Source organism: Xenopus laevis, chromosome 3S (assembly GCF_017654675.1).
Source record: "Xenopus laevis strain J_2021 chromosome 3S, Xenopus_laevis_v10.1, whole genome shotgun sequence".
NCBI lineage: Eukaryota > Metazoa > Chordata > Amphibia > Anura > Pipidae > Xenopus > Xenopus laevis.
Window position 1 is genome coordinate 122,372,110 of NC_054376.1, and position 144,179 is coordinate 122,516,288.

Below are 144,179 nucleotides of genomic sequence, written 5' to 3' on the forward strand. Positions count from 1 at the left end.
AAAAATGTCAGCCTTCAGCAACAAACCCAGGAGGAAGAATTACAGGCCATGATCAGCCCAACTGAACTACAACAAAGCCTTTCATTGTCCAACCCATAGCACCTTCTGTCAATACTATTAGGATTTGCTCAAATGCCGTTATGCTTTGAGGTTGGCCAGAAGTGAACAATATTAAAGGGGAAGGAAACCTAGTCGGCGCAAAAACCCTCCCCCCTCCCATGAGTTGCTCCCCCTCCCCCCTGGCCTATCCATCCCGCTGGGCAAATGCCCCTAACTTGTTACTTACTCTTCTGTGCAGGTCCAGGGAGTTCACAGACAACATCTTCTTCCACGCAATCTTTTTCCTGCTTTGACCGGCGTTTTGGCGCATGCGCAGTAGGAGCATTTCGCCAGTACGGATCTACTGCGCATGCGCCAAAAGTCACAAAGTTTTTCGATTTCACTTTGTGACTTTTGGCACACGCGCAGTAGATCGTACCGGCGAAATGCTCCTACTGCACATGCGCCGGTCAAAGCAGGAAGATCGCGTGGAAGAAGATGTCGTCTGTGAACTCCTTCGACTGGACCTGCGCAGAAGGGTAAGTAACAAGTTAGGGGCATTTGCCCAGCGGGACGGGTAGGCCAGGGGGAGGAGTTTTGTGCCTTTTCCTTCCCCTTTAAGCTTGTTTATCAGCTATTTGCAGCTTTGTTATAGCTCAATACTTACAGGTATAGGATCTTTTATGCAGAATACAGGAGACCTGGGGGCTCATTTATATACAGTGGGCAAATTTGCTCCTGGGCAGTAACCCATAGCAGCCAGATGATTAGCTTTTTTTAAATCAGCTGCAGGTTGAACACTGAAAGCAATCACTAATTGGTTGCTATGGGTTACTTCCTAGATGCAAACTTGCCCAGTGTTTACGACCCCCTGCAGATATGGGGGAGGGGGGGGTCTATCGCCTCATTTTAACTACAGCTTGCTGGATAAAGTGCTTCCGAATAACAGATCCCATACCTCAAGGCATGCTACAGGATTTCAAGAGGATTAAGATAGAAGATTTCCTCTATAAATCAGACATTCTGCGATTCTATAGAATGCAAGAGAGGCCATATACAAGAGAAGTTTTATTTCAAATATTACAACATATAAAAACTACATATTATCACATATACAAAGTGAAGAGGTAAGACGACGACGACGTATATTAAAATCCACTGTTCTTTAAAATTTAGAAGTGCTGTCGCACAGCTCATGTGTTTCAGCAGATAAAAATTTAAGAGCTGGAATGTCAACATTTGATAAACCAGAAGCGACAAATGATTCAATATCTTGTTCAGTCCCGTTAAAATTCTGGAGGAACAATTTCAGCGTAAGCAGCCCTCGAAGAGTTAATCCATTTCCATCTTTTCAGCCTTTACGGTTTCTGGTAAAAGGAGACAAATAATTGGAACAGGAGGCAAAGGTAAAAGCACAGACTTTGTGGTAAAGAGACGACGAGAGTTTATACACACCTGTTCCCTTCTCTTTCATGTTCATCAAAACACATGCCTTGATCTCTAAACCAATCGCTTTTGAAAGCGGTGGAGGCACAGCGTTACCAACCTACAAAAAAAAAAAATTATAATTTGAGACTAGGAATAAATTCACTGGTTTACTTTAGTATTTGTCAGAGAACTGTCTCAGATACCCACCTGCCGGTGTTTATCCAAGATATTGCCAAACAGTCTGTAGGTGTCGGGAAATCCTTGTGACCGCGCACACTCCCTGACACTCACCACACGATGCTGCTCAGGGTGAAGAACACGACCCTAGAGATTGAAAGATAATTCATTACTAGGTTTTCTTGCCCTTCAGAACAATCATGTAGGTGTTCTATTAAGCCATGATATCTCAAACGTTTGCACTGCCAGGTAGTGTTTAGAGGGTGAAGAACTTTGCCCGGATCGGTCCTATTTGCAGGTGACCTGCAGAATTCCTGACTCACCTGTTTGCCCATGGGCTCAGGGTTAGTAACAGTGGTGCTGAAGAAGCCGTCCCACTCCAGTCTTCCGTATAAGCCAGCCCAGTGATTGTGTCTGTTTCCCGTATGGGGCAGGCACCAGGGAATCAGTGTGCTGAACTGACGGTCTGCAGGATCACATGGTTTACCTGTAAAAAGAAAATCCTGTTATCAAGTCATTTCTCACTGGCACATTATATCCATGTACCACAGGCAAATGAAACAGCTATAATATAAAACAAAAGCATCTACCGCAAGTATATACACAATATCTCTCGGAGCTGGACTGACATTTCAAGATGCCGTTAAAGGGGAAGTAAAGTCTAAAATAGAATAAGGCTAGAAATGATGTATTTTGTATACTAAAACTGCCTAATCAAACAAATAATTTATGCTTTCAAAGTTGGCCACAGGGGGTCACTGTCTTGTAACTTTGTTGAACATCGTTGCAAGACCAAGACTGTGCACATGCTCAGTGTGATCTGGGCTGCTTAGGGATAGTCAATTTATCAAAACCGCATGAGTCAGAAGCCGATACAACAAGACTGATTAATAATCAGAATATACAGACTGCACTGGGTCCTGTGTTGTCATGTAATCTAATGTGCATTTTATAGTTTTTGTATTGTTTAATACAAATTCTCCCAACTCTGCAGCAAAATTCTTCTCTAAATAGAATCCCAGTTTATCAGTTTAAATCTGGCTCCATGATCTTTGTCCCTGCAGCTGGAGTTGGAAACAGTAAAGGGAATGTAAAGGCAAAAATAAAACCAATACAAATCTCTACACAGTGGCCGACTGCTCTACAGGGAAACAAACAAAGCTGCTTGAGTTCTGCATGGCTGGGAAGTAAGGCGGGGGCTCCCCCTGCTGTTCATAAGTATGATTGTTTCCCTGCACAGCAGTTAGGGACCGTCTGACAATTCCTATCCACAGCAGTAAATGAAGGGCGAATTTCACTGCATACAAACAAGTTTAATTAAAAAATGTGTACAGTTTTTATAAGAAAGTATATTGGAGATATGTTTCTTTTGCATTAAAGTAAAAATTGGATTTTATTTTTTTGCCTTTACATGCCCTTTAAGGAGAAAAAATAAATACCTTCAGCACAAGAACAGACTCCTCTTAAGGCGCCATTGCTACTGCGCCCATTTTTCTTGTCATGATGACTATAACGCAACTTTCTGCTTGTTGTGCCATCTGACAAACGAACTTCCATGTTTGGGAGATCCCGCCAATCTGAGCCTGGAGCAAGAGGTATGTGACGCATTCTGGCGGCAACTAGAGCGCTCAAATCCTGCAGAGGCCAGACGACAATATACAAGATAATGAAACATTCGGCCACTATGTTAAATGCAACATTGCCTTTAAAGGAGAAGGAAATTAGTCTTGCACTTAGGGGTGCCAAATGTTAGGCACCCCAAGTGATTGTATTTACTTACCTGAAACCCAGGGACTGTTCTATCAGCAGAAGACTGCACCAGCCAGGGGGTTATACAAGTGAGCACCACGGAGCGATCCTCTTCCAGCTTCTTTCTTCAAATTTCCCGGGGCAGACGCATGTGCAGTAGAACAAAATAACTGACTTTTTAGTTAAAGTTTGGCTTTTCACTCTAATGCACAGCCGCGAGAAGAAAGAAGACGGAAGAGGATCGTTCCGTGGTGCTCACTGGTATAACCCCGGGCTGGTGTAGTTTTCTGCTGATAGGAGCACAGGCTCGTGGTTTAAGGTAAGTCAATACAATCACTTGGGGGTGCCTAACATTTGGCAGCCCCAAGTGCAAGACGACTTTCCTTCTCCTTTAAAACAATCCCATTAAGCATGAAGTGGAAGAGATCCACTCAACTTTACAGTGCATTCCACCTGCAGGAATATTTGCATTTTACAAATGTTTCTTGGCATAATGGTAAATCTTTTGGGAAATGTGTTGATTGTTGAACAGTATCCCAATAACGCAGACGTGTCTGGAATTACCAATTGACTTTGGAATGTGTGGAGAGTACAAGGTACTAGAATCAGATGTTCTACCCGGTATGTGTTCATGGAACCACAAAAAAAAATAAATAAATAAAAAAAAAAAAGTAATTTTACAGCCTTGTACTGCCACTAGTTACAGTTTTACCTTACATATATGATCCCTGAGTATTGGTTGGTACTGTGAGCCACGAATCTGCCTCTGGAACCAGGACTGAGGCTCCCCGTTGTAAGAAATTTCCAGAGCAGAGGCTCCATTGCGGATTTCTGGAAGGTCAGACATCGTATCCCGGACAGTGATTGTTCGGAAAAGGCTGGAGCTCGTTCTGCCAAAAAAATAAAAAAAAAATTGGACTGATATGTCAAAAGCATTTAAGACAACCAAAAACAAGGAGTTGAAGGCAATTATCTGCAGATAATGGTCATGTTTTACTTCTTTAGAGCAGAACTCCGGCTTCCAAACCAAAAACTTATAAAGAGTCCCACATAACAGAAACCACTAATATATCCATCAGTGTTACCGGTTTCTTCAAAAAGTATAAATAAATGCCATTTTCAATGCTGAAATGCAGCTGTTTAACAGTTCCTCTCTTTCTGCATCATTTAAAAATCCTGGCAGGGAAGGAGGGACTAAATACTGATGTTACAAATTGTAACAACTTCTCCACAGCTTACAGACAGCATGCAGGAACTACATAACCCACAATGCATTGCACTGTGATGTTCCTTTCCTTATTGAAATCACATGTGCAGGGAATTGTGGGGTTTTGAGGATGCAGGCTGAGGACAGATACAAAGTAGTCAGCCAGCTCAGCAGAAGAGCAGGGGGCTAGGCTTAGGGAACTGTCAGACAATTCAAAATAATGAAAAGTCTGCATATTTTCAATTGATGTATATTGCAAAGTTGCTTGCAATTAGGTTTACTTTTCAAAAAGCTTAAGTTTTTGTGGAGATTCCCTTTAAAGTTTGGTAGGGTTACACTGCATAAGTTGGATGGCAAATATGAGAGGCACCAGTAGATGGTTCTAACAGGGGTCCCGTAACTTTTTTTTGGACCGGGGCCAAATTTTTATTTATTTATTTTTGAGGACCGGGGGGTGGGGTCGGCAACAAATTTGGACTTAGCCCTCAGCCTTCAGTCCTGAGAAGAGGGCTGAGGGCGGAGTTCGTATGACTGACGGCTGAGAAGGGAGGGTAGAGGACGGAGGTGTGACTGCAGATTTGGACGATGAGCGACGGTAAAAAGCCCCCGATGTGCCATTCAAAAGGCATAGGACATTGCAGGAAGGAAAGGTATTTCGCCGCAGGATGCCCTAAAATGTGTTCCGTACCTCCCAACTCTGTAAACGTTAGTGCAAAGGAATGCAGAGTAAATTTACTGAAGAGCAAGAGGTTGGATATCTGTCTGTGCAAGGAGGGCTGCTCGTGGATACCGGAGAGCAGGCAGTAAGTCAGAAGTGAAAGCAGCTTCTCTGCAGACCATGTGACCACTCTCCTCCTGATGTCACAGAGAGGGGAGGGGCAGTACACAGCCGAGAGGGGAGGGGCAGTACACAGCCGAGAGGGGAGGGGCAGTACACAGCCGGCTCCTCATGTCGCAGTACGACTTGGCTTTATCAGTGAGCGGCTGCCTTCAAGCACACAGGTAAAGCTGTGCCTGCTGTTAGTGCAGCACGTGAGGAATATTTAATGAGCAGATATGGAAGCCCCCATGGCAAAATAACATTTTGCCAGTGTACTCTTTAGAAAGAAAAAAAAAAAAAAAAAAAGTTGATAATGACGACAGATTCCCTTTAAGTTTTAGTATGTTACCGAATGGCCAATTCTAACCAACTTTTCAATTGGTCTTCATTATTTATTTTTTGTAGTTTAATTATTTGCCGCCATCTTTTAAATCTATCTAAATGGGGGTCATCGACCCCCCATCTAAAAACAAATGCTATCTAAGGCTACAAATGTATTGTTATTGCTATTTTTTTTTATCTTTCTATTGAGGCCTCTTCTATTCAGTGTCGGACTGGTCCACCGGGATACCAGGTGTCAGTGGGCTCTCATGCTGCTAAACTTTTGACCTATTTCAAGGCCATTCCTTATTTCTATGAGAACAAAGAGGCTAAATAGATGGAATAATAGATTATAGTATGCAAAGAAAAGAGAATAGGAGAATAGAGGTTGATTGAGGAGATAAATATTAGTACTGAAAATGGGCCCCTGGGCTAAGGTTTTATGGTGGGCCCCTGGTGTCCCAGTCCGACACTACTTCTATTCATATTCCAGTCTTATTGCATTCAGTGCATGGTTGCTAGGGTAATTTGGAGCAACCCGATTGTTGCAATTGCAAACTGGAGAGCTGCTGAATAAAAGGTAAATAACTAAACAAAAAATGAAAACCAATTACAAATGGTCTCAGAATATCCCTCTCTTAGGGAATTCAAAGGTGAACACCCCCTTTAAGGAATGCTCCCGACAAAGTCCAAGAACCCAGGACAAGAGTATAAACCTTCTAAAATTCTGGGCAAAAGGAAACCACCCACCACGGTTCCTTTAAAGCGATGCAAGTATAAAGTCCACGGTGAAGTTATTGCTACATGTGTAGAATTGCCATAAAGGAAAACGTGGATAGTGTCGGCAGATCCAATATGGCCGCAAGCTTGTACAATGGATTTTCTTCAAGCTCATTTCTTTACAAGTTTTTTCTCAATAAAAATCATAGCGACAGGGAAGGGACTTGGGTGGACTACAATGTGGAGTAGTCTGGCATTTTAGGCTTTCCTTAAAAGCTTTTTAAAAGAGTAGATCCTGTTGAGTTTATCTACAAGTGCTTTAAGACCGAGATGTGTCCTGAACTATACTACATACAGCACCAATTCTAACACCCTTACCAGCAGCCTTATACAGACTAGCGCACTTTAGGGATGCACCGAATCAGGCCTGGACTTAGAGTCAAAATAGGCCCTGCCATTCCAAGTACACAGAGGCCCAAAGAGCCCCTTACCAGCCCAAATAGCCCCCTACCAGCCCACTTTATGGTAACTTTGTATGGAACCATACAGCAGCCCCTCTGGCATTTGCCAGAACCCACAGATTGCCAGTCCGGGCCTGCACCGAATACAGGATTCGGCTTTTTTTTATTTTTAGCAGGATTTGGATCGGCCGAATCCTTGTGCCTGGCTGAATTGAATCCTAATTTAGGGTAGGGCAGGAAATCAAGCAACTGTCCCAAAAAGTTAAACATCTCACTTTTCCTGCATATGCAAATTAAGATTCGGTTCGGGAGCCGCCCAAATCTTTCACAAAGGAGCCGGCACGAATCTTTGGTAAAACAAGTAGGAATGCACCGAATCCACTATTTTCGATTCGGCCAGCTCCTTTTTTTCAAACTGTAAGTTGCATTAAACACAAGGGAACCCCCCTCCAGTCTTAGAAACAAAGATATTTCCCCAACTAACAAACGTGACCATTATATTATATTGCAGAAAGGTGTATACTGTATATTTAAATAAATTGCAGCAATGTTAAGAGAGGTGCTACCTTGTGATGTTACTGACGTATTTCTTTTCATCCACTACAACCCCGAGTGAACAAGCGCGTGGGGCAAACACATGCAAAGGTTCGGGGAACATCGGGAGCTTCTCCCCTGGAGCAGCAGCGAGTACGATTGCTCTTCTGCGGGTCTGTGCTACTCCATATTGACCAGCCTGCAGACAGATGGCGCATTATAAATTCCAAAGTCACAGTCCACTGAATAAAGTGAGCCTGAAAACAATCCTTACCTGAAGAACACCAAACGTGCACTGGTAACCCATGCGTACAAGGCAGCGGAGTGTCAGCTTAAGCACCATAGAGCTTTTGAATGATACAAAGTTCCGGACATTTTCCAAAAGGAAGAACTTTGGTCTGTAATAGTCACAGTAGCTGCCAAAGAGATAACAGAAGAGATATGCTTCATTACAAATAAATTAGCCTGCTTTATTAGCATTCCTAGAATACCGGCACCATAAGATATTCTCTAAGGGGCAGATTTATCAAGGGTCAGTGAAAATTTTAATTTCGAATTTGAGTTTTATGTCCAAAACGGACAATAGGGAATTAAAATTCGATTTATTTTTTAAAAATACTAATTTGATTTTCAAGATATCATATACTGGCCCTTTAAGAACTCGACTTAAGACTATTTGCCACCTTAAACCTGCCAAACTGCTGTTTTTAGTCATCCTGGTATCAATTTGGAGTTGTTTGCAGCCTTCCTGACAAGTCTATTTTTATTTGATTTGAATTCGATTTGAGTTTGCAGGTTGATCCTATTCACCAGAGTTTAAAAAATTTGTTTAATAAATTGCAATTGATTGAATTTATGGGAGTTTTAAATAACTCTGCCCCTAAATGTTTTCTTGATTCTAAATGGGGAACCATCGTGAAAATTTTATATATAGGTTTCCTCCTAGTGAAGCAAGAAACTTTCTAAACCCAATAAAAAAAAGTTTATATTTCAGAAACGATGCAGAATTTTTATCTTCACTATTCCTCTCTCAGCATCTGTTTATCCTCAGTTTTCGTGCAGTAGTTGGGTGTCAAATTAATATTTCCAAATGTATCTTATGGGGGGGCTTCCTTTCCTAGCAGATGTATTAGAGCTCACTCAAATAACTGATTCCAGTACAAACAAAACTTAACCAAGTAACTGCCTTTTGCACAAATCCTGCATGTAGAGAGACATGATGTCTGGTGATTTTAATAGAGTGATCTCTAATACATCTTCTAGGGCTAGGCAAAAGGAGCCCCCCTATAAGATATTTTGTATTGAACGGTCAATGATTATCAGACACCCAACTGCTATATGAAGACAGAATGAGGAGAAACCGATGCAGAGAGAGGGCAAGTGAAGATGAACTTGATTTCAGAAAATATGCAGAATTTAATTCTTATTTCAGTATGCTGAAGCGAATATTTCATTTCATTTTTGCGATGGCTCCTCTTAAAGGAGAATTAAAGCAGTAGGTAGAAATGTTGTTCATGATGTTTTTTTGTGCCAGCCCAAGGCAACCACCGCCCTTTAGCAGTAAAGATCTGTGTCTCCAAAGATGCCCCAGTAGCTCCCCATCTTCTTTTCTGCTGATTCACTGCACATGCTCTGTGCTGCTGTCACTTACTGAGCTTAGGGACCCACTCACAATATACAGTACACATAGAATAGAAATGTCACAATATAAGGCTGATTAGTAATTAACACACATAATTACTACATGGCAGCACAGAAACCAGTGCAATTAGCATCAGAATTTAATAATCAGCAAACCTGTAGCATCAGCTTATATTACAGCCAGGGAAGGTCATTTTCTGCTGGATAATTAGTGACGAGCCCTAAGCTTAGCTTCTCAACAGCCAATCAGAGCCCACTGAGCATGTGAGTGTCACAGACACTTTCCAAGATGGTGACCCCCTGTGACAAGTTTGAAGTCCTGGATCATTGCTGCTATTGACAAGCTCAAACTTTAGCCTCGTGCAATAAGTTCATTATATAAAATATGCCATTTTTAGGGCTTAGTTCTCCTTTAAAGGTTTGATAGGAATGGGTTTCTACCTGAGATATGAGACCACCAGGGAGTTCTTGAACTTTGAATAGGTCCTTGAGTTAAACCGGTTCATGCCACTAAAACCTTGGCAGGGGGGCCCTCCGCATAGCATTTCCACGTCGCCCTTCTGAGGCAACCGCTGTCCGAGCGAATTGGTTTTTTCTCCAGACATGACTAATTTCAGGAGAACGTTGCAGTCTTCCGTAAACACAGTGGTTCCGGGATTGTTCAGCCTGAAGGCCTGGGCTGCAGGCTCCCACATCTCTATTGCCCAGTTTGTCTCAGATATGCCTGAGACAAAGACAATTATACAATTCAGGTCAATATTTTTTGGCTCAATAATAAACCTATATAACAAACATTAGATTATGAAACTAAACATTGTATTAAAAAAATTTTTTTCTAAATTTGAGCATTAGTATACAGGTATAGGACCGGTTATCCAGAATGCTCAGGACCTGGGGTTTCCAGATAACTGATCTTTGTATAATTTGGATCTTCATACCTAAATTCTACTAGAAAATCATGCTAACATGAAATAAACCCAATAGACTGGTTGTGCTTCCACTAAAGAATAATTAGTTGGGATCAAGTAAATGTCCAAAATTTTGGACTATTTGGATAAAATGGAATCTATGGGAAACAGGCATTCCATATTTCAGAGCTTTCTGGATAAAGGGTTTCCGGATAACTGATCCCATACGTGTATATAGAATGGTTCCCAAACAAGGTTTTGCCTTGTGGGAGTGGTAATGGACACACGTTTAAAGAAACGGATACTTAAAATGCTTTACTGAATGGAATTTAGATCTTGAAACTACACAAAAATCTAAAATCTATCACAACCAGTTTATGTACACATACATTAGCAGACCTGAACACCTCCAAGAACCTTACAGTCTCAGTATAGCGAAGTATGGGGAATCTGTTCTGCACGATTGGCATGAATGTTTTTATATACTTCTCTCATGATGAAAAGCAGCTTAAAGGATAAACCTTTAAAATAAGTGAATAAAATTAACGAGGGTGCTATTCTAAGCACTTTTGTAATTTACATTTGTTTTTATTCCAAAGATATTAAGGGATACATGTGCTGTTAATATGAATAAATTGTTACAACAGCGCCACCTGCTGGTCAGTTTCCCACCAGTCTGACCACCAAGTAGTCAAGGAAGTTGTCAGGAGAAAGAGGCTGCTCTGATGTTCTTCTGCTTAGGAAAGATGTGAGAAAGGTTTCTAATTCTTTTCCTAAGCAGAAGAACATCAGAGCAGCCTCTTTCTTTCTCCTGACAACTTCCTTGACTACTTGGTGGTCAGACTGGTGGGAAACTGACCAGCAGGTGGCGCTGTTGTAACAATTTATTCATATTAACAGCACATGTATCCCTTAATATCTTGCAATTATAAATTCATAATTTTCTTAATTCCAAAAATTTCTTAGAATAGCACTTTCGTCAATTTTACATTCAATTACTACAAAGGTTTAATTATCCTTTAAGCATATCAATGAGTCATTGCACAGTTCTCATTTGCAGTTGCTTAGAAATTGTTAAAATAATATTGATCAATAATACCTTCAAAATGCGTAAGAACTAGAGGGGTTTAATTAGGCAAATATATTTATGCATATGCTTGAAACTACTAACATACTATAGGCAAGTCAAAGGAAGGTTGCCAAGCTAGTCAATACTTCTTACAGGGCCAAAGCAACATGCTGCTTGCAGACACAAGCGTTAACATGGACAAATCACTACTAAACCCACAACAAAATTATAATGTGCTGGAGTTAGAACGTATTGAGAAGTTGTTCAGTATCCCACTAGGAGTAGCCTGCCTTAACAACAAGGAACAGAACCTGCATTAAGAAAAAATCATTAAACTTCTATAAATTCTACACACCTGCTTGGTGAAAGCCTTCAGAGAGCCCTCCACAGCCAGAAAACACATCCAAGGTGCGCAGCTTAGGCAGTTTATCACCAGAGTTTATCTGTTCATTCTCAGACTTTGAAGATAGAGTTTTACCTTTGCCTGTGAAATAATGGTATTCATATTTTTTTTTTTATGTAGTTTTTTTTATTATTATTTACATTCATTTGAATTCATTTTAACGTCCTACCTTTTCCCTTGCCCTTTCCTTTGCCTTTGATAACAGCACTGCGAGCATGGTTTGGGGGATCTTCAAAGCTTTTGGTCTTTGCATTATAGGCCTGAAATAAGAGCACATTTATACCACTAAGCAAGCAAAATACTCTGTGCAATTTTTCTTTGATAGGGCATGTACAGTTCAGGTTATTCCTTCATGCAATTTGATACTGTAGGGGCTAGTTTCAGGTCTGCATGGTGATGAATCCAAGCATTTGTAAGGGGACAGAAACAAAAAGGGCCATGACACAAAGATGGTGCCGAATACTTAACTTGGGAAGGAGAATGTACCTTAAAGGGGTTGTTCACCTTTGAGATAACTTAGAATCACTACATCATACTGAGACAATTTGCAATTGGTTTTAATTTTTTATTATTTGCGGTTCGAGTTATTTAGCAGCTCTTCAATTTGCATCTTAATCAATCTGGTAACTAGGGTCCAAACTACCATAGCAACCATGCATTGATTTGAATAAGAGACGTTATGTGAATAGGTTAGGCCTGAATAGAAGGCTCAGTAATAAGTAATGCATTTGTAGCCTTACAGAGCATTTGTTTTTTTTTTTAGAAAGGAGTCAGCGACACCCATTTGACAGCTGCAAAGAGTCAGAAGAAAAATATAAAAAAAAAGTAATGAAAACCAATTGAAAAGTTGCTTAGAGCTGGCCGTTCCATAACATAATAAAAGTTACCTTAAAGGTGAACCACCCCTTTAAAGGGATTCGGTCATTATTTTTATGACAGTTTTTATTTCTAAATGACTAAATAATTCACTCTACAATATAAAATGTCATTTCTGAACCAGCAAGTGTATTTTTTATTTGTAATACTGGTGTGTAGGGGCATCTCAGGTCATTTTGCCTGGTCATGTGCTTTCAGAAAGAGCCAGCACTTTAGAATGGAACTGCTTTCTGGCAGGCTGCTGTTTCTCCTACTCAATGTAACTGAATATGTCGCAGTGGGACCTGGATTTTACCACCGAGTGTTGTTCTTAGATCTACCAGGCAGCTGTTATCTTGTGTTAGGGAGCGGTTATCTGGTTACCTTCCCATTGTTCTGTTAGGCTGCTGGGGGGGAAAGGGAGGGGGTGATATCACTCCGACAGCAGTAAAGATTGACTGAAGCTTATCAGAGCACAAGTAACATGACTGGGGCAGCAGGGAAACTGACAATGTGTTGCCCCATGTCAAATTTCAAAATATTACATTTAAAAAAAATCAGTTTGCTCTTTTGAGAAATGGATTTCAGAGCAAAAGTCTCCTGGAGCAGCACCATTAACTGATGCGTTTTGAAATTTTTCCCCATGACAGTATCCCTTTAATATCAGGGTTTGCCTATAAAAGTTCAGAAAAGGATTGCCCCACTGAGTCCATTGCACAATATTCAGACAAATTGCAGTTTCTCAATGTTACATATGTATTGCCATGTTCCACATTAAAGTAATCTTCTTATGCCACATTTTTTCTTTTGAGCTCTGCAAATAGAGATTAACAGCTACCTCCAGGAAGTAAAAGCGATTTGATCCTCCAGCAGAGTAGTCCTGAATGGACTCTGTTAGGTCTTCACCATATTCTACTGTACAATGCCCTTGCACAACTTTAAATTCCACTACAGCCTCCTCATCACTCCAATAAACCATGTTTACGTCTGAATGGTAGCTTGCTTTCATCCCTTTGTGGGTATTTTCAGGTCTGGGGAAGAAACACAATTAAATGTAATTACGTGTGCAATACATGTTTTATCCGTTTAGTCAATTGTTAACCAAGGCAGTTAAGCAGTTATTAAATCCAGAACCATTTTACTACACAACAGATCAGACCCACCTGTAGAACTTATAAATCCGCAACTTTATATCTGCCTCATTAGGCTTTCCATTACTCCTCTTGTTGCAGAAGATCTCCTTAATGCGACCCAATCGGTAGGGTTCTGGAGCATCCAGGTTGCTGCCCTTAATGTAGTCAGATGACTTGCGGTAGTATTCCGGGTACAGATCTTCATCCACATCATCTTTCTTATGGGGTCGCTTCATAGGACTGCCCACTTTCACACTGAAAAAACAAAAAAAACATAGCAGGTTAGCAACAGCTTTTATCACTTTTAAAGTACTTTAATAAAATAGCATTAACTTACCTAAATGAGAAGGCGTCAGGAAGAAGTAGCACTCCATCTCCAACTTTATAATGTACATCGTTCTTCGTAGCTGTACTGTAGCAAACTTTAGAGTCAAGGTCATCTATGGGATCGCTTACTCTGGGCATCTCCTTCTGTCGGATTTCATCTAGACGGGAACAACTGGTGCAGAACCTGAAAAACAGCAGCAAAGACTACATGTCTCTTAACTGTTGGACTACATATTCAAAGGACAAGCAGAGCAGGCATTTAGCAATTCCACTTTTCTCTTTACCCTCAAGCCTGCTGTGGAAGCTATCCTCCAATATCCAGTTACCATTAAATCACTGCATTTCCAAAAAGCAGTGGCCAAGAGGGATTCTGGTAGTTTAAAGGACATGTAAAGGCAAAAAATAAAATCCCATTTTTACTTTCTTTAATGAAAAAAAGAAACATCTCCAATATGCTTTAATTAAAAAATGTGTACCTTTTTAAATGAAACCTGACTATGCAGTGAAATTCCCCCTTCATTTACTGCTGTGGATAGGAATTGTCACAGTCTAACTGCTCTGCAGGGAAACAATCATACTTATGAACAGCAGGGGGAGCCCCCGCCTTACTTCCCAGCCATGCAGCACTCAAGAAGTCGGTGACTGTAGAGATTTGTATTGTATAACATTTTTGCCTTTACATTAGGGATGCACTGAAAGCACTATTTTGGATTCAGCCGAACGCCCGAATCCTTCGGCCAAATACTGAACTGAATCCTAAATTGCATATGCAAATTAGGGGTGGGAAAGAGAAATTTAGTTCCTTGTTTTATGACAAAGTCACACGATTTCGCCAACAGCCCCTAATTTGCACATGCAAATTAGGATTCTGATTAGCTGTGCAGAAGGATTCAGCCAAATCCAAATCCTGATAAAAAGGTTGAATCCGGACTCGAATCCTGTATTCGGTGCATCCCTACTTTACATTCCCTTTACCGTTTCCAACTCCAGCTGCAGGGACAAAGATCATGGAGACCGATTTAAACTGGGATTCTATTTGGAGGATTATTTTGCTGCAGCCACTGGTTCTGCAGAGTTGGAGAAAGTTTGTATTAAACAATACAAAAACTATAAAATCCACATTAGATTACATGACAGGACCCAGTGCAGTCTGTATATTCTGTTTATTAATCAGTCTTGCTGTATCTGTTTCTGGCAGATATTTGGCCATCTTGCTGAATGAGGCTATAACTGGTCTCAGTGGAGGCCAGCAGAATTCATGTGGACAAACATGGCAGTAACTAACACAGTCCAGCTCTGCTTCCAGGTCCAAATTTTTTTAAAACCACTTAATTGGAAATGACAAAAAGTGCTTACATGGTTACAGAAGTCTTGATTGAGGAGATCAGTTACAGTTTAAAGTTTAGCTACAGTGATAAGATGTGGCTAGTTAAAACTACAGGTATGGTATCAGTTATCCGTAAACCCATTATTCAGAAAGCTCCAAATTACGGAATGGCGGTCTACCATAGATTCCATTTCATCCACATTTTTCAATTTTTCTTTTTCTCTGCATCAAGTACTATTACAAACGGATATAATTAATCCTTATTGGAAGCAGAACTAGCCTATTGGGTTTACTGAAGTTTACTAAAAAATCAAGCAAACATTAAGGCATGAAGATTCAAATTACAGAAAGTTCCATTATCCAGAAATTACCAGGTCCCAAGCATTCTTGATAACAGGTCCCATACCTGTACATTGTAATGGGAGCTTATCCTAGCTTGGACTGACAGGGTTTGAAGTCTGAACAACACAGGCAATTCTAGCTTACAGACATGGTCCACTGAGGAGATGCACAACTTACTTATACTTATTGTCTTCTGTAGGCTGAGGGTTGGGTGGAGTCTCAAACCGTGAATATTCTGGATCATACCACAACTGGTAAAAGTAAGTGCTTCCATCATCTTCCACAACCTTTATATCGGTGTCTGCTCCTCCCTGCAAAAGAAAATGAACTTTAAATTCATAGCGCCACAAGACTTTTCCTCATCCAACCAGACTTTTCCTGCTAAAATGAACTACATTAAATATAGGGTCATAGTCTTGACTGATGCACTGAATATACTATTTTTCGATTCGGCCGAACACCGGAATCCTTTGTGAAAGATTCAGCTGAACACAGAACTCTAATTTGCATATGCAAATCAAGAGGGGGAGGGAAAAAGACAAAAAGTCACATGATTTTAAGGATTTGGTTTGGCCAGGCACAAGGAATGGGCCGAAACCTGCTGAAAATGGCCAAATACCGAACCCTGGATTTGGTGCATCCCTCCCTAGTCTTGACCTTAAGGCATTATTCACTTATAACTGAAAGAGAGGAGAGCACTCAAACGCAGATTAACCGCTTGTGATTATTTATTATTCATGCTGCTTTACACGACATGTTTCGGGCAAGTGGTGCCCTTTCCCAAGTCTCATTATTGGCAATAGGTCAGCTTGGACCTAAGGATCTACGAGAGCAAATATTTGCATGAAAATTCGTTTCCGTACACATTTTATGTTACAAATAAGACTAGTGGACCAGCTTTCTGGCAAAAGTAGTATAAGCACAGTAACGGTACAACCTACAAAAACATGGATTTATTAGTCTAAAATATAGCCAGGACTTCAACTCAGCACCCGGAGGGTTTTCAAAGATCTGCAAAGAGCAGATAAATACCAGGTTGATCTAGTCTCTCTAACTGGACATTTAGTTTTAAATGTTATAGTTTGTATACACTGGTTAGCTGAAAGACCATGGCAGAAAGCAATTCTGAATCACACAATTTTTCACCTCCATGAACCAGTTGTCAGATGGCGCTTTGTAGATCACAGTCACTTTGCCATGAATATAAGATAACTGCATGTCCTCACATTCATCCACAAGAAAGAGCTCGAGAGGGTCAGATGTAGCACCCAGGACTGTATCTGTGCCAAGACAGAACCAGTGCGCATGGAACATTGGTCCACAGGCATCCTCCCACATGGATGTGATCCTAAGAGTTTAATAAAAAAATATATAAAAAAAATTTTCCGGTTCCGCATCAACCACCAAATATTTTAACAGCATGTTATAGGAGAAAGTGGTTACAAACCTTGCCAAGTACAAAGGCTCTGTTGGGTTATCAGGACTCACTGACACACAATCTCCAACTTCCAAGACTTCAGCATCAATAGAGACTTTCAGGTAAAATTCTCTCTTTCCTTCAGTCTTTAAACAGAAAGCCAACATTGCATGTATTAGCTCTCCAGATGAGCCCACATTACAAGCCATAAGATCTACAGCAGTGATCCCAAACCAGTGGCTAACGATCATATTGCTCTCCAACCCCTTGGCTGTTGCTCTCATGGGCCTCAAAGCAGGTTCTTATTTTTCAATTCCTGATTTGGACATTTTAAGTTTTGTTTATTTATAAAAAAACAAAAACCGTGTGGAGAAAATAGAGAGACCAACTACTAGTAAAGTAGTAGCCAAAGTATTTATAAAGTTAGAGACTTTATTAGGACATTATGTCCTAATGTCTTTAAAGGGGCTGTTCACCTTAGCATATCACTACATCATACTTTAAGTTCTCCAAAATGACTTGCAATTTTTCATTTTTATTATTGAAGATTTGGATTATTTAGCTTTTTATTCAGCAGCTCTTCAATTTGCATCTTAAGCAGTCTGGTAACTAGGGTCCAAATTACACTAGCAACTATGCACGGATTTGAACAACAGACTGCAATATTAATAGAAGAGGGCCTGAATACAAGGATCAGTAATAAAAAGTTAATACATTTGTAACCTTACAGCGATGCCCATTTGAAAGTTGCAAAAAAAGTCAGAAAGAAAGACAGAAAGACAGACAAAGTCAGAAAAAAAGCATTTATAAATAACTATAAAAAAATAATGAAAACCAATTAATAGGTTGCTTAGAATTGGCACTTCCAGTACATACTAAAGTTACCTTTATAAAGTTTAAGGGGTAGTTTACCTTTTAAACACTTTGGCTACTGCTTTACGAATAGTTGGTCTCTTCCTATTTCTGAATTCCACGTATTGCAAAAAACAATTGGCAACCCTTGGACTGGGTTTCCCTGGTAAGAAACCGCTTTATAACTTCTCTTTAGCTTTGATTTTTGTTTGAAAAAACAGAGCAACGTCTCATTGCCTATATGATTATCTTAAAAAAACAGGTGTACTGCCAAACAGCTTTCTCTAGGCTTCCAGTCCACACAGGGGTTACTATAAGTCAAGCAGGTCCCCCTGTGTATATGTCTATCTATAGCATGTACAAGAGTAATGAACTTGCAAATATTCATATAAAAAAAGGGTTGACAATATACATTAATATGCCTTCTTTCATGACCGCTTAAGACTTCAAATAGCAAAGAGTCTACAATTGTATGTATATTCCCTATATAGGAGATGTAAAATACCTTAACTGGATCTCCCACCCAAGAGATCCTGCTCTTTTTCTCCAGTTTTTTCTTCTTTCCCTGAAGGATCTTTTTGGGTGATGGCATTTCTGGTACAACATCCTCAACTTCCTCATCTTCATCCGCTTCCTTCACTGCCAGGTTTGGACACCTGAAATATTAGTTTGGTACAGGGCCACATTTTTAAAGATGTCAATTTGGCTCATTTGCATTTAAGTCTAAAAACACGTGTACTGTACCTTCTCTGCATGCAGGCTTGTTTGGTACGGCCTGCCCCGCCAAACTTCAACATATTCTGGCAAGCTTTACACTGGCCACAGTCTGGTTGCTGACACACCTGCAGGAAGGTAGGGCTTTTTATAAACACTTTACAGTACCAGAGAGACAAGTGGTAACAAGTTTGCTATGATGTAAATAACTAAAGTAGATCCCCAATTGAGATTCTGAAATGATTAGTAAATGGTCTTTGCGGTTTAATTTCAGGAGCTTTTTGGTTGCTTGAGTTCAATTTAGCCTAGCTTCTAGAGATACATTTAAATGAATTGGGGGAAAAAATAAAATAAAAATGGAAATTAAAGCAAAAAACAGCCAAAACAAAGAAGATTCTAGCGAAGTGTTGAAGAAATTTGTCTTGTGTAAGCTTGTATGTATGATTGCCCATGGTCTGTGTAAGCAAAGTGCCTAGCATGAGTAAGAGGGAAGAACATTAGCATTAAAAACAGCAAGGGATGGGTCATGGGGAAAAAAAAAATCTTCAAAACACATCAGTAATTAGTGCTGCTCTAGCAGGATTCTGCACTGAAATCAGTTTCTCAAAATCTTACAATGTAGACACATCTTCAGTTGCCCCCAGTCATGTGACTTGCTCTGCTCAATTTCAGTCATTTACTGCAAGTTGGAGTTATATCACCCCTTCCTGTTTTCCTAGTCACCCATGGACAGCATTCACCCATTGGAACTACCAAAGCTAGACTCAGGGAGGGACTACCTCACAATTGCAGCGAAATATAGGCTTTATTCAGCACAGTGTACAATTGATTGCAAGACTTTTCTTCCAAATATGGCTTCTAGCGATTCAAGACATCCAATTTATAACGTTTTATTAAAGTATTGACTGATAAGCCATCTTGCAGATTATCTCTGGCGATGCTCTGGCTTCCATTGCCCAGGAACTCCCCAATGCTCTAGTGGAATGGTCTTTAAGTCCCCAGGAACCTTCCTGCTGTATTGTATGCTTTAGCAATAGCCACTACAATCCACAAATTTATAGTCTTCTCATATGGAGCTTGACCTTTTCTAAACCCACAAGGAATTGCGCACAAATGGTCTGGCTTCTTCCATGTACTGGTTCTTTCCAAATACATCTATTGCTCTGACTAGGTCCAAAGTATGCCATAGGACTTCCTTTTCTGTTTTTCGAGATGGACAAAATGAGGGGAGTATTATCTCGAAGTCCATCTGAAATTTGGAAGCCACCTTCTGGAGAAATTTGAAGGCAGGTTGCAGTATTACTTGGTCTTTGAAAACTGTTGTGAATGGCTCAGATGCACATAAAGCTGCCAATTTTCCTACTCAACAGGCTGAAGTAACTGCCACCAATAAAAACCTTTAAAGTTAAGGTTCCAAAGAGAAGCCTCTTGTATTGGTTCAATATTGTGTTAACACATTTAAAAAAGAATAATATGGACTAATGGTTCCAGAGCCCAACTCTTCCCTGTTCATCTGAATACGCTTAAAGTGCAAGTGTCAGCAGTACTAGCATTAAGTCCTTTTTGATATCCTGCGAACAACTAGGAGAGGTTGTCATACAATTGGGGTTCTGCCCCTCAGCAAATGTGAATTGCACAAACTTGTCCCTGATCTTATAGTATTGATTTGACGTTGAATGTTTTGATTTAAACGACTTTCTCCTTTCAATTCAACATTTTAAGCCTCTCCCTTTCAATCTGCAGGCCATCAAGGACAGATGATTCTCCTCCTGACACTGAACATCCCCTGGGATAACCACCCTGGAAACCTGTGGATTCTCTATTAAGGTTAACCTGAGAAGCAACGGAAACCATGGTCTCCTCGGCAAAAGTGGAATCGCTACTATTGCTTCCCATCCATCTTCACCAAGACCTTCCATATGAGAGGAATTAAAGGGAAAAACAGAAATCAGCCCCATCTTGTCTTAGGCATGTCTAGAGCTGCCGCTTCTTTGCATGGGTATCTTGAAAAGAACCTTTGACGCCATGGCATCTACGTCGGGAAGCCCCCAAACTTACTAGATCTTACAAGAAGTCCTTGTGCAGGCTCCATTCTGCAGGATCTCTCATTACCTGATTAAGTCAGCCTTTAGATTCTCTACTCCTGGCAGATGAACAGCTGTTAAAATTTTCTAGTCATAACTGCCCATTGAAAAATGTTTTTCTGCCTCTTAACAAAACCATACTTCGGGTGCCTCCTTGTTTTTGAACATAAGCCACTGCTGTAATGTTGTCTGACATTACTTTTATGCTTCTTCCTTCTAAAGAATCCTTAAATGCGAGTAGTGCTTTTATGGATTTCAGTTCTAAGAAATTTGACATTTGATTCATATTTCAGGAACCTTGGGCGAACTGTTCTTCCACATGAACTCACCAACCAGAATCTGACACATCGGTAGTTAGAATCATCCAAACTGGTTCTTCTAAATGCATACCTTTTTCTAAGTTTTAGTGGCCGCACCACAACTTCAACTTGTCTTTTAAGTCTTGAGGCAACACCAACTTCTTGTTTAAGTTCAACTGCAGATCCTTCACTTTCCTTAATAGGAAGTTTTGTAGATACCTTGAGTGCCACCTTGCCCATTTCACCACCTGAATTGATGAGGCCATTGGGCCTAAAATCTTTAGACATTGTTGCACTGTTACAACGGATTGTTGAAATTTTCCACAGCCTGAACCATCTTTTGTTGGTTCAAAACTGCAGACTCACCAAGTTTTCTTCTGTTTCAAAATATGTGCCGAGAAATGTCAGGGACCTTGGACAGAATAGCTTTTTGTCTTGAATTTGTAAAAATTCTAATACACTTCTTGTGTAGTGATTTCCTTTTCTGATCTTGCTGTCACCAGTATGTCATCTAAGTAATGGAACTCTGCTATACCTGCCTTAACTCTTGCTATGAGATGTACCAGAATGCTTGGTGATTGGGACAACCCAAAAGGAAGGCACTTGAATTGGACATTGTCGCCAACTGCGAATATTAGATATTTCCTGTGTTCTTGACAAACCGGTAGATGGAAATAAGCATATTTTAGGTCTATATTTGTGAGCTAATCTCAGACACTGGTCTGTCACCCTGAGCTTTTTTTTTCCCTTACTAAGAGTCTTGAGTAGAACCCTCTTGTTCTTTCACCACAAGGCACTGTCTTGACTGCTCCAGAGACTAATAACCAATATTCTTGCACCAAATTTAGTCTTAGCCCTTTGCTGCTACCAAAAGTGCCATGGATCTCTGAAATGCACTAGATCCAACAAAGCTTCTGACATGAAATCAACAGCTATTTTGGCATCTGCCAACATCTGTAACTTTGGTATTTTAACATTGGAAGATACAGCCTCCTCTATATCTGATTGCCAGACTTTAAGTGCTCCAGAAAATGATGGGATTGCCACTGCCAGTCTACATGCAGCCCCTGCTTCACCATACGACACACTACTGTCTCATCTTCTTTCGTGGATGGCATCCCAAAATTTTGCATCATTCTCCTTAAAGGCATATTTCTTTAAGAACTTCCCGGTTTGCAGTCCCTTTTCTGTTAGCTTCCATTCTGCCATAATTGCTTTAATTGAGGCATATACCGAATAAAGTTTATTTTTTGTTCAACTGTTTACTGGCCCTTCCTTCCTCCCTGCTATGTCACAGCATGCAAATGATATCTCTGACTAGTCAAGAGGTAAGGACAGCTCAGTAAGCTAATGGGCGGGGCTTCACTCAGCAGCTTGTTTCCCCTTCTTCCTGGTGCTAACACAGGGACCAGAGCAGACTGGCAGCAGGGACTAAGGTACATTTATCCAGGGGGGCTGTTTAGAGAATTTATAAAAAAAACCATTTACTTCTCCTTTAAGATAATGGAAAGAAAGTTAACATGCCACTAATTGCCATACCTCGCAAACACCACAACGCCTGCGCTTGATTCCATTTTCCTTATCTGCATCCTTCTCTATTTGTTCTGAGAAAAAGGTGTCAAAAATCTGATACACAAGTTTTGTTGTAGTGGCCTTTGTTGGTCCTTTGTCCTTCTCTATCTTTGTAGGATGTCGGATTGCTTGTCTTCTTGCTGCTCGCCTAAAAATAAAAGTCTGACATAAGCAAAGGACAGGACTTGTATACGGATTAACTCCTACTGTTATCAAGCTGCTCATTTACAATTGCACACTGTTAAAACAAACCTTTTGCCCAGGGTAACACCAGCTAACTTTATGAGGTCCCTCATACAGGGAGTTACAAGAACAGGTTGCTCATCACGGTCACCCGCCTCATCATAGCTCTCCACTTGTTCCACCACAAACTGGGCATGTCTCAACAACGAGTCTTCTGTGAAGCGGTTAAAGTTTAAGCCTGAAGGTGGGACAGCAGTCTGAAAAAAAATGAACACATTTCTGCATTTACAGAATGCTTAAGTGAAATATGGTTTAAAGCCTACATGTGTAATAACGGAGTGAATCATTACCATTCTCCAGGACCTGGCATATAACTGTAAATGCAATTCCTATTTTGAAACATTTAGGGGGGAGATTTATTAAGGGTCGAATTGAAAATTCTAAATTTTTTTTTTTTATGGTCAAAATGGTCAAATGTGGCTAGGGAATTATCCAAACTCGATTAGTTTTGAAAAAAAAAAAAAAAAATAGAATTTCTAGATTCATCATACTCTGGCCACTTAAGAATTTGAATTAGACTATTAGTCACCTAAAACCTGCCGTGTTCCTGTAAAAGTCAATGGGAGAGGTTCATTGACCAATTTGGAGATGTTTGTAAGCTTCATGACATTCAAGTTTTTGGGGGGAAAAAAAACAAAAAAAAAAAAAAACATTCCATTGAAAACGCTTACCTCAATCTTGTTCAGCAGATCTTCATAGCTCACATCAGGATTATTCTGAAGGAATTCCACAACTATCTTACTCATGTAAATCTTCTCCTGCATCAGAGCAAAGATGCTGCTGTACTCTTCACTGGAATCCATTAGGATGTAGTCCGCAAAAGCTGCAAGTCAAAAAAGGATCAACAGTTCGATTGTGAGCACAACAACATTTTCCTGAAAACAAGAGGCAAGCCCCATGGTGTTAAGTGTCCAATATGTACAGGGGAGTAACTAGATATTACTGGGACCCACAGCAAATTCTCTCAGGCCTCCAAAATGTCTAGAGGTGGACATGTTCTACCAATGTTTATTGAAATTGTACACGAGTTAGGGGCCCCTATACCTCCTGAACCCCCCCTGCAGCCACGGGGTCTGCTTCCTCTGTAGTTAAGCCCCTGCATAAGTATAATATTGTGTCCATATGTAGAATATTCTACACAAGTCAGGCTGCACATCTTTGGAATCAAAAGTGTAGAATTAAAGCACTGGTTAGACAAATCCCATGCCGCAGCTTGTGGCGCAATACTCCCCTCCCCCCCCCCCGGCAATAAACAATCCACCGATATCTTGGAAAGGGAAAGTAACCCCTCAAAAAAAAGTAGTGTGTTTGCAAGGGAACCTTTCAAGGTATTTAATTACTGAAACCTATTGCTTTAGTATTCATTGAACTATATACACATTTTAGAGATCTTTGTGGTCTTACCTGTTGTAAACCCAATCAAAGCCTTTTCTCCTCCATCAAAACCAGTTATCCACCAAGAGTTAATGGGACCAAGTTTCTTTGCTCGTACACCACCTAAAAAGGAGAAAAGAAAAAAATACAAAAAAAATAAAGTTGACTGAACAGAAAAATCCAGTTTTGTAGCAACAGCCTATGAGATGAGAGAAATAGGAATCCTTATGTAAATGAGCATCCTGAATTATCACTTACCATCCAGAGAAGGGTTGTCATCATAAATGGGTTTTACAACACCACTGAAGTACAGCTCAACGTTCTTCTCAATCAGGCCAGAATCAAAAGGACATAAATGACCCCTTTTGTCATAAATGCTGAAAACAAGAGAAAACACTCAAGACCAAGGAACGTTTATAACTTTTACAGTGCATGTGTGGACTAGCTGTATTGAAAATACGATATTTGAGACGGTACATGAATGTCATTTGCTTGGCATGTTATAGTGGATAGTTTGACTAATATAAATGAATGCTGTAGACGAGCTGCAGCAAAGCTTTCTATAGTTGAACAATTTTACATTTGTCTGGGGATAGCACCAAAATTGCATGGGTTCTGGTAAAACCTAAAATTAGAGAGGGGGGTGGAAGGGAAGCCACATACCACAAAAACTGCACCCTATGAAATAACGTTTTAGAAACAAAACAATTATCTGCCAACTATTCTGGGTAGGGAAACACAGTCTGTTTAGCAGGAAACCAGTGCTGCACAAAAACAGGATAAGCCCAATTTTGATTGCATTTAAATTTCATTCCTATTAACTAGAAAGATTAGGGTAACATTCAAATACGATTCCATAACGAAGACTGTGGAATTAGATATAACCTGCAGTTTTAGAATAACTTGTTCAGTGTTCAAATAAAAACAAAGGTAACAGGCTGGAAGCCTTTACAAATTAATTTTTGGCTCACTAGATTAGAATTTTTTTATATCTGACCCTCATAGTTCTGCTACAACATGAAAAGGACTTATCAATGCAAAGTCAAACAGCGGTTTCTAAATACCTGAAGCATGTAACTTTATGTTGTGGGAGATCATCATAGCTCTCAAAACCATCCTCATTGGCTTCAAAAAGGGATAAGCGCTCATCTGTTAACATCTCTGGCTCCTCTAGCTGGAAAAACACCATAGGATTCATCAATTACTTAACTGGTGGGAACCAAAAGCAATCTTAAAACTTGACCAATTGATGAAAAAAAAAAAAAAAGTGGGTAAAGCCTGTAATTGCATAATCTGGGGACAACAGGAGTCTGGGTTATAGCAGTAAAAAAAAAAAGTTTTGCAGTGAATAGGAGTCCAGCATACACTGGACCGAAAACCAAGTCCTGAAGACAAAGTAGCCAGTAAGCCTTTAAAAAAAGTGAATGTAAAATTGATGAGGGGGCTATTCTAAGCACTTTTGTCATTTACATTATTTATTTTCTTTTTATTCCAAGATATTAAGGGATACATGTGCTGTTAATATGAATGAATTTTGTTACAATAGCGCCACCTGCTGGTCAGTTTCCCACCAGTCTGACCACCAAGTAGTCAAGGAAGTTGTCAGGAGAAAGAAAGAGGCTGCTCTGATGTTCTTCTGCTTAGGAAAATAATTAGAAACCTATCACAACTGAGCAGCTGTATTACTGTCTGGGCTGGGAACAGCACTGTCATGCAGTGCAAGACCCTACAGAGTATAGTGAAGACAGCAGAGAAGATCATAGGTGTCTCTCTCCCTTCCATCACGGACATTTACACCACTCGCTGCATCCGTAAAGCCACCAGCATTGTGGCTGATCCAACACACCTCTCACACTCACTGTTCACACTCGTGCCATCTGGAAAAAGGTACCAAAGCATTAGGGCCCTCACTACCAGACTAAGTTTTTTCCCCCCCAAGCCATAAGGCTCCTGATGTCTGACGTTTAGCATTATTTACTTAACATATTACATCTGAACTGTCTTGTCCTGTCCTGTCACTGCACTGTGCTGTCCTGTCCTGTCCTGCAGGAGTTGCATATTTTTGCACTTTGTCATTTTATCCATATAACATAGATGTACTGGAAAACAGACAAACATCCCTCCCTGCTGCCCCGCCTCCAGCCTGGGTGTTACCACTGGTAAATACCCCTACTTAACCTTCGGTGCAGATTCTGTGCAGCGGAGTTCACGGGCACGATCTTCTTTACTTTGGTAATCTTCAAGAAGAGAGCGGCATATCGGCACATGGGCAGTTGGAGCAATCTTCCGAAAATGATGGAAATTGCCGAAATGCCAGAAGACCCAAAGATTTACCGAAGAGAAGATAGTGATTTCCACTGCACAGAATGTGTACTGAGGGGTACATAAAGAGGTAGGGGCATCTTTGTAGGGTAGTGTTTATCATTAAGGGTTTGGTTCTCATTTAAATGAGAACTAAAGCTTAATGAAGTACTTAATGAAGTAGCTAGAAATGTTGTACATGATGTTTTGTGCTTCTGTAGCAGCCCAAGGCAACCACAGCCCTTTAGCAGTAAAGATCTGTGTCTCCAAAGATGCCCCAGTAGCTCCCCATCTTTTCTGCCGATTCACTGCACATGCTCTGTGCTGCTGTCACTTAACGATCTTAAGGACCCACTCAATATACAGCACATAGAATAGAAATGTCACAATATAAGGCTAATTAGTTATTAATACAGATAATTACTACACGGCAGCACAGAAACCAGTGCAATTAGCATCAGAATTTAATCAGAAAACCTGTAGCATCAGCTTATATTACAGGGGAAGCTCATTTTCTGCTGGATAATTAGTGACGAGCCCTAAGCTTAGCTTCTCAACAGCCAATCAGAGCCCACTGAGCATGTGAGTGTCACAGACACTTTCCAAGATGGTGACCCCCTGTGACAAGTTTGAAGTCCTGGATCATTGCTGCTATTGACAAGCTGAGACTTTAGCCTCGTGCAATATTCAGTATACAAGATTTGGCATTTAGCCACATTCATGGTTAGGCTTTAGTTCTCTTAAGACTTTGTTCTAATTTAAATTTTTGTGCACTGAAAACATTCTCTGTATAATCGAAAAGGTGTGGAAAGGGCTTCCAGATACACAAGCCCCTTGTAATCTACAAAGCCCGAAGTAACATTATATTTTAGTAGCCCTACTGTTTACCAACTTTTAAAGAACTGTTACTTACAGCATCATCTGGATCACCCTGAAAGTACTTGAGGTCTTGATCATCCAAATATTGTCTGCAGTCCATGCATTTTGGTGGAGGTGCCTGAAATATGTTATAAATCAATACAAAAAACAAAAAAAAACACAAAACAAAAAACTAAATAACTAAACAGAGGAAGACTTACCTTTGGTGGCTGAACAGGTTTTGCCATTTTACTCTCTTCAGCAGCAGGCCTTTAAGACAAACAAGTAATCTCCTTACAACAGCATTGTTCAACACTTTCAAATGGCTTTTAGAAAAGGATAATTTTTAAAGAGGGCCAGGAATAAGGCAAACAATGGATTATGGAAAGGACAAGAAAGTTGCCAGCTTTAAAGAGGTAAGTCACCGTCTACTGCAGTGTTTAGGTGAAATCTGAGAAGCCTTATGAAGACAAGTTAAAATTCTCACCGTTTGTCCTTCTCGCTTTCATTAACTTCAATTTTTATTCTTTTCTCTTCTTTTTCCTAAATTTCAGACAGATGTGCACGACTTAGCATTTCATTTGAAACTAATAGTCAATATAACCTGAAAATTAATTCAGTCTTTATTTTTTTCTAACAGTTTATCCCATTTCATTTACACGTAGAAATAAAACAGACATGACCTTGTGCCAGAAAATGGAGTTTTTGAAGTTGCAAATAAGTTTGTATTAGATCTGCGAGTTTTAATGCAAGTCAACACAATGGCAGTAGAAGATGCGCTATAAAAAAATGAGCATTGTGTTTCTTGATAAAGGTCACAACAGGTAAAAAAAAACAAAAAAACGCTCGCTTTCATTGTCTAAACCAGGGCTGTCCAATTGGCGGCCCGCGACCCTCCCTTATGTGGCCCTCCACATCAAAGTCTGCCTGCTGTGTCTGTTTACCATGTGTAAAATTTAAAAAAGTATCACTACAGAGATTAACTGTCTCCTGCATTTTTTAAACCTCAAATTCACACCTGTGTTCCCCCTGCATTGTTCATACCTGTGACACTTCTATTGTTCACACCCTAAAGCCCTGTACTGTTCACAACCGAGACCCAGGCTGAAACTGGCCACATTGTTCACACCTTATTTAAAATGCGAATGGGTACTAGCACTGTCACTGTATGTGGTCCTGATTTTCCCGTCTCCTGATCTGTTCTGCCTTCCCTATGCTCCCTGTGTGTGTCATACTTTGCCATACTCTGCCTGTGATCCCTATGGAACATAAGCCTGGTATTTGTTCTGGGGGGTCTGTTAGCGTCTGAAAATTAAGGGCACCTAAGGTGTTTAATCGTGTGCTGGGGTACCGTATTATACACAGGGGAGGAGGCATATGGATTTAAGGGTATGTCTTAATATGACAAACTTTTTTCACATACGAGTGCCCCCCCCCATACCTGTACCAGTAGCCATCCATTATACTGCCCCCTGTACCTGTACCAGCAAGCTCAGCAGCCATGCATCATACAGGCCTCCAGCAGCCATCACATTGCCCCCAATCTTTAACTGTGCTCGCAGCAGCCAAAAATAAATCTGATCACATCATATTGCCCCCAAGTATTTATGTACCTGTGCCAGCACAGCATCAACAGCAAATTGCAAAATATGGCCCCCGGCCCAAATCTGTACCTGGCTGTGCCAGCAGGAAGCTTCACACTTTCACAGTAATAGAAAGAACATCTTCAGTTCAGTGCCACTGTGCAAGGCTGAGAGCAGCAAGCGCGAGCCACACCAAGTAGCCCCCCAGCTCTCTGCCACCCAACCACATCTGTGATGTTAACGGCATATGCACGTCGTGCTGCACCGCACAGAAGCAGCTATTACTTGCTGGCAAGAGGGAGAAGGTGGAGAAGGTGAAGAAGGGGGATTTCACCCGACTGAGTGACCATGATTACTGAAACAAATTATTTAATAAACGTTTGAAAAAAGAAAAAAAAACCCACACATTAAAAGTGCGCCCCTCAATGATGGCGTCCTAGGGAGCCGCCTACTCTACCTACCCCTAGTTCCGGCCCTGATCCCTACAGTGAGCACCAACCATCTGTTTTTTTGGTGTGCTATTAATGTGGATATGGTCCTGCAGTAACATGTGGTCTAAAAACAGGGAGTGGGTAAAACTGGCTTCCATTATCGGCCCTCCACCATGTAGATTAGAAAAATTCTGGCCCTCTGTACTATATAAATTGGACAGCACTGGTCTAAACCATTGTCCAGTTTAAGTGAAAAGACTGCTACATAATCCTATTTCTGTATTTGTCAAAAACACCAAAGATCAAATTAACCGTTTTATATAGAGAAAGAGCAATAATTTCTGGTCCTTCATACACAAGGAAAACCTAAGAATCAGAAAACCACGAATAGATTTTCACAAAAAAAAAAAAAGTTTAACCAAGTATTAAGATTATTTACCTTCTCTTCTGGTTGGTCTGCATCAGCTGGAACATCTGCGTCTTTTTCATCATCACTGGATTTCCGCTTGCTTGACCTGAACAAAAAGAGGGGGGCAATCAACCCATAAAATAGAACGGGCTAGCTTTTAGGATGCGCAATAATATTGGATTTCCATCTGTGGCTATAATGTGCCCTAAACGAACATTTAGTTACTTGCTACAATAATAAAACAACATCTCTACAAGCCATAGAAGTCCTAATAAAAGGGGGAAAAAAATCCAGCCTGATTAATAAGCTTGGATGGAGATCAGTCCTTTATACTGTCCCGAATTTTTGCAGTGTATCCCTATGTAGAATGGTGCCAAATGTACATTAATACACACAATAGTCTAAAGTCGGCTAAACAAACCACAGTATTCATAAGGTGGCTGTAATATAACCCAGTCCAGTTTCATATTAGACAAGGGCTTGCATTACTATGCAGGTTATCATCTCTGGCAAAAATGTTAGTCTTTTTATAACCAGCAATAAAGTGAATATACTGACCCTTTAGTGAACATTGAGAGGATGGTGGGTTGTTTGCCTGCAGTGCTTCTTGATGTGCGTGCACGGGCTGGTGATTCTGGAAGAGGAAGATGGGCTTTACTGAAAACTGCATGAAAATATAAGATATTGGACAGAGGGAAAGCAAAGTGGAAACCAAGAGTGCCAAATAATAGCACTCACTTACTCTTGTTTTCTCCATTAGCTTTGCCTTTCCTAGTTTTGCGGTTTTTTACTACAGAAGTATTTGATTCAGACATCTCCACATCTTCCTCATCACTGCCACAGATTCCATTTGTGGAGCACCCATTTGTTTCTACGTTTAAGGCAAGGTCTCCATTTTCAAAGCTCAACTCCTTTTTCAGAAGAGCCTTCACCTTTGTAAGGTATCTTTCCTGCAAAGATAAGAACTTTTTATTTAAAGTACAGTCCTTAAGATTGAATTAATGCTACCATACTGTTAATTCACTTAACAGAAGTTAAACATTCAGGGGAACAGGCGAGAAACAGCCTCTGTACTCCATTATGTTCCTGCATATACAGGCATGGCTTCAGCCCGGGTGCAGACATACGGGGAGGATTTTGGTGCGGAAACTGAAAAAAACAAAAACTGTTCATGCATAAACCACATGGCAGTGCCCCCTGGTGTCAGTCACTCCCGACGCGTTTCATGACCATTGGGCTCTTCATCGGAAGCAAGTCTGGGGGAGAACGCTGCCATGTGGTTTGTTATGCATGAACACTTTTTATATGGATTGTGTACATTTGAGAATGCCGACTTAATGACCCCCAAATAAAATGATTGAAGTAAGATGTTGTGCATGCTTCTAATTTTGAGTGTTCAAGCTATTTTTGGACCCTTGCTCAGTGCTCACCCAAAGATAATAACCAATATTATCACTTAGAACAAAAATCCATTGTGTCTGCACCCAGATGCTGAAGGAACTGGCTTCATCCATACAGAACTGAATCTAAAGTAAGCTTTTATTATAAGGAATGTACCTCAGACAGTTCTTCACTGCTCAGCTTGCTCTCAAGATCAGTCAGTTTGTTTTTTGCATCTGCTTCAAGGAAGCCAAGCACCAAACTCAGTTTCTGTTGTACACGTTCCTAAAAAAAAAAAAAAAAAAAAAAAATTAGTTTAGATTAGTTAGAACTCAAGTGAAAGAACACAGACCGCAGCAGCATCTGTTAAAGGGCATGTCATCCCTAAATTAGAAATTTGCCTAAGAAAACAATGCTAAGCAACTTTCCAATACACAATAAAAAAAAGATAAGTGCTTTTAAAGTTATATGTAAAAACTATTGCTATTAAAAGCAGCATTTGCTTAAAGTATTAGTAAATCTTTAAAATAAGCAAATTTAGAATTGATGAGCGTGCTATTCTAAGAAATTTTGCAATGTAAAATAATTTTTTTTTTAATTCCAAGATATTAAGGGATATATGTACTGTTAATATGAATGAATTTTGTTACAACAGCGCCACCTGCTGGTCAGTTTCCCACCAGTCTGACCACCAAGTAGTCAAGGAAGTTGTCAGGAGAAAGAAAGGCTGCTCTGATGTTCTTCTGCTTAGGAAAAGAATTAGAAACTTCTCATATCTTTCCTAAGCAGAAGAACATCAGAGCAGCCTCTTTCTTCTTACAACTTGACAACTTGGTGGTCAGACTTGTCAGAAACTGAGCAGTGCTGCTGTAACAAAATTAATTCATATAAACAGAACATGTATCCCTTAATATCTTGGAATAAAAACAAAATAATGAATGTGTGCAAAATTTCTTAGAATAGCCCCCTCATCAATTTTACATTCACTTATTGTAAAGTTTTAATTATCCTTTAAGACCTGGTTGTTACTTTCAAACAAACTTGCAAAAACCAACTGCAAAACAGGTCTGTCAATCAATTGGCTTATGTTACTTTGTTTCAAAAGGCAGAGCCTCAGGGGAGAAAAATTTGTAATAAATATACATTGCAAAGTCACGTAGAATTGAGTTTCCTTTTACCAAGCAAAAACTATTTTTAAGGAGCTTCACTGCCAACCTTACTAGGTGCCTAAGCACAGTAGGGATTACGGTTGCAGATAATCTTACAGACACATGTTTAGGATTCAAGTCTATCTTGTTAAAATCCAGTAAACAAATATTACCTTCTCTGTCATTCCGTCCTGATCCCTCTCCAAATCCTTTAGCCTAAAATAGATTTGAGATTTTACTTTTAACGCACATTACAAAGGAAATGTTGTATACTGCTCATACTTCATATATCAAAACTGTTAGAAGTCATAAAGCAACACTAATACAGGCCAACTGTTGCACACGGGGAGATTGGTCGCCAACCGGTTTTCCGAAGTTTCCTCGTGAGGCAACGTCGGAAAACAAAGTGATAGGTATGCCATCCCGCCGGCGATGTGCCACCACCCTAAATGCAAGAATGTTCCTGTGAAATAGTATTTACATTTGATTACAGTAAAACAGTTTGTTGTAGTTTCAATATAATCTGTTAGGGCTTGGTGTTTGAGTCTGGCAGCTCAGTAATTCAGGTGCAGACTATAAACTGTTATAATATTGCTACAATTAGTTGCTACAATTCCACAGATACTTCTGAGAAATGTATCAACTATTGTATCAATTCTAACAGCTGCCTTAATGAAACCCAGAGATTCTGCTCGCCTGGCAACTAATCACCTCTTCTTCAGGGAACAATCTCCCCAAACTGCCTTCCCCCTGCTAAAATGAAATAAACGGCGCCTCCTTTTTCGAAGTCGCCCGAAGTTTCCTCGTGAGGCAAAATCGAAGTCATCCGAAGGCATCCCGGGGAGATTGTCGCCCCGAAGAAGAGGCGATTAGTTGACAGGCCGGCAGAATCTCTGGGTTTCATTAAGGCAGCTGTTAGAATTGATACAATAGTTGCTACAATTCGGCAAATACTTCTGAGAAATGTATCAACTAATTGTAGCAATATTATAACCGTTCATAGTCTTCACCTGAATTACTGAGCTGCCAGACTCAAACACCAGAGACAGGGATATTAAAGGGGTGGTTCACCTTTAAGTTAACTTTTAGTTATAGAATGGCCAATTCTAAGCAACTTTTAAATTAGTTTTCATTGTTTATTTTTTATGGTTTTATAGTTATTTGCCTTTTTCTTCTGACACTTTGCAGCTTTCAAATGGGCGTCACTGACCCCCTTCTAAAAAGCAAATACTCCAAGGCTACAAACGTATTGTTATTTATTACTCATCTTTCTATTCAGGCCTCGCCTATTCCTTTTATTCATATCAATGCACTGTTGCTAGGGGAATTTGGACGCAAGCAACCAGATTATGAAAATGCAAATTAAAGCTGCTGAATAAAAGGCTAAATAACTCAAAAACCGTAAATGTTGGAAGGTGAACAACAAAAAGTAGAGCACACAATACTGACAGATCTAAAACCCATACTCATACATTCCGTATACTAAATTGTACACACAGAGCTCTAACAAAAAAAAGCAAAATTAATGCTTAATGCTGTTTATACCGGCTTCCATTGTACTACACCTTGGCCTTTACTGGTGGCATTATTTCATGAGCAAAATGCTCATGAGTGCATGGGCGTCCACAGAGGGGGGCAAGAGGGGGCAGTGCCCCCCCCTGGCATACCCCCCAACAGTCCCGTTTTTGGCTGTCTGTCCCGCTGTCCCGTATAGTGGACTCAAATGTCCCGCATCCCTGTGTCTCTCTCGCTCTTCCTGTGTTTTTCGCCGAAGTCTCGCGAGAAGAGACTTCGGTGACGTCATAAATCTCATGAGACGCGGAGAAGAGAGGGCCGTGAGCTGAGGAGCGAGCGCAGCCAGTGGTTTGGAATTGGGCGGGAGTATTTGTAGCAGCACAGCGCGTGGGGGATTGGTCTGCACGAGGAGCACTGAGCACATATCATTTTACAGCCTGCATGCGCTCTTGTGCACTGGAAAACTTTAGTGCCCGATCCTTCCCCAACGCTGCTGGTTCAGAAATGAGTTACATTCTCAACACAGTCGCACTCGCATCACATGCCTTCTTCTTTGACTCTCGCCCCCCAGAAGGGTATGTCAAAATGCAGATTTAGTGGTCTGTTTTTTCAGTGTCTGGGGAGTTGAAGCAGGAGAGAGCTGAAGTTGTGTGTGGGGAAGGGGGGGGGGCGTGGAGGAGCACAGAAAGAAGTATTTAATCTCACTTCACTAGACTGTATTTAGGTGGTTAAATTGAGGAAAAAGGTAGCTTTTTTTATGAAACATTCTTTAATCATAATTTTTCTACAGTTATCATTAGCCATGATTTGCCTGCCTAGCATGTAGCTGCAGTGCTACCAGGGCTGCATTAAATGTGTGTTTCACCTATAAGTTAACTTTAAGTATTTTACAGAATGGCTAATTCTAAGCAACTTTTCAATTGGTCTTCATTATTTATATTCTATGGTTTTTTTAATTAAATACCTGCTTTTTCTGACTCTTTCTAGCTTTCAAATGGGGGTCAGGTCACTGACCCTATCTAAAAACAAATGTTCTGTAAAGCTGCACATTTATTGTTATTGCTACTTTTTATTCCTCATCTTTCTATTCAGGCCTCTCCTACTCATATTCCAGTCTCTTATTCAAATCAGTGCATGGTTGCTAGGGGAATTTGGACCCTAGCAACCAGACTGATGAAATTGCAAACTGCAGAGCTGCTGAATAAAAAGCTAAATAACTCAAAACAAACCAATAAAATAATTAAAACCAATTGCAAATTGTTTGAGAATATCCCTCTCTACATCATACGAACAGTGAATTTGAAGGTGAACATCCCTCTTTAATATATAGGCACCTAAAGGCATGTGCCTAGGTCTGTGGCTTTAGGGAAGTGGCTCTTGTTTGCCTATATAACTGTTTCTTTGACAGCTTAACTCTTGAATCTGATATTCTGACCACTGACAGTGCTGTTATATTGTTTTTTCATTGAGTTTCACAGAGACACTGAGACTTGAAGGCTGAGTAACGTAATTGGAGGGGTAGATCTAAGCAAGGTATGCAGGCAGGCAGTGGCGTATCTAGATATTACTGGGCCCCATAGCAAATTATTTTTCAGGCCCTGAAAACGTTTAGAATTTGTGTTTTACCAAGTATTATTATAATTGTATATGAATTAGGGCCTCATGGGGCCCTATAAATCCTGGGCCCCCTGCAGCTGCAGGGTCTGCTTCCTCTATAGTTACGGCCCTGCAGGCAGGATAAAGGAGTGAATAGAGTCTTATCTAAAGGGTAACAAACATACCAAGCTGCATTTTTGTGAATGTTTTTGTTAAATGGGCGTGACTTATGGGGGAGTGGCCATAAAGTGGGCATGGCCAAAAAATTTTGCGCGCGCGGCAGAACCTTCTGTCCCTCTTTTTTAATCACAAATGTTGGGAGGTATGCCCCTGGGACTGTGCACATAAGTTTCCACCTGTTCGTGCATTGGCCCCAGCTTACTGTGGTTTCTGTCGCGATCCCTCGAAGATTTTTCTTCTGTGCAGCAGAGTTTTCTTTTAGCTCCTTCCCTAGCTGCTCGCTCCCCCCTCCCTTGTCACGGTGCTGCCGGATCGTATTACTTCAGCTGTGACAGAGAGAGAGAGCAGCCAGGGAGCATCTGATTGGCCAGTAGCACAGATTGCAGCGCGGGAGAAAACGAAGGAAGGAAAGCCCTATATCTATTGCAGTCTGCAGCCTTGTACTTGTGAGTTCTGGGGGTATTTATACAATTACTTGCCCCTGTACCATCTGTTTGTGAGTTCTGGGGGTATTTATACATGTACTTGCCCCTGTGCCATCTGTTTGTGAGTTCTGGGGGTATTTATACATGAACTTGCCCCTGTGCCATCTGTTTGTGAGTTCTGGGGGTATTTATACATGTACTTGCCCCTGTGCCATCTGTTTGTGAGTTCTGGGGGTATTTATACATGTACTTGCCCCTGTGCCATCTGTTTGTGAGTTCTGGGGGTATTTATACATGAACTTGCCACTTTGCCATCTTTGTGTGAACTAGGGTTGCCACTTGTCAGATTGTCAGACAACCGGTATTTTGAAGGGTTGCCCGGGTCAAAACTTCCTGGATGGTTTTTCAAATTAGGGAAACTGTGCAGGATTCCCTTGATTGACCCGGCGATCGGCTGATCGCCGTGGCATAGCTCCACCCCCTGATGGCAGTGACACACCCACCTATCTCACAGGCCCGCCCACAGATGCCTCCTTGCCCCACCCTGGAAAATTTTCTGCGGACACCCATGCATGAGTGGCCTATGTAGTTCATCACGCGTACAACCACATACGAAGGATGGGGTCTGCTGCTATTTATATATTTTTTTTTTTTTAATTTCTATAACTTTTCCGTTGCTTCTGCCCTAAATGAAAACAGATGCACAGTGCAGTGCTCTTACATCATCAACAATGGAGTAGATATTTTCTGAAACAAGACTTATCCCAGGTAAGATTCTCACCCATACATTACAGATATTGTTTGCAGCAATAGCACAGCATTCTTACGACAATGACTTGGAGACTGAAGTTGGCAGCAAAAAAGTACTACATGTATGGGACCTGTTATCCAGAATGCTCAGGACCTGGATCTTTCTGGATAATAGGTCTTTCCATAACTTAAGTCTACTAGAAAATCATGTAAAGATTAAATAAACCCAATAGGCTGGTTTTGCCTCAAATAAGGATTAATTATATCTTAGTTGGGATCAAATACAAGCTAAGGTTTTATTATTACAGAGAAAAAGGAAATACATTTTTAAAAACTTTGATTATTTGGATAAAATAGAGTCTACAGGAGACAGCCTTTCCATAATTTGGAACTTTCTGGATAACAGAACCCATACCTGTAGAAGTTACTTGTATAAAAGCATGCAGTGACAGCTCTGCTGTAAACAAAATAATGCAACATACAAGCTAGGGAACAACTGGCTGCTCAACTTGCAATGCACCAGATATGGAACAGGCAATGATTCCATTAGGACATATGGTTAGCACATCCTTTGCATTATCACATCTGTAGTATTGAAATCCTTACAAGGATTATCTCTAATTCACATCAATGAGAGTCTCTTTAAAGGAACAGTAATGCCAAAAAAATGAAAGTTTACAAGTAATAAAAATATAATGTAGTGTTGCCCTGCACTGGTAAAACTGCTGCGTTTGTTTCAGAAACGCTACTATAGTTTATATAAAGAAGCTGCTGTGTAGCCATTGGAGCAGCCATTCAAAGGAGAAAAGGCTCTAGTTACAGCCGCAGGGTCTGCTTCTAGGGAAGGAAGGAATTTTTTTCCCCTCTGAGGCAAATTGGAGAGGCTTCAGATTGGGTTTTTTTGCCTTCCTCTGGATCAACTGGCAGATTTAAAAAAAAAAAAAAAAAAAAAAAAGGTTGAACTTGATGGACGTGTGTCTTTTTTCAACCTTACTTATTATGTTACTATGTTAGGGTTGCCACCTTTTTATAAAATTACAACCAACCGGTGATGGGGGCAAGAACAAAAGGGGCAGGCTGTGACTAGGCTTGCCACCTGGCCGGTATTTTACTGGCCTGGCCGATAAAAATGATAGTTGATCCCAATGTTATTAATAGGAAAAAAAGATAATATAGGAAGGCCGGTATTTTTTTCCAGAAAAGGTGGCAACCCTAGCTGTGACGTAAATGGGATGTATGTTATGTAGAAGGAGCTACAGTGCCTGATGGCCAGAAGGCAAAGTAAAGGTACGTTTTGAGCAGATTGGCTGTTCCCAGGGCCGCCATTAGAAATCACGGGGCCCCGTACAACAAAATTTTTGGGGCCCCCCCTGGGCCCCGCCCACACTGACGACCAAGCTCCACCCCATATCCCGCCCACTCCACATCGCAGTTAAAAGACCACACAGACATCAGCGTTAAAAAAGTAACCCCCCCCCACACAAGTTGTAAAAAGCTATTGATGGTCAGGGCCCCCTTATAAAAAATTGGTGCCCCAAAAAAAACGTTTTTTTTTTTATAAGTTAAAAAAAAACTTGGGGCCCCAACAAAAAAAATGTAAAAAAAAACTAAAAAACAAACAAACATTGGTGGCAGGGGCCCCCTTATAATTTAAAAACAAATTGGGGCCCCAAAAAAAAATTTGAAAAAAAAAAATTTTTTTTTGAAAAAAAACTGGCGGCAGGGGCCCCCTTACAAGTTAAAAAAATTTGGGGCCACCAAAAAGAAAATTAATTTTTTTTTAAAAAAAAAAAAAAACAATGGTGGCAAGGGGCCCCTTACGAGTTAAAAAAAAAATTGGGGCCCCAAAAAAAAAGTTTTAAAAAAAAGATTGGTGGCAGGGGCCTATAGAATATTAAAATAATACATTGGTGGCCAGGGGATTAAAAAAAAAAAAAAAAAAAAAAAAAACACAAAACTGTTGTTCAGTAGGATTGAACTCATGGCTTCAGTACTTCAACTTCGCCTCCTTTCGTGACTTCGGGTCTTTTCACCGCTTCAGGACTTCGGCTTCGGCTGTTTTCGTGACTTCGGGTCTTTGCGCTGCTTCAGGACTTCGGCTTCGGCTGTTTTCGTGACTTCGGGTCTTTTCGGCGCTTCGTGACTTCGGCTTTTTCCGTGACTTCGGGTCTTTTCGTCGCATCGGCTTCGGCTTTTCGGCACTTCCGCATTCGGCACTGAAGAGGCAAGACGTACGGCTCGGGCGCTCGTAAGGGGGGCCCTGATCTTCAAAAAATGCAGCGCTGCCGGGCCCCCCTTCATGCCCGGGCCCGGTACGCTTGTCCCCCCTGTCCCCCCCTGATGGCGGCCCTGGCTGTTCCAGATGTTCCGATTTGTGATATCAGAGGAATGTGGCCACTGAAGAACAGAACTACCCCTATAAAGAGGCGACAATCATCGTGCTGACTGCTTGTTTGCTAGTCTAGCAGGTTCAGGACAAGCCCAAACAATCTGTTAGTTCTGGCAAACGTCAGAGACGCTGCTGAAAGATGCCAAAGACACTCACGAGAATATGCCGTACAGTTTTGGTCTCCATCACTCAAACAGGACATTATTGTATTAGAGAGGGTACAGAGAAGGGCAACTAAGCTGATAAAAGGATGAAAAATCTTAGCTATGAGGAAAGACTGGCCAAATTGGGGATGTTCACGCTGGAGAAGCGGCGCTTAAAGGAGAAGGAAACCGTGTAGAGTAAAAAACCCACGTAGACTGCCCCTCCTGGGAGAAATGCCCCATACTTTATACTTACCCCTCGTTGCAGATTCTGGCAGGGAACTTCCCGGCACCCATCGTCCGGGTCCTCGGTAGGCTGACTGTGAGCTTACCGAGGACCCGGAAGATGGATGCCGTGAAGTCCCCTGCCAGAATCTGCAACGAGGGGCAAGTATAAAGTATTTCTCCAGGGGGGCAGTTAGCCTAGGGAGAGGAGGGTCTACATGGGGTGGGAGGTACGGGGGTTTTTTTTCTAAAGGGGTTTCCTTCTCCTTTATGGGGAGATATGATAACTATGTATAAATATATAAGGGGATCATAAAATCTCTCTAATGATTTATTTACCAGCTGACACAAGGTCACCCATTCCGTGAGAAAAGAGGTTCCGCCTAAATATTGGGAAGGGGTTTTTTTTTTTTATGGTGAGAGCTGTGAAGATGTGGAATTGTCTCCCTGAATCAGTGGTACAGGCTGATACATTAGATAGGTACAAGGAAGGGTCGGATGCTTTATTCACCAGTAGCTACTCCCAGCAGACAGGAGGGAGCCAATGAGATTAGAGGAGGGAAAGGGGTGTTACAGGGAGAGCTGGGAAGTGAATCAGTGGTACAGGCTGATACATTAGATAGGTATAAGAAGGGGTTGGATGGTGTTTAGCAAGTGAGGGAATACAGGGATATGGGAGATAGCTCATAGTACAAGTTGATCCAGGGACTGGTCCCATTGTCATTTTGGAGTCAGGAAGGAATTGTTTCCCCTCTGAGGCCTTTAATTGGGTTATTCGCCTTCCTCTGGATGAACTGGCAGTTAGGCAGGTTCTATATAAACATAAGAGGTAGAACTTGATGGACGTGTGTCTTTTGTTCAACCTAACTTACTACATTTGTTTATGTATCATGTTACTAATACAAGACTTCCTGTATATTTAGATTTTCTCCTTATTAATAACATTGGGGTCAGGCATCATTTTTACCAGTCAGGCAGATAAAACACTGGCCAGGCGGCAACTCCTAATTAGAGGCTGTTTAGGCCCAGAGCCTGTATTTACTGCCAGAGCTGCTCAGGCCAAAGGATACACCTATGACTAAGCGCCGGAAGGTGCGAAACGCGTAAGGTGGGCCTGGGGGGACTGAATGTAACCAAATATTTTTAATGATAATTTAAATAAAGAAATTTTTTACTGAAAAGTAAGCCTTTGGGACAGCTATCTTTTGGATACAAGGAATTTTCAGGCCAAAGGCTTGATATGTGGTGGCACAGTGAGAAGACATAAGTGGGTAAAAGAGAGCAGTAATGAGAGCAGCGATATGAACTGTACATCCCAGGCCTGTAGCAAACTTTGCGCCTTATACACTTCATACGCGCTCTGGCCAATCACTTTAATCCGCGCAGGGGATTGTGGGAAGTGTATCCAGGCGCATAGGCGAGACGGAACTACTTATGAGTCTTACCGTTTCCTGACATCAGCAGGCAGAGCCAGGGAAGCGGACTGGGCCGGCATGGCTGTAGGGAACAGGCGTGAGACACACTCGGCCAAAGGGCAGCGCTTCTGTACGTTCCCTCACACGCAGCGGAGCCTCTTTTCCTCACGGCGCGGGAAGCTGTGCTACTTTCCCGCCACCTCAGTGGCAATAGAATGAAGGTTCTTTAGACAGAGAGAGAGGAGCGAAGGTAAAGCGCGGAACGACTAAACACACAACACGGTGACTCACGGGATGGAGCCGCCTCTCCTTTTCAAATGAGGAAAGAACAAGCCGCCGGGCGCCGTCACGTAACCCCGCCCCCTCCGCAATCTCCCGCGCTTTGCATTTACCCGCGAAACAAAACGGGAGAACCCAAGGCAAGCGCTGATTGGTGGGTAGGAACAGCGCGGGGCGTTTCTATTCGCATTATGGAGGGGAAGTCTATGCAGATCATTCATTCGGCTTTACTGTTAACCCCGCCCCCATAGCGTGAATATTTTAGGGCTGTTCCCAGCGCGCCGTGTTCTTCCGCTCATACTGAGGCCTCGATGAGTTCAGAGTGGAAGAAGGGGGTGGAGCAACGTAATGACGCACAGCGCCTGCGTTAGTGTTGACAGAGCGTGCTCTCTGGTGACTTGACAAGTGCTGGCGCCAAAAAGTGTGCTGTAAAACAAAACGTTTGTCTGTTGTTTAGAATCGGACCCGGTGTTCAGAGGCTGCGTGTGATTTATAAAACCTGTTTCAATGTCTAACAGGTGTTTCACATACGTCCCAACATTTTGGAAATAGAAAGAGGAGCAGAAAGTTTTGCCCACGCCCATTTATGGCCACACCCCCTAATGACTGTTCCTGATGGAAAATGTGGCTAGTTATGAAGGTTTGAACATATTTCTGTGTTTTATTGTGTGTTTCCCCACGAAATTGGTACAATAGTTTCTTTGCTTATCTAAAATTGTTACAAAAGTATCTAAGTGCAGCTGCCATGTGTTCTGGGCTCTCTGCCAAAAGCCAATTAAGTTTTAGAAACGTTGTATCTGTTTCTGGCTGTTCAGGGCAGGAGATCAGAGACAAAAGTCGGGACATTTCAGTACTGCGGGCTGAGCTGTCGAAACCAGGACTATCATTTGGGAGGTATCGTGATTGTTTAGTACACGCTTAAAGGGCAAGACCAACCCACAATTTTAAGCAAGTTTCCAGGATGCATTCATTAAACCTTTTCAGTGTTTTTAATGTTATTTGTAAAAACAATTGTTATTGAAATCGGCATTTGTTTAACTACTGGTTGTTGCTTTTTGAACAATGTTGCAAAAGTCATAGTTCCTCAGCAAGCAGCATCTGTGGAATATTCGCAACTATTGTATCAATTATACCCCGGATGATAGTGATGTGCGGGTCAGGGTTTTCCTGACCCGCACCTGACCCTAATCCGCCCTGCTCCAGCCCACGCCTGCGCTTCCGGGGGCCTTTTATAGACCCGCCGATGATGTCACAATGACGGGGTGGGGCGAGCAGACGCGAGACTATAAAACAGGAAGTCGGAAGCCGGTATTTGAAGGTAGCGGGGAGAGCAGGAGAAGAGCTCAACCCGCACCCGCCCGCCACCCGCAAGGAGCAATGCGAGGTCAACCCGAACCCGCCAGACATCACTACCGGACGAATCTCGGGCATTTTGCTCAGCAGGGCCAAAGATTCGAAATGTATCAACTAATATACTGATTTAAACCAGTTTACAAAGTTGGTGACCCCCGCCCCCCTTTCCCCAAAGAGCTGATTCAGAAAGACATAAGAAGGTGAAAAATGAAACTTGAGACTGCAATTTTTAGAAGAATAGTCACAAATACAAATTGATTTAAAAAAAACTTTCTGGCGAGCAACCCGAAAACAACTGAACTTGTATAAAACTGTTGGAAGGTGAACAACCCCTTAAACAAAAACACACTCGGTATACATGCTGAGAATGGCAGCACCAGGAGTAATACAATGTACGAATTCTGCCGCACACCTGTACTCTACTTCCTCTGCAATGGTGGTGCTGGTCCTCTGTAGGCCGTCCGGGTCCCCTAGTGACAGCAATTGATTGAAAACAGATTGTTTTGGTACAACAATTTCAGGAGAGGGGGTATAAAAAAGGTGAATTACAGGGTATAAAAGGTGAAGTGTTGGGCATGGAAAGAAAAGAGCTTCTGGAAACTAAAAAGAGAGATATGAAAAACAGACAGCATAATATAGTCTATGTGACCACCTATGATCCGCACTCTACCTTTAGTAAAAAAACGATACTACAACATTAGCCTATCCTACAAAGGGATAAAACCTTTGGTAGACTGATAACAAACCCCTCTTTAGCTTTAAAAAAGGAAAAAGTATAGCAAATGGGATTATTAGAACAGATTTGAAAAACCGGGTACAGAAACCAATATGCAGTAAAAAGGGCACCTATCCCTGTTACCATTGTGGGCATTGCAATGGGGTAATTAAAGGGGAAGTATGCCAACACCCCACCCTGGGTTATGACATCAAACTAAAACAATTCGCGACTTGTAATACAAAAGGCGTTGTATAATTGCTTAAATGCCTGTGTGGTCTCGGTTATGTTTGCCAGACTTCCAGAGCATTTAAAACCCGAGTGAATAAACATAAGAGTACAATAATACATTTTAAACCCGAAGCTAAAGGGGAGAATGTCACTATTGGCCGAAAAAAGGAGAAAGAGAATTTTTTTTTTTAAAAAAAAAAAGAGACGTTATTAGCAAAACATTTTTATGAAGCTAAACATAACATTGCACAAGTCAGATGGCAAATCCTGGAATTAATATCCTATATAATAAAGTTGAAGTGTCTCTGCGTCCAGTCCCTGTGTCCGTGGGATTGCGCTACTGCGCATGTGCCCCACGGACCGTCTCTGGCGAATGTTCTAGCGCCCGTTAATTTAACGGGCTTAATGTCTAGTACAGAGATATAGGTGTTGTAGATAAAAGGTCTTTATTAAGACGGGAGGCTTTATGGATTTGGCAGTTAAAAACACTCACTCCCAGGGGCCTCAATGAGAATTTTAGCTTTACGTGTTTCTTGTGAAAGTCAGATTTTAACCCTTCTTCCCTCCGTTTTTTCTTTTTTGACCTTTTTTGCACAGATAAGAACAACCGAGTGGGTTTTGATTGTTGGGTTTAAATGGGTCTGTGCACTTTGAATTGTATCCTGATGAAGGGAGGTTCCACCCGAAATGTTGAATTACTGGTGGCATAATAAAAGGGGTATATTCCCCGACTGCATTCAATTGAGTGTGTGCGGATCTGCTTCCAAACAATTGCAGCACCAGGAGTAAGAAAGCATTAGGTACCATGTCAATTTAAAATTATTTTATAGCCAGATACATTCCCTTTTGAGGCCAGGCTATAGTATCCGTAATATCTAGGTAATTGCGTCAGATTTTTAATTGTTCCAGTTTTATAGCATACTGTATCTACAGCAGAAAAAAAATCAACATACCTGTAAATAGTAACTTACTTGTAACAAATTGTTTTCTGAAAGTAATCTTTTAAGTGCCACAGAATGAAGAATTTAACAACCTTTGGATAAACATAAGTAACACATGTAGACACATTTACACTTGCATACATACATTTTAGGGGGATTTCACACATTCACACAGCTCATACATAGACAAACACACAATTTTGTGTATTTTTTTTACTGCATCGAGTTTCTTGTCTGAAAAAATATATCTACGGATAGTGTATTCACCAATCACACAGTGTAATACCTTTTTGTTATTTCAGCGGCAGCTTAATTTCCGTTTTTGATGTTTATGTTGCATTTTAGCCATTTTTGTATCTTTCTGAATAGTTGTTTGGTTTTTTTGTGCCTGTATAACTTTGTTCAAGCAAAAGTATTCAAACTTGGATTCTGACTGCCGATTACACTAGGCAAAGAAATTATTTTAGTGGTTTTATAGAATTTAAGTGAATTTCTTGCATTCTGCATTTTTTTGGTACCTCTAAATGCCACATCATTTGGTATTTTTTTACATATTTGTACTTTCTAAAAACTCAGTGGACCCTGACAACCCGGTCCGACCCTGCTTCTGCGTTAACTGGCCACTATATAAATGTCCAGAAAGTCCTGCACTACACTGAGCCCCAATGAGGGTGGAACTGGTCTGAAGTCGAGGTCTGATCAGCAACTGCTAGTGGGAGAGCAAAACTGAGTTTCCTTCCCAGGATTCCCTCTAATTTTCTTACAGTGAGAGTCACATCACTAAAAATGTTTTGTATGTCCAGAAATATTAGTTTTAGGAAACTATACAAGTCCAAAGTAGATGGCGATATATACACACAGAAATATTAGTTTTAGGAAATGATACAAGTCCCCAGTAGATGGCAATATATACATATAATGCAATATTGGTGAAATTGTGACACACAAGCTTTGTGTAGCTCCCAGCTTTTCATAATGATAAAGCAGAACAGCTGTGGCCACGTTCATAATTATTTTCAGTTATACAGTGAATAAAGTACCCCCTCTTGTAAAATATAAGGATATTAGAAGTTACCGAGGAGTTTCATGACCATATAAAAACACGAGGCCGAAGGCCGAGTGTTTTTATACAGGCCATGGAACTCCGAGGTAACTTCTAATATCCTCATATTTTGCAACTGGGGGTACTTTATTTATTATAATACACAAATTTCAGCGAGTCATGTGACAGAAATGACATCAGAACTCACCGTTTATAACTGATGAGATCAGAACTCACCATTTATAAGGAAATCATTTACAAGATATTCATGGCATTTGTGTATTATAGTCCGATACACTCCCTTTTCAGGTCAGCTATTTAAAGCTATCGTTTCAGTAATATTTAAGTCATTAAACTGCAGTTGCCCCAGATTCCCCAGCGAAATATCTAGAACTTCAAGATAGCGTTGATGCTGTACACAGAATTGTCCTGACACTTAGCACCATTCCTGGATTAGTGCTACACACGCATGGCTTCAGGAATAAAGGGCTTTTACCATTCGTGACAAACACAATCAGGATGTTTCTCATTCAGACTCCCATTTATAACCTCGAGCTGTGACATAACTAATTATACAATTTCTTTTTTGGAGCAATTCAGATCACCTCCATTTTCACGGTAGTGTTATGACATTTGTCCATTTACCCATTGCGTGATATCAGCATATCTCCCCAGTCACATTCTGATGGCATGTTCTGATATTCTTTCTCTGCAGAGTCCATGTGATTAAGTCATTTTAACTTGACAGATGGGGTTTTGGTGCCAAAGACCTTTAAATTTTTATTTAATCTTGCCCCCTGATTTTAGGTCCCTGCTGCTACTGACTCCCTGTAGCTTACCTGCCCCAACCTGTGCCTGTGATAAGATATTCGTGTTTACCGTATGCAAACTTGACCTTTGACCTGATCATAGTTACCCTCCTCTCTCCAATCCCGACTTTAGCCTTTCCTGATGATTCTACTGTTTCCTTTTCATCCACAACTCTGGTTCCGCGAAATGTTTTGCAGATCTTCATACCCCCTGTAGTTTGGCATGGACTGCGAAAGAACATTCTTGCCTGGAGCCAACTGCGCATGGGTGTAACTACAGAGGAAGCAGACCATGTGGCTAAAGATATAAGAAGATATATGTGCCCCATGAGGCCCTAATTCATATACAGTTTCAATATATATTGGTAAAACAGTTTAACCTATAGACATTTTGGGAGCCTGAAAAATAATTTGCTGTGGGGCCCAGTAATTTCTAGGTACACCACTGCAACCGAGGAACCAGATTCTTATTCTGCATGCCATGTCTTCCACATTGTTCAGTTAATGGGCTCCCTGAATTGAGCATCGTATTATACCTCCTGCTTATAAGGACTTTCTGGCTGTGTTCTGCAAACCTTTGTCTGAAAACTTCCCGCTACAACAATAAATGCTTTAAAAGCACGCTCTGGTCTGTTTTCATTTGTCCTCAGGGCCAGAACTAGGGTAAGGCAGAAGAAGCAGCTGCCTAGTGCCCATAGATTTGGGGTAGCTGGGTAGGTATCTCCTGCCTACCCCTAGACCGGACTCACCTGGCACTAGGCTTGCGCAATCCTCGATCCACGCATGCATGAACGAATGACCGACGCTACTGCGCATTCATGCGCGAATGACGGGGAAGTGGGAGTGAGCTGGCCAGCTGGGCTACCTAGGTTTCCCAGCCGGCCTGGCCCGCCTCTGTTTGTCCGATTGGTTTTTCCCCATACACCCTGCCCTCTTGTGGCCTAAACTGTCTTCTCCATACAAGACACAGAAGCCATGAAGAGTATGATCAAGATAACCTGGCCAGTGGTTTAGTGCAGGGGTGCTTCGCCAATGAGGCGAGTTGAGGCTGTTGCCTCAGGCAGCAGCGCCCCACTAGGTACCAGGGGCAGCAAAAATGCTGCTCCTGGTACTTTTAGAGCAAATGTCCGGGGGAGGGGGGCAGCAGCAACTGCTGCTGCCTCAGGCGGCGGAGGGGCCAGGATCGCCACTGGTTTAGTGTGACGTTCTACTGCCACTCCTTCTATGAAGCAAAGTGAGAAGAGCATCAGGCAGCTGTGAGCAGCCATTTTCCAAGGATGGCAAAAAGCTACCTCTGGTGTCTCAGACGGCAGCAGCCCCAGAATTCTTCCTGCTGGGACTCGCAGGCCTGGATTTGTGGAAAGGCCACCTAGGCCCGGGCCTAGGGTGGCAGGATTTTAGGGGGCAGTTTTGGTTCAAAAACACTGGGGATGTGCTGGAGATCCAATCATTTTTTAAATTTCCCATGCGCCAATCCCCATTGCTCCATTCTAGATTATGAAAATTTGCACAAATAAAGGGGAGGGGACAGGGGCGACCGATGGCGGTGGGCCTAGGGGTGCCCACTATGTAAATCTGGCCCTGGGGACTCGTTTCTACTTTGTGAAGAAACTACTGGGTGAATTAGGACCCTGAATTGACTACAGAAGTCCAAACAACATTGCTGTGCTATAACTAAAGACATTCGGTCCCTGGGACCCCTACTTTTGTACCTGGCCCCCTCCCCACTATACAACAGCTTGCTGCAGGGCTTGTGGATCCTTGACTGGGTCGATACAGTAGTCCTTACAACACCGGATGGCCACTAGTAGAGTTTAATGCCTTTTTGGATAATTTTTGCAGTTTAGCAAATTTTTGGTGAAGCAAAACGGGTCAGATTTGTCTATCACTAGTATACTATGCCTTGCGTGTGTATTCACACGCATTCACACATTCTGTTGTGTTACAGCTTGCATCATTCATCAGATTTAAATTACATTAATTTGGTTTCTGTAACTGAAAGTTGAAGGAATCATAACCTTTTAAGTAATTTGACAGTTTTGTATTTGACATGCAGTGCAAATGCCACTTCCTGGACGTGTGTGTGTCTTCCTTTGTAAACATACAGAGGTCATGAAGGCATGACATCACAGCGGTGTTATAACTTGGAAACGTTGCAAAAGATTTAAATTATGAACACTGTATCTTTGTCCCGTGGCATGGAATCTGTTTCAGATATCAATACACGGCTGACCTTGGCCAGCCAAATGTACGTGTATATTCTACATTTCAAGAGGAAGTTGCTTGTAGAACTAATGCTTAATTGTAGATGGATAGCAACACTGAAACTTTATCTAACCCTGTCACGTACTCACTTCCCAGGGCACGTGATTGTGGTTATAGATGATCAGCTGCAGGGGAAGGGGGGGTGTGCCTTACAATCTCTTTCGGTAACTCCTGACCCTGCAAGGATACCTGTTTAATGGCAAGATATTTTCTTGGGATAAAATCGATGTCACATTTTGCTTGAAAAGTTTCTGTTTTAATAGAATAGCCTTTCAGATCTGTTTTTATTTCTGCTTGGCCCTTGTAATACAGGGTTTGTGATTTACAGATGTGAAGCTGATTTAGCACTGATGGAAAAACACTGTGTGCCAGCCAGAATATATTTGAGGCCCTTTTATAGCAAGGAAAAGAACAGTGAATAGTGCTCCCTATGACTGGTGTTGCATGAGGCCTTTTATCCGCTGACTTGTTTACAAGAAAATGCAAATCTACTGCCTTCTGCCCCTAAACCCACAATAAGTATTTGAAATACAGTAACACACTGAAATATGCCCATGCCCGGCAGTTCATGCTAAAGTTGGCACTGATCTTTTTTGTTCAGCGTCGGACTGGGGCCCACTGGGGCCACTACTCCAGGGGCTCCCACACCTCACGGGTCCCCAGGTGCAAACCCCCCCGGGCATACCTTTGGTGGCAGCAATCAGGCCCGCACCGCCCAATCCATAAAAACCCTCAGGCCCCAACCGTAACCACCATGTGGGCCCCCCCGGCGTGTACCCTACTAATCCTCCAGTGCAATCGGGCCCACACCACAGTTTCCACACAAATCTTGAGACAGGGAGTGAGTTTGGCCCGGCGGGGCCCAAAAGAGCCCATTCCATCCCTGTTTTTGTTTAACTTCTTACTAAGGTAATTGGCTCTTTATAATATTGACCTAAAAGGGACCAATGTGATGAACTCATCATATTTCCTCCAAGATCTTCCCCTGTCCCTCAGATATCACTCACCGTAAACAACACCACCTTTCATTCCACCACACAGGCACGCTGCCTAGGAGTCATCTTAGACTCTCATCTGTCTTTTTCACCACACATTCAAACACTTGCAAAATCTTGCCGTATTCAACTGCGCAACATTGCTCGAATACGACCATATCTCAGTTCAGAATCAACTAAAACACTGATTCAGTCTCTCATCATCTCCCACCTTGATCACTGCAACTTACTCCTCACAGGTATTCCAACAAGTCACCTTTCACAACTCCAATCTGTTCTAAACGCGGCCGCTAGACTCATTCATCTATCTCACCGCTCAACATCAGCTGCTCCCATATGTATGTCCCTTCACTGGCTCCCAATCTCCTCTAGAATCAAATTCAAATTACTTACACTCACATTCAAGGCCCTTAATAATGAAACCCCTCCCTATATTTCATCTCTAATCTCCAAATACACTCCTTCACGAAACCTACGCTCTGCTTCTGATCTTCGCCTCACTTCGCCTCACTTCTCCTCTGATCACTTCTGCCCATTCTGGTCTACAAGACTTCTCTCGGGCTTCTGCTTTTCTCTGGAACTCTCTGCCACAAGCTCTCAGACTTTCTCCTTCCTTCCAAACTTTCAAGCGCTCCTTAAAGACCCATCTGTTTAAAGAGGCTTATTCGATGTACCTTAATTAATCATTGCTGTATCAAAAATGACAAAATGTTTAAATAATCCTAATGTCTCAATTGTACCCTAACCTTTTAGTTTGTAAACTCTAATCTCTAGGTCCTTCTAACCCTATTGTATTCTGTAATCCTTGTTTGTTATCCACCATTTATTCCCTGTTTGCTATAACTGCAGTAAAGCACTGCGTATCTTGACAGCGCTATATAAATAAATGATGATGATGATGTCATGTATAATCTCTCTGCTGTGTAATATGTAGGAGCTATAAAATAGGGAATAATAATACCAAATTTGGAAACTTGAGCTTCTGGGAAGTAGCGTGGGCATGGACAAATCTGCATGCTTACGCAGAGAACCCTACACATTCCCACATTTACCCTATCACAACCCAGACATTCTTAAAGGGGTTGTTCGCCTTTAAATTAACTTTTAGTATGACGGAGAGAGTGCTATTCTGAGACAATTTGTAATTGCTTTTCATTTTTTATTATTTGTGGTTTTTGAGTTACTTTGCTTTTTAATCAGCAGCTCTCCAGTTTGCAGGTTCAGCAATCCGGTTACCCTAGCAGCCATGCATTGATATGAATATTAGACTGAGATATGAATAAGAGAGGCCTGAATAGAAAGATGAGTAATAAAAAGCTGCAATAATAATTCATGTGTTGCCTTACAGAGCATGTGTTTATTAGATAGGTTCCGTGACCCCCCATTTGAAAGCTGCAACGAGTCAGAAGAAGGCAAATAATTAAAAAACTATACAAAAGAAAAAACGAAGGTCAGTTGAAAAGTTGCTTAGAATTAGCCTTTCCATAGTTAAGTTAAGTTAAAGGTGAACCACCTCTTTCTTGAGTAAATCTTACACACAGACTGACATCTCAGTAGCCTCAGACTTTAAAAGTCCTCCTTCTGTTTTGTACAGATGGGTCCACCATTCACATTCCAACCCTAAAAGGACAAGCTTCAAGTACAAACTAAAAACATTGCTAACCTGTATGTTTATTATACAGCCCATGTCACTGTCAATATATATCGACAGGTTGCAACACCCGTCTTGGACATTCTGCCAGAACCCTTCCTCTTGTCTCCAGCTTCATGAGGCTATGTTGCTGCCATGTCTGCCAAATTTGATATGTGCAGGGGAGCTGTCCTAGAGGGCTACAGTACCATATGCAAACTATTCTAGCCTATATAATGCATGTCACTATAAGCTTGCCCCCTAGAGCTCTGACTTTGGTCAATCTGTTTGCATGGAGGCATTGCCATGCCATGACTTATGGAGATGTGGTCTACAGTTAGTTCATTTGCATTGCACAACATCTTAAAGGGTTACTGTCATGGGGAAAAAAATATTTTCAAAATGCATCAGTTAATAGTGCTGCTCCAGCAGAACAGATTTTTTTTATATTTAATTTTGAAATCTGACATGGAACTAGACATATTCCTTAAATGAAAAGGATCTAGGGGTCTTTGTAGATAACACGTTGTCTAATTCTGGGCAGTGTCATTCTGTGACTACTAAAGCAAATAAAGTTCTGTCTTGCATAAAAAAGGGCATTAACTCAAGGGATGAAAACATAATTATGCCTCTTTATAGGTCCCTGGTGAGGCCTCATCTGGAGTATGGGGGCAGTTTTGGACTCCAGTCCTTAAGAGGGATATAAATGAGCTGGAGAGAGTGCAGAGACGTGCAACTAAATTGGTTAGAGGGACGGAAGACTTAAATTATGAGGGTAGACTGTCAAGGTTGGGGTTGTTTTCTCTGGAAAAAAGGCGCTTGCGAGGGGACATGATTACACTTTACAAGTACATTAGAGGACATTATAGACAAATGGCAGGGGACCTTTTTACCCATAAAGTGGATCACCGTACCAGAGGCCTCCCCTTCAGACTAGAAGAAAAGAACTTTCATTTGAAGCAACGTAGAGGGTTCTTCACAGTCAGGACAGTGAGGTTGTGGAATGCACTGCCGGGTGATGTTGTGATGCTGATTCAGTTAATGACTATAAGAGGGACTTGGATGATTTCTTGGACAGACATAATATCAAAGGCTATTGTGATACTAAACTCTATAGTTAGTATAGGTATGGGTATATAGAATTTTAATTAAAAGTAGGGAGGGGTGTGTGTATGGATGCTGGGTTTTCATTTGGAGGGGTTGAACTTGATGAACTTTGTCTTTTTTCAACCCAATTTAACTATGTAACTATGTAACTATATTGTCAGTTTCCCAGCTGCCTCGATTCATGTGACTTGTGCTCTGATAAACTTCAGTCACTCTTTACTGCTGTACTGCAAGTTGGAGTGATTTCACAACTCCCTCCCCCCCCCCCAGCAGCCTAACAACAGAACAATTGGAACAACAGCCTGCCAGAAAGCAGTTCCCTCCTAAAGTGCTGGCTCTTTCTGAAAGCACATGACCATCAAAATGACCTGAGATGCACCTACACACCAATATTACACCTAAATAAATACATTTGCGGGTTCAGAAATGAAATTTTATATTGTAGAGTAAATTATTTGCAGTGTAAACATTGTAATTTATATAAAAAAAAAAAAACTACATCGTAAAAATCATGACAGAATTCCTTTAACTATAAAACGTGATATTCTCTTCAGTTTTACAGCTGGTAACGATTTCATTTTTTGCTTAATTTTCCTGTTGATGTTGAGCTCATTAAACTTTGATCCTAAAAGTGCTCCTCTCCCCTCCTTGTATCTGCCCATGGCAATTTACCATTGCCTAAGCTTCACTAAATGTAATCAGATGTTTTATTCCTAGAGCCAAAAATAACTTATTGTCTAAATTGTATCAATTCTTCGACTATCACATCAGTAAACATTGCATTCTTTCCAGGCAGACCTAACGGCACAAATCTCCTTCTGAATGTTACTCTTTTAGCATTTTAAAAAATCCTGCTTCATCCCATCTTCATTATTCCTATAAACAGGCAGATAAATGCAACATATTCAGACACTGGGATGGGGTGTCGATTTGAATATTCCAAATACCAATACACTTATTACTGGGGTGGTCACGGTAAAATGTCACCAAAAAAATGTGCTGGATTTTTTTTGCATGAACCTTATTGTCTAGATACTTTGTCTGCTCTTGGAAAATGCAGCAAAACTTGCGTGACTTGTGGTGTCATCATTCAGTGCTTACACAAAAACATATCACATTCACTATCCGTTTGTCATCTTGTGGCATATTTTGACAGCATTCCTCATTTGAGATCTCTCTGTCTGTCACCTTGCCCTGGAAAAAAAAGGCTACATTTATATGTGGTTTCTTTCAGTCTATGTCACTGTCTCTACATAGTGAAATGTACCGCACCTCCTCACCATCTCCTGCCTGGTGGTGATGTCTCTACATGTCACATGAACTGGGGGGAACCTAAATGGAAAATTTTCAAACCTTATACATGGTGCACAGATGTTAGTCAAGGTGGTTTGGCCAGCAGAAATCTTATTTTTGCACAATTTTATTGATCCATATACGACCAGTAGTGAAGCAAAACTGGACAGATTCACTCATCACTAATGGCCTGCCGCTACTTTCTATAGGTTTCCTTTCTATAAGTAGGGTTGCCACCCTTTGGTTGCCACCTGGCCTGTATTTTACCAGCTTGGCTGGTAAAAATGATGGTTGATCCCAATGTTATTAATAGGGAAAAAAGATAAATATATAGGAATGCCAGTATTTTCTTCTAGAAAAGGTGGCAACCCTACCCTTACCAGACGATGCCGAATTAGTGACGAGACAGGGTGAAAGTGGTAATGGGCAGGGTGGAGTGGGAAACAGATCGGTGGCAGGTTGGAGGCAGAACAACAAGGGGTTACAAACCTACCTGCAAGTACATTGTGGTTAAATGTGTGAGGGTAAGGTCACACTGCTATTTCGGGAGATTAGTCGCCCAGCGACAAATCGATTTTTCTTCGTTTTCAGAAGTCGCATAAAGTGAGGGAACTTCTGGTGACTTCGGAAAGCCTAATCAATCCGACCCACCGGCGATTTACATTCTAGCCGGCAGGAAGGCAATTCAGGGAGATTAGTCGCTCGATGAAGTGATTTGTCGCTGGGCGAATAATCTCCCGAAACAGCAGCGTGTGCCCTGGCCCTGGCTGTTTTTTGCCAGCTAGACCAGGAAAGTAACAGCCATCATCAACCCAACCCTTGACTTGCTTGTATCCGAACATCTTACCAGTAAATGCAACTTGTTCATTGGTTGCCATGGGCTACTAGATCAGCATCAAACTGTGCACTTTTTTACCAACGTTTCAACTTTTGAAATTCACATATTTACCATGCTTCAAGTTTGACCAAAAAAGTTGCAAATTTGAATTCAAGTTTAGCAGATTTCCTAGATATTTAGTGCAACTGTTTTTTTTCCCCACCTTTATTTGTACAAAAATGTGTGTTTCAGACATTTGTTTCAAGTATGCCGAGAAGCGATGCTCCAAGTGAAAATACTGATCATGCTAGGCAATGTTTTTTCATCAATGTCATCAATAGCATTACAACAATGTTCCCTGGAGAAAAAAAGTGAAAAGGGTCAGGAATGTATTTATGAATTTTAATAAATCTACCTGTAAATGTCAGTCTGTCACAATGTGGTTGGTGCCGTGAATTAGAGATCGCCTGTGAGACTCGTGAGAGAGCAACAACAGCTTTTCTTATCCCAGTGTTTCCTCTATCTGTGCTGCACTGCATGCTCTGCTGAGTTTAGGTAATTGCTAAATTAATTTAGCAATTACAAACATATTATTATGCTGATGGCCGCAGTTCCAGACGTGTAAAGAGAATGAGTCACAGCAAACCAGAAAACCATCTGCTTACATTGACAGGGGCTATTTATTATGTGGAGGAACACTGTTACAACATCCCTCTTTAATTAGAATTTAGTCTGATTTTGTTAATCCTGACCCTGACAAGACTCCCAGGAAGTAGAATTGTGCGTGCCCAGAGACACACAAGTAACTGCAGTTAAAGAAACATCCAAAGGCTGGAAGGATGGAAAAAGTCTGAGTTCAAAAATACTAAATCTCAGACCTGCCAAGGTTGTATATACTGTAAGTCAATGGGAGAGGTCGCTATACTATGTGAAAGTTTCTGTGGTCTTCGCTGGCATTAGCCCGAAAATCTGACTTTTTCAGACAAAATTCCAAATAATTAGGACTTTTCGGGGGGAAAAGCCTGAAAAAATATATTTTATAGAGTTTTTCCCTATCCGATTACATTGTGCTTTTTTTTAATAATAAATAAGGTCAAATCGTGAATTCTAGTCTTTTTTTAATAAAATAATCTGAAAAATTCATATTTTGATAAATAACCCTCTGTGTGGCTTTTCTTGGTCATTCCTGGATCTCATCAATTGTAAAGGGGATGCATAGTCATCCTGTTAAGTTCAGGGATTCTGTTCTGACTGACCTTAATAACTATACTTCCCTTACCACTTACTGAATGTAATAACTATACTTCCCTTACCACTTACTGAATGTAATAACTATACTTCCCTTACCACTTACTGAATGTAATAACTATACTTCCCTTACTACTGACTGAAACTATTAACTATACTTCCCTTACTACTGACTGAAACTATTAACTATACTTCCCTTACTACCAACTGAACTTAATAACTATACTTCCATTACTACTGACTGAAACTAATGACTATACTTCCCTTACTACTTACTGATCATAACTATACTTCCCTTACTACTCACTGATCATAATAACTATACTTCCCTTACTACTGACTGAAACTAATGACTATACTTCCCTTACTACTTACTGATCATAATAACTATACTTCCCTTACTACTGACTGAAACTAATAACTATACTTCCCTTACTACTGACTGAAACTAATGACTATATTTCCCTTACTACTGACTGAAACTAATAACTATACTTCCCTTACTACTGACTGAAACTAATGACTATACTTCCCTTACTACTGACTGAAACTAATAACTATACTTCCCTTACTACTGACTGAAACTAATGACTATATTTCCCTTACTACTGACTGAAACTAATAACTATACTTCCCTTACTACTGACTGAAACTAATAACTATACTTCCCTTACTACTGACTGAAACTAATGACTATACTTCCCTTACTACTGACAAAATTCCATGGCAGCAATTCACGCATGAGCATGCATCAGCCATGTAAGCTTACTGACCCTTCCCCCAATATACCCCTTCCCTACCCCTAATCTGCCCATGAAGTCATCAGTCCACCCCATGACATCACTGCCCCCCTATCAGGCCAGTAATATTAGGTAAGGGCAATTTGTGCATTTTCCCGACATTGTCAGTGTGTATATCGAATTATTTCTTGTAAAAACATATTTAGCATATTTCCTGTTCTTCTTTGTAGAAAAGAGGAAACTGCCAATAGACAGACAGCATATTTCCAGTACTACAGGTAAGGTCTTTAACAGCTAGAAACTCTTTTTTGTCCTATGTACCAATAGGCAGATTTGCAAAGCACAGCTCTTTTTTGCTCCCACCCCGTGTATCTTTGTATTTTGTTTATAAGCACCCCGCTCATCTTCGGTGATAAATAACGCATATTACTCTGTGGATTTACAAAAAGCAAAAGTTTAATACTTTGTCTATGAAGACATTTATACACAGTACAAATAACACACATATTGCTGCACCATATATGGACGCATAACATTTTCACAAAATAGAAAGTTGTAGTGTATTTTGAATGAGCTATTTAAAAATACAAAAACACACCCAAAAAACACAATTTATTATACACCCCCCCCCCCATATACAGGTTTTGCTGGTCATTGCATCCAGGATGACAGTTTAACTTAGACCTAAATGCATGGACACAATAATAACCTTAATGTAATGTGAATTGAGGTGGTCAGACAAGGGCTAATTCCTAAGTCTAATTGACACATACTGGATATTTTAAAGGAACAGTAACTCCAAAAAAGTAATGACAATATAAAGTAGTGTTGCCCTGTGCTGCTACGACTGGTGTGTTTGATCCAGAAACTCTACTATAGTTTATATAAACAAGCTGCTGTGTAGCCATGGGGGCAGCCATTCAAGCACAGGATACACAGTAGATAACAGATAAGTACTACTATAGTTTATATAAACAAGCTGCTGTGTAGCCATGGGGCAGCCATTCAAGCACAGGATACACAGTAGATAACAGATAAGTACTACTATAGTTTATATAAACAAGCTGCTGTGTAGCCATGGGGGCAGCCATTCAAGCACAGGATACACAGTAGATAACAGATAAGTACTACTATAGTTTATATAAACAAGCTGCTGTGTAGCCATGGGGGCAGCCATTCAAGCACAGTATACACAGTAGATAACAGATAAGTACTACTATAGTTTATATAAACAAGCTGCTGTGTAGCCATGGGGGCAGCCATTCAAGCACAGGATATACAGCAGATAACAGATAAGCTCTGTAGAATACAATGGGATTCTTCAGACCTTATCGGTTATCTACTGTATATCCTTTGCTTGAATGGCTGTCCCAGCAGTTTGTTTATATAAACTATAGTAGTACTTATCTGTTATCTACTGTGTATCCTGTGCTTGAATGGCTGCCCCCATGGCTACACAGCAGCTTGTTTATATAAACTATAGTAGTACTTATCTGTTATCTACTGTGTATCCTGTGCTTGAATGGCTGCTCCCATGGCTACACAGCAGCTTGTTTATATAAACTATAGTAGAGTATCTGAAGCAAACACATCAGTTTTACCAGCACAGGGCAACACTACATTATATTGTCATACCCAGTGGCGGAACTACCGGGGGAGCAGGGGGTGAGAGCGGGTCAGGGCCCGCACCCCCTCAGAGCCCCCTTGCAGCTCGCGCGCCTCTGAAATCCGGGCTGAAAATCACGTACGGAGGGGGGCGGGGGCCCGGCTGCATGTCCCGCACCAGGGCCGCCCCCCTCTAGTTACATTACTGGTCATACCTTTAAAACAATTTAATTTTTTGGTGTTACTGGTTCTTTAAGCACGTTGATGGGGACATTGCACTATGATCTTTCGGCCAATGGGCTAACAATGGCAGCGGAAGTGTCAGGAGGCAATGGCAACAAAGATTATCTGTCTGGATAGACTGATGGCAGGATCATCTCTTGAAACTGCAAGATATAGCCGCAACTTGAGCCAAACCAAGCCCCCTTGTATGTCCACCTTTATTATACAACATATATGTGTTAGCAGAGTACCATAGAGACACTGAAATATTAGTACCATAAAATGCTATTGAAATGTGATACAGCGTACCATTTGTAATACTGGCATGAGCACACACCTGTCTGTTCCATGTATAAACTATAACCAGCACCAGATATTTACCTGTCACATTGTTCGTACAATATCATTTCCTTACGAAAGAAGAAAACAGAGACGTCCAATGACCAGAGAAATAACCTCCTTGTTTAATGGGTGAAAGAGAATCAGACTGGAGTGGTTAGTATGGGCAACAGGTAAAAACATCTCATTAACTGTGCTTTACACTAAGACTCCTCTGTCTATTATCAAGCAGAAGTGTTACTTATATACCTATGTATGTTACAATATACTGGTTTTCTCCTCAGCATTATAGCTTAGAGCTTTGTGCATAGGGAAGACTTTCATGTTGTCAGCATGTTCTGTTATAGCCACTGACACAGAAATAAATACTGATTGTCTGACGAATCCTGAAACTATCTTTTGGAATACTATATGTTCCTTACAGAGACAAAAAAGCCATCAGTGCCTCCATTAGTAACAAGACACCCACATTTCTGTAATACTGGTATTATCCAATTCCAAAGCAGTCCTATGTTTCTAGAGATTCTCTGCCTATTCCAGTACAAGAGAAAAGCGTGTATGAGCCCAGCTTACAAGTCTATGGGTTTTTTTTTTTGAGGCCAAGCTACTTATTCGACTACTCAGCACTTTGTACCCACATGGCTAACACATTTATAATGGGCAAGCTGCATGCATGGATAACTCAAAGCAACTCCGGATTTATAAACCTGTACCTTTCACATTTCTATTGATTTCCATGCCCTCTGCAGCCCCTCTCAGTTACAATGTGCCAAGCAGCCTTTGGTGCCTGACCCCAATAATTTGGCTTCCAAGAGCTTTTCAGTCCCTTAGTCAGTGATTTGCAAAAACATAAGGCTGATACTATCTGAGACATACATGCAAGTGAGATTTATTACAAAGTTTTTCTTCCTAGTAATACTGATTTAGAAATAGAATGCAAATGAGGCAGATGATTTGGATAAAGTGCTTCTGATTAAATCAGTTTCACAATGTTTTCAGGGTCTTTTGTGTCCTTCCTGAGCCTGCCGTGATAAAATACTCATGCTCATCTGTGCCCCGCTGCTACTGAGTACACTAAAACTGCATCTGTCGGTTGAAAGCCTTTGGGGGGCAGCTGGGTAAAGAAAAGTTAAAGTACCAATTCAAAAACTTGTGGTGTAGCTATGATTAGCCATGAACCACAGGGCTCCCTTGGGTGCAGTTTCTCTGGCCATAGTGAAAGAGGGTTAATGCTTTTTTCAAATAAACTTATTTAAAAAGTAGATTTAGGAGCATCAGGAGCAGATTTGGTAAGTATTTGTTTATTATAGCGTGTTTTTGTCCCTTGCAGATTCACTTCCTTGAGGCATGGGAATATTCCCACAGGAAGCAAAAGGGTCAGGTCATAATATACTTTAGGTCGATCCATGATAAACAAAACTATTTTTTTTTTTTTTTTTAGTTAGTGGAGAATCAAGCTAAGATCTCAAAACTGATCTATAATTGTGCTTCAGCCAAGGGCTTGGGTAAATAGGGGCCCACGGTGCCAGATATTTAGATAGACTTCAATGTCATTCCTAACATTCTCAGTAAATAGCAATGATGCGAGAGCATGCTTATTTTAACATCTTTTCTCAAAAAGGAAAAATAAATGATGTAAATAATGGGAAACTAATGCTATTCCTAAGATTTTGTACCATTTATTCATGCATTTGTATATACAGGTATGAGACCTGTTGTCCAGAATTCTCAGGTTTTCAGGATAACGAATCTTTCTGTAATTTGATTCTTTATACCTTTAAAGAAGAAACAAACCTTTTACCAAAAAACAGCCCTACCCCCAACCCACGTAGACCCCCCCTCCCTCCCCACCAGTCTAGCTGCACCCCTGGGGAAATGCCCCTAACTTTTTACTTACCCCTTGGTGCAGAGTCACAGCATCCGATTTCGCCCCAGCCATCTTCCGGGTCTTCGTTAAGCTGAGATGGAGAACGGCGAAGCGGCACATGTGCAGTTGGAGAAATTTACCAGTTTGCGACAACTGCGCATGCGCCGAAATGGACAGAAATTGTCAAAGCTCCAGAAGAAGACACGAAGACCCGGAAGATGGCTGCTGTGAACTCCGATGTTGTGACTCTGTACTGAGGGGTAAGTAAAAAGTTAGGGGCATTTCCCCGGGGGGGCAGCTAGGGTGGGGGAGGGGGGTCTAAGTGGAGTGGGGGTAGGGGTTTTTTTGGTAACAGGTTTGTTTCTCCTTTAAGTCTACTAAGAAATCATATAAACATTAAATAAACACAATAGGCTGGTTTTGCATCAAATAAGAATTAGTTATATTTTAGTTGGGAGCAAGTACAAGGAACGGTTTTATTATTACAAAGTAAATGATTTCGATAAAATGGAGTCTATGGGAGATGGCCTTCCCGTGAGCTTTCTGGATAATGGGTTTCTGGATAACAGATCCCATAACTGTGCGTGTTTATTGTTCTTTGTTCAATAATGTTTTGGCAATATGGCTGGTTGGCCGTGCAGAATGGAAAGGATCAAACACCTCACTTTAAAGAAATTATACATTACATTTTTGGCTAACTATAGCAAAAACATTTTTTTTTATTTTTACACTGAACTGTTCCTAAAACTTTAACAATTTGTCAGGATTCCCTAAGCTCATAGTTATGAGACCAGTAGCATAAGCAATTTTTCTCTACCTGCATATTTCAGTCTGCAAAAAACATCTATATCCCAGCCCCATGCCTCCTATTATTGACCTAAATGGAAGTCTCCTGTCACCTCTCCTTTATGGGGTGAAATTGGGCAAAAAGAGGCCAACAACCATTGTCACAAGCAGTGACATTCATCTAAATGACTGGAGACACTGGGTGAACTGCTTGCCACCTCCAGCTGAAATTCCCTGGTGGAGAAACATTACATGTGGCATGAGCCTAAGAATATCCCAAACAACCTTGGCAACCTCTGAGCTAAGTTCACTGGTAAACACGATGCTTGAGGTGGCATCCAAATTTCATATATCGTATTACTGCAAAGGTATGGAAGCTGTCACATAAATACTAATGAATGTCACAAGATACTCTACTGAGGAGCAACACAAAATTCACCAAACAGAAGACAGATTTCATCTGGTAAATAGTGAAAATAGTGAAAAATTGCTGGCTTTTGAATCAAATCATAATTCTCTTACAAAATTGTTAAAAAGTGCAACAGTCTGTGCAAGAGCCTTTGTTCTATTTACACATTTTTTGTTGAGAGTTTTAAGGTTTCACATTCCTGTCATCTATGTCTCTTGAGCAGTTGGTGAAGGCAAACAGAAAATGTTACCAAACGTGTACTTACTCGTTTATTACTTTATCCTTAAGGGCATATTGGCTAATGTTTAATTCCCACCGATATCAAATAATCTACAAATGAAGTGCTTTTTAAGTCATTTTCATGAATAAATCCAAGTGAATTTGTGCAAAACCCCATGAATTGTATAATGCAGCTTTTGCTCACGATCACTTTATCTCATTCTTGCGCAAAAACAATAAAAAGCTTTGAATTATTTCATTCTACATCCTAAACTGAGAAATGCTGGTGTATAAACTGTACATGTAGATAGAAATAAAGAATATGTGAAAAGATTAGGGATGCAACTAAATTCATTATTTTTTTTTTTGGATATTGAACCCTCCAAAAAATCAGCCAAATCTGAAACCTATATTCAAACTTCTGATAAATCAAACTTCTGAGTCTCATCTTGTGTGAACAATATATTGTTGCATTTTTTCATCCAGAGCTTTAAAGTCATATGAGGGTTCATATTTGGTTCAGTTCAACACTTGGACAACCCAAATCCTGCAAAAGTGATAGGACACACCCAAGCTGAACCTTATATTTGGTCCATTCCTAGTAAAAATACAAGGATCATTTTCTTATGGCAATGGGATCTGAAAGATATCTCTTTGTTGGCAACAGCAGACCCAGTATCTTCAAGGCATCAAGATCATAAATGGCCCAACTTGGGGTCTTGACTGATGCATATATTCAATATATGTGTACTAAAGAGTTTAGTTTCCCCAAGATTTGGGGAAAAGGAAGGTCCCTACAAATATTTGGCAGTGGGTGCCAGTAACATAGTTACTGCCACTGTTTCTGTCATTTTGCTTCCACCCAAACCATATGCAGTACCTTTACACTATTCATCCCTAAACATGAGACAGCTCTTCATCAAACAAATGTTGTACAGTCCTTCATAATTGGGGATGTAGGCAAGTCGTGTTTTTGTGAGCAACGCTCCAGGGAGCTCGAACTGCGTAGTTTGAGCATACACTTGTCAGGAGTCCTGTTTCTCTGGAAATAATTGAAACAACAAAGCACTCTTAAAAACTCCTTCCTCATGTCTTTGCTTCTTAGGGTATAAATGATTGGGTTCAAGGCAGAGTTTAAAGTGGCCACCCCAAAAAAGTAATTGGCTTTATAAAGTATTGCGCATGATTTTACTTTGCAAGAGACATCCAGAAGGAGGATGATAAATGCCGGCAACCAGCATATTATGAAAACTCCAAGGACAATAGTCACTGTTTTCAGAAGGGCCAGTGTCTGTGGGGCAGCCACTTCTCCATGGCTGGACTTGACAATATAATATATCTGAACATATAATATTACTATGGTTAGAAGTATGATAGTAAAAATTGTGACAACAAAGAGAATATACTTTTTGGAGTATAGAGGAAGAACTGTCGAACACTGCTCCATATTGAAGATGCAATTCCAACCCAAAATAGGCAGTCCTCCAATAACAATTGAGATGATCCAACAAGCAGCAATTAAAAGGACCATCCTACAGTTCCTGTCGCTGCTGTAGACTTCAACCTGCATGATGGCAACCTTCCGTTCAATGGCTATAGCCAGCAGACTTAAAACAGAAGCGCAGAGAGTTGTGAAAGCCGTGCCCTCGCGAATAAACCACTCCACAGGAGTGAGAGTAAAGGTCATATCCCCTGACAACAAAATGTTGGCAATGTAGGCACAGCCGGTGAGGAGATCCGAAAATGCCAAGTTCCCAATAAAAAAGAACATGGCAGAATGGAACTTCTTGTTCCGCAAGACTGAAGTGAGTACAAGCAAGTTCTCCAGGATAATAATGCAGCAGATAATGATGAAGATGATGGAGATCGCATAACGTGATGAGTCTTCCTTCTTGAGATTTTCCTTGACATACTTATAATGTTCCAAAATCTTCCTGGGGTTCAAGTACTCCTGATAGGTGCTGTTCATCCTTGCAGGCCAGGTGGTTCTTGCTAATGCTCTCCCAGTAGCCAGTAGCTGGCAAGTAGGTGGGTATGAGGTCAACAATGCCAAAGCCAAAGGACTCCCTCTCTGCAGTCCATTTCCTTTCTGGTGGAAGATAGCCTGCAAAAATATATATAAGACTTAGTCATTATATTGTGTTTTCGTAGTATATAATAGGTTGGAAACCAAAATATTGTCTTTGTGCTGTCTATGGTGGATTTCATAAAACTCCTTTAGTAAAGTGAAATGTTCTCCTACAAAAGTCAATAACAATGAAATAAGGTGAATGTTTAAAGGATTTGGAAAACCCTAAGTTTTTTTTATTCCCAGGCCAGTATTCCCATGCCACTGTCTCAGGGTTCTATCTAATGCTCTGCTGCACCACCATTGTACCTTGCTTTCTCGAGGATCCAAAGAAGAGCAGGGACCAGTGGGAATAAAGTTAGTACTTTAATACGCTAGAGAAGGGATTCCCAACGTTTTTACCCTTGAGCCACATTCTCTAAAAAAAAAATTCAACCAAACTCGAATCCACTTAATTTACCAATAAAACTGCTTGAAAAAAAAAAACATTGCAACAAAAATGAGCATCAATTGGAATCGTATGACTTTATCCAACTGTCGAAAAACTAGAATTTATCTGTGCAAACAGCCCGAAACTATTGAGAATCTTGAATGTAAAAAACATGTTTCAATTTTAAATGGGACCATCTGCCATTGACTTCTACAGGTTTTATAGTGGAGTTTTACAGAGTCTGCGACCCTCCCCCACCTCCCAGAGCTGCTTCAGAAAGATTAAAAATTACATTTTTAACTTCAATATTAGAAAAACAGTTGCAAATAGAAAATAGAAAGTAATTGGAAAAAGTCTATTTCTGGTGAACTGTCTGAAAGCAACTGAACTGAAAAAAGTGTTAGAAGGTGAACAACACCTTTACGAGTCATATGTAATAATATAATTTACAGGATGTTCATGGCTCTAATGTATTATAACTGTAAGAATGTACCTGACATTTATCTATATATCTATTTATTCCATTATGTACTGCCATGCTAGACAAATGTCTCTGTATTCCATGGACAGTACTTATTTTTTCACTTGGATTTTAATCACTGGAAAGTTCCCATCTTTGCAAAACTGAGTTACTGCATAGAAAAATATTTGTCCCTGTAAGGAGACGGCACCAGCCTCTGGCCAGTCAGGGCACATTGTGTACCGACATCTATTGCTGCTGGTCTTTAGACACTGTTTGTACTTTATGGAAGATGAGTTATTGAGCCAGAAGCGGACAACTTTTTCCATGCAGTAAGCTGTTAACTCATTTTCCAGACTGAGCCTTAGAAATATGTCATACAAATAAGTCTATGGTGATCTGGGAAGTCTATGGAGCCCCCGTGCAGGGATTTAAAGTGGATTTCCACCCTGACCCAGATACTGTTTTTTTTTTTGCAAAATGAATGTTCTGAAGGTGGTCATACACATAGAGATCCACTTGTTTGGGTGATTTTGCCAAGAGTGCATCTCTCCCCAATATGCCCACCTTGAGGTGGGCAATATTGGGCTGATTCGATCGTGGTCCTTAGGGCCCACGTATCGGATAATAATGAGCGGGCGGATCGCGGAACTAGATCAACGAACAGATGCAGTCCACGGTCTGGGTCTGCTGGCAGCTTTTATCGGCCATGGGGTATACATGGGAAATGAGTTGGGTGGATCTGCTGAGAGTCAAGACACAGAAATGGACCTAAAAATATTAATTTTGCCAAGGATTGCAGGACCACAAAAATAAGCTGCTGGAAGTCATGGAGCTTAGCCATGTAGCCTGTACCCATTGACAATCTTCATAAAAACAAAGAAAATGTTGTATCAGTACTGTAAAGGTGGCCATACACTATTAGATCCGCTCTGGATCTTAACCCGAAATGCCCACTAACGGCTGGGCGATATCAGGTTGATCCTAACGTTCAATCGGATTACAATGATGCGAATGGGCACCGACGGGTCACAGGACTGCATCAACTAACTGATGACGTCCTGGATTGAAGAAAAAATCGAACTCGCCCGAACGATATCTGGCCGATTTTTGGTCTGATATTGATCAGGGGGACATGTCGGAAGCCCCCACACATGGGCAGATAATCTTCCCATGTATGGACACCTTAACTTGGGATCCACCACCCACACCCTTATGGCCACTTCCCCCAAACTATGTTACTATGTTACTATATAGGTTGCTGATCCTAGAGGAAGGTCATGGGACGTCACAGACCGTTTTACACTCTCTGGCTGGGCCTAGGGTGGCAAACGTTAGGGGGCGGCATGCCACCTGCTGGCAGCATCTTTACAGTAGACTGGGTGGGAGATTTTGACAGCCCTCCTAGTCCCCAATGGAATGGATCATGCTTGGCCAGAAGCAGCAGACAGAGGAGGTGAGAGAAATGTGAGTGGTGGGGATGGGTGCAAGCGGTGGGTAAGGTTGGGTTTGCGAGAGGCGGGGGGGGTTGGGTGTGAGTAGTGGTGGGGGCCTAGCAGTGCAGGCTCTTTAAATCCAGCCCTGTGTGTAAGGCCCTCTTTACCTCCAGTATTGGTCAGCATTTGTATGTCTGATGTATACATGCTGTACTACAGAGGAATATTTTTGCTCTGTTTACGGGGTTATTTAATGCTATTTTATCGCAATCGCTATAGTTTTGTTTTTTTTTACTCAATATGCAGTGTTTTACCCATTATACCTTGAGCTACCACCTGGTTAAGAGGTGGTGGTAACTCTAGGGTTCCTCTACGTCGGCAGATGCAACTGCACAAATTTACAAGAGGCAGCAGGGCCGAGCCCAACTTTTTTGTGGAACTGCACCTGATACATATTACATATTATTATAATCTCTAGCTTTTTTTATTTGTATTCCCTGAATTACTCATTCTGGTTCGCAAAAAAAGGCCAGTTAAAGGCATGCACAGTTTTTTTTGTGACTTCACACTATGCCCTTATACTAATGTGCTACACCTGGTTTTCCTGGCCCCATCATTCACATGATTGATTTTTAATTGAAATTACTTACAGAGGCCTAACTATAGAGGAAGCAGACCCTGCAGCTGCAGGGGGGACCTAGGAGGTATAGCGGCCCCATGAGGACCGAATTCATATACAGCTTCAATAAATATTGGAAATACAAGTCAACCTCAAAACATTTTTGGAGCCTAAAAAACTATTTGCCGTGGGGCCCAGTAATATCTAATTACATTACTGATTACTTATACAAATCTATTTAAAACCATTGAAAATGTTTGATTAATTTATATTAAAAATGTCCTCAGGATTTCATGTTATTTAATTATGCTCTCCTTTTATAGAAAGCCCCTCTAAATTGGAGCACCTGACCATAATTATCTGACAATTGTATAACCGCTTATAATGTAACTTACCTGTCAGTTCTTTGCTAGCAGGTTGTTTGAAGGTTATTTGTGTGTGCAATCTCCTCTCTTTGCTCCGTGGGTGTAAGGAGGCGTGCGCCCCCACAGTCTAATGCTGTAAGTGGAAAATAAATAGATTAATTCATAACTCATATGAGGGAGGATGTGGGATTTTTTTGATTCAGTCATTTGTTCCCCCGAACTGAAGTCTGTGTAAGATTTGTAGTTCCCTGTTTTTTTTTCTTTAAATAAATGAATGTCATTTCCAGTAACCCCCAATAAACTGATTGACTTATTAGCACATGAATAAATTATTCTTTTTATATGAACTACTTCTTGTAGAGTATCTTCATAGATATATATTTATACTGAGATATATTTACTGATTTATATGAGCATCTCCTGAATGAACATAGAATGTCATAGTTGTAATTATACCAATAGTCTCTGCAAACTGTGTCTATGGGATAGCAGGTATAGTAGGGAGAGATGGTGTCTATAGCAACAGTGGGATAATAGTCTCTGGGAAGGGAGTGTGACTGTGGGATAGCAGGTATAGTAGGGAGAGATGGTGCCTATAGTAACAGTGGGATAATAGTCTCTGGGAAGGGAGTGTGACTGTGGGATAGCAGGTATAGTAGGGAGAGATGGTGTCTATAGTAACAGTGGGATAATAGTCTCTGGGAAGGGAGTGTGACTGTGGGATAGCAGGTATAGTAGGGAGAGATGGTGCCTATAGTAACAGTGGGATAATAGTCTCTGGGAAGGGAGTGTGACTGTGGGATAGCAGGTATAGTAGGGAGAGATGGTGTCTATAGTAACAGTGGGATAATAGTCTCTGGGAAGGGAGTGTGACTGTGGGATAGCAGGTATAGTAGGGAGAGATGGTGTCTATAGTAACAGTGGGATAATAGTCTCTGGGAAGGGAGTGTGACTGTGGGATAGCAGGTATAGTAGGGAGAGATGGTGTCTATAGTAACAGTGGGATAATAGTCTCTGGGAAGGGAGTGTGACTGTGGGATAGCAGGTATAGTAGGGAGAGATGGTGTCTATAGTAACAGTGGAAAATAGTCTTTGGGAAGGGAGTGTGACTGTGGGATAGCAAGTATAGTAGGGAGAGATGGTGCCTATAGTAACAGTGGGATAATAGTCTCTGGGAAGGGAGTGTGACTGTGGGATAGCAGGTATAGTAGGGAGAAATGGTGTCTATAGTAACAGTAGGATAATAGTCTCTGGGAAGGGAGTGTGACTGTGGGATAGCAGGTATAGTAGGGAGAGATGGTGCCTATAGTAACAGTGGATAATAGTCTCTGGGAAGGGAGTGTGACTGTGGCATAGCAGGTATAGTAGGGAGAGATGGTGTCTATAGTAACAGTAGGATAATAGTCTCTGGGAAGGGAGTGTGACTGTGGGATAGCAGGTATAGTAGGGAGAGATGGTGCCTATAGTAACAGTAGGATAATAATCTCTGGGAAGGGAGTGTGACTGTGGAATAGCAGGTATAGTAGGGAGAGATGGTGTCTATAGTAACAGTGGATAATAGTCTCTGGGAAGGGAGTGTGACTGTGGGATAGCAGGTATAGTAGGGAGAGATGGTGTCTATAGTAACAGTGGATAATAGTCTCTGGGAAGGGAGTGTGAATGTGGGATAGCAGGTATAGTAGGGAGAGATGGTGCCTATAGTAACAGTGGATAATAGTCTCTGGGAAGGGAGTGTGACTGTGGGATAGCAGTAGGATAATAGTCTCTGGGAAGGGAGTGTGACTGTGGAATAGCAGGTATAGTAGGGAGAGATGGTGTCTATAGTAACAGTAGGATAATAGTCTCTGGGAAGGAAGTGTGACTGTGGAATAGCAGGTATAGTAGGGAGAGATGGTGTCTATAGTAACAGTGGATAATAGTCTCTGGGAAGGGAGTGTGACTGTGGGATAGCAGGTATAGTAGGGAGAGATGGTGTCTATAGAAACAGTGGATAATAGTCTCTGGGAAGGGAGTGTGACTGTGGGATAGCAGGTATAGTAGGGAGAGATGGTGCCTATAGTAACAGTGGATAATAGTCTCTGGGAAGGGAGTGTGACTGTGGGATAGCAGGTATAGTAGGGAGAGATGGTGCCTATAGTAACAGTGGATAATAGTCTCTGGGAAGGGAGTGTGACTGTGAGATAGCAGGTATAGTAGGGAGAGATGGTGCCTATAGTAACAGTGGGATAATAATCTCTGGGAAGGGAGTGTGACTGTGGGATAGCAGGTATAGTAGGGAGAGATGGTGTCTATAGTAACAGTGGATAATAGTCTCTGGGAAGGGCGTGTGACTGTGGGATAGCAGGTATAGTAGGGAGAGATGGTGCCTATAGTAACAGTGGATAATAGTCTCTGGGAAGGGAGTGTGACTGTGGGATAGCAGGTATAGTAGGGAGAAATGGTGTCTATAGTAACAGTGGGATAATAGTCTCTGGGAAGGGAGTGTGACTGTGGGATAGCAGGTATAGTAGGGAGAGATGGTGTCTATAGTAACAGTGGATAATAGTCTCTGGGAAGGGAGTGTGACTGTGGGATAGCAGGTATAGTAGGGAGAGATGGTGCCTATAGTAACAGTGGATAATAGTCTTTGGGAAGGGAGTGTGACTGTGGGATAGCAGGTATAGTAGGGAGAGATGGTGTCTATAGTAACAGTGGGATAATAGTCTCTGGGAAGGGAGTGTGACTGTGGGATAGCAGGTATAGTAGGGAGAGATGGTGTCTATAGTAACAGTGGATAATAGTCTCTGGGAAGGGAGTGTGACTGTGGGATAGCAGGTATAGTAGGGAGAGATGGTGCCTATAGTAACAGTGGATAATAGTCTCTGGGAAGGGAGTGTGACTGTGGGATAGCAGGTATAGTAGGGAGAGATGGTGCCTATAGTAACAGTGGATAATAGTCTCTGGGAAGGGAGTGTGGCTGTGGGATAGCAGGTATAGTAGGGAGAGATGGTGCCTACAGTGGGGATAATAACAGGGTTAACCAGTCATCTATAATATTAGCTTTTGGTGAATGTCAGTAAATGTTAGCTGAGCAACAGTGTAAAGTGTTTAACACACAGACTTATTGCTTACAAAGAACAACACCTTACAGTACTGTTTGATATTGGCAAGCATTACAATGACATCAATGGGTGTTACTCTGCCTAGAACCCAACTCTCAGCAGTTAAAACCAAACATTTCATTGCGGATACAGAGGGCCCAGAGGGAGACTTCCGCCAATGCAGAAACCCAGCCGGATCCCTGATGTGTGTCTGTGAATTGTCCGGATGAAGGAAGAGGGTAAAAGAGCAGACACATCCATAGTGGAAAGGGACCAAGTTAGCCAGTAAGAGGCATTAGGTCACATCTGCTATTATGTTCTGATTTTCCGCTTGTGGCCGGACATTCTATTTTAGTTCCCATTTCTTTTCTCATATCCTCTTCTTCTCAAAATCCTTTTCCTTAGCAAAAGCAACATCTCTTTAGGTGTGGTGATATAAGGGGACACTTTAGTGTTCATTTATCATTATGGGGCAATGTGCGACGTGCAAAAACCAGGAGGCAAATATTTGCACTAATCTTTGTACTATGGGGAGTAATTTTGCACTTTTTGCTTTTCTTGCAGTTGTCTCCGGGGCAATAATAAATTCTTTCTGTTTGTTCAATGAAAATATAGGATGCATTAGTTTTCTTTACTTTCCTTAGCTTCCAAGAGTGTTAATGTGTCACTTGCAGCTTCAGTATTGCCAGCGTTTCCACATTATACTTTATCAAACTCCAAAGGCCACATGCATTGTTATAATCTTGATAATAAAAAGACCATTTGCATGTTGGAGAACTCTGAGGGAAACAGAGGGGTGGGAACAGGGGTGCTTCGCCAATGAGGCAAGTTGAGGCCGTCGCCTCAGGCGGCAGCGCCCCGCTAGGTACCAGGGGCAGCAAAAATGCTGCTCCTGGTACTTTAAGAGCAAATTTTAGGGGGAGGGGGGGCAGCAGCAACTGCTGCTGCCTCAGGCGGCGGAGGGGCCAGGATCGCCCCTGGGTGGGAATATTATTTCTTATAATAAATCACAATTGACCATGGCACAACTGGCACCAATAAGCACCATATATAGGGAAATATTTTGCAGGGTGTCATATCATTATTATTTTGTGTATTGCATTTTAATTATGAAAACTGATGAAGCATTTAAGCCACCGCCTCTTTGCTCTCATGCTTATTCTTGCATGTTTCCATGCCCTACAGCAATCGTAAAACAACATTTTATTCCCCATATTGTGCGCATTGCTGTGTTTCGTTTTTTCCATCCAAGTTCATCATGCAACTTCGCAGAGTGTGTTCTGTGTTCACATAGAATTCCACCCATTTATCCCTTCAACTTTCATTATTAAATCAGCTACAGGCACTTCCAAGCACATGTGAGAACAAAACTTTAAAAAAGAATTGGGCTAGAACAGAGGTGCCCACGACGTCGATCACGGTCTACCAGTAGATCGCGTTACTGTTCCTGGTAGACCACAATCTGGGGCCCGGCATCACTGACTTGAAGAAGAGGAACGAAGGAGATGAGCAGCACAGAACAAAGGGAGGGGCACTAACGGCACAAAGGGAAGAGAGGGGAGACGAGGAGCAGAAAGGGAAGGGAGGTGAGCTGCACAAAGAGAAGGGAAAGGAGAAGAGCCGAATGAAGGGAAGAGAGGGGAGAAGGGCGGCACAAAGAGAAGGAAAGAGTGAAGAGCGGCATGAAGGGAAGAGAGGGGAGACCAGCGGCACAAAGGGAATGGAGAAGATCGACATGAAGGGTAGAGAGGGGAGACGAGTGGCACAAACTGAAGGGAAGGGAGAAGAGCAGCACAAAGGGAAGAGAGGGGAGACCAGCGGCACAAACGGAAGGGAGAAGAGAGGGGAGAGGGGAGACGAGCGGCACAAAGGGAAGGGAGAAGAGCATCACAAAAGGATAAGAGGGGAAATGAATGGCACAAAGGGAAGGGAGAAGAACGGCACAAAGAGAAGGGAAGGAAGAAGAGCGGCACTAAGGGAAGGGAGAAGAGCAGCACAATGAGAAGGGAAAAGATCATCACAAAGGGAAGAGAGGGGAGACGAGCGAAACAAAGGGAAGAGAGAAGAGCATCACAAAAGGATAAGAGGGGAGACGAACGGCACAAAGAGAAGGGAAGGGAGAAGAGCGGCACAAAGAGAAGGGAAGGGAGAAGAGCGGCACAAAGAGAAAATCCCAGCAAAACAAAGTCTGGGCACCCCTGGGCTAGAATGATACACATAACTGGGCAGATTTATCAAAGGTCAAGTTTCGAATTTATGTGAATTTTTTTTGTTACTCTAATACATTTGAATATACGCTCAACTTGAATGGGAGGTTATTTAAGAAAAAATGTGAACATCTATAATATTCAATCGCATAGTCCCGACCCGAAAAATGTGAATCGAATCCGAATCGAGTTTTTCCTCCGAAAATAACTCGAATGTCAGGGAGGCAATTTACATATTCAGATGGTTTAACAGATCTCTGCCATTGACTTGTAAATGAACTCGGCAGGTTTTCGGTGGCGAAAAGCTGGGAGGGCGCCAGGCACGTACCTCCTCTGCCGCCTACCCCAAGTCCGGTTCCCTTCTCTGCCCGACTCTGCATTTTTTCCTTGCTTCTTTGCTCTTCTGTGCATATGTGCAAACTTCAATTCGCGGACGGGAGCTCAAATTCGCGTATGCGAATTCACGCAGGCGCCGCGCCTGCCTAGGGCGCCTGCCTAGGGCGCCTGCCCAGCGTGGCCCAGCACTGTGGTGGGGCATACACCCCAACATTATGGAAATAAAAAGAGGGACAAAAAAGTTGGTGTGCATAGCACGGCGACATTTTTCTGAGCACGCATATTTTTGTGTCCACACCCCCTAATTGCCATGTTTATTTTACAAAATTTGGCAGGTTATAAAAGTTTGAACATATTTCTTGTTTTTTTTTTCAGTTATTACAGTTTTGCTAATGAAGGTGAATTCCCCTTTAAGCTGTGAGTCTAAGGGTAAGGGCATACCTGGAGATTCGGGGAGATTTAGTCGCCCGACGACTAATCGCCTCTTCTTTGCGGCGACTAATCTCCCTGAACTGCTTCCCTGTGTCTTCCGTCTGCTTCAATGAAAAAACGCCTGCGCCAATACACTCGCGGCGCTTCGATTTCCGAAGTCGCCCGAAGTTTACTCGTGAGGAACCTTGGGGCGACTTCGGAAATCGAAGCAGACGGAAGACACGGGGAAGCAGTTTGGGTAGATTAGTCGCCCCCAAAGAAAAGGCGAATATCCAGGTGTGCCCTTTGCCTAACATTTCCCAAGGGACCTGTTATCTTATATTGTTACAATTACTTATTTGCTTATCTCGAAATTGTTACAAAAGTATCTTATCAGCTGCTGTGGCTGTTCTGGGCTCTCTGCCAAAAGCCAATTAAGTTTGAATCATTGTTTCTTTTTCTGGCTGTTCAGTGCAGAGAAAAACTGGACTTTCCAGTACAAATGAGGGACTACAGGTTGAGCTGTCAAAAGAGGGACTGTCCCTTAAAAACGGGTCAGTTGAGATATTATGTCCAAGTTTTTTTTACATAATACATTCTGTAAGTAACTTTGCTCATAAGTGTGTCCATTACATGGAGGTTATACATTTGTGTGACAGAATGGAGTTCATGATATAATGACATCCTTTTGTGCACTAACCAGATTTTGTTCTCATTCTTTAATAGAAATAAGTCTTTTGTATATTTTTTTATCTGTGTATGGTCACAAATATTTATATTTAACGAGAGACATTAATTCTGTGTATTAGGGATAGTTTTGTATACAGAATGTATTTGGGACAAATGGCACCCCATAAATGTGTGGCATAAGAAACAATGTGACAGATAGGAAGGACCATGATGCATCTGGATAAGGAGAGTCAAACAGAACAAGGTTACGAATAGAGACAAATGGCAAAAATGCCTGAAACTACTGAAAAATTGGGTAGTTTTTTCACTGTTCAAAAATGAACTAAAATGACAATAAGGTGCATTTAACCTTAAAATCCAGTAGAATTAATAGATATAACTGAACATAGAAAATTAGAGGCTGTTGTGAGTCACACTGGCAAGTGCAGACAATGAGTGAAACACAGAAGAGTAATGAGCCCACGGCACACAAAGGATATGAGAAGCAGCGCTGAGGATGTCGGCAAATACAAAACAAAGGCTGACATTGTCCCGCATCCTTCACCCAGTCACAGGGGGGATTCTGCTCTCACAGCCTGACTCTTACATGGGAAACCACTTCAAAACCAGCTCCGAACAATTACCCATCTATGTCCAATGCAATTTTCTTTATAAAAGCTGAAAAGATACAACAGAGGGATTTACACAGACACATTAATAGAAACTATATCTCAACTGATGGAAGAAGTGAAAAATTCCCTCTGTGTTACTGGGATACAAAATAAAACACAAGAAGGTTTTATTGTACTTCTGCTGTTCCCCAAATTAATTTTACATTAAGGGGGTTATTTATCAAAAGCTGACCAAACCTTATTTATTATTATAAAAACAGGAAAAAAGTCGCATCTGGAAAAACTGCGACTTTTTCAGATTGTCGCATGAAAACTGCAACTTTTTCACGTTGTCACAGGAAAAATCGGAATTTGGCGTCCGAAAAGTCAGAATTCTTTTGTGAAATCGGCGGAAAACCCAAAATGTTTGGATTAACGTACGAAACCCAGCGGCAAAATATGGGCAAATTCACTAACCTCCAAAAATTCGCCAACGATGGCTTTGCTCACATCGCCACACTTCGCCAGGCGAAAATTTGCCAGGACAAAACAAATTCACTAAAATGCAAAGTTGCGTCCAGGGCGTCCAACGATGGCAAAGTTTTGCTAGTGTTAATTCAGCAAGCGAAGTTGCTCTAGCGTTGGATAATTTGCATACGACGGGAAGTTAAATTTCAATGGACGTATATGTTGCAGCAAATACAGTACATTACACAAGCCCGGGGAACCTTAATAAAATAAAATAGAGTTGTTATTATGCCCTACACATGAGCCCAGTGTATAGTTTATGTGCCATATGTTAGGAAATGTAGGGGGGAAGCCGGGTACCCTAAAAAAAATTACAATCTTTTGCAGCTTAACACCCTGAAAAATGAAAAGTCGCCAGCGTTTTTTGGGACTTAGAAAAATGTTCAACTTTTTTTTTTTTGAGGAACTCCTATCTACTCTATTGCACTTTGCCTGGTCTGAGGTGGTGAAGGCAAGTCTGGCGCAAGAGGTAAAAAATCCACATCTTAGTGAATTTGCGTAGTTACTTCCATTCGCCAGAGCGAAAATTCACCTGGCGTTAGAGTGTGGAGTACCGCTAGAGTCTATCTCCTTCGCTAGCGAATTTACGCCAGCGTCCGTTAGTAAATAGACAAGGTACCAAAATGACGTCACGAAGTACGGAAATGACGTCACGTCACAAAGTACCGAATTTTTACGCCAGTGTTAGTCACTTCGCCCTTTAGTAAATTTGCCCCATAATATCATCAAATTGACTTCTACAGGACCTCGATAGGTTCAAGATGGAGTATTTTAGGATTCAGACTTTTTACATCCTCGGGGTATAATAAATTTAGAAAAAGTTAAATTTTTTGCGTTTTTAGCATTCAATGTAGCTGAGCCAATTCTGAGTCTTCTGAGCCATTTGGCACTTGGTCTTTATTTTTTATTTTTGTGTGCTTTTTTTTGTTTTTGCTTAGTGTTCAGCAGCTTTCTAGTTTGGCATTTCACTAGAGTGCTAGAGTCAGATTTACCCTAGCAACCAGGCAGTGGTTTGAATGAAAGATGAATAGGAGAGAGAGCCTTGAAAAATAAAAATAATAAAAAGTAATAGTAAAATTGTAGTCTCAAAGAGCAATCCCTTTTTGGCTGTGGGAGGGACTCTGTAGTATTGCCTCCAGCGCAAGTACTACTTTGACTGCTCTGGCAGCTAATAATAGAGAATTTTTGTCTGTTTGCTGCTGTCCACAGATCAAATGATGTTAGACCACACACTTTCAATTGCCTGTGTAATTGCTGTTAGGCTGAAGCGGGTAGGCCAAATTTCTAGGGGGTAGAATGCCACCCATGGATGACATCTATAGAAAGAAGTGATCTGTATGGGACTGGGCAGCAGATTTAAATTGCTGTCAAATCTTCTGTACTCAACAAGGCCGTTCAGCGACTGTGTGAGCAGCCAGATGCCCTAGCAATAGATTTTGACAGCTCAACCCACAGTCCCGGATTGTTACTAAAATGTCCCCAATTCCTCTTTGATCTCCTGCACTGACGCCAGAAAAAGATACAACGTTTCTGAAACTTAATTGGCTTTTGGTCCAGAATACGTGGCAGGTGGATTTAGATACTTTTGTAACAATTTCAGATAAGCAAAGAAACAATTGTAACAATTTAAGGTCTCTTGGGGAAACTGTGACTTGCAGCTTAAAGCAAACATTTTGTGTAAAAAATAATAACGTACCAGTGTGTTATATTCATTTAGAATCTACTTTTTTTAGCACAATTCTTCTATAATATCTAAATTTTAGATATTATAGAAGAATTGTGCTAAAAAAAGTAGTGTTCCAGGCTGATTTATTGAATATTTTTTGCAAAATCCCTAAAAATCCCTCCCTTCTCTTCCTGCTCCCTGAATTCCCAGGCTGTGCAGGGGAGCCGGTGGCTCTCAGATCACTGCACTGTAGGACAGGAACCAATCAGCAGCTAGCAGGACCTGATAGGGAACTGAAGCCTGTCTGTGCTTGTGTGACTGCAGGGCTGTGATTGGCTGTCCCCCTCCTACTGTGCTTCTGGCAGGGACCATTAATACACGCCCACCCCTCATTTGAAACACAGACAGGGACCAGAGAACATCTATAGGGAGCTCCAATAAAGGGGCTGTTTTTAAAGATAATATAAATTTTTAGCCCAATGTAAAAACAACACCATATATAACTTATTATTGTCTACAAAATGAGGGTTTTTTAATTTAACCTATATGTCTCCTTTAAAGGGCAATTCACCTTCATTAGCAAAACTGTCATAACACATAAAAACCACAGAAATGTGTTCAAACTGTCATAAGCTCCCAAATTTTGTAAAATGAACATGGTAATTAAGGGGTGTGACCATAAAAATGGGCGGGGGCCAAGATTTCTCCTAGTGCCCCTTTTTCTATTTCCAGAATGTTGGGAGGTATGCTTGAGGGGATGTGCCAATTAATGCTCTGCTTCAATAATTAATCAGCTGTATTTGACTGTCCCTACTCCCAGTGACATCACAATAAGGGTTGCCACCTTTTCCGGAAAAAAATTCCCTATTAATAGGGAAAAAGTTAAATATATAGGAAGGCCGGTATTTTTTTCTGGAAAAGGTGGCAACCTGGCCAGTAAAAATTATGGTTGATCCCAATGTTTTTAACTAGCGAATTTACGCCAGTGTCCGTAAATATTATCACTGGCCAGGTCGGTAACATTCCGGCCAGTTGGCAACCCTAATCACAATACACCCCCAGCCCATTAGGCAACTCCCCTCTGCTGCATTCTTTTAATTGGATATAACACAATAGGAGGGTAAAAGGAAGCTATTCCTTATCTGGATTATAGTGATTGTGAAGCAGCCAACCTGAGAATAACAATATTAAACCAGCTTAGAACTGAGAGCAATGGCAGAAACACCTATAAAATTGAATCAAAAATAAAACAAAATGCATCCCATTAAATTTCCCTTGAACAAATGCTACAGGAAAATAAAAATGAAGTTCATATAGATTCCCCAAAAAAATCTAGTTTTATATATTGTAACAATGTACAAGTGATTTGTGAAGATGTGTTGGATCACGGCCTAGCGGGGGACCCTCCTTCTGAATCCGGACAGTCTTTCTATGGGGTTTGATGGGATTTAGGTCAGATCTTTGTGCTCTGCTCTCTGCAGCGTGTCAGGGTTTTTGCAAAGAACCTTTCTTTGTGACATGTAGGATTGTCACACTGTTAGTTGGAAGGGCCGTTCCATTAAATGTTCTCATTGCAGGACAAAAAAACCAGCGCTCCATTGTGTCATGTTGGGCAATCGGTGGGCATGACCCATAGCGTGCAGGACAATGAAGAAGGCACCTCTACTATTCACTATGGCATCAATGCATTTTAATAACCTTTTATATTCTTCTGCCAGGCACAACCAAATCCAATATGTTTGGTATTGACTTTTTGGAGACCTCCGTGTATCATCAATGGTTTTCTCAACTGTGTGCCCCATGTTACATTGTAGACCCCCCCCCCAATGTCAGACTGGGATGCCAGGGACCCACCAGAAAACCTTAAGCTGAAGGTCCACTTTCCAAAATATTATTCCTCCTCTCCTCACTCAACCTCTTTATTCTTCTAGTCTGCTTACTATATTGTAACACCCGCCGCTGGTTTTGAGCGCCGGCGCATAAGCGCAGGCACGCGTCAACTTGGGCGCCGGCATCGAGGCGCCCGCGCACGTCAAATCGGACGCCTGCGCAGGAATTGACGCTCACATACTTAGGAGCAATGACCTCTAATTTAGGCGCCTGGCTTCCTATTGGTCCCTGATGTGTCTGTCTTCCTCAGCCTGCTCCTGATTGGTTCCTGTTCCCTTAAATACCCATTGGTCCCTGATGTGTCTGTCTTCCTCAGCCTGCTCCTGATTGGTTCCTGCTCCCTTAAATACCTTCCTCTTCCTCCTCACATTGCCCAAGCTGGCTTCAGTTCCTACTGTTCCTGCTAAAGCCCTGGTTGTTCGAGTTTCCTGGTTTGACCCTCTGCCTGTATTCCTGACCTCCGAACCTTCGCTGCCTGAATTCGACCTCTGCCTGCATTTAACTGCGTCTTAGCCTGACCCCTTGGTACTTCGCTTCTTTGAAACCCGTCTTCTGGAAACGACCTTTGCCTGCACTTGACTATGCCTTGCCTGATCCCTTGTTACTTCGCTCCTGGTAACTCGTCTGGCTTCTCTACCACCTCCGCAGCAGAAAGCCCGGGGCCCCAAAAGGGCGTCGGTGAATAACGGAGCCGTAGAGAGGTTCCTGTTACCATCAGTTCTCCTGGATCAGCTACCTTCCTCCGGGATCCGAGGTAAACAGATTGTTATATATATTCTTTCCCATTAAGAATTAGGGAATGACCAGGAAATAGTTTAAATGTTAGAAGCAAGAGGATCCACTGACACCTGGGCCCACTGGGGTTTTTTTTCTAGTATCCAGGTGGGCCAGTCTGACACTGGATCCCCCAAATGTATTCATGTTTCATATTCAGTGCAGCCTGATTTCCATCACCTTGTCTTAAAGGAGAAGGAAAGACTAAAATCAAGTAAGCTTTATAAGAAAGATCTAAATGCTGTGAGTCCTCTGTCAAACGAAACAGCACATTTCTTTCCTTCTATTGTGTACTCATGGGCTTCTGTATCAGACTTCCTGTTTTCAGCTTAAACCTCCAGGGCTAGGGCTTGAGCATGCTCAGTTTGCTCCTCTCCCCCTCCCCTCCTTGCTATAATCTGAGCCCAGAGCTATGAGTGAGCAGGTAGAGACTCAGGCAGGAAGTGATGTCACACCAAGCTAATATGGCAGCTGCTATCCAAAACAAACAGAGTTTCTAGAGCTGTTAACTTAGGTATGGTAAATCATTCTGCAGAATAAATATAGTGTTATAGCTTGCACTGTTGTGGCTAATCTATTGGCAATAAACTGCTTTGGTAGCTTTCCTTCTCCTTGTTATAATTAACTGCAAAGCCAACAGCTAACTAGTTAGCAACACAGCAGTTACAGACACCTTAAAAACTGCACAAACCTGGTGTCTAGTCACCTGACTCAAGCAGAAGATGTACTGTAGAGCTCATATGCTCCAAAACCGGCTGGACTTTGTTTCCTCTCCTATCTGTAACTTACCACAGGATTTCCTGAGGCTTTCGAGAAGCACAGTATTTGTTTTCCATTCATATATAGAACTAACAGTCATTGGACTGAAGCACCTTTAAGGTAAATATAGAAAGAGAGAGAGACAGAGAAAAGTAATTTGCAATCCTTACTCTATATTGATTATGAAGCCAATGGGGGAAATTTTACTAAAGGGCGAATTTTCGCCTCGGAAGGCTCCGTTACACTTTGCGTAACCTCATCAGAAATTAATTCACAGCGCATACGCTTATTCATCAAAATGCAAAGTCACGTCTCGGCAGAGGAACGCTGGCAAAGCATTACTTTCTGCCTAGCGAAACTTTGTGAACACACTTACGCTTAGGTGAATATTTACATATAGGTCATATTTATGTCTTTATTAGTGATATTGGTGCAAATGCTTGAAGTGGCCACTTGTTAAAAATGTCCAAGGAAACAAAATAAAGACAAAGTTAGTGCTGAGCTCTTTTGCAAGCGAATTGTCCTCTACGCCTGTTAGTAAATTGGCTGTGTCCCTGCAGATGGTCTTTATGGCGAACGGCCACTTTGTCCTTTAGTAAATTTGCCCCATTGTGTTGTATATGTCTACAAAGGTGTTCATTCCAACAGGATCTAGTATTGATAAGTCGAAAGTAACTGAATGTGCAGACCAAATGGTTCATGAGCAATGAAACTGACCATTATCCAGTTGTCCTAAGCATAGTTTGCACTAAAAGCAAAGGACCTGGAAGTAGGGTGTATTTTTTTCCAGAAAAGGTGGCACCCCTAGGCCCTGGCCTTATTGATGTTGTGCTGAACAGTTGCACTCATATCATCAATGGACTGATTTAAGCTTCCTGCCTGTCTGTGGTCCATAATGTTTGTCCAGTCTATGTGGAAAGATTGGAGCAGATGTATATATATACACATATATATATATATATATATCATAAAATAAATCCTGCCCACTGGGCACTACCTTCCCACATTTGAGGAGTTCCCTCACTAAACTGGGACTACCAGCAAAAACACATAAGTTGGGGTCACCCCTGAACTCACAATACTTTTGGGGGATTGCTCAGCCTCCTGACTTTTCCTCAATGTCCAGCGTCGGACTGGGCTGGTGGGATGCCCCTTCTGTCCCGGGCCCGGATGATTTGGGGCGTTAAAGGGGGCCCGGCTGTGCTGCACTTACTTGCAGAGCTGGCCCCTGCCATCAGTGAGTTGCAGACTTCAGAAGGGAGAGCGGGCTGAAGCTCCAATGACATCTTGTTTCCTGTGCTCTGATTCGCCATGAAGTGTTAGTCCTGGTAAAGCCGCATGGGGATTGGATGGGTGAAGTTTGTACCTCCCCTTTACTTTATTCAATCGCCATGCTACTTTCCTGGGACTAATGGTGGCCATACACGGGCAGATAAAGCTGCCGATATCGGTTGTTTGGACCGATTTGACAGCTTATCTGCCCATGTATGGGGGCCTCCGACGGGTCTTCCCGATCGATATCTGGCCACGATATCGATCGGGAAGGTTGGATTTTTACCCGACCGACCCGTCGGAGCCGCTTGGCGCATCGTAATTAGATTGTTCGGCCATACGGCCGAACGCTCGAATTACCCCCGATATAGCCACACAGTTTAGTGGCATATCGGGGAAAGATCCGCTCGTTTGGCGATGTCGCCAAACGAGCGGATCTTTAAGTCTATGGCCACCTTTACATTTCACTGCCGAATCAGAGCACAGGAAACTGAAGATACAGGCACCTGAGCTCCCTGGCTAAGGTAAGTGCAGTTTTCTTTTTTTTTTCTTTTTTCTTTAACTTGTCGGGGCCCTGGTCAAATATTTTTTTTAATAACTTGTAGGGGCCCTGGCCAAATGTGTTTTTTTTAATAACTTGTAGGGGCCCTGGCCAAATATTTTTTTTAATAACTTGTAGGGGCCCTGACCACTTATGCTTTTTTTTTTTTTTTAATAACTTGTAGGGGCCCTGGCCAAATATTTTTTTTAATAACTTGTTGGGGCCCTGACCACTTATGCTTTTTTTTTTTTTTTAATAACTTGTAGGGGCCCTGGCCAAATATTTTTTTTTTAGTAACGTGTAGGGGCCCTGCCCTGGTCAAATGTTTTTTAAAAACTTGTAGGGGCCATGTCCTGGCCACTAATGCTTTTGTTAATAACTTGTAGGGGCCTTGGCCAAATGTGTTTTTTAACTTGTAGGGGCCTTAACCACTAATGCTTTTTTTTAATAACTTGTAGGGGCCCTGGACAAATATTTTTTTTTAATAACTTGTAGGGGCCCAGGCCACTTATGTTTTTTTTTAATAACTTGTAGCGGCTCTGGCCACCAATGTTTTTTCTTAAACTTGTAGGGGGTCCTTGGCCAACAATTTTTTCTTTAATTTGTAGGTGGCCCTGACCATCAAAACTTGTAGTGGGGGGGGGGCCTGTTCACCAAAGTTCTTTTTTTTAACTTGTAGGAGGGCACTTCATGTTTTAACGCTTGTGTGGCCTTCATACTGATGGGTAAGGGAGGGGTGGCGATGGTGGCCTTCGGCCTTGTGTTTTTATATGGTCATGAAACTCCTCTGTAACTTATAATATCCTTACAATTTACAAGAGGGGGTACTTTATTCACTATACTGTATATATGTATTTTGGGAAGCTAGTGTTCCTTGAAGTGGCTGATATTCCCAACAACGCGCATGTATCACTGAGATCTCTGACAGGTTACTCATCATCCGTAACCCAAAATCATCTCCTTTCCCTATTTGCATGGATGGTTTGAAACGCACCAGTGAAAATCTTCAGCCTGAACGCGTTCTCTCCAAGAAGTATGAACAGGCACTACATAATCTGCCAGTCCTATTTCTTTAAAGAATGTTTTAAGTGACTTTGTGGAGAACAGATAAGTATCTTTAAGAGGACTCTGTTGACAAAATAAGAACCGTTTGCTTATTCCTGAGAACAACGTGTAATATTGTATAAATACTACATTAAAATGGAAATTTGACTCTTTGGGCCAAACAGCAGAAATATCACTGGGCTTTAAAGGGACAGTAAACCCTGCTTTTCAACATGACTGCACTGAATAGAGCTTGTGCTGAAAATTCTATTTACCTACTGTTTTAATGAAGAAATAAATATTTCTAATATCTTGCACTAAACTGAAAGCAATTGACATTCATCTTCTTGTTCTTACAAACACAATCAAACAAATCATCAGTCCTCCGAGAAGCCCTTTGTATACTGCTGGAGTCTTGGCCCTAAAACTGTTCCCCTCTAGACCTGTTAATTCACATCAAAACTACACCGTGGGCGGGGAGAGTTTGTTCCAATCCCTGTGCTGTCAGTTACAGATTAACAAGACTCAAAGCTATAGAGATAGATAGTTTATTATATAAGAGAAGTACATGGTATTCATTATACAAAGCATTTATCACATAATCACATAACAGAGGAAGTTTAAAGGGGTCCCATAGTTCCCTCCTGTCTGTGTCACTGTATCACCCTGCAGTGGGAGGGACAGACTCATGTCCCATAGTTCCCTCCTGTCTGTGTCACTGTATCACCCTGCAGTGGGAGGGACAGACTCATGTCCCATAGTTCCCTCCTGTCTGTGTCACTGTATCACCCTGCAGTGGGAGGGACAGACTCATGTCCCATAGTTCCCTCCTGTCTGTGTCACTGTATCACCCTGCAGTGGGAGGGACAGACTCCGTGTCCCATAGTTCCCTCCTGTCTGTGTCACTGTACCACCCTGCAGTGGGAGGGACAGACTCATGTCCCATAGTTCCCTCCTGTCTGTGTCACTGTATCACCCTGCAGTGGGAGGGACAGACTCATGTCCCATAGTTCCCTCCTGTCTGTGTCACTGTATCACCCTGCAGTGGGAGGGACAGACTCATGTCCCATAGTTCCCTCCTGTCTGTGTCACTGTATCACCCTGTAGTGGGAGGGACAGACTCATGTCCCATAGTTCCCTCCTGTCTGTGTCACTGTATCACCCTGCAGTGGGAGGGACAGACTCATGTCCCATAGTTCCCTCCTGTCTGTGTCACTGTATCACCCTGCAGTGGGAGGGACAGACTCATGTCCCATAGTTCCCTCCTGTCTGTGTCACTGTATCACCCTGCAGTGGGAGGGACAGACTCATGTCCCATAGTTCCCTCCTGTCTGTGTCACTGTATCACCCTGCAGTGGGAGGGACAGACTCATGTCCCATAGTTCCCTCCTGTCTGTGTCACTGTATCACCCTGCAGTGGGAGGGACAGTCCCATAGCTCTATCCTTTCATTGTTATGAAGTTACATGTAGTGGTGTAACAGTTTGTTAGCTAAGTACATCCAGCTCTAACACTTTCAAGTCAGTGATGTGACCTGCTGGAAAAAGGGGAAGTCCCTGTGTCACTGTGTGGCCTTGATGTGCAAGGGGCAGTTTCACTGCTCTGTACTTTCTGTCCTCTTTAACCACCAGAATGAAGGTCAGCGGACAAGTTGCTTTCTCAGCATCAAACTTCACATTGAAATAATTTTGCAGAATAATCATCTGGGGTTGGAGTTAGTTGGAGAGAGCCTGTCAATGAAGTAAAGATAGGTTCCCTATTTCAGAGGAATACATAGATCTGCTTTCTGCTACTGCATCTGCTCAGTACCATTGTTATGAGGGTATAGATACTCAGTCCCATTATACAGAGAGGGGAGATCATTATCAGGTATAGATACTCAGTCCCATTATACAGAGAGGGGAGATCATTATCAGGTATAGATACTCAGTCCCATTATACAGAGAGGGGAGATCATTATCAGGGTATAGATACTCAGTCCCATTATACAGAGAGGGGAGATCATTATCAGGTATAGATACTCAGCCCCATTATACAGAGAGGGGAGATCATTATCAGGTATAGATACTCAGTCCCATTATACAGAGAGGGGAGATCATTATCAGGTATAGATACTCAGTCCCATTATACAGAGAGGGGAGATCATTATCAGGTATAGATACTCAGTCCCATTATACAGAGAGGGGAGATCATTATCAGGTATAGATACTCAGTCCCATTATACAGAGAGGGGAGATCATTATCAGGTATAGATACTCAGTCCCATTATACAGAGAGGGGAGATCATTATCAGGTATAGATACTCAGTCCCATTATACAGAGAGGGGAGATCATTATCAGGTATAGATACTCAGTCCCATTATACAGAGAGAGGAGATCATTATCAGGTATAGATACTCAGTCCCATTATACAGAGAGGGGAAATCATTATCAGGGTATAGATACTCAGTCCCATTATACAGAGAGGGGAGATCATTATCAGGGTATAGATACTCAGTCCCATTATACAGAGAGGGGAGATCATTATCAGGGTATAGATACTCAGTCCCATTATACAGAGAAGGGAGATCATTATCAGGTATAGATACTCAGTCCCATTATACAGAGAGGGGAGATCATTATCAGGTATAGATACTCAGTCCTATTATACAGAGAGGGAAGATCATTATCAGGGTATAGATACTCAGTCCCATTATACAGAGAGGGGAGATCATTATCAGGGTATAGATACTCAGTCCCATTATACAGAGAGGGGAGATCATTATCAGGTATAGATACTCAGTCCATTATACAGAGAGGGGAGATCATTATCAGGTATAGATACTCAGTCCCATTATACAGAGAGGGGAGATCATTATCAGGTATAGATACTCAGTCCCATTATACAGAGAGGGGAGATCATTATCAGGTATAGATACTCAGTCCCATTATACAGAGAGGGGAGATCATTATCAGGTATAGATACTCAGTCCCATTATACAGAGAGGGGAGATCATTATCAGGGTATAGATACTCAGTCCCATTATACAGAGAGGGGAGATCATTATCAGGGTATAGATACTCAGTACCATTATACAGAGAGGGGAGATCATTATCAGGGTATAGATACTCACAGTGTCGGACTGGGGTGCCTGGGGCCCACCAGGAAACCTCATCTCAAGGGCCCACCCTCCCGTACAAAATAGCGCCCGCAAATATAAAAATTAACAGTTTTATTTAAAACAAAACTGAAATGGCTGTGACAATATTAAATTAAAACATTAGTCATAAATACAAAAGCATAAGAGAATCCTTTTAAGTAAGTGCACATGCAATACAAACAAGGTAACCCTTTTATCACACTTTAGTGCTGTACTGCAAGTTGGAGTGATATATATATCTCATGTGGCTCTTCACATCTTGTTGGCCTTACATAAAATAACCTTACCAAAATATATATTATATATATATATATATATATATATATATATATATATATATATATATATATATATATATATAGTTAATCCACAGAGGGGAAACTCACCTAGCACGGCGCCTATCCTGCAATCAATGCGGAGCAGGGGAACAGAATAGCTGAGCAATGACTTGGCAATGGCTGTCAGAGCAGTGGCAGCCTGCTGCCTATTACACAGTCCATGCCCCCCTCAACCCCAACCCCCTAGGGTGATTAAGGTTGTCAGCACAACTTTAACTTGCCCAGCCCAGGCACAAGCAGGCAGCCAAAGTGAATTCAGCCAGCCAGGAGGATCCACCGCACCAGTCCAGCAGTAACTCAGGCTCTCCCTCTCTGACGCGTCACGTGCGCAACTCTCTTCTTACTCCCACGAGAAGGACGCATTGGACGCCAGCCAGGTCAGTGACGTCATCATCAGGCGCATTGCATTCGCACACTGAAACATGCGCAGTAATGCAGCGCACGGCAGAACCACCCTGCACAGAGCACAGCACAGTCAGGCTGCAGGCAGCAGCGTTGACAGGCAGTTCGGTAGCCAGCCCAGGTGATAGTGGCAGCGCTGCGGGGCCCATTGCAAAACCGGAGCTCTGGCAAAAAATAGATGGGAATCTGGTCGTAGGGGCCCACAAGTACTGGGGCCCACCGGGATTTTTCCCGGTGTCCCGGTGGGCCAGTCCGACACTGGATACTCAGTACCATTATACAGAGAGGGGAGATCATTATCAGGGTATAGATATTCATTCCCATCCATATCAGTGTGTAGGCCCCGTATTAGTCCTATAATTGGCTTGGGTTGAATGAAGGAATGAGAGAACATACAGACTCTGTACACACATATAACAACCCCCTTGAACTGTGTGAGTTAAAGCACAGGCTTCCCCTCTGCCCCATCAATATTATCTTTCTCTACACTCTTGTCACGCAACTACTTATCTATTTGGTATCACAAAGCCCCAGCACATACTTGTGCACACATCATTCTTTTGAGTGAGTTACAGCAGTTTGGTTACTAAACATATCCCTCAAGCACATGAGCTCTGCAATCACATACTTAAACCTCAGCATGTAAAGCAGGGGCAGGTCTTACTTGAGCCACAGGCTGGATTACTGTTTACTATAGAATGTCCAGCAATAACACCCACAATCCTTCACATGAGTTTGTTCTGTGAGCTGATTTTAGTGCCAGGAGGTTGTAACCCTGGGACCCTTGGCTGAAAATGGCCGGGGTAGATGTGCAAATAGCATAAACTGTTAAGAAGAAGCGATTTGTCGCTGGGTGACTAATCTCCCGAAATAGCAGCGTGTGCCCTGGCCCTTAATCCCAAAGGCTTCTGAAACAGTTTATGATGGGAAGGCTGAAATGATTAGTTCTAAGACATTGAACTGATTCCATTGGCTAGGCTTCAATGACCTCATCAGTAGTTGCCTCCTCATACTTCAACACATTAAGCATGAAATGTTAATAAACACTAATTGTACCCTAGTATTAATGGAATGTACCTGGATCCTCATGATCTTTCATATGACTTTGGCTTTATGTTTTCCTGGGGCTACATAGATTCTAGAGCAGTGATCCCCAACCAGTGGCTCGTGAGCACCATGTTGCTCTCCGACCTCTTGGATGTTGCTCCCCAGTGGCCTCAAATCTGGTGCTTATTTTTGAATTCCAGGCTTGGAGAAAAGTTTTGGTTGCATAAAAACTAGGTGAACTGCTAAACAGAGGCCCCTGTAGACTGCCAGGTCATGGCAATGGTCAATCACAGCCCTTATTTGGTACCTGCAAGAACATTTTTCATGCTTCCGTTGCTCCCCAACTCCTTTTACATCTGAATGTTGCTCACAGGTAAAAAAGATTGGCGACCCCTGATGTAGAGGAAATTGTTTACTAGGAACCATCACCATATGGTCTATGGGCACAGGGAGCAGTTGGCCTGAGAACCACCACTTCATGTATAAAGTTTGGTTTCAGTTGTGTAACACAAGGGGTGATATAGTAGGTGCAGGGCTAAAAATTCTAATCATATTCGATTCGTATTAGATTTGTACGAATCGAGTTTTTCTCCCGAAAAAAACCCTCGAATGTCAGGAAGGCTACGAATATCTCCAAATGGCTCAACGGATCTCTGCCATTGAACATGAACTCGGCTGGATTAAGGTGGTGAATATTTGAATTAGGACTGTTTCTATGGTCGAGGGGTGATAAATCTCACATTCGAATTTACATTTGAATGGGAAGATTAATATTTGAATGTGTGAATTTTGACTCTCAAAAATTCGAATTCGAATATTCAACCCTTGATGAATCTGCCCCTTAGGGTTGTGCTTCTGCACCCCTTAAAGCTCTTGCGCTTGCATGCAGAGTCTCTGTAAATTACCCCAATAATCTAAAATATTAAGAGACAGCATTAAAACCAACCTGGACCCCTTCACTTATTTTCCAGTCTCCTTAAAATATCATAACGATAACTAGCGATGAGTGAAACTGTCCCGTTTTGCTTCAGCAAATAATCCTCAAAACCCCGAAAAAATTATTGAAAATTACGAGAAACGGATCGAAGTCAATGGGTGTCAAAATAATTTCGACGCAAGCAACAATTATTATACACGTCACTCTTTTGTCCAAATGCAATAACATCAATGGGCGTCAAAATTACTTTGACATGCGTCGATTCTGGCGTGCAAACAGTTTCGCGAAAAACATTCACAGTTGGCGAAGTACGGAAATTCGCACAAATCCATACCTGGCGAATAACTTTGCCCATCACTAACTGTGACACAATGGAATCTGGCAGTGTCCCCAGACTGTTAGAATAACACAGAGCTGCAGTTTTAAGGCTGGAAAAGCTGGTTCTCTGTGTTAAGTGCCAAACTGGCTGCTCTGCATGAAGGCTTGTGGCCAACAATTTCTGGCCTGGAGCCATATTCTGCATTTGGGTCTGTGTGCTAATATGTCATGCACTGGGACTGGCCTTTGATGTATTATTATGGCATAAGAAGAAAGCTATAAATAACCTAATTTTTTTTTTACTATAGGTATGGGACCTGTTATCCAGAATGCTAGGGATAATGGATATTTCTGTAATTTGGATCTTCATACCTTAAGTCTACTGGAAAACCATGTAAACATTAAATAAACCCAATAGGCTGGTTTTGCTTCCAATAAGGATTAATTATATCTTAGTTGGGATCAAGTACAAGCTACTTTTTTATTATTATAGAGAAAAAGAAAATCATTTTTAGAAATTCGGATTATTTGGATAAAATGGGGTTTATGGAGCAGATTTGCTAAAGGGCAAAGTGACTAACGCTGGTGAAAATTCACCAGCACAACATAATTCAGGCACTTTGCCGATTTACTAATGGGCGAAAATTCGCTAGCGATCATTCGCATTCTATTGCCAGGTGAATTTTCGCTCTGGCGAATGGACGTAACTCCGCAAAATGTGGATTTTACTGAACGTTACCGCTATCACCAGACTTTCCTTCGCCAGCTCAGACCAGGTGCAATGGAGGGCACAGGACTTCCTCAATTTTTAGTGGAAAAGTCCCAAAAAACGCTGGTGTCTTTTTCTTTTTTCAGAGTGATAGGCTGCAAAAGTCCTTACATTTTTTTGGGTAACCGGGTTCCCCCCTACATTTCCTAACATATGGCACATAAACTATACACTGGGCTCATGTGTAGGGCAATATAGCAACTCTATTTTATTTTATTAAGGTTCCCCGGGCTTGTGTAGTGCAATGTATTTGCTGCAACATATAGGTACATTCAACTTTATAATTTTCCGCCGTATGCAAATTAGCCAAAGCTAGCGCATCTTCGCTTTGATTGCCGAAGTAACGCTATCGAAAATTCGCCAGCGTTCAGCGCCCTGGACGCAACTTTGCATTTTAGTGAATTAGTGTTTTCCTAGTGAATTTACACCTGGCGAAAGTGTTGCGATCTCTGTGAAGCCATCGCTGGTGAATTTTCGTCGGTTAGTGAATCTGCCCCTATGGGAGATGGCCATTCTGTAATTTGGAGCTTTCTGGATAAAGGGTTTCCAGATATCGGATCCCATACCTGTACTAACATCGGCCATTGGTGCACAGCCAGGTTTTCGATCCTTTCTATGCCAGCTGAACAGTGACTCACGAGTAGCATGTCTTATGGATGTTAAAGGGATACTCACATGGGAAAAAACATTTTTTTCAAAATGAATCAGTTAATAGTGCTGCTCCAGCAGAATTCTGCACTAAAATCCATTTCATAAAAGAGCAAACTGATTTTTTTATATTCAATTTTGAAATCTGACATGGGGCTAGACATATTGTCAATTTCCCAGCTGCCCCAAGTCATGTGACTTGTGCTCTGATAAACTTCAATCACTCTTTACTGCTGTACTGCAAGTTGGAGTGATATCACCCCCCCCCCCAGCAGCCAAACAAAAGAACAATGGGAAGGTAACCAGATAACAGCTCCCTAACACAAGATAACAGCTGCCTGGTAGATCTAAGAGCAACACTCAATAGTAAAAACCCATGTCCCACTGAGACACATTTAGTTACATTGAGAAGGAAAGACAGCAGCCTGCCAGAAAGCATTTCTCTCCTAAAGTGCAGGCACAAGTCACATGACCAGGGGTAGCTGGCAAACTGACAATATGTCTAGCCCCATGTCAGATTTCAAAATTGAATATAAAAAAATCTGTTTGCTCTTTTGAGAAATGGATTTCAGTGCAGAATTCTGACGGAGCAGCACTATTAACTGATGTGTTTTGAAAAAAACATGTTTTCCGATGACAGGATCCCTTTAAGAATTTGCTGCCATTGTAACTACTTCTCTACTTCTTACATTTTTCATTAATGCCCCACTTTAGCAGCAGAGGCACAACAGAAACATAAAATAACTAAAAAACATCTTTCTTTGCGCATAAATATTTCATCTTGTAGTGCCAACGGCCCACTAATCCCAAAGTGCAATCTAGCCTCCTCCAATCAGCTCATTTTGGCAAGAACAGACTCCATATACTGTACAACACTAAATTGCATCTAGTATTCATCAATTATACACAAAAAATGGTCTGCACCAATCCTGTAAACTTGGAAGGGTTTAAAAAAAAAAAACAACCACTGTTGGGGCTCAGTCCTGAACTACAGTAAATTAACTCTGGGGCTGAAACCTGCTGCGAGTCCCACAAGGTCAGTAAAGATCAATAGGTTGTTCCTGGTAAACAAAATATTTACTGGATAACGGAACAAATAAAAGAAAAAAAACCTTTGTGCAACGGGATTATATAGTGAATAAAGTACCCCCTCTTGTTCCATGACCATATAAAACCATGAGGCCTCATATTTTCCAACAAGGGGTACTTTATGGGATTTATCAAGGGTCGCATTTGCGAATTTGAAAAACTTCGAAATTCTAATTTAAAATTTATTAAATTCTAATTTGAAATTTATTATAAAAAAAAACCAAGTTTTTTTTTTGCCGAATAGGTCAGTTTTAGATCGAATAGGTCCGTTTTCGATCGAATTCAAATCGTACGAATTGAAGTACTAACACATTCAATAGGCTAAAACAGCAATTCGGCAGGTTTTAGAGGGCGAATGGTCGTAGTCGACTTTGCAAAGAGACAGCACACGATAAATTTCGAAATTCAAATTTTTAAATTTTTTTCAAATTCGAATCAAATTTGGACTATTCCCTAGTCGAAGTACACAAAAATCAGCGTGAAATTAGAATTTTTTTTTAAATTCAAATTTTCACTTCGACCTTTGATAAATCTGCCCCTATTTAATATAATACACAAGTGTTAGTGAGTCATGTGACAAAAATGACATCACTACTCACTGTTTATAAGGATATAATTTACAAAATATTCATGGCTTTTGTGTATTATAGTCATATTTTGCACAAATTGGCATTATTAACCAATGATTGGGGGAGGAGTACAGACTCACTGAAACTTGTGTATTATAATAAATAAAGTAGCCCCTGTTGCAAAATATGAGGATATTAGAAGTTACCTCGGAGTTCCATGACCTGTATAAAAACACTCGACCTTCAGCCTTGTGTTTTTATATGGTCATGAAACTCCTCGGTAACTTCTAATATCCTTATAATTTACAAGAGGGGGTACTTTATTCACTATATATTATCCCTCTATCCACTGATATGTCTCAGCTATTGCTTGTAGGTTAGTGCATTGGCCTTCACTCCTCAGGCCTAATTCTGTGTGTCATCCCCTGAATAAATAAACAAATTATTAAAATGAATATTCAGTGTTGATTGTAGTATAATAGCAGTGTTGACTTACCAATAAGCTTTTGGGAGGCAATAAATGCAATAAGATATTCATAATAGGACTGGCACAAACCGGACGTCACACCAGTGCTTGATGTCATTAAAAGTATATTTTATTTAACAAAGAAACATCTCAAATGATGTAGCCTTACGCGTTTCGTGCCTTGTGATAGGCTATGATTAAGTGCCCACAAGGCACGAAACGCGTAAGGCCACATCATTTGAGATGTTTCTTTGTTAAATAAAATATACTTGATTAAGTGCCCACAAGTCATGAAACGCATAAGGCTACATCATTTGAGATGTTTCTTTGTTTTACTTTTAATCGTTTCAACCCCTGAATAACGTGGATTTACACCCCAGAGCATTGCTGATGTGAATACTAAGAATATCTTTCATTTATAGAATATATTCATATAGAATCCAACAGTAGCTTCGCAAGGCATATGTCAATTCAGAATTTGGCAGCTCAGGGAAAATGCCCTGTCTGAAAATCAGTCTAATATAGAGATGACGCATTCCTCCTCTAATTCGTGGCTGGAAAATTGCTCCAATTTAGGCCATGATCTGCAGCGGCCAAACCCATTTACTGATAGGACTGAGTGTCTGGACTGTCCCTTCTAAATAAGGACAATTAGGAGGTATGATATACAGTATATGACCCTCTGTGCCCCATGAACATGCAATAAACATGGCTTATTACATCTCTTTTCTATATAAAGATAGTGCAGACTGCCCATGTAAGCAGCCACTGGCAGATGGATGAAACACTGCGTGGGGTGAGAGCTCTGCATTCTTCTTTGCCGTTGAGATACATATTCCATCGCCAACTTTTGCTGCGCTATATCCCAAAAATTCAGTTCAATCTTGAAAAAAAAAAAATCCACCCATCTGCATTTGTAATCATACCCCCTCTGCAGCAATCATACCTATGAGCAAAGGTCAGCAGAGGGGAAAGAGTTAATTTAGGAATTGCTGACGTGGGTGAAAGCTTGCGGCAATTTCCCTGCTGCTCCGAGTCCTGATGGGGAACATCTGTTCTCTGTCCTTGTCCAAGCGGAATGACATGAACATGTGGCCTTGACTGTGAAATTTCCAATATTCATTTGTTTATTAAATCAGTGCTTCTAAAGTTATTTTAGAAGCACTAAAGTTCAGTAGAGCAGACTCTGTGACTGCGGAGGGACCTGGGCCTTAGTGAGGGGCAGCGTAAGGACCTGCAAAGTGTCCTGGTTTGTCCTGGTCTGCAGTGCACTAAAAACATCCCATTAAAGACTCCTGGCCATTCACAGGTTACTCATCTGTACCTCTGTAGGTGGGGCACTACCAATTTAAACACCTGAAAAAGGTTGAGACTTGGCCAAAACTGTGTGCACAGGGCAGATCTAGGTATGGTGGCCATAGATAGAATGGATCTCTATAATGTCTCTTTTCACTGCTCTAACTTGTCCCTATAACTACATAGAAAGTAATTTATTGTCTACATATTTATGCCCATCCAACTGCATTCAGTTTTACATAAAATGTCAAATATCTGACTCCAGTGCAACTGGGGCTGCCAGTGCCCAACTCATTTTTGGTCATTCCAGGCAGGACTAAGTAGCCTCTGTCTAATGGGCTGCACTTTATCTATAATGATAACAGGTTGTGGCTGGGGGAAGAGAGGGATTTATTTATACAGAGGGTTTCTCCGTGGTCTGCTGATTTGTTTGACTTTGCTCTTTGGGAAGTGTTTCATTTTCAAATGCTGCCCAGTTAAGGGCAGGAGCACAAGGGCAGATTCGGGGAGATTTAGTCGCCTGGTGACTAATCGCCTCTTCTTCGGGGCAACAATCTCCCCGAACTGCCTTCCCCTGCCTTCCGTCTGTTAAAATGAAAAATCGCTTGCGGCAATGCACTTGCGGCGCTTCGATTTCCGAAGTCGACCGAAGTTTCCTCTTGAGGCATCTTCAGGCGACTTCGGAAATCGACAGGCAACTAAATCTCCCCCATTCTGCCGGTGTGCTAAAGCCCTTAAAGGAACAGTAACACCAAAAAATGTAAGTGTTTTAAAGTAATGAAAATATCATGTACTGTTGCCCTGCACTGGTAAAACGGATCTGTTTGCTTCAGAAACACTACTATAGTTCATATAAACAAGCTGCTGTGGAGCAATGGCGGAAATTGAAAAGCGGCTATATGGCACAGGTTAACTAATGGATAACAGATAACACCATTAGACAGACAGAGCTTATTTGCTATCTGCTGTGTAACTTGAGCCTTTTCTCCTTTGAATGGCTGCCCCCATGGCTACACAGCAGCTTATTTATATAAACAATAGTAGTGTTTCTTAAGCAAACACAGCAGTTTTACCAGTGCAGGGCAACACTGCATTATATTTTCATTACTTTAAAACACTTTTATTTTTTGACGTTACTGTTCCTTTAAGGGCAGAGACACACGGTCAGATTCAGGGAGATTAGTGGCCCCGAAGAAGAGGAGATCTCACCGAATCTTACCATGTGTCTCTGCCCTTAAGGGTGGTGGCAGACTAGAGATTAGACACCCAGCGACAAATCTTCACTACTTCGGGCGACTAATCTCCCTGAAATGCCTTCCCGCCGGCAAGAATACGAATCACCAGAGGGATGTCATTTTGGGTGACTTCCGAAACCTGAAGTGATTCTTATGCCATTTCAGGGAGATAAGTCGTCCTAAGTAGTAAAGATTTGACGCTGACGACTAATCTCCCCGTCTGCCGCCACCCTAAACCTTAAATCAAAAATCCTGACCACCTTTTTGCCCCCCATGCTCTTCTAAGACACACACTTAAAGGAAAACTAAACCCCCAATAATAATAACCCCTACCCACTATACACAGGTGATTACCCCTGAAAGTGCCCCTAATTCAGTACTCGCCTATAGATGCAAAGTAAGCGCAGAGGAGCTCATGCTTCGGTATTCTTCGGGTCTTCTTCCCGTCTGCAATTTCCAGCAGTTGCTGTGAACCAGAAGACTGCTCCAACCACACATGCGTCAACACGGCGTTCACTTCCCGAAGAATAGCGAAGAGCCGGAAGATGGCACCCATGAGCTCCACTGCGCTTACTCTGCACCTAAATGTGAGTAATGAATTAGGGGCACTTTCAGGGGTAATCACCTATGTGTGTGTGTGGGGGGGAGGTAGTGGGTAGGGGTTTTTATTATTGGGGGGTTTAGTTCTCCTTTAAATCAGGTTTTTCAGGACACACTTAGGCTAATGTCAAATGCAGTGATTTCTCTGAAACACACATTGCAGCTGACCAAAAAAAGCTAATGTGATTGGCTGCTATGGGTTACTGCCCATACTTCTATCTTGACTGACAGAACCTCTACAACTGCAATGGTCTCCCACAACTTTTGTCTCACTTCCTTTCCTTTTTATATTGTAAGCTCATGTGAGCAGGGTCCTTCCCCCTATTGTCTATTAACAATATGCAGTTGTACAATGTTCGCTGCTGAGACATTTCTTTCTGTATGTGCAGACTGTTATGTCTTGCCTTTGTATCCCCTCACTGTGTAACACCCTCTGGGAAACAATGGTGCTTAATTAGTAATAACAATAATATTATTATTATTAACATGTATTTTTAGAGCGCCAACATATTGCGCAGCGCTGAATATATATAATAATGTTTCTGAAATATGTCAGCAGAACACCCATTGTATAAGTTAGACCCTCTGACCTTTCTGACATTGTATGTACACTTCTGGATTTTAGGGTGACCACTGACCCCTTTATCCAATATTAATTTGGTATAATGTTAAGGTATTACTATTTTCTTCCAGTTTGTGGTACGGGGTATTGGCAACAGGCTGTCTGGTGGGTCCCAGTCCAACACCAAACAACTGGAAAGAAAAACACACAAATATACAGAACAGTTTTCTGTTTTCATATAAAGTATACACTGGCGCCCACACCTGTATTTCCTTTGGACTGGCAGACTTGACTCTGTGGTCTAATTTACTGCTCAGTCTGGTTCCTTTTTCCATTTCATTAAAAGCATTAAAAACATAAGTAACCCTTCATATCTCTCACTTTAAATCCAGCTGTTGATACACAATCCCTCTATTTAACTCCTCCCATTGCTCCATATAACCCTCCCTATAACTCCTCCTATTGCTCCATATAACCCTCCCTATAACTCCTCCTATTGCTCCATATAACCCCTCCCTATAACTCCTCCTATTGCTCCATATAACCCTCCCTATAACTCCTCCTATTGCTCCATATAACCCTCCCTATAACTCCTCCTATTGCTCCATATAACCCTCCCTATAACTCCTCCTATTGCTCCATATAACCCTCCCTATAACTCCTCCTATTGCTCCATATAACCCTCCCTATAACTCCTCCTATTGCTCCATATAACCCTCCCTATAACTCCTCCTATTGCTCCATATAACCCCTCCCTATAACTCCTCCTATTGCTCCATATAACCCTCCCTATAACTCCTCCTATTGCTCCATATAACCCTCCCTATAACTCCTCCTATTGCTCCATATAACCCTCCCTATAACTCCTCCTATTGCTCCATATAACCCTCCCTATAACTCCTCCTATTGCTCCATATAACCCTCCCTATAACTCCTCCTACTGCTCCATATAACCCTCCTCTTTTTCTATATTACCCCTCCTATAATTCATACTTGATTGCCTATTTTATATTCCCATATACCCTTTACTACAATCTTTCATTATATATATATTAGAGCAGGTCTATGCCACTGGAGTCCCAATGGATTAATATGGTTTTCCAATGGATTCTTTATGACCCCGAGTTTGCCCATGAGTTCTGTGCCAGTATTTGTATGACATCTTGATGTTGATGTAATTTAGCCATATATAACAATATAGTAAATTATATAACAGGCTCCCTGCAGGGACAAGCTGGAGAGGGGAGGGAAGCTGTACATTTAGTAGCGCAGACAGACAGACAGACAGACAGACAGACGGTGACCACACACAAGTTACTAAGGGGCAGATTCACTAACTTCGAGTGAAGGATTCGAATGAAAAAAATTCGAATTTCGAAGTATTTTTTGGGTACTTCGACCATCGAATTGGTTAAATTCGTTCGAATTCGAACGAAATCGAACGATTCGAAGTAAAAATCGTTCGACTATTAGACCATTCGATAGTCGAAGTACTTTCCCTTTAAAAAAAACTTCGACCCCCTACTTCGGCAGATAAAACCTACCGAAGTCAATGTTAGCCTATGGGGAAGGTCCCCATAGGTTTGCTAACCTTTTTTTGATCGAAGGATTTTCCTTCGATCGTTGGATTAAAATCGTTCGAATCGCTCGATTCGAAGGATTTAATCGTTCAGGATTAGCGCTAAATCCTTCGACTTCGATATTCGAAGTCGAAGGATTTCAATTCGAGGGTCGAATTTCGAAGTATTTTTAACTTCGAAATTCGACCCTTAGTGAATCTGCCCCTAACTGTCTAGCCTTCTTTATAAAGTAAGTGCACACAAGCTGCTCACTCTTTATTTCCATCAGTCTGACTTCCATCTCTCTCATCTCTGTATTAACACACACACACATATATATATACTATATACACACGCAGTATTTGTCATTTTGTAGGTGGATCCCAAAAACCTTTGTTAATCAGCTGCTCTAGGCATTCAGCAGTGATTCAGGAATACAACGCCCTGTACCCCACACACTGTCAGGACTTGCTAAAACCCAAACTGCTGGAAAGCCCCATGTGGACGATCCTTGAACCTGTCAATCTGGGCAGATATTTTTGTGCCAACATTCTTCCCTTCTTACTTCCCACTCTTGTATTGTCTGTTCCCTCATCTCAGACACTCTCCTGCTTCCATTCATTCCCCCATCTGCATCACCCCCTCCCTCTCACCCCTATGAAATTGTACACGGCCTTGTGTATATGGGAACCACTGTGGAACTCCTATATTCTCCTCTCCCAGTGCCAATCCCACGCTCTCCTTATCACTCTTAAAGGCACACTAACACCAATGTTAAAGCTGCTGCATTCTCCTGTGTATAGCCTGTGCTGGGAATACTGGGACAGTTTCTAAGCAGCGATAAACTGTCTTAGTCACAAAATATCTTAAAACAGTTCCTGAATCCTGACATTATTGTGCAATAAAAAAAATATTCTTTTAAAGTCAAACATGCTTTTTTTTACTATTGTTTTGTTATATAAAATCACTGTGCAATTATACATATTATTATTAATAATGATAATAATGAGCTGCCTTTGTAATAGCTTATATATATATATATATATATATATATATATATATATATATATATATATATATATATATATATATATATATATATATATATAGTCCCACAAAGTACAGCTCTCAACAGGTCTTGTGCGAACAAAAAATAAATAAATACACCAGAGTAGTGGGAAGTGAAATATTTCTACTTCAAATATAAATCATCTCAGCGTTCATGTTACTCCCATTATCCCCTGATAGACAGATGCTGGAATTTGTAATCCCCCCATGATGATAACTGGGGCACAATAAGTTACAGATCTACATTCTAATAGACTTACTGTAAATGTTTTTTGGTGGCTTGACTTGCAGGAGAAGATTGGGAAACAGACGACCAGGTCTTTGGTGGTCTCTCCACTGATCAGATCCACACCCCCAAAGAGTCCCTATAAATCCCACTCTTGCTTGGTTATCACAGGGAGGGGTTCACAGGGAGGGGTTCATATGTGAAAGGGGATCCAGCAGGTAACGTGATCCCAGGCACAAACTTGGGTGCACCGTGACTCCTTCTCTGCCATTCAGCACCCTAGATCCCATGTAGGTGCCGACTTCCCACTTCCAAGATATGAGAGTGGGGTTTGGTGGGGTGCGCTCGCTACACCCATTTCTCTGGCTTTCTCTTCTTTCCCTCCTCCAGAAATACAATCCAGATGTTTTTTCTTTCCTCCTATAATTTGGCTTGGGAAGTGGAGAGATGGTGAAGGGGGAGAGTGAAGTAGAAAGTGTTTTTTAAGGCTTCTCTTTGGTCAGCAGCTGTGACAGACACAAGAGTTGAAGGAGAATTGTACTCCGAGCTGCACTAAGTCTATCTCTCCCTCTGTGTCTCCTCCCCCAGCTCTTTCACTGTGTCTGCCTCCCCCTTCCCTTCTCTACACATTCTCTATTCTCTGCTATCTGCACAGGGAACTAACTCATTATAGAAAAGCATTTGCCTAGAGATGGGGGGGTTGTGAATGGGTGGGACTGCTTTTATTATAAAGGATCTGTCCTGCACATGTGATCCCGAGGGGAACTTCAGGGATCCAAGCAGCCCATGTGCATTTGGGACACGGCACATGTGACTTTGTGGCTCGTTCCACACCCCAGTCATATAGTCACAGGCACAAAGTGATCTTTCTCACTGGGAAGCCAAGGGACCTAATGACTGTGAAATGTTTCTTCTTCTTCAGGCTAATGTCACACTGGTGGCTTTTCCTTTGGGATTCAGTTACCGAGGATAATCAGTTCAAATGTGACAAATGACCTGCTGCTGGATAAGCCACACGGGCTTGACTTCTGACAGTCACTGGAAAGTTCCGTCAGCCCTGAGAAACACCAACCTGCAAAGCAAGTAAAGTCAGGGGTCAGTGCTGTATCACACCTGCAAATATTCCCAGATGCAACAGTTGAGTCCTTTTTAGCCCTACCATTTATTTATCACTGCAATGATCCACAAACCACACCCAAGTCAGCCTATCTCCCACCCACCTGTCAGTAGGGTGGCCACACAGAGCCACCATTAGAAATCACGAGGCAAAATTTGGGCCCAGCCCCCAAGCCCCACCCCAGATCCCGCCCACTTCACACCACAGTAAAAAGGCCGCACAGACATCAGTGCTAAAAACAGTAACCCCCCCCCCCCCACAAGTTATAAAAAATGGTCAGGGCCCGCTTATGAATATAAAAAAAACATTTTGAGCCAGGGCCCCCCATAAAAGTTTTTAAAAAATCATTGGCGGCCATGGCCCTCCCCCCTTACAAGTTAAAAAGAAACATTGGGGCCCCAGAGAATATTTTTTTAAAAAAAAACATGGGTGGCAGGGGCTTATAGAGTATTAAAATAATACATTGGTGGCCAGGGGTTTAATAAAATTTAAAAAAAAAACACACATTGGTGTTCAGTAGAACTGAACTCTTGGCTCCTTTTGTGGCTTTGGGTTTTTTCGCGGCTTTCGGTCTTTTCGCAGCTTCATGACTTCAACTTTACCCTACCTACTGGGTCTTTTCGCAGCTTCAGAACTTAAAGGAGACATATTGTGTAAAAAAATAAGAACATACCAGTGAATTATACTCATTTAGATATAGAAGAATTGTGCTAAAAAAAAGTAGTGTTTCAGGCTGATTTATTGAATATTTCTGCAAAACCCCTAATAATCCCTCCCTTCTCTTCCACTTCCTGCTCCCTGAATTCCCAGGCTGTGCAGGGGAGCCGGCGACTCTCAGCTCACTGCACTGTAGGACAGGGACCAATCAGCAGCTAGCAGGACCTGATTGGGAACTGAAGTCTGTATGCGCTTGTGTGACTGCAGGGTTGTGATTGGCTGTCCCCCTCCTACTGTGCTTCTGGCAGGGACCGTTAGGACGCGCCCACCCCTCATTTGAAACACACACACATATTGAATCCATGTCCTGCATGGCTAATAAGCAATTCATTTGTAGGCGGCAAACCATTTTAATGCTTCCTGTTCTTAAAGCAAAACTAACATTTAAGGCATATTTGTGTGCAGTTTTAAATCTTGTTGGCTATCCCATCTCTATGCCTTACCAGTCACTAGCTAAGTGCCACCAGGTATATTTGCATAGAGAAGTGCACAAGTGATTGAATACTTGCATTTCCATTCATAGCAGCTGTTGGGCCAGTAAATCGTTTTGGAGGGCCACGTGTGGGTCTTTATTCTTCCTCAGTCCAATAGAAACACATGTTCAGACTCAATGGGCCTTGTAGCACTTTGGGGCCCAAGTGCCACTTATAAATATATATTCCTGCTTACCAAGCACAAAGTAACTTACTGGGAACTAAGTCATTACGAAAGAAAAAGGTTACGTTTGCAAAGTGTGGGTGGGGCAAATCCAAATCTTTAAACATGATTTCCTTTTTCAGTAGCTTGTACTTGATCCAAACGCGAATATAATTAATCCTTATTGGAAGCAAAACCAGCCTATTGGGTTTATTTCATGTTTACATGATTTTCTAGTAGACTTAAAGGGAACCTGTCATCCAAGAAAATTATTCCAAATCCTATTTTATCACATTAGTCAAGCAAAATGGACTTTAATTACACTGTATAAATTATTTGAATCTTGTTTCCTTCAGTCTGGGAATTCATATTTATAACAAGCAGGCAGCAGCCATTTTGTGGACACTGTTATTAAGACAAGCCTTGTATCATCTCAGAATCTTGTTTGTGCACCAGAATGGGGGACCTAATGTCCATCCCCTGCCCTGGCTACACAATTATACAGTGAAGAGAACGGGGGGAATGTGGGGAGAGCAGTGACATCTAGGAAGTGCTGAATGGAAAGTGAAAGTAATTGCCTACGGCATAGATATTTGATTGACAGCTGAGATTTTTAAATCAGTTTACAACAGCTATGAATGCTTTAATAAAAATAAGAATTTGGATTTCATGTTTAATTTGAAAAGGACTTTTATTATACAGCTTTTTATGTCTGGGTGACAGGTCCCCTTTAAGATCCAAATTACCCGTAATTTGGATCCCAAACCAGTATCTAATAGCTAAGGCTACTGAACATGTGAGTGTAACTTATAGAGGAGGAGTTGCACATATAGTTCTTAAATGGGTTGGGGGTTGTTCACCTTTACATTAACTTTTAATATGATGTAGAGAGTGATATTCTGAGACAATTTGCAATTGGTTTTTACTTTGTTTTTTAATTTATTTAACTCAGCAGCTCTCCGGGTTGCAGTGTCATCAGTCTGGTTGCTAGGGTCTAAATTAACTCTAGTAATCATGTACTAATTTGAATAAGAGACTGAATAGAAGCAGGGGGTAATAAAGCGATAACAATAAAATTGTAGGATTACAAAGCATTTGTCTTTTAGATGGGGTCAGTGACCCCCCATTTGAAATCTGAAAAGAGCCAGAAGAAGAAGGCAAATAGTTCAAAAACTGTAAAAAATAAAGGCTAATTGAAAAATTGATTAGAATTATCAATTGTGATGAGCGAATCTGTCCCATTTTGCTTTGCCTAAAATTTCGAGAAATTAGAGAAATTCACGAAACAATTCAATTCAGCGGATGGCAATTTTTTTTTTCAATGCACAGCAATTTTTATGCGCGCAACTTTTTTTCTCACCCCAAATGTATTAACGTCAATGGGCGTTTTTTTCTTATGGTGACTTTTTTGTTGACATTTTTATCTTTGCCACTTTTTTGTGACTTGAATTTTTCTGCCGGGAATCCATGCCTGGTCAAAATAATTCACACATCGCTGTGGAATCATCCACTGGCACATATAAGGGGTCATTTAATATGTGCAAGGCAGGGTTCAAAGTACAAAAAAACAGGGGCAATGCACTTTGTATTTTACACTCTGCACTGCACATTTGTTGCAGGTCTCAGCACTCCAAAACAGAGTGTAGAGACTTGTGTTCAAGACAAGAATTAAGGACAGGGGTGCTTTGAGCTCACTGTGATCTGCTCTTTGCCTGGTATTAGATGCAGGACCAGGCTGGTGGGACACCGGGAATAAACTCGATGGGCCCCAGTTGTTGTGGGCCCTGCCAGCCCAGACCTAGTCCCTGTCAAAAAACTGTTTCCGCTGCCTCAAACTCCTTTTCCTGCCCTGCAAAGTTACACGTGCATGGATGGGGAGGTGGGTGGAGCAGGGTTGCGGTATTGGCAGGGGTAGGGTTGCCACCTTTTTATTTTGAAGTAGGGGGTGGGTCAGTGACATCAGGGGGCGGGACAGGTGAAGTTATTCATTTGAATGTCCTGTTTGGATTTCCTAATTTGGAAATCCAGACAGGAACTTTTCACCCGGGCAGCCCTTCCAGAAACTGGGCTGTCTGGGTAAAATCCGGAGAGGTGGCAACCCTAGGCAGGGTTTTGGTCCAGGATCAGGAGGCATGGGGACCCTAAGGCAGCAGCCCCAGTGGGCCCCCCAGTCAGACCATGGACCCTGAGCACTTGTGCTTTTTAAATAAATACTAAAGGGCAAGAGCAGTCGTTTGCAGGTCAAAATTTGCTTTTTAATAGAAACACAGTGGGAGGGTAGGAACCGGTGTCTTCCTCTTTTTTATTCCTGGGACTGCACATGGGATAATGACTATTTATGAAGCAGACTGATAAAAACTCCACTGCAGTGCGGCTGCGTTTCCAGACCTGTGACTGTTACTCATGTCCCAATTTCCCGTGCAATTCCATGTGACACAGCATTAAAATGTGCCCCGAGATCCATCCCAGTCGTCTTGAAATTAAACCCTTCAAAGACCCTGCCCTCCCCGCTGATCCTCTTTGCTGTTGCTCCATTACACACTGTTACTCGTGAATATGATTATACACCTTCCAGCTTAATATTTAACTCCAGATCTGACCTTGAGGGGGTGACATGTGTTGCTTATAGCTGGTTACATCCCTGTTAGGGCAATGACATACGTGCTATTAGAAATGATAGGGATCCTTGAATAGGAGTGACCTACAAACACATCCTCTGAATTGCAGGTGCATCATAGAATTAGAGCATATTTATTCACAAAAGCACCTGCTGTACCAATAATGCTTTCACTAATATATTGTATATATCACTGCTTTCAATAATGTAGTAGTTGAGGTTAAAAAAACATCCATCATAATCAACCCAAGTAATTCCTTCCTAATTCTAGGCCATATATGGGCTCCTATCAAGCACCTCTACTATAATATAAAGAACCCCTTAGCTTGGCCAACCAATCCCAATAACTGAGATCATACTCACACCTTATCAGCTTTTCTTTGTACTCTGTTTTTTTAGTTATTTAGCTTTTTGTTCAGCAGCTCTCCAGTTTGCAATTTCAGCAATCTGGTTGCCAGGGTCCAAATTACCCTAGCAACCATGCATTGATTTGATTAAGAGACTGGAATATGAATAGGAGAGGCCTGAAAAGAAAGATGGATTAGAAAAAGTAGCAAGAACAATAAATATGTAGCATTACAGAGCATTTGTTTTTTTAGGTGGGGTCAGTGACCCCCATTTGAAAGCTGAAAAGACTTGGCAGAAGAAGCAAAATAATTAAAATATTATGAAAAAGAAAAAACTATGACCAATTGAAAAGTTGCTTAGAATTAGCCATTCTATAACACTTAGGGGGTTATTTACTAAACTCCAGCCGGGCTTTTTGGAGCAAAACTCACATTTTTCAGGTTTTTTTTTTTAAACTTGAATTTCTAGAGATTTAGTAAAGCCCTATGCAGCAAAAAGCCTTAACCATCAATAAGTCAATGGCAGAGGTCCCTATCCTATATTGACGTCTCTGTGGTCCGAAAAATACGACGATTCTGAGCGATTCTGTAAAAAAAAAACCTCTATTTTATTGAGTTTTTACCCGAACTGATTAAATCGAGCTTTTTAAATAAGAAATAAGGTGAAATCGTAGATTCTAGTTTGGTTGGACTTTTTTTTATTTAAAAAATCCGAAAAATTCGGATTTTGATAAATAACTCCCCTTAAAGTGAACTGAAATGTAAACCACCACTTTAATCAAGGTTGCTTCCGCTGATTGGCATTGCTTGCATTTTATGAATCACGCTTTCTCCTAGGTACTTGCCTGTCTCTTAAGACCAACTGAAATGATGGCGCATTTAAATTAAATAAACCAAAGACAGAATTTAGCTGCGAGCAGTCCTTGATAAACATGGTTGTGTTTTAGATTGTGGGGGGTTCACCCTCTTGATAAACATGGACCATTGTGAGCCACTCTCTGTATACGATTCTTCTGCCAGTTTTCAGATCACGTACAAAGAGCACCACCAAGACCAAGTGCCAGGGAAAGCTGGTCCAAAGGTTGATGTGCAGATCAGCAGATCATAGGAGGAAGCAGGAACTGAGCACAGGCTGAATAAGTACAGGTTACACATTGTATTAGTGGCACAGGCAGGGTAACAAGGAAGGAAGTACTAGAATTGGCAGGAAGAACAAGATATGCAGACAGGTAATGGCTGGCAAAGGTCTACTGCAAGGCACCAGAGAGGTTAACTGGCTAAAAGGGATACTGTTATGAGAAAACATGTTTTTTTTCAAAACGCATCAGTTAATAGTGCTGCTCGAGCAGAATTCTGCACTGAAATCCGTTTCTCAAAAGAGCAAACAGATTTTTTTATATTTAATTTTGAAATCTGACATGGGGCTAGACATATTGTCAGTTTCCCAGCTGCCCCCCAGTAATGTGACTTGTGCTCTGATAAACTTCAGTCACTCTTTACTGCTGTAAGTTGAAGCAATATCACCCCACAGAACAACGGAAAGGTAACCAGATAGCAGCTCCCTAACACAAGATAACAGCTGCCTGGTAAATCTAAGAACAGAATAATAAAATCCAGGTCCCACTGAGACACATTCAGTTACATTGAGTAGGAGAAACAACAGTCTGCCAGAAAGCAGTTCCATCCTAAAGTGCTGGCTCTTTCTGAAAGCACATGACCAGGCAAAATGACCTGAGATGCACCAATATTACAACTAAAAAAAATACACTTGCTGGTTCAGGAATTAAATTTGATATTGTAGACTGTAGAGTGAATTATATGCAGTGTAAACATTGTACTAAATAAAAACAACACCATAAACATGACAGAATCCTTTTAAAGTTCCAGTGCAGACAAGAGGTCAGGGCAGGCTGTTTGTCAAACACAGGGATACAAATCAGAGAGTAAATTCAGTAGTAGCAGTAATACATGCAGGTATGACCTCAACAAACAGGAGAAGTCAATATCAATAACACCTTTCTAAAACTGACACCCTTTGTTTTACAAACTAAGGAAAATAAATTATAACATACTTTGGCTACTTTCAGAATACCCTGTAACCAAAATATTTCAGTTTCTCATGGAGACACGCTCTCAACCCTTTTGTTTTTACATTGTTTTGGGATTGGTCTTTGCAAGTAGCAATCATTTCCTCATTTTCTATTTCTGTCTTCATGATACAGGATTTCTGCTTTCCCACGTGTGCTGTAGTCTTCATCCTAAAACATTTGTCTTTCAGCCTTGGCTTGCAGTGTTTGAATGATATGTTTTTTTTCTTACATCAAAGCTTAGCTACTGAATATATATATATAATCTGGTACGGAGGGGGGCGGGGGCCAGGCGCCACATCCCGCACCAGGGCCTGTCCCCTCCAGTTACGTTACTGGCTTCTTCCCTGTATTCAAAGGAGAACTCTCTCTCTCAGGCTACAATTTAATTGTTTTTGCTAATTTTTATGATTGTTATTTAGGCCTTTGTCTACAACAATATGGCACTATAACACGTGTTCTATTACTTGAACATTTGTGATGTGTTGTGGTTTGTTGGAAATGTCTAGATTCATAAAGCATTATTTGTGGTTGAGATCTCAACAATCTATGGAATGAAAAGATCATAGAGTAAATGTTTTCTAGTTGTCGTGAGGTTCAACTGGCTGTAACCTGCCTTACCCCAACCTGGACCCTTCTAGAAACAGCTTACCATCATTACTAATATAACCCTAATTTGGTTACTGTCTCTTTAAATAGCAACTTACCCTTGGCAATCCAGGGGCCATGAGTCCCTTTTGTGTATGAAAAGTACTGGGAACTGGGAATTACAGCGCAGTGCCTCCACCTAGGGAACACTGAGGAACACACCTCAGGGGGATTCCACTAGGAATAATAAATTCCTCTGGAAGGGGTTAATAACCATACAATTCAAATGAAATGTCCCTTCCCCAGAGCTCTTATTCCCCAGGTAGCGTTACCATTTCCCAAAAGTACCTCTCCCTTTGGAATATAGCAGCAGCTCCCACATAGCAGGTAAATACCCCAGACCTTTCTTCACTTTGGGGTGCGCAAACACAAGCAAGGAGGGTCGTGGGCAGAGTCTGGCCCACCACTAGCCCTCAGCCCAGTAGCAAAAAGAGTTTTGCCAGCCCAAAGTTGTCCGATCTCTGTTTGAATAAATATACGTATGTTAGAACTGCTCCATTTTACAACTGTTGTTTCCTTATGCTTTGGTGATCAACGTTCAAAGCTGGGAGTGAGAATGTTGGGCACTGTAGTTCACATGAGTTAGGTTAGGGAGTTTTTGTTTCAGTCTTTCCATAAAACACTGAAGAGAAAACTTTTCAAACCAACCAGAAGAAAAGCACATTGTTCTCATAGTTCTCTAAAGTTGTACCCCCTTCCACCATGACAATAAACAAGAGAACACAGCCAGTGCCTTCAATGATATATGTGTAAATGCTAGCACAGAAAGTAGCCCAGTAGCACCTAACTTTGGGCAAGTTGTCTATTAAATAACTGAGCCCGCCAACAAACAATATCAACAGTAAAAGGATCATTTTAAGCCCAACCACAATTGTGGTCGCACACACATGGATTTTGTGTGTATTGGTGCCATGCAATAATAGTTTGTTTATGAGCCCCTATAAGCTTTATCCCGACAGTGCCCCATCCTCCCCCTATACAGCACTGCGAAATATGTTGGCGCTATATAAATACATGGTAATAATAATAATATCTAGCTCTAGCTCAGATTTAATTGGGTAGTTTGACCAATTTTGACCATACTGCCCAACCACCTGGGCATTAATGGCCTATTGTAAGGCTCCTCATACTTTTGAGAATGATCAGCCAAAGAGGAAATATTTTTTCAGACATAGGAAAGTAAGTCAAGGGGAGCTGCACATCAGGGGCTCCTCTTTAAAGGAGAACTAAACCCCTCCAATAAGAAAAGCCCCTACCTACTACCCTAGATAGTCCCCCCTCCCCCATAATTCGTTACCCCTAAAAGTGCCCCTAAAACTTGACTCACATATCGGTGCAGAGTAAGCACAGTGGAGCTCATGGGCTCCATCTCCCAGATCTCCGGTTTCTTTGGGTCCTCTTCCTTCCCTTTGGCAATTTCCTGCACTTTTGATGCATGTGCAGTTGCTATGAACCAGAAGACTGCTACAACTGTGCATGTGCCAATACAGTGCACTATTACAGAAGAAGACGAAGATCCAGAAGATGGCGTCCATGAGCTCCGCTGTACTTACGCTACACCAATATATGAGCAAAGTGTTGGTGGTCCTTATAGGGGTAGCGAACTATGTGGCGGAGAAGCAGGGAGGGAGGACTATCTAGGGCAGTAGGTTCGGGCATTTCTTATTGGGTGGGTTTGGTTCTCCTTTAATTCCTAATCAGTAGGGTGGTTGAAACAATAGAAATGTGGCTATGCATGTGTATAGCCCATCATACGGTATCCACCTTTTTGCTCTGCAGGCCAATTGGCTGGATATTATGCGGGTCAGGGCCTGTATGGCCACCATATCAAACAAGATTTGAGTAGAATCCTATGGGTAGAAGCTCAAGTTTTGCACCAAAGCCCCAAAGCTTCCAGTCGGAAGAAATAATAAAAAGCAGTCAGAGACAGTAATGAAAGCTTAGGGGCTTAGCACCCCCTTCCCCAAGTACCAGACCATCTGTCATTATATGATTACAATCGCCCAGATGAAGCACAGGGCATTATTAGCCCTATCTATTCGCTTCCCCAGATAAAAAGAACGACAACCCTCTTCTTAAGACCAGTTGCTGCATCAATGTCTTTTAGCAACACAGTTCATTGTTTGAGGAAGGCCAGGAACTCCAGCCTCCAAAAAAAGAAAACACTCCCAAAATTCCTCAGCCCTAGAGAAAAGTATTGCCTGAGTACAAGGGTTCAGTGAATCCCATGCATGGGTTGCTATTAGATGAGTGATGTAGGGTTTTTCACTTATATATTTAGATAGCAAAAGAACCATGTAAACTTAATGACTGCCTGTGGTGGGGGGAGGTAACTCAAGAAGTTCAACAACAGCTAGAGAATGATAGGCTGCAGAGAAATAGCATTTGACTGTTCTAATCACAAATTTGCCTTCTGTTGACATTTACAGAAGATTTCTGTTATATATCAGATGGGCAGAAGGTTGATTCTAAGACCTATAACTGGAAAGGAAGTGAAATTGTAATGTGTGTCCCCTGGGGGGAATGTTAACGTATCACAATATGACTCTGTGGTTTACAGATATTCTGACAGATAATATTGGAACTGATATGGTGTGTAACCAACTGTGACGTGTGTGGGGTTAGAAGCAACCTGAGAACAGTGATGTGATGGAATGAAGCTTTATATTCAAAGCACAAGACTTTTCCAATAGTAAAGGAGAAGGAAAGTCGTTTAGCACTTGGGGTGCCAAATGTTACGCACCCCGAAGTTAGGGTTGCCACCTTTTCTGGAAAAAAATACCGGCCTTCCTATATAATTATCTTTTTTCCCTATTAATAACATTGGGATCAGCCATCATTTTTACTAGACAGGCCGGTAAAATACCAGCCAGGTGGTAACCCTACCCGAAGTGCTCCTATCAGCAGAAAACTGCACCGGCCCGGGGTTATACCAGTGAGCACCATGGAGTGATCTTCTTCTGCTTCTTCAAATTTCCCAGGGCAGACGCATGCGCAGTAGAATGAAATTGCGACTTTTTAGTTAAAGTTTGACTTTTCATGCCAAGCAAAGAAAGAAGAAGCCGGAAGCGATCCGTGGTGCTCACTGGGCCGGTGGAGTTTTCTGCTGATAGGAGCACCGGCCTGGGGTTTCAGGTAAGTCAATACATTCACTTGGGGGTGTCTAACATGTTAGGCACCCCCAAGTGCTAAACGACTTTCCTTCTCCTTTAAGCCAAACATAGCACAGAAATATAACTGGGCATCTACAGGAAACATTGTTTAACAAACACAGTCAAATTGTTGGCCTACACTTACCTTCATTATAAGGCAAAATCATTTAGACCCTTAATAGCATTTATAATTAGGGATGCACCGAATCCAAGATTCGGTTCGGGATTCTGCCGTTTTAAGCAGGATTCGGCCGAATCCTTCTGCCTGGCTGAACTGAATTTGAATTCTAATTTGCATATGCAAATTAGGGGTGGGGAGGGAAATCGATAGACTTTTTGTTACAAAACAAGAAAGTAAAAAATGTTTCCCCCTTCCCACCCCTAATTTGCATATGCAAATTAGGATTCCTATTCAGTTCGGTATTCGGCCGAACCTTTTGCGAAGGATTCTGGGGTCCGGCCGAATCCAAAATAGTGGATTCGGTGCATCCCTATTTATAAAGGTGGAAATTTAAAGCTACTAGTAGCTGGTGAAGGTTATGGAAATTCATTGCTCTTTTTTGTGATTCTCTGTTTAGCCCGTATGAAGCTCAGTAGGAACTGTGTTAAGGATAAAGCAAATCCTGAGATCCAGTCTGGCATAGTTGACAAACAAAAAAGGACTGAAATGAGCACAAGCCCTGTGTTAGTTGGAAATTATTTGAAGAAACTGTCATTCTTGTAACGTGGTGTAAGGATGTTTATTGCATTTCCCTGACTTGTTGGAGATCAGTCTGTAAATGAGTTGGGTAGGCTCAAGTCACATGAAAAAAAGAAATTGATGTGGCCTGTGGTTATCCAGAGTGTTAAGCTAACTAAGAGTTTTCGATCCTTAAAGCGACACTGTCATCGGGAAAACATGTTTTTTTCAAAACACACCAGTTAATAGAGCTACTCCAGCAGAATTCTGCACTGAATCCATTTCTCAAAAGAGCAAAGAGATTTTTTTATATTCAATTTTGAAATCTGACATGGGGCTAGACATTTTGTCAATTTCCCAGCTGCCCCAAGTCATGTGACTTGTGCCTGCACTTTAGGAGAGAAATGCTTTCTGGCAGGCTGCTGTTTTTCCTTCTCAATGTAACTGAATGTGTCTCAGTGAGACGTGGGTTTTTACTATTGAGTGCTGTTCTTAGATCTACTAGGCAGCTGTTATCTTGTGTTAGGGAGCTGTTATCTGGTTACCTTCCCATTGTTCTTTTGTTTGGCTGCTGGGGGGGAAAGGGAGGGGGTGATATCACTCCAACTTGCAGTACAGCAGTAAAGAGTGATTGAAGTTTATCAGAGCACAAGTCACATGACTTGGGGCAGCTGGGAAATTGACAATATGTCTAGCCCCATGCTTCAAAATTGAATATAAAAAAATCTGTTTGCTCTTTTGAGAAATGTATTTCAGTGCAGAATTCTGCTGGAGCAGCACTATTAACTGATTCATTTTGAAGAATTTTTTTTTTCCCAAGACAGTATCCCTTTAACGATCCAATTTTAGTGCGATCCACCAAATTATCGTGAGGCTATTGGGCAGCGAACATCCTGCTTCTTACGATTTTTCATCTGCCATTGGTCAGAGAATTGATCAGGTAGATTAGGAAACAGCTAGCCGCAGTTCTGCTGGTTTCAACTAGAATGTTGATGGACAAATTATACATTTAAAGGAGAAGGAAAGGCATATTTAATTGGGGTGCCAAAAGTTAAGCACCCCCAAGTGATTGTATTTACTTACCTCACATGCCGGCCCAGTGCTTTTGTAACTATACAAAACAAATAATGAAGACCAATTTAAAAGTTGCTTAGAAGTGGAGATTGTAGAACATACTATAAGTTAACCTAAAGTGAACCACCCATTTAAGTACAGGGTTGAGTTGTTCGCTGGACCCACTAATGCTCCCAAACTCGTGTGTCTAAATGACGCGCAGTGAATTTAAATAGTTACTTTATATACGAGGTGTGGGATTTATTGATATTTATATTTTGTCTGCATCAATTAAACATGGTCCTGTTCTTTATGTTCCATTTTCCCACAAATAAAGAGCAGAATATATGAATAAATCTTTTCTTCCCTACATGTATAAGTACAGTACATAAGCCTTGGTGTGGGGACCGGCATCCCAGGAGGAATTTTAATCAGAAACTGGGTTTATTATTTTCCTGCTCAGTGGAATAGAATATTTACTGAAGGCAGGAACATGTAAACACCTTATTTATTCTCACACGTACTGGGCATAAATGGCAAATTCACTTCAACTGGAGGAATGACAACTTCACCCCTTTGCTGGTTTGGCATCAAGAAATACCTGCGTAATATTCCCCCCTAATCCTCCAACTGCCTCTGCAAAGCTCTGTGTCCTGTTTGACTGAACAGAAATAATGTATTAGTGTCTGTTTATACAACTATTAGGGATTTTATTCAGAGTAACTGAAACTCCATTAATGACTGGATCTCCTTCATTGCAGTTCCAAGAGATGTAACGTAACGTTCTACCACTGCGTCCTGCACTGGTGTCAATGCCCTTCCCTCCTCCACCTTGAGATTTAAGCCTTGGCTTATTGAGTTTTATAAAACCTCTGAGAGACTATGGTTTGGGAAACACTATTGGTTACCCTCTATCCTTACTAAACTTTATTTCCAACAGCCACACTCCCTTCCCAGAGACTATTATCCACTGTTACTATAGACACCATCTCTCCCTACTATACCTGCTATCCCACAGTCACACTCCCTTCCCAGAGACTATTATCCCACTGTTACTATAGGCACCATCTCTCCCTACTATACCTGCTATCCCACAGTCACACTCCCTTCCCAGAGACTATTATCCCACTGTTACTATAGACACCATCTCTCCCTACTATACCTGCTATCCCACAGTCACACTCCCTTCCCAGAGACTATTATCCACTGTTACTATAGACACCATGTCTCCCTACTATACCTGCTATCCCACAGTCACACTCCCTTCCCAGAGACTATTATCCACTGTTACTATAGACACCATCTCTCCCTACTATACCTGCTATCCCACAGTCACACTCCCTTCCCAGAGACTATTATCCACTGTTACTATAGACACCATCTCTCACTACTATACCTGCTATCCCACAGTCACACTCCCTTCCCAGAGACTATTATCCCACTATTACTATAGGCACCATCTCTCCCTACTATACCTGCTATCCCACAGTCACACTCCCTTCCCAGAGACTATTATCCACTGTTACTATAGGCACCATCTCTCCCTACTATACCTGCTATCCCACAGTCACACTCCCTTCCCAGAGACTATTATCCCACTGTTACTATAGGCATCATCTCTCCCTACTATACCTGCTATCCCACAGTCACACTCCCTTCCCAGAGACTATTATCCACTGTTACTATAGGCACCATCTCTCCCTACTATACCTGCTATCCCACAGTCACACTCCCTTCCCAGAGACTATTATCCCACTGTTACTATAGGCACCATCTCTCCCTACTATACCTGCTATCCCACAGTCACACTCCCTTCCCAGAGACTATTATCCACTGTTACTATAGGCACCATCTCTCCCTACTATACCTGCTATCCCACAGTCACACTCCCTTCCCAGAGACTATTATCCACTGTTACTATAGGCACCATCTCTCCCTACTATACCTGCTATCCCACAGTCACACTCCCTTCCCAGAGACTATTATCCCACTGTTACTATAGGCACCATCTCTCCCTACTATACCTGCTATCCCACAGTCACACTCCCTTCCCAGAGACTATTATCCACTGTTACTATAGACACCATCTCTCCCTACTATACCTGCTATCCACAGTCACACTCCCTTCCCAGAGACTATTATCCACTGTTACTATAGGCACCATCTCTCCCTACTATACCTGCTATCCCACAGTCACACTCCCTTCCCAGAGACTATTATCCACTGTTACTATAGGCACCATCTCTCCCTACTATACCTGCTATCCCACAGTCACACTCCCTTCCCAGAGACTATTATCCACTGTTACTATAGGCACCATCTCTCCCTACTATACCTGCTATCCCACAGTCACACTCCCTTCCCAGAGACTATTATCCCACTGTTACTATAGGCACCATCTCTCCCTACTATACCTGCTATCCCACAGTCACACTCCCTTCCCAGAGACTATTATCCACTGTTACTATAGACACCATCTCTCCCTACTATACCTGCTATCCCACAGTCACACTCCCTTCCCAGAGACTATTATCCCACTGTTACTATAGGCACCATCTCTCCCTACTATACCTGCTATCCCACAGTCACGCTCCCTTCCCAGAGACTATTATCCACTGTTACTATAGACACCATCTCTCCCTACTATACCTGCTATCCCACAGTCACACTCCCTTCCCAGAGACTATTATCCCACTGTTACTATAGACACCATCTCTCCCTACTATACCTGCTATCCACAGTCACACTCCTTCCCAGAGACTATTATCCCACTGTTACTATAGGCACCATCTCTCCCTACTATACCTGCTATCCCACAGTCACACTCCCTTCCCAGAGACTATTATCCACTGTTACTATAGGCATCATCTCTCCCTACTATACCTGCTATCCCACAGTCACACTCCCTTCCCAGAGACTATTATCCCACTGTTACTATAGACACCATCTCTCCCTACTATACCTGCTATCCCACAGTCACACTCCCTTCCCAGAGACTATTATCCCACTGTTACTATAGGCACCATCTCTCCCTACTATACCTGCTATCCCACAGTCACGCTCCCTTCCCAGAGACTATTATCCACTGTTACTATAGACACCATCTCTCCCTACTATACCTGCTATCCCACAGTCACACTCCCTTCCCAGAGACTATTATCCCACTGTTACTATAGACACCATCTCTCCCTACTATACCTGCTATCCCACAGTCACACTCCCTTCCCAGAGACTATTATCCCACTGTTACTATAGGCACCATCTCTCCCTACTATACCTGCTATCCCACAGTCACACTCCCTTCCCAGAGACTATTATCCACTGTTACTATAGGCATCATCTCTCCCTACTATACCTGCTATCCCACAGTCACACTCCCACACCATCCATGCTGGGAGAAACATTCCAACATTCATTATGTAGAAATGATAATAGAGGCAGTGGGTTTCATACAACTTGTTGGAAAGAGAAAGGGAAGAGCAGGAGAGCAGAGAGTATTGCAGCCAAAGGAACTGACCATCACATTTGTGAGTCCAGAATACAATGAAATAGCCAAAGGTGCTGCCTAGGAAACATTTAGGGTGGTGGCCCATATTAGAATTTCTCCATTGAGGTTAATCTCTGCACCATGGACACATCTTATTGACTTCACTTGCATCACACACAGACAATAGTGACAATTATCATCTTAAAAAGAAGAACTACAATTAATAGAGGTGTCAGGCAGTTCTTATTGGCTATGGGTGATTTCCAGCTTGATACAAATATACTGGCGGAGAAAGCACCTTGTGTTATCATCACCATGAAGGTTTTCTAGGCTACATGGGACTTCACATGCGCTTCATCTGCTGCAAGAGATCCCTGGAAAGCAACAATCTCGTGGAGCAACAATCTGTACCACTGCCCTTGAGTTTTTATTAACCCACCGGTCAGGGATAAAAAGTAACATTGTATTGTTACACAACCACAGCCCTTTAGCAGTAAAGCTCGGTGTCTCCAAAGATGCCCCAGTAGCTCCCCATCTTCTTTTCTGCTGATTCACTGCACATGCTCTGTGCTGCTGTCACTTACTGAGCTTAGGGACCCACTCACAATATACAGTACACATAGAATAGAAATGTCACAATATAAGGCTGATTAGTAATTAATACACATAATTACTACATGGCAGCACAGAAACCAGTGCAATTAGCATCAGAATTGAATAATCAGCAAACCTGTAGCATCAGCTTATATTACAGGGGAAACTCATTTTCTGCTGGATAATTAGTGACGAGCCCTAAGCTTAGCTTCTCAACAGCCAATCAGAGCCCACTGAGCATGTGAGCCTTGTGCAATAAGTTCATTATATAAAATATGCCGTTTTTAGCCATATTCATTTTCAACATTTAGTTTTCCTTTAAAATGGCAGTTTTTCTACATGGAATTATCTACTGGAATATTTACAGAGATAGAGAGTAATGGGTATACCTGTAATTTTCAGGCTCACTTCTGCTACTTTGTTTCAAAAGACAGAACCAGTGCACATACTTCAACAGCAAATTATTTGCAAATACAGGTATGGGACCTGTTATCCAGAATGCTCGGGACCTGAGGTTTACCGGATAACGGATCTTTCCGTAATTTGGGTCTTCATGCCTTAAGTCTACTAGAAATTCATTTAAACATTAAATAAACCCAATAGGCTGGTTTTGCCTTCAATAAGGATTAATTATATCTTAGTTGGGATCAAGTACAAGTAACAGTTTTATTATTACACAGAAAAAGGAAATCATTTTTAAAAATTTGGATTATTTGGATAAAATGGAGTCTATGGGAGACAGCCATTCCGTAATTCGGAGCTTTCTGGATATCGGGTTTCCGGATAAGGGATCCTATACCTGTACAAATAAATTTAAAATCATTAGAAATGTGTGTTGCTTGGAGTCAAGTTTTATTTCTGTTTTTGTGGGTGTTTACGTCGCCTTTAATCAGAGCACATTTGTAAAGAGAAACTTGTAAAAAAATCTCATGCAATTAAAAACCACAATAGGACTTTCAGCAGGTCCTGCAGAAACCAGCCAAAAACAAATGGTTTGAGGATCTTGCTCAGGGGAATTTATAATGGGACAGATGCACTGCAGCTGCTGTGGAATTGTGGGTAGAAGCAGTGCTAAGGTATAGATTTTCTGATATGATATAAACTGAATTTTATTTTAATAACACTAAAATATAATGCATCATTCCAGCACCGGATTTAACAAAAGCTTGCCCATAGGCCACTCCTGATCCCCCCACTTGTACACTAACACACTTTGTACCCCTTTAGTTGCAGTCATTGGGCAACATGCCCCCCCCAACAATTTGCCGCCCTTGTGTCCTGCCCAAATACCTGGGCCTGCATAAAACAAAAATATATATAAATATTTTGCATATATATATATATGTGTATTGCATTAAGGTCCAACATTAATGTAGATTGAAAACAATGTAACATTATGGGGGTTATTGATTTAAGCCTGAATGCCAGAAATTCGAAAAATTTGAGTTTTTTTTTACTATAAAATCCTAAATCCTGTGATTTATTATACCCAGAAGATGTAAAAAGTCAGAGACCAAAAATCCGGCATCTCAGACGTGCCGAGGTTGTATATAAGTCAATTGGAGAAGTCCTGAAGATATCCTGATTTCGTGAAATAATCTGAAGATTTAGGGCAGATTTATCAAAGGTCGAGGTGAATTTTCGAATGAAAAAAAAATTGAATTTCGAGCTATTTTTGGTGTACTTCAACTAGGGAATAATCCAAATTCAATTCAAATTTGGAAAAAATTAAAAAATTAGAATATCATGTACCGTCTCTTTAAAAATTTGACTTCGACCATTCGCCATCTAAAACCAGCCGAATTGCTGTTTTAGCCTATGGGGCACCTCCTAGAACCTGTTTGGAGTCAGTTGGTGGACTCTGAAAAATCAGTTGTTTTTGGGAAAAGCCTCTAATTGAATTCAAACTATTCCTTCAATTTGTACGATTCGAATTTGGCCAAATATGGACCTATTTGATCGAAAACGGTCCTATTCGACCAAAAAAAAACAACGTAGACTTAATTTTCGTCTTTTTGAATTAGAATTTCAAAGTTTTTTCAATTCGAAATTCGACCCTTGATAAATATGCCCCTTAGTGGTTTTCGGGCACAAATCTGATAAAATCTGAGTTTTCGGGCATTAAATCAGAAAAATTCATACGATTTTTTAGAGTTTTTTCCTGCACAGGAAATTTTCGGGAACATTTATTGATAAATAAGGGGGAAAAAACCCATGCGCATTTGGTCGGAGTAGCTTTCAGAAAATAATGAGATATTTTCAGATTTTGATAAATAACCCCCTACGACTTTTAATCATCAGAATCCAGTAATAACATTCTAAGAATCCTGCCAGGGCTCCGAGTCATCTCTGCTTAGACTTGTTTGAATGTGGATCCAATGGTCCAATGCCAAAACTTTAAATGTGAGAGGCAGAAAGGAATTTGGAATTTGTTGGGGGGATTTTGACTACTTCTGGGAAATTTAATTCAAAATCAGGTCTAACATTATTTCTTGCATGCTAATTGCTTGAGCTCTCAATATACTTATTATTATTTGGCTGAGGCAGATCCAGACCTAATCCCTCCTACTATTGCTGGGTGTATAAAAGCAAAGCATTAAAGGAGTTGTTCACCTTTGTGTTAACTTTTAGGGGCAGATTTATCAAGGGTCGAATTTTGAGGGTTAAAAAACCCTCGAATTCGACCCTCTAAGTAAAATACTTCGAATTCGAATATCGAATTAGAAGGATTTGCCGCAAATACTTCAATCAAACCGAATAAAAATCGTTTGTTCGAATCGAACAATTCGAACGATTTTAAGCAATCGATCGAAGGATTTTTATTCGACCACAAAAAACTTAGAAAAGAGCTGGCGAAGGTCCCCATAGGCTAACATTGAACCTCGGTAGGTTTAAAGTGGCGAAGTATGGAGTCAAAGTATTTTTTAAAGAGACAGTACTTCGACTATCGAATGGTCGAATAGTCGAACGATTTTTACTTCAAAACATTCGAATCATTCAATTCGATCGAATTTGACCGATGGTCGAAGTACCCAAAAAAATACTTTGAAATTCGAATTTTTTTCAATTCGAATTATTCCCTCGAGCTTAGTAAATCTGCCCCTTAATATGATGTAGAGAGGGATATTCTAAGACAAATTGTAATTGGTTTTCATTATTTATTATTTGTGGTTTTTGAGTTATTTTATTCAGCAGCTCTACAGTTTGCAATTTCAGCCGTCTGGTTGCCAGGGTCCAAATTACCCTAGCAACCATGCAATGATTTGAATAAGAGACTGGACTATGAATAGAATAGGCCTAAATAGAAAGAGGCGTCATAAAAAGTAGCAGTAACAATAAATATGTAGCCTTACAGAGTGTTTGTTTTTTAGATGGGGTCAGTGACCCCCTCTTTGAAAACTGGAAAGAGTCAGAAGATGAAGGCAAATAATTCAAAAACAATACATAATAAATAATGAAGGCCAATTAAAAAGTTGCTTAGAACCGGCAAACTCTATAACTGTAAGATAAACAACACTAACGTTTGCTCTCTGGTTGGCATAAGGCCTTGTGCTCACACACAAACTTGCTAGGTTACATCAGCCAATGGATGGACAGAGCTGTGTCTTCAGTTAAAGCCTGCATCATATCCTGTCAGGTGATCTCTGAGGAAGCGCACAGAGCAAAATAAAATGGCGCTAAAGGGAGAAGGGCATTATTAAGCGATATGTATATGGCAGTTTATTATTTATTATTCAGACATATATCATGTGTTGGTTAAGTATTCATTCAGAAAGTTTTCCTTTAAATACCAAAGTAAAAATACCAACAAAAAAAAAAGTTCTTATTTTTAGGATGTGCTGCTATTTCTTGAACATATGTTTAACGTATAAATATAATGTTCTTTTTGGAGTCAGAATTTTGAAGGCCAAGCACTATAAAAAGAAAGGAACAATGACTGGTGTGTGCAGAATAGACGACATATTTCTGCATGGGGCGTGTACAAGAAAAACAAATCCCTGGCTTTAATTAAAAGAAAGGTTTTGTGCTGAACAATAGGGAACGCCCTCCGATAGACCAGATATTAAAGGGGCAGTGTACCCCTTTTACACCATGAGCTTTAACGTTCTGAACATACTTCTCCTCTGTTGTTTTAATTAATAAAAAAGTATGTTTTTTTTTTTTTTATATTTCTGGGACTATACAGGGCAAAAACTCTCCAGATTCCTGGATCTGCAGATTATAAATTATTAAAACAAATTACCAGTCCACAGGTAAAGGTGACCATAGATGAATAGATCCGCTTGTTTGGTGACATCGCCAAACGAGCCGATCTTTCCCCGATATGCCAGTAACGGGCATAGCTATATCGGAGTAATCTGAACGTTCAGCCCTATGGCAATGGGCTCCGGCGGGAACGGTCCCGATAGGTAAGCCAGCGAGGGGGGTGGCATAACAATCGTTCTTCTGAATCGGCAGTGGCGGAACTACCGGGGGAGCAGGGGGTGTGAGCGGACCAGGGCCCGCACCCCCTCAGGGCCCCCGGCAGCCCGCTCGCCAGTGAAATCCATCGTGTACGGAGGGGGGGCGGGGCCCGGCTGCGTGCACGCACCAGGGCCCGCCCCCTCTAGTTACGGAACTGTGAATCGGTATTGCATACGCGAGGGCCGCCATGTCGTGTTGGAGTGAGGTGGGCCCACAGGCTGAAGGGGGGGCACTGAGGCAGCAGCAGCCTCCGGTGGTCCCTGGGCTCCCCAGTCCGACCCTCATTGAGCTGCTTCTTATCTCAAAGCCCGCAGCTTGGGGAAGATAGGGGTTTATTTATACATATCTCAGTATCTTCATTTAAACATATACCCTGTAACCAATCAGATCCTTGCTTTCATAGATGAGCAAGGAAAGCTATTGGATTGGTTGCTATGAGTATATACCGTATGCATTGATATTTACAAATTGGCACCAGTAAATTTGCTTCTTCAAGGTTTGCTGAGTAATCGGTGTTGTCTAAGAGCCACGAGCATGAAAGACTGTGTCCAGCAGCCTCTTCGGACAAGTCAGGACGGTGAGGAAGTAATTGTAATTAAACATTTTGTCACCTATTGTTCCTCCACAGGCTCAGGCCATAATAATAACAAGGTTTATCTTTATGCCTGACAGCTTGTTATTACAAGATGCCTTTCTGACTTCTGTAGTTGCTCTACACTCTCCAGTTCAGCTGTCAGTTTCCTGACAGTCGCTTTAACCTGAGTGAAAACTGGTTCTGCAGGAAGAAAGAATATAAATAAATATATATAAAAAAAATGCTGAAGCACACCAGGATTTCTAAATCAAAAAATGTATTTATTGGATCATATATATATATATATAAACTAAATTGACACAACTGTGAATTTGTGTTACTGGAACCTTATATACACGTGTATTTTATCAGGGCCAGTATTGACAGAATACAGGTATAGGATCCATTATCCGGAAACCCATTCTGAATTACGAAACATTTGTCTCCCATAGGCTCCATTATAATGAAATAATCCAAATTTTTAAAAATGATTTCCTTTTTCTGTGTAATAATAAAACAGTAGCTTCTACTTGATCCCAACTGAGATATAATTAATCCTTATTGGAAGCAAAACCAGTCTATTGGGTTTAATTAATGTTTATATGATTTTCTGGTAGACGTAAGGTATGAAGACAAAGATTACGAAATGACCCGTTATCAGGAAAACCCCAGATCCCAAGCATTCTGGATAATAGGTCCCAAGCATTCTGGATAATAGGTCCCATACCTGTATATAGATTGATATATCATCACTTCCCAGTATCTGCGAATGAAGTATACTTGCAAATGGCCCTTTTATAAGTTTGGATTTTATAGAGCTTTAGGGAGTGTAGGAACAGCATCCAGTTCTACTTTATTAGCACATTAATATAAATATCTTTGTTTACACTGACTGTGCAAAGTGGCCTCCACTGCCCCAAAAGTGCTCAGGATTATTAGTAATTTAGGTTTAAGCAAATGCTTCCCTGAGCAGCTTATGGTGGGTGGGTGGTCTTTAACCTTTTGACTTATCCCCTTTCTGTGACACCACTCGCTGGTTATGGTCAATTTTGGGTGAGAAGAATGTCTACTGTACAATAAAGTTAAATTCAGCACTTATTTAGAAAAGCTGCTTCTGTCAGCAGTCGCCGGTCAATAGAAACTTTTGAGGGGCAGTTGGGCTTACGTGATGTATTGTAAATGTGATATAAAATAAAATGCAGCCACTCACATAGAGATGCAATGGACAGCAGCCTGTATGAAGCTCAGGGCGATGTGTTGGAACCCAGGCGTTACCATCACCCTGACAGTAATTGCAGGTTTTTATAACCTGCAATTTTGGATCAAAAAGGCACAACTGACTTGCCCCAAAAGAATCACACGCTAAAGTAGTTTTAATGCTAGACCCCAGAAGACTTGAAGGAGAACTAAACCCCCAAATAGTCAAAAGTCCCCACAGGCCCCCCCCCTACACACAGTTAAACCAGAATTGTGTCCCCGCACATGCAGAAACGGAACAGCAGCATACCTCCCAACATTTTGGAAGTAAAAAGAGGGACAAAAATTTTTTTCCACACGTAGCGCAGCAATTTTTTGACCACACCCCTTTCTGTGGCCACACCCCCTAATTACCATGTTTGTTTTACAAAATTTGGCAGGTTATGAAAGTTTGAAAATATTTCTTCTTATCTAAAATCTAAAATATTTCTCCTTATCTAAAATCTAAAATTTTGTGTCTCAAAATTGTTACAAAGTATCTTATTTGCACCTGTTAGCTGTTCTGGGTTCTCTGCTAAAAGCCAATTAAGTGAGAAACTTTGTTTCTTTTTCTGGCTGTTCAGTGCAGAGAAAAGAGGGACTTTCCAGTACAAATGAGGGACTGCGGGTTGAGCTGTCAAAAGAGGGACTGTCCCTCCGAAAAAGGGACAGTTGGGAGGTATGCAGCAGAGCACAGGGGCAGTGTCGGACTGGCGGAACACTGGGTAAAAACCCGGTGGGCCCAGACCCTTATGCCGGGTCAGACGCCTACTCCTGAAGACCCCTCTCTACAAAAAAAAATGTTATTTTCTGCACCGTCAGCGCATTGCACGTGGCGCCGTTCGAGAATGAGCGACTTCATGTGTGCACTCCGAGAGGCTATTGGAGTAGGGTGGCGGCCCCAAGTCCGACCCTGCACAGGGGCCCCATGTGCGTCAGCTTCGGCTTCTTCGTTAAACAAGCGCTGACATGTCCATATATGGTGCATCCGCAGTGGGAGTCAGAAACCTCCATAAATCGGAAGAAGCGAAGGCTAGCGAACATGGCGCCCCTGTTCTCCGCTGCATTTTTCTGTATGTGCGGGTCAGTATTTCTAAAGGGACACAATTCTGGTGTAACACTGTGCAGGGGGTGAGGTGGGGGGGTCAGCTAAGGGGGGCCAGTGGCGAATTTTGACTGTGGGAGGTTTAGTTCTACTTTAATTGGCTTTTGGCTGAGAGCCCAGAATATGTGACAGGTGCACTTTGATATATTTGTACCAATTTAAGATAAGCAAAGAAACAATTGTAACAATTTAAGATAAGCAGGACTCTTGGAAAAACTGTGACTTACAGCTTAAAGGGCAATTCACCTTTAATTAGCAAAACTGCAATAATACAGAAAAACCATAGAAATGTTTTCAAACGTTCATAACCTGCCATAACCATAAGTGTGTGGTCTTTGTGGAGTGTGGCCACAAAAATGGGCGTGACCAACAAATTTTCACTGCAATACGCGCGGTAAATCTTTTTGTCCCTCTTTCTATTTCCAAAATATTGGGAGGTATGCTGAATTGCTGCATCAATTTTGATGCATCAGACTGCGGTGGGCGCAACACACCATAAAGCAGAAAAAACCTTGGATAAAACCATGGGAGTTCGAATCCATAAATGATCATGTATATGCACTCCTCAGATACGCAGACGCATATTTATTAGTGATGCATTTGATCCACTATTTTGGATTCGGACGAACCCCAGAATCGTTCGCAAAAGATTCAATCGAATACCAAACCGAATCCTAATTTGCATATGCAAATTAGGGGTGGGAGGGGGAACATTTTTTTACTTCCTTGTTTTGTAAAAGTCACGTGATTTACCTCCCCACCTCCAATTTGCATATGCAAATTAGGATTCGGATTCGATTGGGCCGGGCAGAAGGATTCAGCGGAATCCGAATCCTGCTGAAAAAGGCCGAATCCCGAACCGAATCCTGGATTTGGTGCATCCCTAATATTTATATATATAGTCACTCTGGGGCCTGTGCCTCGGTTGGCAGGTTTAGGGGGTGGCCTTCTGGTGCTGACATGATAAGTTTTTTTTTAGAAATAAACAAAATGTCCCCATAGCAGCCTCGCTGGCATTTGCCAGAATCCACGGCTAGTCCGGGCCTGTATGTTGTGGTACGTGGGGTTATGTGGAACAATATGAGGGTTACAGGCATAGGGCTATATGGCTTTATAGGTAGGCATTATATGAAGCAAGGAATGAGCTGTATGGAGAGGTTATAGCTAAAAAGGAATGGTTATAAAAAGCGAAAAGGAGGGATCTCTGTAGACGTTATAAAGAATACGTAAGTGGACTTTAAAGTAATTGTTCAGTATAAAAATAAAAACTGGGTAAATAGATAGGCTGTGCAAAATAAAAAATGATTCTAATATAGTTAGTTGGGCAAAAATGTAATGTATAAAGGCTGGAGTGAGTGGATGTGTAACATAATAGCCAGAACATTACTTCCTGCTTTGCAGCTCTCCCACTGATTGGTTACCAGGCAGTACCCAATCAGAGACTTGAGGGGAGTACATAGGTCATAACTGTTGCTTTTGTATCTGAGCTGAGGATCAATTGCAAACTCACTGAACATTTATGTCCCATGTGGGCCTCCTTAATGTTGCTGACTAACTCAGAGTTAGAGAGCTGAAAAGCAGGAAGTAGTGTTCTGTTCTGTTACACATCCTGTCACTCCAGCCTTTATACATTACATTTTTGACTAACTAACTATATTAGATACATTTTTTATTTTGCACAGCCTATTTACCAGTTTTTATTTTTACACTGAACTGTTCCAATTTATACAGCGCTTCTCTAGGGAGTTTGTAGAGATGACAGAATTCTTGAAAAGTAAACGGTTGACATTTTACAGTGTATCCATGAGAGAGAAAAGGCAAATAATTTATAAAGGCACAGAGTCCTATTATCTCACAGCAATTACGCAGCGACCTAGAATAATCCCGTTCTGCATCTGGAGAGCATACATGTCACTTTCCGGAGATCTGGAGACTGTGCATCACGTAAACTTGGCTTCTCTTAAAGAAATAACAGCGGCTTTTATTCTGGGAGCTGATCCAGGCAATGAATGCGCCTTTTATTTCATATTTCCTTCCAAAAAATGCTCAGTCCTCTGCCAAAGGCTGAATATTTTTAACAGCTTGGATGTAGGTGGTAAATGGAAAATAAAGACCGGGTGGGCAATGCGATACTCTCTGCATAGCGCCATATCCAAGCAGGAGAAACTGCTCATTCTTTAGTAGCTCATTGGCTATTGACTCTTTAGGACCTTTGTCCACTTATCACACAGTTTTAAGGATCCAGTATTATCTCCTTTCTATTTATGTGCCAGGAACATTTTTATATGTTATCCAATTTTATGCACATTGGATGTCTTTGGGCCCTACTGTAGGCTTTATGTTTCCCTTGTATATATCGTCTTTGGATCCCATTCACAGGCCAACTGGCTTTCCTACAAATTCCAGCAAGTGAAATGCTTCACACTGCTATAAACACAGGCCACTTTCACCAGTAAAAACTGCTGCCATGTTTTTCCCAGGCATCCTTTTCACCACCCTGGGTGGGTGCATGTGCAGTACAGAGCTTGCTTTGGGGCACAGTGAATGCAACCAGTTTAATTTGGCCAAAGGATTCCTGGATGTATGGAAAACATGGTGGCATCATAAAGTTTGCTGATGACACGACCGTGGTGGGTCTCATGAATAATGACAAGTCACCACACAGGGAGGAGGTGAAGCTGTTAACAGACTGGTACAGAGCCAACAACCTGTCTCTCAATGTAGACAAAACAAAGGAGATGGTTGTTGGCTTTAGGAAGACTAGGAGTGACCACCTTCCACTGTACATAGACGGCTGTAACACCAGCTACTTAGCCAAGAAAGCCCAACAGCGCCTCTAATTCCTTCGCAAGCTGAGGAAATCCCATCTCCCACCATCCATACTCAAAACCTTCTACAGAGGGATTATCAAGAGCATCCTGAGCAGCTGTATCACTGTCTGGGCTGGGAACGGCACTGTCATGGAGCATGGAGCACCATAGTCCTAGAGGAACGTTGTTTTGTTTCACTGTGTACTGTACAAACATTAATGGATGAAATGACAATAAACTCACTCTTGACTCTTGACTTGCCTGGTGACTCTAATCCAGGGATCCCCAACCTTTAGAACCCGTGAGCAACATTCAGAAGTAAAAGGAGTTGGGGAGCAACACTAGCATGAAAAATGTTCCTGGGGTGCCAAAAAAGGGCTGTGATTGGCCATGTTGTAGCCCCTATGTGGATTGTCAACCTACATTGAGGCTCTGTTTGGCACTGCACCTGGTTTTTATGCAGCCAAAACTTGCCTCCAAGCCTGGAATTCAAAAATAAGCTCTTGCTTTGAGGCCACTGGGAGCAACATCCAAGGGGTCGGAGAGCAACATGTTACTCATGATCTACTGGTTGGGGATCACTGCTCTAATCAATAACTTTCTAACCGGCCACCAAAATCATTTCTTTATAAAAATTAGACCTGGCACTTGTATTGTAGGGAATGTGACCAAGGACTGGGTAGACAGAAGAGGCACATGTCTTGGATGCAAATGGAATGGGGCACAGTTGTAGGCAGGGGTGGGAGAGAATGATGTGTAGTAGGGAAGAGCTTGGGGATATGCTGGCTGAGCAGCCATGTTTTCCTTCATACTGATGGGGGGCAGTCAGGCTGCTGGGCTAAGTAGTATTGCCATGGTCCCCAATACAGCTAGGCATCATTATCATGCTGCTTTCTTCTTAGTATCGCATGCACTGGATAAAGCTGGGTGAATAGACAGTCCAGTAATGAAAGACGTTGAGCACTGAGCATGCACTTCACCCAGAGTTGCGCAGAGGAAATCAGGGGCGTCTGCAGAAAAATTTTCAAGGGTTAGATAGTAGACTATGGGCTAACATCCCACTGACAATTAAACTATTCATGACAATGCAGTAGATAAGCTGTGTGAGTGTCACTGTGTGAGGAAAAGACGATTAAGGCTTCCCTTGGGGGTGGGAAGTTTAAAAAACCTTTTTGTGTTGTTGGGAAGTTTTTAAAGGGATAATTTCATGGACATTTTTTTTCAAAACACATCAGTTAATAGTGCTGCTCCAGCAGAATTCTGCACTGAAATCCGTTTCTCAAAAGAGCAAACTGATTTTTTTATATTTAATTGGGTCGTTTGGGCTAGACATTTTGTCAGTTTCCCAGCCGCCCCCAGTCATGTGCTGTACTACAAGTTGTACTTGCTGGTTCAGAAATGAAATTTTATATTGCAGAGTGAATTATCTGCAGTGTAAACAGTATCATTTAGAAATTAAAACTACATCATAAAAATCATGACTAAATTCCTTTAAAGGACAACTAAACCCTAAAAATGTATGTGGCTAAAAATGCAATATTTTATATAGTGAACTTATTGCACGAGGCTAAATTTTCAGCTTGTCAATAGCAGCAATGATCCAGGACTTCAATCTTGTCACAGGGGGTCACCATCTTGGAAAGTGTCTGTGACACTCACATGCTCAGTGGGCTCTGATTGGCTGTTGAGAAGCTAAGCTTAGGGCTCGTCACTAATTATCCAGCAGAAAATGAGCTTCCCTGGCTGTAATATAAGCTGATGCTACAGGTTTGCTGATTATTAAATTCTGATGCTAATTGCACTGGTTTCTGTGCTGCCATGTAGTAATTATCTGTATTAATTACTAATCAGCCTTATATTGTGACATTTCTATTCTATGTGTACTGTATATTGTGAGTGGGTCCCTAAGCTCAGTAAGTGACAGCAGCACAGAGCATGTGCAGTGAATCAGCAGAAAAGAAGATGGGGAGCTACTGGGGCATCTTTGGAGACACAGATCTTTACTGCTAAAGGGCTGTGGTTGCCTTGGGCTGGTACAGAAGCCAAAAACATCATGTACAACATTTCTACTTACTTCTTTAGTTAGGCTTTAGTTCTCCTTTAAAAAAAGAGTACTACCTGCCTGGGCCATATGGTTAGACATTAGAAATACTTGAGGGTGATGATGAAAAGTCATTTTCCTTAAAAGTCCTTTCCTTAAATGGACTTTATTAACAATATACTCTTTACGTGGTTTACATGGTATCAGTAGAGTGGATTTACAATAAGGCAATTGTAATTATGACGTGATAGTGTATAAATAGGACCTTCAATAACACTTTATGAAAATGGGTATTTAAAGTATTGTCAGGTGTCTATATAACCCTCTCAAACGAACCTATTTTTAATATCTTTATTTCCTGTAAATGAACACAAGTCACACATCATTGCACAAATGTAACACTGAATTACAGAAATATTTTTATTTAAATGACTCAGCTCGTACAGGCTCTCGTGCCGAATCATATTGTCACTTCTGCACTGTTCTGCAGTCTTATGCCTTTATCCCATAATACCTCATTGGACTTGCTTATGGATTTAAGACAAATGATAATAATAAATGCAATACTGTGTGCAGTTTTACAATATTCACATAGGTCCTTACACAAGCTCCTTAGAATCTTGCCCGATCAGCTTATGAATAGCAAGAGACTCCCACAATTAATACCAACACAGTTCCCTTGTCACCGTAACAGTGGGGATGGCTACCCAGGGCTGCCATCAGAAACCACAGGGCCCCGTACAACAAATATTTGGTTGCCAGGGGTTTAATAAAATAAATTTTAAAAAAAATACATTGGTGTTCAGTGGAACCTTAGGCTCCTTTCAATGTTTCAGGTCTTTTCGAGGCTACAGGACTTCAACTTCTGGCCTGTGGTGCTTTGGGTTTTTTCACAACTTCGGCTCCATTCGGGCCTTTGGCGCTTTAGGTCTTTTTGTGGCTTCAGCTTCGTTTGCCACCGGTCTTCGGTGATTCGGGTCTTCGGATCTTGGAGACTTCAGGTCTTCGAGACTTCTGATCTTCGGGACTTCTGATCTTCAGGGACTTCAGATCTTTTGAATTTCAGCTCTTCAGTGGTTTGGCCCTGTCAAGGGGACCTGGCTAATTTGAAATGTGCAGCTCAGCTGGGCCCACTACAGATGTACCACCTGATGGCGGCCCTGTGGAAACCTAAATGACAGTTTGGGGAGGAAAAAGGGCACAATGCTTATTAGCTCTCATAAATACTGTTATGATTCACTGGGCCTTTTTTGGCATTATCGTCTGGATGAAGAAATGCACAATGGAGGAGACAATTCACGGTATCCAAAGGGTGTCCAAAAGGACAGGAACGTAGTCAGTAACCGGGCAATGGTTGAAGCAGACAGCAATCAGAATATTCAGGAACAGGCAAGGAATCAAGGACTGAAGGAATCAACAATTTAGATCACACCAAGGAGCTTTCAAAAAAGACCAATAATATCGCAATGGAGCATCTTTTTATTTTGTATTTGGCACCAAACTGCAGTATGATAATATCACAAGTTACCACATCAACACACCGGCATCAATGTTCCGCCACGAGTTGTCAGTGCCACCATCTTGGAAGACCTTATGGCCAGCGCTCATGACAGATACACCTCAAAGTCCAGCCTAAAGGTCAGGGTGAGATTTGGGGTGAACACTTATTTGGGATGATGGCTGAATGATACAGCAATGTTTTTTTTATATCTGTACTCAGGGGGGCCTCACTAAAGGTTGGGGCTTAGACTAAAAAAATCCAACATCCACTGCCTTGCCATTATTACATGAACTGACTTGCCATCATTAATGGCGCATGCTGGAAGTGATGCCATTTCCACGCAAATTCTGTTATAAAAAAAGAACATCACATTTGCGATGATTCCCCAAAGTAGACAAGTCCTGGTAAATGCTATTTAGCTGTTGCCTGCAATGATCCTCATATCCCATCTTATAATCTTTTTAGAACTAACCAGTATTTGATTTGGCCTTTATATAATTTTGTGTGACCATCAAAAAGCAGCCAAACATGGTAAAGATGAAACAAAGCAAATAATAATGTTATAATTGACATTACAGGGAAAAAAGGTCGATAACTATTTTTTTGTACTACCGACCTTAAATATGTGTATTCCCAATGCCTCCTCCTTCAGGTATCACTTGTCACCCTGCGTTGGCTGAGACATCCCACGTCACATACAGTAACCGTCGCCCACTTTAATAAACACACGCAGACTCCCCCGCAATCATAATAGAGAGTGGTTTGCCCGAGAGGAAGTGAAAACATTTTCTGGTATTTAGGTGAGTGTAGTAATGAGAAATGAAGGATGGAAAGATGAAGAATGAGGGGAAAGCCGAGGAATACAGTTATGTAATAAATCTGAATGGTGACAATATTTAAATATCACAGAGAGGGAAAAGTGCTCACATTTTTATTTATATTGTGGTTCTGTTGCCTAGAGAAGAGCTATATATATATAGAAATAAGTTAATACAATATTAAAGGGATTCCTGGTATTACTACTTATATCTTTTATTCATATAGTGCCTTCATATAATTGCAGACAGAACTAGAGGCTGCCATTATCATCAACGGGAACATTTTTTGTTACCCTAAAGTTGGTCAAACACCCACCAATAAAATTGTAAGAAATGGATTTCCATATGATATTTGGAACAGGTGTGATCCCGACGGAGATCTTTGTACAAATATTAATAATGTTTCCATGAATGTTCTTTGTCTTGAACTTGTATGGCCAACTTAAAGCTGGACTAATTATATATTTGCTTCTGTCACCTTCACAAGAGCTGGGTAGGGATTTGCAGGCTGACTTGGAGCACCGTTTGGGTACAAGTAGGCTGAAAGTTACGCATAAAGGGGTGGTTCACCTTTAAAGTGTAAAAAAATAAGAATGTACCAGTGCATTATACTCATTTAGATATAGAAGAATTGTGCTTAAAAAGTAGTGTTCCAGGCTGATTTATTGAATATTTCTGCAAAACCCCTAATAATTCCTCCCTTCTCTTCCACTTCCTGCTCCCTGAATTCCCAGGCAGCAGCAGGACCTGATAGGGAACTGAAGCCTGTCTGTGTTTGTGTGACTGCAGGGCTGTGATTGGCTGTCCCCCTCCTACTGTGCTTCTGGCAGGGACCATTAGGACACGCCCACCCCTCATTTGAAACACAGACAGGGACCAGAGAACAATAAAGAGGCTATTTTTAAAGATAATATGAATTTTTAGCACCATGTAAAAGCAACACCATATATTACTTATAATTGCCTACAAAATTAGGGTTTTTTTCATTTATCCTATATGTCTCCTTTAAGTTAACTTTTAGTATGTTATAGAATGGCTAATTCTAAGAAACTTTTCAATTGATTGTCATTACTTATTTTTTTTTTTGTATTTAAATTATTTGCATTTTTCTTAAAACTATTTCCAGCTTTCAACCTGGGGGCACTGACCCCATCTAAAAAAAAAAATGCTCTGTAAGGCTACAAATGTATTGTTATTGCTACTTTTTATTACTCGTCTTTCTATTCAGGCCTTTCCTATTCATTGTCCAGTCTCTTATTCAAATAAATGCATGGTTGCTAGGGTAATCTGGACCCTAGCAACCAGATTGCTGTAATAGCAAATTGGAGAGCTGCTGAATGACGCAAAAACCAAAAAAAAAATAAAAAATTAACACCCAATTCCAAATTATCTCAGAATATAATTTTCTATATCATTTTAAAAGTTAATTGAAAGGCGAACAACCCCTTTAAGCAAAAGTATTGTGGCCTTATTCAGACTCTGACCAGGAGTTTTTGAACCTTTTAATATGAATTCATATTCCTTGGAGGTCCATAACAAGGTTTTCGATAGATATTAGTGTATCAGCCATAGTTCCAAAAACATCTTTTCACCCTCAGGGTAGGACTACATGGACGTTTTCATTGTGATGCGACGCGCTGCAACAAAATGCCTGCGATGCAGATGCAGCGTCTGCATCCAACAGTCGTGTTGCGCCGGAACAACGATGCGACTTCATCCAACATTTCTATCTCTTACCTTATTTCTGTCGCATGTGTTTTGTCACAGCGCGTTGGATCGCAACGAAAACATCCATGTAGTCCTACCCTTAATCTCACCCTAATTGAATTTTTTTCAATATTAATACATTATTCCAGAGGAAGACACAGAAAAATAAAACCATTTGCCAGTTTGGCGACTAATGGTAGGACTTGGCGGTGCGGCTCGAGCCGACACGTCGCCATGCGATGAAATTCATGTGACGCGTTGGATGTCCTGAAGATACAGGAAGTGAATGAGAATTCGTAGGTAAGAACTACATTTATCCGACTGTCGGATGAAAACGCTGCATGCGTTCCCCAAAAGGGAAAAACACAAATTCCTTCCAGACACCAGAATAGTAATGACTCTCTCTTTGCTTTTGAAAACTCTTGAATGTCTTAAATGTATCCACAATATACCATTACAATTTCCACAGGCAGGGAATCCCGTAAATAAACTGGCCTTTTACAACTATATCTTTGGTTCTTTATAGGTTTTGGTTTTCTGAGTGGTTTATGCTGCTCCACTGCAGCTTCTTTCCTTCTGCAAACCAGTGACCCATGCGGAATGTCAGGAGTATGTTGCAAATCAGTGACTCAGGATGGAATCAGCCCATCAGACCAGGTGAATTCCGTCAGTGATTCATTACATGAGTGTATTCTGGTTCATTTTCTCTAGGTACAATCTCTGCCTGTCAGGTTATTTGGCAAACGCCCCCATATCTGACTGCAGACACTGGGACCATGATTCAAACTGGGGGAAATAGTTATAAGCTCCCTAATACTTTACAAGATCTTAGCCAGTATTATCTGTTGTGCATTTGTCAATGTCTTTAAACAGTTTGCTGGAGCAGACAGCAGTGACCCTCTGTCTCTAAGTCATAAGGTGGGCATAGACCAGGTAAGAGCTCACCAAGCGAGATTCTTTACTTAGTAACATAGTAACATAGTAAGTTAGGTTAAAAAAAGAAACACGTCCATCAAGTTCAACCTTTTAACTTTATTTTAACCTGCCTAACTGCCAGTTGATCCAGAGGAAGGCAAAAACCCCATTTGAAGCCTCTCCAATTTGCCTCAGAGGGGGAAAAATTCCTTCCTGACTCCAAAATGGCAATGGGACCAGTCCCTGGATCAACTTGTACTATGAGCTATCTCCCATATCCCTGTATTCCCTCACTTGCTAAACACCATCCAACCCCTTCTTATACCTATCTAATGTATCAGCCTGTACCACTGATTCAGGGAGACAATTCCACATCTTCACAGCTCTCACTGTAACAAACCCCTTCCCAATATTTAGCTGGAACCTCTTTTCTTCTAATCAGAATGGGTGACCTTGTGTCAGCTGGAAAGACTTACTGGTAAATAAAGCATTAGAGAGATTATTATATGATCCCCTTCTATATTTATACATAGTTATCATCAGTGTCGGACTGGGACACCTGGGGCCCACCAGAGAACCTGATCTGAAGGGCCCCTCCATTTACTCACAACAATCCACAAAAGAAAATAAAGGAACTGCATACAGAAGAGAACATTTTCATTTGTACACTATTATATAACATTAAGGTGCCAGAATTATTAAATAATCCCTCTGATTATAAACTCACTGGAGAAGGGACTGATGGGAATGTCATTGGGGCCCTCTGATTTTAAGATCCCTGGGAATATGATGGGAACCTTAGATTGTAAGCTCACTGTGCAGGGATTGATGTGAATGTGATAGGGACCTTCAATTGTAAGCTGACTGGAGCAGGGACAGATGGAAATGTGATAGGGACCTTAGATTGTAAACTCAATGGGCAGGGACTGATCAAACCATAATTACACCTGTTATGCAAAGTCCGAACAACTGAAGCTTGAAAGGCAGCCCATGTGCTAATAAACTGTATGTATATATATATATTTGCACACCAGTACTCCATCAGCTTTATGAATTTCATTCCATTTAACCAACTTTTAATTCATTAATTAATACAAATTCATATTACACTTCATTAATCAAGTGAGCATTTCATTTATTGAATACATTTTTAATTATTTCATTGTAATTACTCCCACCCCAGTCCCAGTAAAATAATTCATAGCTCAACCAGGGGTAGAGAGATGGAGAGCTTTAGCAACTGGAAAGGAGTATGGAGATGGGCAGTCAGATAAAAAAAAAGTTGGGCATGAAACTTAATGGGGTAGATAAGAAACCATAGGGGTTAAATGTAAAATAAAATGAAATTAGTTGGTGGCGAGCACGCAGGGTTATACACAGGGGCGTAACTATAATGAAAGCAGACCCAGGAGTTATAGGGGCCCCATGAGGACCTAATTCCTATACAATTTCAATAAATATTGGTAAAACAAGTCAACCTCTAAACAGTTTTCAGGGCCTGAAAAACAATTGGTTGTGGGGCCCATTAATATCCACCACTGGTTATACAGTACATATTCCAGGAAACCCCCCAAGACCATTTTCTCACCAGCACTGTAGTAGGAGCCAGGCAGATTAGATGTATCTTCTTTGGATAGAACTGGCAGAGGAGATGAAGCAGAGAAGGCAGCAGTAGCCAGCAGCCCAACCTGCCCAGCGGATCATTAGATTCAGCACAGGCAGCCAGGATCCACCGCATCAGTACTAGTAGCGTCCATAGCTGCTCACCGTATGACGCTCGCGCTCCTCTCGCTGATTCCCCCACGTGACGCCGGGCAGTCAGTGACATCATCAGCAGTCAGTGACATCATCAGGCGCAGCTGAAACATGCGGATCGATCCGGAGCACAGCAGAAAGCCAGGGAGGAAAAAGCAGCGTTGCCAGTTCCATAGCAGGTGCCTGCCCAGGTGAAGTAGCAGCAGCGAGGCCCACTGGGTGGGACCAAAAACCTGGAGTCCACAAACAGAGGGCCCCCCAAAAAATACTGTAGACTCTAGAGTGTGGTCTAATGGTCATGGGGGCCCACAAGGACTGGGGCCCACCGGGATATTTCCCGGTGTCCTGGTGGGCCAGTCCGACACTGGTTATCATATCACCCCTTAAGCGCCTCTTTTCCAGTGTGAACATCTCCAACTTGGCCAGTCTTTCCTCATAGCTAAGATTTTCCCTTTAACAGCTTAGTTGCCCTTCTCCAGGGGCTTAACTATAGAGGAAGCAGACCCTGCAGTTGCAGGGGGGCCCAGGAGTGTAGGGGGCCCAGTGAGACCCTAATTAATTAGCAATTTTAATATATCTTGTAAAATAGGCCAACTTATAAATATTTTGGGGCCCTAAATTGAATTTGCTATGGGCCCAGTAACAACTAGTTACGCCACTGCCCTTCTCTGTACCCTCGCTAATACAATAATGTCCTGTTTGAGTGATGGAGACCAAAACTGTACGACATATTCTAGATGGGGCCTTACAAGTGCTCTATACAGTGGAATAATGACCCCCTCCTCCCATGAATCTCTGCCCCATTTAATACAGCTCAAGACCTTATTTGCCCTTGATGCTGCTGACTGGCATTGCTTGCTACAGACAAGTTTATTATCTACAAGGACTCCAAGGTCCTTTTCCATAATGGATTTGCCTAGTGCAGTCCCATTAAGTGGCTTGGATATTTTTACATCCAATACACTGTGCCATATCAGGATGTTTCAATCACAGGCCTCAGGCCAATGATCAGATCCTAATGAGGGTGTTAAGATGACCATCTGCAGAGGACTATATGAAAATGCCAGTGTGGTCATTACCGGAAAGCATTTTCTAAACTGAACGTTGTAAGACAGATATCAGTTGAACAGGTCATCAGAAATGCCCCACAGGCCAAAAAAGCTATGAAAATTATTGCTTTGTAACCTTACTGTTATAGTGGGGGTTACAGGGATGCAAAATATCATACAGCACCCTCTATTTATTAATCCCAGTGACTATTGATTCATTTATTGCATTCCATTGATCCATAATTCCTCTTGCATGTGAAATTATGAAGGTTGGGTCAGAGCTAGTGGTAGGCAGGTGCCTTGGGGTCAACTGAGGGGGGACGATTTCAGAAAAAATGATTGGCCCGTTTGCCATCTGCTCAAACCACACTGCACTGGGGATGGGGAACCGTGGCAGTAAGTGGGGTGAATGAGGCGTTGGGCAGCAGTGAACCAAGCGGGCAGGGAGTTGTAGGCAGGCAATGATGTTGGAGGTTGGTATCTGGGAGCATTGGGTCTCCACATCTGTTTGAGGCTACTGTTTTGGTTGCTTCTGTTGTAAATAGGGTTGTCACCTTTTCTGGAAAAAATACCTGCCTTCCTATTTATTTATCTTTTTTCCCTAGTAATAACATTGGGATCAACCAACAATTTTTACCGGCCAGGTCAGTAAAATACCTAGGCTAGGTGGCAACCCTAGTTGTAAGTGATCAGCTTGCTTGTCCTATCTGCGCCCCTTTTAGTCCAACTTAAGTCAAATCCCTGTTTATTGCAAAATGAATGCTTTAACCTCTTTAATGAGCTCTGTAACTGAGTCAACTCAAGCCCTTCTGTTATAATCATTTGATTTTGGAGTTGTCGTGATCTCAAAGCATTTCACTTGAAACCCTAGCTGTGTTCCTCCAAGAAAGCCTTCTCCACAGTTGTGACTCACTGATTCTCATTGGGACAGACATATCCCTGGTTGTTATTATCTTTTTAAAATTTTACCAGGGCACTTTGCTATATAAATGCTAAGCTCAAGCTCTAAGATTCACTACCTGTCTAAACCCTCTACAGCAGTTCAACATGTGCGTCCCAGTTTTCAGAGGGCAGGTTAAGGTGAATACTTTTGTTTACTCTGACTTCAAAACCTGCAGATCAGTTTCCATAATGAATGCAAATTCTTATACAAAGATGCATTAACCTGAATGCAAAAACTGTGGTTTAATATTTTCCTGTTGATTGTGGCCTGTGTTTCCCCTTTCAGAGGAATAGAGTTTAGTTTTGTGGCATTTATGGATCGCAAATGTTGTTTCTTTACCTCTGCAATCTGCAGATTAATTTGCTTTTCAATGCAAATGAGGGCAAAATGGAGAGATAATTTTCCTGTAATGATCAGGTGTTTGGGTAATAAATATAGTTCACAGAGTCTGGTATCAGTTTTCTGTTGACTGTAAGTCTGATGTATGTGTATGTATTTCCTATAGGTCCCTACTTCTCTCTTTCGTTTATACTTTCACAAGTAATATCTAAAAATACAGTACACACAGGGCCTACACAGTAAGAAAAGTAATAACATTAAATAAGGACATAGCTATGCTATTACTAACATCCCCATAACACACTCACTTCATGCAACAAAGCTTCTCCTGTACTTGCCTTAAAACATTTCTCTACTCCATCCTCTGACGACCCAGCTTTAATGACAGTCAGGGGCTCTTCTGGGGTTTTCGATGCCTGAGACGACCTTTCAGGTGCCACTTCCCCTCACACTCATCGCTTACCTTTCCGGGTGGGATTTAAAAAATCAGAATTTTGGCTCTTTAAGTTACCAGGAGTGGCATTTTGTGACCCCTAGTAACCTGTGGGCTGCTGCTGCTGCCGCCTGAGGTGAGTTTCTTAACTTGCCTTATGGCAGCAGCGCCCCTGATGCCAGTCCAAGTCACTATAACCATGATGATAATTAGTGGCTTAACTAAATATTTCTGGACTCCCACAGCAAATTATTTTTTCATGCCCCCAAAATGTCTCAAGGTTGACCTGTTTTACCAATATTTATTGAAATTGTATCTGAAATAAGGGCCTTGTGGGGCCCCTATACCTAGGTTTGCCACCCGGCTGGTATTTTAAGGCCTAGCCGGTAAAACACCTGCCAAGGCAGTGGTCGGTATTACAAATTTACCGGTAAATTTGTAATACCCTTAACAAAGCAATAGGCCCTCCACTGTAAACATACCTTTTCTCCGTCTTCTGCCCATCACGCTACGTGGCTCCACCTCTTCTGTGGCATGGCCCACAGCTCCTCGGCCCTTTTGCATCACAGCCCGCCCCCTTGCAACAAGACCCGCCTTCTTTGTTCCCATTCCCACCACTGGCCGGTAAAAATATTCTGAAAAGGTGGCAACCCTACCTATACCTCCTGGGTGTAGTATCCTGCTTGTGTGGACATTTTGGTTAAGGGCATTCCTGCTGTTTTGCCATTGCCTCATGATTCTTATTCCTGTTCCTGTTTCCCCTCTTCCTGTCTGAGCTGAGAGCAGCATGGAGCGGACCAGTCTTACCTGCCATGTTCTAATAAATGTACCTGGGGTTGTCTGACTGCTTCACCTGAACTAACACACCAGAATCATTTAACTCACTGCCAGCCAAGCAGTTTATTACACTGGGCCCCCTGCAATTGGGTCTGCTTCTTCTTTGTCCCTGCTGCTAATATTACTATGCTACATTTAAATGCCCTTTACTAAGGTTTTCTACTTTTTTTTCTACTTAGAATGGAGCTATGCCCACCACCACCTGTTCTCCTGGTAGTACTTTAGAACTACCAACCTCAGGGTCGGACTGGGCCTGCGGGACACGGAGAGAAAACCTGGTGGGCACCAGCTCAGACGAGATCCGCACCCAGATCCACTTCTTAATGCCGTGACCTCCCTTTGTCGGGCGGTCACAGCAAAAACATTGCGTGCGTAGGCCCTGGACCAGTCCGACCCTGACCAACTCTATCTCCTCTAGACTGTAATATGTAACACCCTACAAGCTCTTAAAGGGGAAGGAAACCTCGTCGGCGCTAACCCCCCTCCCCCCCTCCCGTGTATTGCCCTCCCTCCTCCCCCCTGGCCTACCCCTCCCGCTGGGCAAATGCCCCTAACTTGTTACTTACCCTTCTGCGCAGGTCCAGTCCAGGGAGTTCACAGGCGACATCTTCTTCCACGCGATCTTCTTCCTCCTTTGACCGGCGTTTTGGCGCATGCGCAGTAGGATCGGTTCGCCGGTACGGATCTACTGCGCATGCGCCAAAAGTCACGCGCATGTGCAGTAGATCGTACCGGCGAAACGATCCTACTGCGCATGCGCCGGTCAAAGGAGGAAGAAGATCGCGTGGAAGAAGATGTCGCCTGTGAACTCCCTGGACTGGACCTGCGCAGAAGGGTAAGTAACAAGTTAGGGGCATTTGCCCAGCGGGAGGGGTAGGCCAGGGGGGAGGAGGGAGGGGGGCAATACACGGGAGGGGGGAGGGGGGTTAGCGCCGACGAGGTTTCCTTCCCCTTTAAGGCCCCCATACACGGCCTGATAAAAGCTGCAGACAGACCGATTCAGCAGCTTATCGCCTTGTGTGTAGGGCCCCCCAACGGGCTTTCCCAATCGATATCTGGTTTAAAGTTGGCCAGATGCCAATCGGGCAGGTTAAAAAATCCCGTCGGATCTCGCCGCATCTTTTCATTGATACGGTCAATCGATTTGACTGCCCGTTTGGCCAAACTAGTGGATCTCACTGTGTATGGCCACCTTAACACTGAAGTACTTCCAAACACTTCTAGAATGTAATGTGTGATATACTACAAACTTGTACACTGTAGAACTTTTAAAGAAGAAGTAACACCATTTTACACCCCAAGTGATTACTTTTACTTACCTGACACCTCAGGCCATTGCTCCTATCAGCAGAAAACTGCGCCAGCCCAGGGTTCTTCTAGCGAGCACCGCGGAGTGATCCTCTTCCTGCTTCTTTCATTTACTAATTTCCCGAGGCAGACGCATGTATATTTTATATTCTTCTAACATTAATTAATTGAATTCCTACTCTTGTATTGCAAACTCCTCATCCTCATCAGCTAGTTGCAGCTGTTAATATGAGTTGATACTGTCATGATTTTTATGGTGTAGTTTTTATTTATAAATTACATTGTTTACACCGCAAATAATTAAGGATGCACAGAATCCAGGATTCGGCCAGCATTCAGCCTTTTTCAGCAGGATTCGGCTGAATCCTTCTTCCCAGCGAAACCGAATCCGAATCCTAATTTGCATATCCAAATTAGGGACGGGGAGGGAAATCACGTGATTTTTTGTCACAAAACAAGAAAGTAAAAAGAGTTTCCCCCTTCCCACCCCTTATTTGCACAGTCACATGACTGGGGGGACCTGGAAAACTGACAATATGTCTAGCTCATGTCAGATTTGAAAATGAAATATAAAAAAAATCTGTTTGCTCTTTTGAGAAACAGATTTCAGTGCAGATTTGTGCGGGAGCAGCACTATTAACTGATTCATTTTGAAAAAAAAACATGTTTTCCTGTGACATTATCCCTTTAACCGAATTCAATGCCCTAGCATCACTCCAGCATGCAGAGCAAAAGAGACACGCAACTCACTCAGCTGTCTTTGTCTGGAAGTCATTTTCGACTATTAACTGTCCCAATAGAATAAATTAGTCCGTTATTATGAGGCCCCAGGCAGAGATGGAAACCCCTCAGAGATACAGATCAGCGCCAGACCATGGGAAATCATAAGTTAAAGGTACATCGATGTAAAGTTTGAAGTGTGAAACTGAATCACTTCCCCAGTGCCTAGATCTATCTCGTCTATTTGCTGTGACAACATATTCTAGATTTCAGCTGCAATAACTGGAAACGGTTTCTTATGAAAGATTAATAGGAAGGTAGAAATGTGGTCAGTGTGGTCCTCCAGTTCTGCACCCAGGATGTGCTCTAATAGTAATAGAAACTGTGTGAATATCTCAAAAAGCTAAAACTCGAAAGATTAAGCATATGACTCACTTATTTTAGGTAAAAATGGGACAAGATTGAGGTTTGGGTTCTGCTAGCCGCTTAATGACTCAGAAAACACCATAACGGCACGATGAAGCTTCTGTGTCCCAATGCCACTACACTGGGGCCACTGTGATTATAATGTGTTGTGTGTTGTGATTATGATGTGTTGTGTGTTGTGATTATGATGTGTTGTGTGTTGTGATTATGATGTGTTGTGTGTTGTGATTATGATGAGTTCTGATCAGCATCAATGCAGCCACTGGGGTTGGGTTGCTACAAGAGGGTCAACCTTGCAGGTCACAAAAGCTCCCACATATTCTGACCCCGATGGGCTAATGATTGTCTGATGACCAATGGCCCAATGTACTGCTGTATCAAACCTGGTAAAGATAATGTTTGTCAGGACCTGTAATCAGCAATCAATAAAACTGAAAGCACAGTTGAATTCTGTACCAATATAAAAGGAATGAAGTAGAAGCAACAAGCCAAGATCAGATGATAAATTGTTATGTCTGTCTTCTACTTTCTTCTGCTGCCCTGCAGGCTTATGCCTAGGAAATGTGAAAACTCCCAGACAACAGTGTGATTGTTACTTACACAATGTCAAGTAGACGACTGTCAGTCACATCAGTACTTAATATATCTGGCGTCACTGGACCTTACATTGGCAGTTCACAGAACATTCATTGACCTGCTCTGAACATTCTTTTCCTGCCCCCCCCCCAGCACCGTCATTTGATTCTCAGGTTTTCATTGGTCTTCAGGTGACATTGCTCAAATACTTCCCACAGCTGAGATTGAGGTCAAACACAGTGTAATACACCTGAAACTGATTGCAGTAATTCTACAGTGCTGCCTGCTGTGTGACTGTGGGATATCAGGTATAGTAGGGAGAGATGGTGCCTATAGTAACAGTGGATAATAATCTCTGGGAAGGGAGTGTGACTGTGGGATAGCAGGTATAGTAGGGAGAGATGGTGTCTATAGTAACAGTGGATAATAGTCTCTGGGAAGGGAGTGTGACTGTGGGATAGCAGGTATAGTAGGGAGAGATGGTGTCTATAGTAACAGTGGATAATAGTCTCTGGAAGGGAGTGTGACTGTGGGATAGCAGGTATAGTAGGGAGAGATGGTGCCTATAGTAACAGTGGATAATAGTCTCTGGGAAGGGAGTGTGACTGTGGGATAGCAGGTATAGTAGGGAGAGATGGTGTCTATAGTAACAGTGGATAATAGTCTCTGGGAAGGGAGTGTGACTGTGGGATAGCAGGTATAGTAGGGAGAGATGGTGTCTATAGTAACAGTGGATAATAGTCTCTGGGAAGGGAGTGTGACTGTGGGATAGCAGGTATAGTAGGGAGAGATGGTGCCTATAGTAACAGTGGATAATAGTCTCTGGGAAGGGAGTGTGACTGTGGGATAGCAGGTATAGTAGGGAGAGATGGTGCCTATAGTAACAGTGGATAATAGTCTCTGGGAAGGGAGTGTGACTGTGGGATAGCAGGTATAGTAGGGAGAGATGGTGCCTATAGTAACAGTGGATAATAGTCTCTGGGAAGGGAGTGTGACTGTGGGATAGCAGGTATAGTAGGGAGAGATGGTGTCTATAGTAACAGTGGATAATAGTCTCTGGGAAGGGAGTGTGACTGTGGGATAGCAGGTATAGTAGGGAGAGATGGTGTCTATAGTAACAGTGGGATAATAGTCTCTGGGAAGGGAGTGTGACTGTGGGATAGCAGGTATAGTAGGGAGAGATGGTGCCTATAGTAACAGTGGATAATAGTCTCTGGGAAGGGAGTGTGACTGTGGGATTGAAGATATAGGGCCACATTTAATTAGATGGGGAAAAATGTCTCCTATTTTAATTGCAGATTGTCCCATAGAGCCAATTTGAATCTTACCCATACGTTTTACATGATAATCCCTAAAATACTATTATCTCATCTAATTGAATCTGACCCATAGTATGGTGAGATTGTGAAAATAAAAAATTCACATCACTTCAAGTCACTACACCCTTGTGCCTTTATACCAGTAAATAGATGTAAATAAAACCAGCTCTGGGTATAGCCTGGCAGTAATTGTCCCACGTATTGTAACTGCCTTGTTGTGGGAAAAGACAGACAGAAGTAGTTGTGAGTAGGGATGTCGCGGACTGTTCGCCCGCGAACTAATTCGCGCGAACATCGACTATTCGCGTTCGGCGAATGTTCGCGAACGTCGCGCGACGTTCGCCAATTTGGGTTCGCCTTAGCTGGCGCTTATTTTTGCCCTCTCACCCCAGACCAGCAGATACATGGCAGCCAATCAGGAAGCTCTCCCTCCTGGACCACCCCCACACCCCCTGGACCACTCCCCTTCCATATATAAACTGAAGCCCTGCAGCGTTTTTTCATTCTGCCTGTGTGTGCTTGGAAGAGCTAGTGTAGGGAGAGAGCTGTTAGTGATTTGAGGGACAGTTGATAGTAACTTTGCTGGCTAGTAATCTACTTGATACTGCTCTGTATTGTAGGGACAGATCTCTGCAGGGATTTGAGGGACATTTTAGGTTAGGTAGCTTTGCTGGCTAGTAATCTACCTTCTACTGCAGTGCTCTGTATGTAGCTGCTGTGGGCAGCTGTCTGTCCTGCTGCTGATCTCTCATCTGCATCTGTTCTTCAAACAACTGCCACCTAGCTGTGTGATCTTTTTCACATTCTGTCTAAATATCAATAATAATACCGTCTCCAGAAACACCACCTGAGTGACGTTTTCCAAGCAGCAATAATATATTCCGTATCCACTGCTGTAGTGTATACGTTGCCCTTGCAGGCATTGTTTGCCCAGTCTTTAACCAAGTGCCACCTAGCTGTGTGAGCTTTTCACATTCCGTGTCCAGAAACATCACCTGAGTGACGTAGTGTGATTTCTGCCCTTTACAGCACAAAACGCAGCGCTGTGTCAACAATGGA

The 144,179-nt window shown here is 41.7% G+C and overlaps 2 protein-coding genes across 2 annotated transcripts; both read right to left on the reverse strand.

Annotated features, from left to right (window-relative positions):
* Nucleotides 1-1,094: 1,094 nt before the first annotated feature.
* dnmt1.S (DNA methyltransferase 1 S homeolog) lies at nucleotides 1,095-41,035 on the reverse strand. The gene is given in 34 exon segments (NM_001123360.1): nucleotides 1,095-1,406; nucleotides 1,495-1,585; nucleotides 1,675-1,791; nucleotides 1,968-2,131; nucleotides 3,084-3,279; nucleotides 4,106-4,283; nucleotides 7,489-7,655; nucleotides 7,731-7,872; nucleotides 9,539-9,821; nucleotides 11,430-11,558; nucleotides 11,647-11,737; nucleotides 13,171-13,363; nucleotides 13,496-13,720; nucleotides 13,803-13,976; nucleotides 15,639-15,772; nucleotides 16,608-16,809; nucleotides 16,909-17,024; nucleotides 18,236-18,386; nucleotides 18,475-18,572; nucleotides 22,367-22,547; nucleotides 22,652-22,839; nucleotides 23,314-23,465; nucleotides 24,047-24,139; nucleotides 24,275-24,393; nucleotides 25,081-25,190; nucleotides 27,231-27,314; nucleotides 27,397-27,445; nucleotides 27,663-27,718; nucleotides 29,629-29,704; nucleotides 30,157-30,232; nucleotides 30,341-30,548; nucleotides 31,156-31,263; nucleotides 32,300-32,342; nucleotides 40,795-41,035. Coding segments are annotated over 34 exon segments (4,479 nt in total). The 5' UTR covers nucleotides 40,845-41,035; the 3' UTR covers nucleotides 1,095-1,371.
* Nucleotides 41,036-60,768: 19,733 nt separating this feature from the next.
* On the reverse strand, nucleotides 60,769-100,318 carry s1pr2.S (sphingosine-1-phosphate receptor 2 S homeolog). The gene is made up of 3 exons (XM_018256278.2): nucleotides 99,145-100,318; nucleotides 67,085-67,187; nucleotides 60,769-63,780 (listed from the first exon to the last, which is right to left on the reverse strand). Exon 3 carries the CDS (start codon nucleotides 63,643-63,645, stop codon nucleotides 62,596-62,598), a length of 1,050 nt encoding a protein of 349 aa, XP_018111767.1. The 5' UTR covers nucleotides 63,646-63,780; nucleotides 67,085-67,187; nucleotides 99,145-100,318; the 3' UTR covers nucleotides 60,769-62,595.
* Between the last annotated feature and the right edge of the window lie 43,861 nt (nucleotides 100,319-144,179).

Bases quoted from the DNA above. Each gene is read 5' to 3' on its own strand.
- s1pr2.S (XM_018256278.2), bottom strand. From the start codon at position 63,645: ATGAACAGCACCTATCAGGAGTACTTGAACCCCAGGAAGATTTTGGAA.